The 109,408-nt window shown below is 40.2% G+C and overlaps 5 protein-coding genes and 1 long non-coding RNA gene across 7 annotated transcripts; all 6 read right to left on the bottom strand.

The window, feature by feature from the left end:
• Positions 1-1,745: 1,745 nt before the first annotated feature.
• Positions 1,746-18,755, bottom strand: LOC117412049 (telomeric repeat-binding factor 2-interacting protein 1-like). 2 transcript variants are annotated; one of them, XM_034020014.3, is made up of 4 exons: positions 18,535-18,755; positions 9,487-10,161; positions 8,363-8,598; positions 1,746-3,141 (listed from the first exon to the last, which is right to left on the bottom strand). In XM_034020014.3, the coding sequence occupies exons 2-4, from the start codon at positions 10,151-10,153 to the stop codon at positions 2,626-2,628; spliced, it is 1,419 nt and encodes a 472-aa protein (XP_033875905.1). In that variant the 5' UTR covers positions 10,154-10,161; positions 18,535-18,755; the 3' UTR covers positions 1,746-2,625. The 2 variants fall into 2 exon arrangements, with proteins under 2 accessions (XP_033875905.1, XP_033875906.1); XM_034020015.3 differs by having other exon boundaries at positions 8,492-8,598; positions 18,535-18,754.
• A 4,881-nt stretch (positions 18,756-23,636) lies between these two features.
• LOC117412517 (uncharacterized) lies at positions 23,637-30,615 on the bottom strand. The gene is made up of 22 exons (XM_034020970.3): positions 30,491-30,615; positions 30,352-30,410; positions 30,181-30,273; positions 29,840-29,967; positions 29,616-29,762; positions 29,325-29,405; positions 29,065-29,235; positions 28,887-28,983; positions 28,581-28,801; positions 28,354-28,504; positions 28,054-28,262; positions 27,854-27,971; positions 26,445-26,644; positions 26,256-26,370; positions 25,312-25,481; positions 24,977-25,041; positions 24,779-24,906; positions 24,513-24,702; positions 24,287-24,428; positions 24,040-24,133; positions 23,860-23,964; positions 23,637-23,765 (listed from the first exon to the last, which is right to left on the bottom strand). The coding sequence occupies exons 1-22, from the start codon at positions 30,511-30,513 to the stop codon at positions 23,662-23,664; spliced, it is 2,811 nt and encodes a 936-aa protein (XP_033876861.3). The 5' UTR covers positions 30,514-30,615; the 3' UTR covers positions 23,637-23,661.
• Positions 30,616-37,194: 6,579 nt separating this feature from the next.
• Positions 37,195-44,207, bottom strand: LOC117412519 (uncharacterized). Its single transcript, XM_058988894.1, has 22 exons — positions 44,051-44,207; positions 43,912-43,970; positions 43,741-43,833; positions 43,399-43,526; positions 43,175-43,321; positions 42,884-42,964; positions 42,624-42,794; positions 42,446-42,542; positions 42,140-42,360; positions 41,915-42,065; positions 41,615-41,823; positions 41,415-41,532; positions 40,016-40,215; positions 39,827-39,941; positions 38,891-39,060; positions 38,556-38,620; positions 38,358-38,485; positions 38,092-38,281; positions 37,866-38,007; positions 37,619-37,712; positions 37,439-37,543; positions 37,195-37,321 (listed from the first exon to the last, which is right to left on the bottom strand). Exons 1-22 carry the CDS (start codon positions 44,071-44,073, stop codon positions 37,218-37,220), a joined length of 2,811 nt encoding a protein of 936 aa, XP_058844877.1. The 5' UTR covers positions 44,074-44,207; the 3' UTR covers positions 37,195-37,217.
• Positions 44,208-53,549: 9,342 nt separating this feature from the next.
• Positions 53,550-58,152, bottom strand: LOC131697746 (uncharacterized). Its single transcript, XM_058988893.1, has 6 exons — positions 58,133-58,152; positions 57,640-57,753; positions 56,358-56,817; positions 55,876-56,098; positions 55,107-55,274; positions 53,550-54,654 (listed from the first exon to the last, which is right to left on the bottom strand). The coding sequence occupies exons 3-6, from the start codon at positions 56,709-56,711 to the stop codon at positions 54,425-54,427; spliced, it is 975 nt and encodes a 324-aa protein (XP_058844876.1). The 5' UTR covers positions 56,712-56,817; positions 57,640-57,753; positions 58,133-58,152; the 3' UTR covers positions 53,550-54,424.
• A 151-nt stretch (positions 58,153-58,303) lies between these two features.
• Positions 58,304-59,687, bottom strand: LOC131697659 (uncharacterized). The gene is made up of 4 exons (XR_009307426.1): positions 59,627-59,687; positions 59,127-59,447; positions 58,867-59,001; positions 58,304-58,632 (listed from the first exon to the last, which is right to left on the bottom strand). It is a non-coding gene; the product is annotated as an uncharacterized LOC131697659 (long non-coding RNA).
• Positions 59,688-65,989: 6,302 nt separating this feature from the next.
• On the bottom strand, positions 65,990-72,969 carry LOC117412518 (uncharacterized). Its single transcript, XM_034903442.2, has 22 exons — positions 72,843-72,969; positions 72,704-72,762; positions 72,533-72,625; positions 72,200-72,327; positions 71,976-72,122; positions 71,687-71,767; positions 71,427-71,597; positions 71,249-71,345; positions 70,943-71,163; positions 70,716-70,866; positions 70,416-70,624; positions 70,212-70,329; positions 68,818-69,017; positions 68,629-68,743; positions 67,684-67,853; positions 67,332-67,396; positions 67,132-67,259; positions 66,867-67,056; positions 66,641-66,782; positions 66,393-66,486; positions 66,213-66,317; positions 65,990-66,116 (listed from the first exon to the last, which is right to left on the bottom strand). Exons 1-22 carry the CDS (start codon positions 72,863-72,865, stop codon positions 66,013-66,015), a joined length of 2,811 nt encoding a protein of 936 aa, XP_034759333.2. The 5' UTR covers positions 72,866-72,969; the 3' UTR covers positions 65,990-66,012.
• Positions 72,970-109,408: the final 36,439 nt, after the last annotated feature.

The raw sequence follows: 109,408 nt of genomic DNA, 5'->3' as shown, positions 1-109,408 counted from the left end.
CCTTTAGCTAGCCGCTGGAGGAAGGGTGGTCTGTCTAGCCACGGATTCCCAGAGGTTTCATTTCCCTTACTAACCTGGTTAAGGGTTTTTGTTTCTCCTCTCCTGAGTGCTAACGGATCACACTGGCACCAAAGTGAGCGACTGGCCTTTTCTCATTCCTGCATTTCTTACCTATGACATGCAGAAAATGAAGAGCAAATATCCCACGCAGGTGTTCAGAATTGGTAGTAAATGGATAACGTTTCAGAGTTCATTCAAATGTTTTGCATGTGTTTGTTTTCTAGGGTATCAAGATATTTAGACAGCAAGGAGTCAGAGTGGTGCTCAACACGGAACACATGCTGCAAACCCCAGTGCTTCTGCATTTACAGCATTCATACGTCTGATCCACCACGAGACCACGATGCACTCTGGGATTGTTCTTATTACAGCACAATACATTCAAGATTCAGGACTTGATGGATTTTGTTTTAAAGGGAAAACAGTTGTGTAGAAATGAATGGGGAAATTGTGATGAGATTTATCATTGGTGTAGCAGGAAACATTATCTTTTTCACTGGCCAACCCCTGTAATGGAACTTGATAAAGATTTTAAAACACTTAATGGCTCTTGCTTTAAACCTTTGTATCATAAATGATGTAAAAAGTTGAGATCTCTTGGTGGTTTGTACGAGGTTTTGCCATGAGAAAAGAAATGCTGTAAGTGTATTTAAAACTTTCATCATCAAATCTTAAAATGGTTTGATGAGGAACAACCCAGGAACCTTTACCATCAGAAATACAACATAATATATAAAATAGACTTTAGAAGGTTGTCAACAATGACTGTTACATTTACTAAAAGTTGTTTTGCATCATTTTAAAATTGTTCAATTTATAAAAAAAACAAATAAATAAATAAATAAAATGGGGGGGTTTTGAAGCTTATCTAGTGTAAAATAAATAAATAAATAAATAAATAAATAAATAAATAAATAAATAAAATAAAATAAAATGACAAGCTGTATACTTGGGCCACGTTACCTAAAGAAACATTAGGCAGTCCAAGTGCTAATCGAGGTTTTTGAAACCAGATGACACACCTTACAGATGCATCTTGTACTGTGTCCTTGATTCTGCTATGGAAAGAAACAACAACGGAAAACAATACATTCAATTCTGTGCACATGGCAGTGAGGTCAATGGAACTGCAGTACTTCACAATGCATTCAATTCTGTGCACATGGCAGTGAGGTCAATGGAACTGCAGTACTGCACAATACATTCAGTTCTGTGCACATGGCAGTGAGGTCAATGGAACTGCAGTACTGCACAATACATTCAGTTCTGTGCACATGGCAGTGAGGTCAATGGAACTGCAGCACTTCACAATACATTCAGTTCTGTGCACATGGCAGTGAGGTCAATGGAACTGCAGCACTGCACAATAACTGGTGGAGTTGGATTGTGAAAATAAACCTTTACATAAATCCCATCCAACACAGCTCTCGATTAGAAAGATCTGTAGAGGAGATTTAACTGCACATATGTGTGCATTGAATTCATTCTTTTCAATGTGACGGACGACTGAACTAAAAGAGCGATGACCAGTTTTAAAAATCTGTTCTTATCATGAGTAACCTGATCACAGCTCCATCTTGTGAAGAGAGCGAGACTCCCACTCTGATTGACTTGACAAGTTTCTGTATACTAAGCGAACAATCACAGTGAAAGTACCACACCTCTATGAATGAACACTAACAATATAAAATGCTCAATTTATTTTATTGAACACAATGAACAATTAAGAAAAATGCAGAATGTCCATCTTGTCAGAGAACTATTTTATTTTATTTTTACTAAAACACTTATCTTCCCCAGTGATCCCGTTAAAGCTAGTGCACATTCGAACCAGAATTTCGGCCGACAAGCACAATCCCTTTGATATCCTGGTCCATTCATTTTTATGAATTGGAGGCAGAAATACAGCACACAGTCGCTATAACGCCTTTCATTATAACGAGCATTCGGCTATAACGAACCTGGCCCCTGGACCCCAAATAAAACATTAAAAAAAGATCATATAAACACGCACTGTCAACATCCCGGTCTGTACGCATGGCTGCAGTGAAGTCAACACTTTTGTCTTCATAAAGGCGCGCGCTGTGTAAACAAAAATCATTTCATTTTGCAACAAAGCTGGAAACTATATTGATCATTTAAAAAACAGCAGTAACGAGGCATATCTCTGTCGTGAATATAGGCTGTGGCAAAGCAAAATTGATTAAAAAGAGAGAAAAAAAAACACGAGGATCTGATGAACTTTTCATGTCAGATTGATTTTGAATAAAGTTCAGCTTCCATTCTTTTTTTTTTTTACTCCAACAGTTTAACGTTCATTTTCATTGTCCTTTCGTTGTAACAAACCCCTCGATATAACGAACAAAAGGCTTGGACCCCAACAGGTTCGTTATAGAGAGGGTGTACTGTGTGGTCATCAAAAAGAAAAACTTTGAATCTGAACCAAAACAATCCAGTTTCCAAACTGCCCTGAAAAATGTGAACCATTTCACAGTCTTTTATTTTTTATTTTTATTAACATACAAAAACAACAAGAGCAAAAACAGCCTTTAATCCCTCTGCAGGTCAGGTATTGAAAAATGCCACCCTCTTGGCCACGTTTTCCTCTCCATACTTGAGTATTAGAGCCTGTTTTGTGGTGGGGTCTCCTGACTGCAGATCCAGATCGTCGTGCCGTGTCCAGAGGGGTCTCCCGTCCGCTCTGCGGCCGGTGCGCAGGTAGTGCAGCACAGCCTGGAAATCACCGCTGTTCTTCAGCAAGCTCTGCATCACGCACGCCAGGTCCACTCCAAACTCGTCCATCAGGAACTGCACAGCAGCGATGGCATCTTCCACCTCCGCCTCAGAGGGGTCGGACGCCCCCTCCTCACCCTCCTGCGTCTGGGAATCTACAATGAATGAGTCCTTGTGCATCATAAACTTAGAAAGCAAAGACACTGGGCTTTGGGGCTGCCCTAACTCAGCTCTCCCAGCCACGGGCACGCTCTCCTGGCCAGGTACAACATTCTGGGCTCCTGCTTCCTCCTGGTCTCTTGCCTCACCAGTCACTAGATCTTCTAGATCTGGGGTCTCATCACCGGACTGAAAAAATAACAGATAAAAGTAAGTCAGACAAGTGATATAACAATAACTATGCAAGAAAGATACGTTCAAGATGTAGATTAGGCAGCTGAGGTGGATTCATTGGAACACGTAAGCTTAATGGATGTTTAACCCTTTCAGTGCCGTAACTTGACATGCACAATTTGATTTAATTACAGTACCGACAAGCACAATTTGAAATGGTTTATTTACGTGCTTTTTCATTTGAATACTTTAGTTCCTATAGGTAATGTTGTTATACAGTTAAAGATGGATTCATGTTTTGATGATACAGCTGTGACATTCCGCTACTGTTTTTAAAAGTATATTTGAATTCAAAGCTTAAGCTTTTGCAATCATATTGTTTATTATAGTGCTTACACATATTGAATGCTTGCTGTTTAATTACTGCAATAGTATTCTGCAATGCAATGTATACAACTGTTCAGTTAATTAATATATTTGTAATCTACTATTTAAAGATAATAATTTATGATGGGACAGGTACAGGTTTAGTATGTGGTATTTCCAGCAAGAAGAGAGTGTCTGTCTCAGAAGTGACCTGTAGCGATTTTCAAGCTAACAGTCAAGGGGGGACATGCTTAGAAATGAGTCCCACACGGAAACATGGTTTAGTTTTGTTTTCTTTTCTAACTCTTCAATGACCTCTTCGTGGTCACAATGAATGTACTTTTTACATGTTCCAATAGCTGCCTGTTTTTGCACTGTCTCTTGCTCCCTTATTTAATGGGCATTGCAACACAAACTTCACATGTTTGGTGAACTATCAATAAACAGTATATACTGGGCCAGTAGAATGTGTGCAGGGCCGGTGAATTTTCTGTTCAACAGTCCTGATGACTAGTGGATGGAAAAGTCAATGAAATAACTCCCTCTCTATAATGCACATATAGTGAAGCAAAAATGTAACTTTCCATGAATTAACCATGCATAAAGCACCATGTAATCAACGCTATATTAATAAAATAAAATAAAAAAGGTAACATTCCCACTAGTGGATCATTTTAATTAGCAGTTTTTAAACTATAAATAGCCTGGCTAAACGGCAGTCAGGAGTTCAGTTCGAAGCAACAGACAAGCAAACCAAGTGCGAGAAGGAGAGCGGGTCGGGCAAGGGGGGGGGGGGGGGGGGGGGGGGGGAGAGGCTCGCCCCAAGTTCGGCTGCCGGAGCGGGGCTGAAGCTTCTCATCTCCCGGAGAAAGCTGCACCTCCTCTCGCAGCAAAAAAGTAAATACATTAGGAAAGAAAACCACGTAATAGGTCTAATATTTATTTAGTTATAAAACGAATGCTGAATAAGATGTCTGTGTTATAAAGTGCCAGCGCAGCTTTTCTTCAGTTCAGATACTGTATCAAAAAAGAGAGACAGAAACAGAAGTTAGACTGAGATGTTGTTTACAGTTTGAACAACACTAGTACTGTATTTACTGCAGAAATATTGCATGAATCACTATCATAGGGAATTGGGGAAAATGCTGTAAGAGCATTATATCCGAGGCACGTTGTAATCGAGAGCCTTATAGCGAGGGGGCGCTGTCTGACTGACTGTCTGTCATTTTTATATATATATATATATATAGTGATAAAATAAAAAGAGAAAGTAATAAAGAGCATGTATGCAAGCCTGAGAACGAGCAGAGCGCTGTGTCCAGGTTTTCTGCAAATTTAAGTTAGTCAGGAAATAGCAGTATTTCTAAGAGTGTCCACTAGAGGTCGTGGGAGTACCTATGTCTGTTGATACAAATCAGGTGTAAACAATTTGGTAAAAGTGGTGAGTAATTCTCTATTCAAGAGCCCTACAAAGGAAGACCTTTTGTCTATGTCTGGTTGAAGGCAAGTAGGAGTATGAGAGCAGCAGCGTGTGTGAACCGTGGAAACCATTTGAGTGTTTGAATCTGGAGAGCTGTATCAACTGTGTGTTTAGATTAAGTAGAGGGAGAAACCATCAACAGCCCGTGCAGGGTGAGCTGGGGTTTGTTTGAGACCCAAACAGGACAACCTTTATTGTTACTGTGTGTAACCTCTCATGCAGTTTTGTTGGGAAAATGGCTTAGCCGTCCCAAACATTTAGTTAGGGAACCCAAGTGTTTAGTGAGCCCCTCCTTGAGGGAGTTAGAGCTTTTATTTTGTTTTTCCTGTTTGTTTATTTTGGTTTCTCCGTGCACTGTAAATAAAATGCACCGTTGTTTTTGGAAAAAGTCTCCAAGTACTTTATTGGGAAGAACCTGCACAACATACAGCCAACACATTTATGGTATGGGGGACTCAGATCTTCTCTCACAAATGTTGTGTGTTGGTCAGAACAATGTCTTGTGAGGGTTTGGGCAATTTATTTTGGGAAAGATTAGCCTCCCCAAGCCTCTTATATGTGCCGCCTATGGTTCAGCTCGTGTCTGGTGTGCATTGCCCCTGAAATGTTTATTACTCACAGCACTCATGCGTGACCCAATTGTTATGCATTTGAATGAATGACCAGCCAAACTCAATCAATGTGTTCCAAAAACAAAAAAAACAAGTTATTTGGTGTTGACATTCTCTTCTGCATATCAACACCAGAAGACGTGGAATTGTTTCCATCATAGTTTGAAGCTGGAATTTGACAATCTTTCTTTCTCTGGTTTTAAAGATCGTGTTTGTGAATTGCTTAGACCCTCCTGCCAATGCTTCTCCTTCAATCCACATTAACAAATAGATACATCTTCTGTATTATATTCTGATTAAGTTTGAACCACACATGGTTTGTATTGTGTTGTTTGTACTTTGCGATTGTCCTTTCATTGTTTTCCAGGACCCCCTTGTAAACAAGGCCTCGTCTCAATGGGTAAATCTCCTGGTTAAATGAATAAACTTCTAGGATTCAAGACCTGCATTGACAGTATTATCTTTTCTTTAGCAAAGCTCTGCCTTTAATTCTATCCTCAGGGGTGTGGAATTCATATCGCCTGGGTCAACAACATTTTAAGCTGTATCCACACTGGACAGAGCGACGCGAGCGAAGTCGCCGAACGTAAATCCACACCAGATGAGACTTCGAAACGATCCAAAAGACTGGAAATAAATACATGACCCCGCCCATGTATTCCTATTGGACATACTAGAGATGGGCTGTCCCATTACAAAACAGGTCTTGATAAAAGGTTACCACCCTGACCTCCGGCAACTCTGTTGTAAAATAAAGGTTGAACTTCTAGGTTGTAAAATCTATAGATCAGAGTTATTGAACATCCCTATATATACACACAAACACAACAGTTTTATTGTTATCATTATCATTAGTATTAGTAGTAATTGTACAGTTGTACAATTAGTCTGATTTGAAGCCCGGTGCATCTCCAGCGGTCAGAAAATAGCTGGACAGTAGTAGTATAGTTGATAGTATAACTGATATTTTCAACAAAATTATTTTATTGTTATACATTTATATATACACAACTTACTGCAATCTCAATTGTTTCTTTACAAATTCCTTCTTTGATCTTTTTTGTTTATTAACGAAGTATTTTTAAAAAGTGCAACTATTATTATTATTATTACTATTATTATAATCCATGTTATTATACTTTATCGTAAACGCTATTGAAGACTGTGACGTAGGAGTAGGAGTCCAGTAAAGTTTGACTGACAGCTCTAGAAAGAACATGTTATAAACTAACAGAATTATGGTACTAGTCCTCAGGACTAGAACCTTTTCAAGATCAGAATACGGTGGTGCATGCTTTGCAAGGGCGTGAGCAGTGCTAAAAAGCACTTTTAGCTTTTAAATCACAGAGGTGTCTATGGGGTGTAGTAATTGTTTTGCTTTTGATGTGCCTTGTTTGGCAGTCTTTGTCTTCATCAGTTTCACACAGTAATAGTTACTTGATTTTCCATGCTCTTTAAAAACCGACTCTCTTAAAAGGCAGGCGACCGCAAATGTGCCGCTCTGGCTTTTGTCATAATGGACACAAACCTTGCATTATATCTGATTTTCTGAAGGCGTAGACTTACTGCAGCCAGTCACATTGTGAAAGCCAGGGTACTTGAAATGTTCGCTGCCTCTTTTCTCTATCATATTCCTTGTGTTTGCAAATCATCGTCATTTTTTACTTTTGTGGTATGGGGTGGGGCTCACAACACCCCGGTATAAAACTCAGCATTTCTGTATAATTACTTCACACTTACTTCAAAGATGCAATACGCTGTTCACTGTATTCATCACCGTGGTTCAAATGTAAACTTCTGGTATTATAAACTGTATCTACTTTTTAGACATCAAAACAGTATCAAAACATCAAAACACAAAATAGCTCAAATGAATACTTACTTCCTCACATTACGTATACTGTTTTGACGGCTAAGAGTACATTTTGTTTATACTGAAAGATCAGTTAAACCACAGCGATGCATAATGCAAAAAATATAAAATATATATGTATAAAATTCTGTTTGGCATTATTGTTATTGGAGAGTTCAAACCAGTTATCCTGTAGCTCCGCCTCTCAACAGCTCCCGCTGAAATAGTGTATTTTATTCAGTCTACGGCTCGTCTAAAGGAGATGGTTAGACAGTCTTTGTACAGCGAAACAGGAAATTATTTAGGCCTCCGAGAGCAATTTTTCTCCTCCGTTTTCTGTTTAATGGGCTTCTTTTTTAAATGTATTTCCTGTAAGTTGCAGCGTTGTGAAATTCAGCACTGTTGTGTAGTAAGGGCACTGCCTGGGGAATGAATTTATTTAAACTGGCATTTGCCGGTGCCATTTCATAAGCTTTGCGCCTGTAAAACTTTTCAAATGATTGTTTGCCTTTTATTGCACAAACACGCTTGTGTTTTGTTGAAAAGCCCTGTGCAGTAACTAGTTTAAGTGCACAGAGGTTCTTTGCATTTTCATATCGAAGCCGTTTTGAAATGGAGCCGCATGTTTTGCTGGTATGGCGGTTGTATGTAGTCTGAAATCTCGGTGGTTCTAGTGCTAATGTGTATCTGTAATAAAACAAAATACATTTGTGAAAAATAAAACAAATTAAAAAAATAAATAAAAATTCACAGGGCTCTATTAATCACTAATTCATTGATTGTGTTCACCAAAGCAAAATCCTACAGTTACAGTCTACGTTTGTGTGTGCGTTTTGTGTGATGGGAAAAGCAGATTTGTCTAGCATTTTGTCCCTTGCACAAGAAGTTTTCCAAAATTCCACACCCCTGCTCCTGTGTAAGGCTTACCTCAAATTCACAGATTGCCAATTCCAGAATCCCCAATTTCCGGCGCTTTGCACTGCTGCTCTGTGCGAGCTGGGCGGACTCCACAGTTACCTCTTGCCCTTGAAGAATCTCCACTTCTGTGTCGCTCACCTCTTTCTCCAGGACTTCTTCCTCTTTCTCTGCTCTGTTTGTCAGCTCCTTCATTTCCTCTTGCTCCACAGCCTGGTTTTCAACTGAAGTACAGGTGGATCCAATCACTTGGGAAACATTGAACATATTGTAAACAACAGTTACAAAAAACAAAGTTATTTTATAGCTCAGCAAATAGTAAATGCACAATTTCAAAGAGCCTCCTCCTTCAGAATACATAAGAAGTTGCCTTTTTTTTCCTGCAATGTGCAATGGTGTTTTTGTGTTGACACTCGGTGTTTCAAATACTCAATCAGCCGTTTAGCTGTCTGAATGTACTGTTACAAATTAATTGAATACTATCTTTCAATGACAATATTAACACACAAGTTTCAGTTGCTAAATATAATGTATTTAATGCAATGATGCTTAATTTGATTGTGAACTGGAGTTCTTCTGTTATGTGGGCCAATAACCCCAATATTACCACCTTAGTGTTACAACTTTTAATCAAAATCAACATGATTGAATGCATACTACACAGGGGAAGAGCCACAGAAATGAATAGAGGTCAATATCAACATGACTGCATGCATATTACACAGGGGAAAAGACACAGAAATTAAGAGAGGTCAATATCAACATGATTGAATGCATACTACACAGGGGAAGAGACACAGAAATTGAGAGGTCAATATCAACATGATTGAATGCATACTACACAGGAGAAAAGACACAGAAATTAATAGAGGTCAATGTTTATTTTATGGGCACCACTGCCTATTGCGGTTACAACTGTCAACATTGGCTTTTAAGGTAGCGTAGCAATCTTTTAAAATATGTATATACAGCACTCCTCTGATATTTCAGAATTGGATATTTCATTCATTTGCTTAATTCACAGTCAGGCAATGCTATGTTTTACTGTTAGTCAGTTAGTAATATAAACTAACTGTATATTATTTTCTAAACAGCACGGAGCACTACAGCACTTGTGTGTTTGAGAGCTCTCTCACCTTGCTGGTCTGATGAAGTGTCCATGGCCTCGGTTTCCTCGAGTTTGCTTTTCTTCTTGGTGGAATGTGTTGCCGTGTTGCTCGGAGTGGCTGCGAGGTCCTCAATCTGGAACGCCTCCATCCGGCCGGCCAGGTGCTTCCTATAGCGGTCCTTCATAGACTGCCAGGTGTGGCAGGTCACGGCAGCGCGCTCCATCTCTTGCCAGATCTTGTTGCCCCTGACCAGGCTCTCCTTGCTGCTGTGCTCCTTGAGGTATCGCAGGATTGCATCATCCTCCTCTCTGCTGTACCCAACACGCCCCGTCCAGCACACGCCACTGCTTGTAGAATCGCCTCGCTCCTGCTGGGTTGACCCCAGCCTGTACCCCTCCAGGTCCAGCCTCTCGTTTTTCTCCACACAGTCGAGGATGTACTGCACAGAGATGTATCCCGGAGCAGCAACCCCACTCTGCTCCTTTGGGTCAGCCAGGGATATTGCACCCGGCTCCTGTATGCGGCACATCACCCCGCCCCCCAGCTTGATTACAGGTAAGAAGCGGCGCTTGGCATTGCCGGGTCTGATGAAGAAACGCATGGGGCAACCTGTATCGTCAACAAAGAGGGTCATGGTGTGAGGGGTGGGGCAGTGCTGCTTCACGCTGGACGAATCACACTCTGTGCACTGCATCCTCCTACCTGTCAGAAAGAGAGACACTGAAATCAGGCATCGTCATCAAGGTGGTTTTACTTGCAGTCTAGAAGCTTATTCATCTTTTAACCCAAACCTTTTTGGCAAAAAGAGCCATACTCGGGAGTTCTTATAGCCATACGACTAGCTCTCATGTTCTGCTCATTGAATACTGTTTGAAACAACCATTTTCAATTTTGCTGCAATTTCACTATACATGCATACATTCAAGATTACAGATTGCCACTGCAGTCTTTTAGAACTAAAAAAGTTACATGTGATCCTTCTAAACAGCCCTATTGAGGATCTCAAGGAGCCATAGAGGGCTCAAGAGCCAACTGTTGGGCAGGCCTAACCAGTTTGCCATACAGCTGCACTGGGGCTTTCTGATGATCAGAATTGTGTACTAGACTTGACTAGTCACTACAAAATCTACTGCAGCAAAAGATTATCTACAAGTGTTAATTTCAGAAACAAAAATAATAGGGACAAACTCAAATACTGCACTCTGTCACCCAAGAGGGAGCACATTAGGGGTTGTAGGGCGTTTGAAACCAATCAATGGTATAACTTGCTTGCCATTTATGTAATGAAAGGTTCACAATCAGGGTGTACAGTTACACAGACCATTAACTTAAGCCACGTTAAGCGTTTTTCACATTAAGCGTTTTAGGATGTCCCGTAACGCAGGGACGCTGCTGCACCCTCACATGCTGAGGGAGAGGTGCGGTGGAGGGATGGCCGGACCGGCACGTTTTTTCATTAACTTTAGTTTATGAATGAGCATTTGCACTGTCTGCAATGAAGTCATGAATCAACTGTTTCAATTAATTAGTACTGCCGTGTGGGTGCTGGCATTTAGTGTTTCAACCAATTAGCACTAAGCATTGCTATGCGAGCGTTCATTGTTTCAACCTATCATTGATAGTATCAGTACCAAACACTGTCATGCGAGAGACAGCGTTTACTTACAAATATATGTCCTGACCGCAGCTGGTTTCGCTGTGATAACTGTGCTTAACAATGTCCGATGGCGAAACATTAAAAATAAATCTCTAACTTCCAGAACCACATTGTGACAGGCTGGCTGCAGGGAGGAACTCAGACCAGAGAGAGAAACACACAGACAGACGGTGATGATGAGAGAAACTGAGTGCGATGGTTGCACTCAGCGTTTAATAACAAATAAATAAAAAGGTTTAACAAACAGAACACAGGACACGGCACTTCACGCCAAAATAAAGAGACAAACAAAACGGACTATACAGTAAACAAACGGTGCACGGACAGACACACAAACAAACACGGCGAGTTTTAAATAAACAAGTATCGTAATAGCAATTGATATTTAAACTAACTTTTATTTATCCTCTCTCTCTCACCCGTTCTCCACTCACGAACACCCAACCCCGAGTGACAGAAATGTGCATCTATATATACTGTTGTGCTGGGATTCAATTACTAATTAATTATTCACTTGAATCCCAGCACGTGAATTAATTCTGTGCAACCCCGTGCTCACATATTACATTTAACCAGCACGTGAAGTGATTTGTGCTCTCCTCGTGCCTAAATACAAATCTACACTTTTTAAATACACGTGAAACACAGACCCGTTTATATCCTGTGTACCAATCTATACACCAACATTAACACACGCACGCAACATACAACACATAATATGCACACAGGGGCGGGGCACATTGCCACACACATTTAAAACAGTCAAGAATAAAGGATATTTAACTGTTATTGTGTCAATATTTTTCTCAATAAACAAACCATAACCTTCCTATGTTTCTTTATACTAGAGTAAGGACCAAACCACGTTCCGTATGCCACTTATTTTAATTAACCCAAAGAACTCGTACTCTAACTGTGTATTTCTAGTGCTGCGGTCTTCTGTCATTATGGAAATCGTTAAGGAAAGCAGATTAATTAAGGAAATTGTTAAGGAAAGCAGATTAACAAGGTAAGCTTACGTCTGTTTTAATGGGTGTATAACTGGGTTTCTTGCCACAGCATGACAAACTGCTCTTTTCATTTTTAGCCTCCAGTAGCAAATCGTTTTTTCATTGACCATTGTTGACTGTTACAATTTGACTTAAAGTATTGTAATTGATCGCAAGGGAATGGGAGAAGTTTCAAAATGAGAGTTTTGCATTGTTGATTAATACTGTAACAATCAGCACACACTGAATGCGTCCTACCTGATAGCAAAGTAAAGGGGGAGTTCCAAATTGTAAAATAAAAAAAAGCAAGACATTTAAAAGGAAGGGAGTCAGGGGAGTGGGTGAAACTACTGTATATAAGATAAAACAATTCAAATAAAAACAAAATCTAAACAAATCAATTTACAACGATATTGACTTCAACCTTTCTTTCACTCTAAAGAATTGCTCACAGAAAAAGCAACACGTTGACTAACTAGCTCATCACTCTAACAGGGTTATTGCTCTGTGTCATCAGATTGCAATTTAAACAGCGCCCCTTTTAATTCAAACACATACGTTAATTAGTACTTCAAGTCGTTTCTTTGCTGATTCTACATTTTTGCTATTTGTTAAGTTTAATAAGCTGTGTGTATCCAGACGCAGGATCTGTATTTTACGAAATCAGCGGTGTGTAGTGTAGTGACTACAGTGAGAGGACAGCCACCACTTTTCGTTAAAGGCTGTACAGCTACAAAATATTTGAGCTCCATTTAATCCAGCCCATGGTTAAACGATGCTAATTACAGCTTTAAAGACAGGCAGAGAGAAACAAAATAAATGTTAGAATCTACCAACCCTATATTCATAAGTAACAGTTACTACCAAATGCCTCTAAACAGTAGTGCCTTTAAAATTGTAACTTTGTTTCCTGATGCGTCTACAGAACGAATTGAAGAGATTGTGGTATAGAAGGCAGAACCTTCGAGTAGCAGGTGTCTGTAGCATGTTTTCAAGTCTGGTCTGTGTTACAGTAGAGACCAGCACAATTTATGTTTCTGCTTGATGATTTGAATACTTCCTATAGTTAACTATTTTATGTACAGTTAAGGATGGGTTGATGTTTTATTTCCTGACATGACACAGCTGTCTTATTCCGGTGTAGTACGCTCAAAACACTCCTGTAAAAAAACACTATGGGGAGTGTTTTCAACATCCGTTCAAAACACTCTGCTAGTCACTTTCAAAACACTCGGGTCACATTCATAACACTACTTCTACGTTCAAAACACCACACTACGTACTTTCAAAACACTCGCACGCTCACAACCTTCTACAGTACATTACATTCAAAGCATTTGCGTTGCTTTTTACAGTTATGGAATTACATTTGTATTTCCCCCCCAAATGTTTTCAGCTAAAGCTAACTGAAGCAATTTACTAATAGAAACTGTACAAACGTACTGTATATCAAATACAAAGCAACAAAAAAAGAGATTACCAAAATTAACTATATACACATTAAAGAAAAAAAAAACCACACAGTACTAGATCCAGAAACGCACACACACACGAATACAGTGAATTGGAATCTATGGCTAACGAATGGCCTTCTTTCAAGCATACTGGTTTGAGTTCTTTTGCTCCAGAAACAACACTCATTCTGGAGGGATTACACGTTTTCGCTATAAAAACTTTAATGAACATGTTTAATAAATATGTTTAATTAATATTAGAACAAATGCCACTTACTAACATACTAAAGTGTAACTCCTGTACATACCGATAGAAGGTGTCTATTTTGGGGCTCATCTTTGTCGTTTTTTTGTGTGTACTTTGTGTTTGTATATTAGTTGGCCATCTGTAGTGAAAAAACGCTGGCACTGTCTCAGAAAATTAGCTTTTCCTCCACTGTTCCCTGAGTGTATCTGCATGAGATTGGATTGTGATGTTGCACATAATATCAACAATAAACCAGAGGCAGAATTGCACTCTGTTTAATTAGCTAAATAGTAAATAGCTCTAACACTTTTAGTCAAATCCAGAATAACATTCATATTTAGTCTCGTTTAGACACACATTCAGGCTACGTACACACGCTGCAGTTGGCTTGACAACCGTATTTCCAAACGGCACTCGCTGTGGTTGTGTGTTGTACACACACGCCTTTCATCACTGAAGTGAGTGCACTCCCTGTTTAAACAAACCACTGAGCTCAGGCCGAAAGTGAGGTTTTGTGTGACAACATGGAGGCTGTGTTTTTGTTTATGCTTTTAGTAGAAAGTACTGTCCGTAATCGATCGAGAGCTTGTCAAGCACAGCTCTGCTCTTTTCTGCAAAACCAGCGGAGACACCGTTTTGATTTTTCTGCACTGCTAAATACAGTGGTGACGATCTGCAGTACCATGAGGGTAGATCGAAACATTTGGCGATCTTCCAACCAGAAGGCTGGCGGGAACGACTTCAGTGGTTTCCAAATGATTCAAAATGTACGCATGTCTAAAGGAGTCGTATATGCGTCTTTGTCATTTACCGAGACATTTCCTGGAGTGCCAAAACAAAGATGAGACGTTCGGTATCGCTGGACGCACTGTGGCGTTTCGGTATACGAATTGTCTCATATTGTTTTATTTAAGTTGCAAAACCAAAAATACATTTTTTTCTTACAACAAAATATTGTACAACTGTACTTTAATTAAATATAAAAAATAACAAATTCAGTTAACGCAGGCAGGCGCATCACACAGGGCAAGGCAACCCACACACAGGCTTGAGGGCGGGCGCGAACCCGGGACCTCTCGCACTAAAGCATAGCGCCGATACCGCTGTGCAAAAGAGCCGGCTCTGCAAGGAGCGTACATTGGGCTCATGTGTGCAATTACGTCACCTACCGGCCCTACTGCTGCTGTGCCTTCCCCCGTGCACGCTGCAGTATATTATACGTATGCACTATTTACCATAGTCAATATTACAAAATCAGCTTGGCTCATCAGGCATCTATATATATAATTTTTAGCCATGTTTATCACACGGAAATGTCTGCCAAACAATGACATCATTAGTTGCACAGAAATCCACTGAACACCCAACTGCGATTGTGTTAGTGCGGTTGTAACTCACACACAGTTAGTGCGCATTAATTAACCAAACTGAATTAACAACTGCACTCGATACTTGCTCTGAAAAGGATTAACTAGTGCGGTTGTCGCTGCCCTTTGAACCGAACTGTGTGTGTACAGCGTATACATGTGTCTATTTAAGCAGTTATTGGAAAACATGGTATATAGTATTAGTATTAAACGGTTTATTGATATGATGGTGTTCGAGGGGAGTGTGTTCGGCGTACGTAGCTGCAGGGTTTTGGTCTTGAAAGGGAGTGTTTTGAATGTGAATTCAAAGCGCAGCAGAGTGTTTTGAACGAACACTCGTTGCACTCTAGAGTGTTATCAACATGCATTCAAAACACTTTTAAAAACAGTATTTGAAATCAAAATGTAAGCTTTTGGGATGTTTTTATATAGTCGTTTTTGAATAGGCTACATAATAATTGCAAATACTAGACTACAATGGTATTTATACAGCTGTTTAGTTTGGGAATAGACCTACTAAAAGTGTCAAAGAGAATGAAAGCATTTTAGTGATGAAGATTACAGTATGTGTCTTATTCCTTACAAAACGAATTTGGTCTGTGCATATTTTAATGGTGAAATGCACCAAAAATGACAGTTTTGTATATATTTAAATACTGCCCGAAGGTGCCTCCCCACTTTCACTTTCGGTACCCCCAGTTTTAAATTCGCTCCCACGTCTCTGCCCTAATATGATAAACGCTTAGGGTCGATTGCGGTATACCAGTGACTTAAGCCTAGGACACACATGAGCGGCGCGGCACCGCCAGCGGGGAGTGGCAAAATGCCACACATACTGCACACCTTTTATTTCAATTAGAGTGAACACACATTGACGAAAAAAATGACGTTGCGGAAAAGTGTTGCAGCGGCAGAATTTTAGAACGGCAACATATCGCTTGTCTAGCCAATCAGGTCCATGGTGTGGGATACGTCATGTGTTGATGAACTTGAATATCCATCAACATGGAGGAGCTACTGATAACTGAAGTTTCTCAGCATCCCGAGCTACCTGATTATAAAAATAAGAATTTCAAGGACGTTGGTTATGGGTCTGAATGATCCAAAACAAATACTAACTGCTTACATCCCACATTAATCCAGTTACTTGACATCCTGTATCAGTTGTCAGATATATATGTCAATAACCAGTTTCCAGCCGACTGATTATTGTGTATACACTTGGGAAGAATGTGATCCTTTTTTCCTTAATAATAGCAGCTCCTATACAACGTATAACTACAGCTACAGTACCACAGTCCAGTCTTGTTAAGTGTGGTGCTGAATATACAATAGCTGTTTCTTTGTAGAAAAAGGTTTTCACATTGTATCCCAAAATAAATATATTTTACATACATATCCTTAGGTGAATAAAAGGCAAATATTTCTGACTGGTGTTCTGATATGGGAATTTATAACGTTAGATCCTGATAATTTCTGGAGATGGACATGGTCGTTCACTCTGGGTTCAAACAGTATAAATTCATGAATAATATATATATTTTTTTGGTTGTTGTACAGTGCTGGGAGGTGGTGGGGTGTCTTTATTTTATTTTTTTTTAAATCGACGCTTCACAACGTTGATACGTATCCACCAAGCAAAGTGGCCCTGCTTTGCTCTCGCAAGCGGTGCCGCGCCGCTCATGTGTGTCCTAGGCTTTAATCTCCATCAAGTGGACTAAAAACACAATCCTGCAGATCTGTACTGAGTTAGTCCTGATTGCAGCGTACCAAACAGCAAGTGGTTTAGCTAGTCTGAACAAGTTAGACAGACAATGAGGACTAACTCATAATAAGTCCCTATAAGTGCAGGTGGAAATTCACAATTTAAGGTGTAAAGACAAACTCAGACATCTTGTACATCGTAATTACGAACATTTGATTTAAAATATTGAGGATATTTAAAGCACAGGCAAAAAAGTAAGAAATATGAAAAATACAGTAATACATATAGGCCTATTAATGATAAAAGCGTTGTTTATTAGGCTACATTAAATTAAGCGTGACTCGGGCAAACATTTAAAATAGTTAATAGTTAATAGTTAAAAGTAAGAAATATGAAAAATACAGTAATACATATAGGCCTATTAATGATAAAAGCGTTGTTTATTAGGCTACATGAAATTAAGCGTGACTCGGGCAAACATTTAAAATAGTTAATAGTTAATAGTTAATAGTTAAAAGTAAGAAATATGAAAAATACAGTAATACATATAGGCCTATTAATGATAAAAGCGTTGTTTATTAGGCTACATTAAATTAAGCGTGACTCGGGCAAACATTTAAAATATATCTTCCTAATCGAATCTTGTGCACATTCCACACTAGCGGATCATACTTGCATTATTGCTGCATTGACACTGAACGTTAATTCTAAATGTGTTGTTGATATAATACAAATTATACATGTTTCAGTCGGTTAAACCGAATACATCAAACGTGCACGTATTATTATTATTATTATTATTATTATTAGTATTATTATTTAAATATAGGAGTATCTTATTGTGTGGCACATTAATACACTTTTTACAACATTTTTATTAATAAAACAAAACCAGTCTTCAGAATATTTTGTTCCTCAACCATAATAAGTGAGAAAAAAAGGTGCCGCATATTTAAATTACAGGCTACATTCTCAGTCTACCTAGAAAATGTATAATTGCTTAATATTGTGTATCAACGATACGAGGTAATGATATAACGTGCATAGTGCAATTGTCAATTGTATATAATAATTTAAAATATTGTACATAGTTCTGTATTCTGTACATTTGAGCGATGCCTTTCACTTGAGACACTGGGTTATGCGGGTCTACACAGTACAGCGCACTGAGCATGACTCGCTTCATTCATGCGACTCGGCACCGGCGTGCGAACCTTACTGAACAAAATGCGTCATAACTTATAGCCTTCACTTTCCATTTTAATAATGTTCAGACGTCATTTCAGAGAATAACGGAGCTGTCTTCGTTTTAAAATGTGCTGTACAAACGTAGGACGAGCAAGCGTACTAGTTAGTCCACCTAAACAGGATAACCTCACGTCTGCTTGCAATCAGGGTCTTGTTTAGTCAGATTCAGCGGATGATCCACCTGTGGTAATTATCGTCTGGCACGCTGTAATCGGGATAAACAAGTGTACTAATTTTAGTCCAAGCAAGTGGACTAAACCTGCTTAATCCGCTAGTTAGACACACCAAGTGGACTAACTTTGGTACTCTGCAATCAAACCTTAATGTTTACATTCAAACCACTGCCCACAGAACGGATGTCCCTCCGGAGGAATGGCAGTTTACTTGATACTGCACATCAATACTCACCTTATAACTCCTATAAGGGCAGTTTTCTTGTAGTTGGTGTGTCCTGTCCTAGATAGCAATATTGTTGATTGTAAAAAAGCGAATTATCTGGAGTTTCTTTTAACTTGTTTTGTTAATTTCACAGAAGCAGCCGTACTTCAGAACTGCATCAACGCGCAGGCCAGTGCGGGAGATTTGAAGTCAACATCCGGTACAATAGGCGTGGCCGAGTGGCCCACCAGTTTGAAATATAGAGCACTTTCACATCCGGCGAAGCTGATTGACGGCAAGGGAATGTGGCGCCAAAAAAAAACAAACAAAAAAAAAAACGACAGAAACATAAGTAGAATACAGACATGTCAACCCCTAAGCGTTCATACCAGTGAGACCCTGCTGAAAAACATTGGGATTGATGACAAACCTTATTTATTTATTTATTTAAAACAAATAAATACTCTGGGTACACCACACAGTAAAAAAAAAACAAAAACAAAAAACAAAAATTACATTTAACAGACTGTTTCTATATGATCTGGTTTAACATGTAAATTATTCAGAAATACTACATCTACACATATTTCTTTGTAAATACTGAGAAAATTAGTTTAATATACTTGTTTTTCACCCCTAGTCTCTGTAAGTCGCTTGGGATAAAAACGTCTGCTAAATGACTAATTCATAACAATGTTTTGAAAAAAGAAATCAAGACTTACCAGGTAAATACCGCCGTTGACAATCTGCATTATTTAAATGATCATTACATTGTGTTTGAATAGGATTGAATAGGGAATCTTCGGTATTACTATGACAATTCAAATTGCTGGAATTATACTAATGCAATGTTTCTGAACAGATAGTTACCCTCGTCAAATCTAAAAATGTATGAAGAAAAACATAAGCAATGAAGGAGGATTGGTCATTTAATATCAGCCCTACACAGGCCTTTCCTATGTCTCGATGTCACACTTACATTTGTATTTAGAGAACTGCTTAGCCTGTAATCTACTGCAATATGTGAACTTGTATTGCACTGACTGCTAAATAGAGTCTCTAGATAGGATGTTTGTAGAAAATGGCCACTATAATTATGAAATGGATTCACACAAGGGCCAATGTCAGACTCATAATGGCTGTTTGTGTTTTCCATGGCACAGAAAATGGTGAATGTGATTTTTTTACATGATATATTTTCTTAAATGCATTGGACAGTAGCTTGCATTCCATTTAACCTATTTTTTAGAACACATTTTTCCATGGAGTTTATATAAAGCATTCTGTTGGACACTAATAGACTGATATGCACAGTAAGTGGTTTCCAAGCCCCAGATCTCACAATGGATCAAGTGCAGATGCTACTGTAGATGTACAACCTGATAGTATGGAAAAGAGGTTTGAGAACTGCTTTTGCAAATACGACTGCCAAGGTAAGATTCTAGAGGACATCACCTTAAATTTATTCCAGCCTTTAATGTGTAAAATAAATGAAGCAAACACACAAGGAATTAATGACCTATTAGGATACAAGGTTGTGTTACAAAGCATCATGTTTCAGATTTTATATGGACCATAGTCTGTCTGTAGAACCATATATCAAATAAAATATGGACAAGAAACCAAGTTTAGTACAGTATTGTTTTTATTATTTTGTTAAAAGTAACAAACCACATCATTATATTCTGTCATCACACACACAAAACATAAAGCAGCAGGGCAGCAGTGTGGAGTAGTGGTTAGGGCTCTGGACTCTTGACCGGAGGGTTGTGGGTTCAATCCCCAGTGGGGGACACTGCTGTTGTACCCTTGAGCAAGGTACTTTACCTAGATTGCTCCAGTAAAAACCCAACTGTATAAATGGGTAATTGTATGTAAAATAATGTGATATCTGTCTAATGTATAATGTGATATCTTGTAACAATTGTAAGTCGCCCTGGATAAGGGCGTCTGCTAAGAAATAAATAATAATAATAATAAATAATAAATGAAACAGAAGTATTATAAATCATAAATATTACATATGAACTACCAGTACATTTTCCAGTATAACTGATTCTACAAATAAAAAATGATTAATGTCACAAGTACAGAATATCTAACTTGTGCTTCACATGCTGCAGCACATCTGTGCCTCATACAGCGAATGCACCTTTGACAGAAATCTTCACTCCTCTTGTCATGTGGCTGCCAGTCCTGCTCGGTTTTGAGATTGCTTCATGTGACACTGAAGTCTTCTATACTCAATGGGGTTTAAAGCCATTATGTTAACATTTCTCTGCTGTAAGAAATCTTGCATTTCACTAGCAGCATGTGGTTGGTCATTATCCTGTTGCAACGTGACGTCAAGAATAGAACATATATGAGTAAATTATTATTTTAGGTACTGTGCCCCCTTGCATTTATGGATCCATAAGCAAACTGCTTAGCTGTAGTGTGGTGGTGCATTGTCACATGATCCTGGGCACTGACTCCCCATGTTTGTGCTTTACAAATGCAGAACTGTAGCCTGAAACCAAGTGTTTGAGATAAAACCCTATAATTCAAATTTAATTTGACAAAAATACTGGTTTCAGAGACCCTGATAAGATCCAACTTTAGGTAACTTAGTTGGGGATTTAGTGTGAACAAGATTGCCTACCATGCAAGTTTGTTTTTACTGATACTTTCACTCATTTAAAAAAAAATATGAAATAAGACATTATAAATTAGGCTATTTTTATGTACTTACATTTCTTTGTGTCTTATTTACTTCTTATGGTTACACATGGACACATTTGCAGTCTGTATTATTTACTTTGTTGGTCTGCAGCTGGCACTGTTTTTAACAGCAGTCTTGCTAGTCAGAATTCAATCCAGAATATCTGTACAGTTGATTTCATACATCTGTTTTTACAAGGTTCACCTGAGAAACTCATTCCAATTCTGCAGTACTGTGTCAAAGCTAGCATATTAATGGCAAACTTGGCTCTCCGCTAGGTGCACACTTTTGTGCCAGTATTCATCAGCCGCCAGATCCTATCCAAGATCCATCAAATCAGTCACTTGGTACTGTATAAATTCATTTTTAGGCTATCCAACATATTTCAAAGAACCATCTGTGGGGAAAAACATTGCAAGCTGGAAACGGTCTCCCAAGCTCACTCTGCTTTGGCTACTTAATTAAAGAACGCATACTCATTTCAGCAAAGTATAGTTACTCAGCATTCTTTTGCTACATTTCACTTTCATCATATAAAAAGGTGTAGGTATGGGTCATTTGAGCTGATTGGGAAAGCTGCAAAGAACCTCGGAGTAACCCTGGACCCCTGCCTCTCCTACTTCCAGCACATCTCCACTCTAGCACGTACCTGCCGATTCTTCCTGAGCAACATACGAAGAATCTGACCCTTCCTCACAAACTACTCCAGGCCCTGGTACTCTCCCGCCTAGACTACTGCAACTCCCTTCTGAATGGCCTCCCTGCGTCCGCCACAGTTCATCCAGAACTCTGCTGCTCACCTGGTGTTCTCTCTGCTTCGCTTCTCCAACGGTACTCCAGTGGCTCCCGATCACCGCTCACATCCAGTTCAAGACTCTTGTACTCACCTACTAATGCCTTGACCAGACTGCACCCAACTACCTCCAGACCCTCCCCTCTCCCTACATCCCCGCTCCGCCTGCACTACAAGACTGACTGTACTTACCTACTAATGCCTTGACCAGACTGCACCCAACTACCTCCAGACCCTCCCCTCTCCCTACATCCCCGCTCCGCCTGCACTACAAGACTGACTGTACTTCCTCTACTCTCCCCTGCCTCCAGAGACCTCTCCTTCTCCACCCTCAACCCGCAGTGGTGGACGACCTTCTTATGGAGATCAGGAATGCCCAGTCCCTGACCACCTTCTGGTGCCTTAAGACACCCCTTCAGGCAACACCTGTAAAACTCAACTCTTCCCTTCTGGACAATATAGCACTCTGCCTTTAATGCATGGAGTACTGGTTAGGACTTTGAACTCTTAACTGGAGGATTGTGGATTCAATCCCTGGTGGAGGACACTGCTGCTGTACCCTTGAGCAAAGTACTGTCCCTTGGTTGCCCAACTGTATAAATGGGTAATCAAATAAAAAAAAAATAATGTGTTATCTTGTAACAATTGTAAGTTGCCCTCAATAAGTGAGTCTGCCAAGAAATAAAATAATGCACTTGGCTGCTCCCTATTTTACTGTATTTAATCCTGCACTTAACTAATCTGTAGTATTTTGTATTTCACCTACACTCATATCTAACCCTGATGTACTATCAACACTGTTATCTGCTCTTGGAACTGCTCCAGTATCAAAGCGTACCGTTTTGTATCTGCTCTTGCATTGTACTGTAATTGATATATATTTTTTGTATACAACTGTATATCACCCTGGGTAAGGGCATCTAAAGAAATAAATACTATATCCGCCTTTATTTCCATCCAAATATCACGGGTTTACAGAGTCCAAAATTACTCAAATGTACAGATGGCTGGCAACCGAGTGTCAATCAAGTAATATAATTGTGTAGCAAATTCCTGTTTTACTCCGACATGTGGGATTGGAAATAAGCCCTACATAGTTACACTGAACACTGTAGATGGTATACAGGAGGTTTGATGCAATAGTCTCTGTTGTGCAGAAAGGCAAAATTGCCTTTTACACTGCCTGCATGACGAGGTTTAATTTGGAATGAAAGGGATTTTTTATTTATTTTATAGCAAATTGTAAGGAACTCCAAAATAAGACACCAATTTCAGTGAACCATAACAATTAATGGAAAGAGGGACGTTTAGATCCAGCACAATACAGTGCATAGCATCAAGTCATTAGTAAAAAGCTAGAGGAAATGCCAATTTGCATGTGCAGGGGAACCCTGGACTGGTATAGCTCAAAGCACCGCTTCCACTACATTTGAAGCATATGTCCAGCAGGATTTTTCCAGATTGTCTCCAATTATTGGCTGCGAATGCCTTGTACCCAAACATTTGACAGGTGTTTGTATAATAAGGTGGTCTGTTACGATACCAGCGGTAAAGGCACACGTTGATCAGGATATAGATAGAAAACAAAATGTGCGAATATTACACAGTGTAATCTGAGTGATGAATACAAAAACAAAATTTGCACATTACTAGGTTTTTATTTTCATACATGCTTTTGTATGTGGATAAAAGCTACAATCCCAGAGATAAATAGGACCACTGCACACACAAGGGTAGCTACCAGAGGAGACCACAGAACAGCTTGGGCTGAAAGAAAGAAATGTCAATTAGTTGCAAAGTTTAGGCAGTCATACTCCAAAACAGTCCACCCCCTGAAATCTGAAATGGTTCCTGTACTTACTCGTTTTGACTTCAGAGGGATAGGATCCATATTGCTCCAAATGGATTGGTCCTGAAGACACAAGTGCCTTTACTGCTACCTCATCCTTCCCCTCAACACTGCGTCCTAGAGTAAAAAGTAGAAGTTTAGTGACCAAGAAAAACGTATAAAAAGAAATGTGTCTCTTGAATATAACCTTACCAAGCCTCTGCTTCCCTGGAATGCACTGCCTCCTACAGAGGCTGTCTGACTGCCTGTTTGCATCACATATCACAACACCGCAGTGGAAGTAAATCTGAAACACAAAAAGGAACATTTTGGTCAAGGAAAGGAAGCCATTTAAAAAAGTTCACTGGTAGGAGTACAAAAAAGTTGTCCCATCAAGATAGCAGAGTTAGGGTCCGTGTACCGCAGCATTACAAAGGATGGTTTAGACCACCGGTCTTACCTGCCCTTTCAGTGCAGTCCTGTCTCTAGTGAAGGAGAACATTTTCACTTCAAATCTCTTCAGATGAGAGGGGAACACCACTCTTGCGTTGCTGGAGACTGGGTGAAAGACTGTCTTGTAGGTGTCAGCAGAGTTCTCACAACTTCAAAAATAAGAGTAAGTGTTTTACATTTATATGCACACACTATGCAGTTAAAAACCAATGCCACTTGAGCAAGCTGGTTACCTGTCTACAACAACATCCCACTTTGGAAGGCTGTCCCTGTCAGCAGAATAGGTTGCCCAGCAGTTCTCCAAAAACAATTCAGCTTGTGGATCCCTGCTGTACAGGAGCTCCACCTCAAAATACAAGGGTGTTCTTAAGTACTTGACAACAGGGTAGTCCTGTCTTCCATAGAAGTCCTTGTAGGTTGAATCTGCAGAGAGAAGGGGGGATAATTTGCAGACGTACACATACAAAGCATGCATATTTCAAAAAGGGATTAATCATACCTAGTGCAAGCCGCATTACGACAACAAGGTCACCCAAGCCAGGCTGCACGACAAGAGCAGGATTATTCTGGTACGAGAACTGTACTACCTTGGTGCCATTGACCACATAGTGACAGACAATGCTTAACCTAGGAGACAGAGACAATGGCATGAATAGTTTCATTTTCAGAATCATAGTCTACTTGATGCAATATCTACCGGTAAGATGGACCAAAGGTTGTAGACAGCACTTCATTCTCATAAGTCAGGAGGTTGTTGTCAAACTGGAAGAGAAAGTAAAAAACAGATTGTATATTGGCAGCATATTCCATGAAAGGGTCACAGCACCTGAAGATACCCAAACAGAACAGTTCAATACATTTCAGCCAATTTTTTTTTTTTTTTTTCTTATAAATATAAAAACAGAATGTTAATGCAAAAACAGCCCATCTGAAACATGGCAGAGATCCAGATTCTTTAGGGCAAGGTCTTGGGTAGGTAATTGAGCAGAGGGGTTCTCTGCATACCAAGGGGACTAAACTAGAACTACTAACCCTTCTGGTTGTTCCACAGGAGTTGACATTGAAGTAGAAGACTGCACTGACAGCATCAGACTGAAGGGGTCTGCAGCTAGGGTCTCTTAATGTTAGTTGATTTGGAAGCAGTCCAGGTACAGATTCCACTTTCACAGCAAGAGCTGCCATAGTTCCATTGGAGAAGCAATCTGACATAAGAATGATAATGTAGGCCAATACAAGAGTTATACCATTGTTAATTCTGCTTGCAACAGGCGTGGGGAAGAAAAGACCAATGCCTGCATGACTTGTGGGTTTAACCACTTGACTGCCTCTAAAAACATACCACACCGTTGCATTAATGCAAAAGAGGATTTTAATCATCATGCAACTACTCAAAACAGAGTTAACCTTGCTAAAAAGGTATGTTACTGTTAAATTATGCAATGGTTTCACCAGTGTACACTCAGTCCATTGGTTCAAGGCTAGCATTTTGCTAGAAGAAATTGAATCGTTCAAGAAATTAGAAATTCAATATGTATAAAAATGAAGACCCACACACCCATAGAACCTTGTTTTTCAAGAAAGTGAATTCCTATTCAACCAATTGGTTACACAGCTTGTAAACAGTTTATTGGTTGGAACTAGCTGTGGGTTCACTAAACGATTAATTTTGATTGGTAAAGTTGTTCCAGAAAACAAGTAGCAAGAGTCTAAATCAAGTTATACCAAAAAAATAAAATGGCAGCATTCTGAAGTAATTCAATTACTAACTGCCTCCATTGATCAGACCGGCTTTGTGAACAATGGAAACCCTCACCCCCCCCCAAAAAAAAGAGAGCAAGTGGCTTGAACCGACAGGAGATGGTGGTGCACTTCATGAAATGGTGTACACAGGCGAAAATCAAACAGTTAGTCTTGCAAAGACTGTGTAGAAGATAAATTCTCCAATGATGGAAGATTATACACAATTAGTTGGTTACCAATCATCTTTGTAGGGAAACTGCAGGACAGAGAGAAGCTAGTCAGCACCAACATGGTCTCAATATCCTTCAAGGTCAAGTCAAGCCTGCTTCTGATCTCCGAAGATTTGATCACCTGCAGAGACAATACATCAGGTCAGTATTGTGGTGAACCAAAACAGATATAGCCCATCACGTTAGATCACTTACTTCATATGTGGAATCAATTGCATTGTAAGGCATAGTTATCCAGAAGTTTGTTGAGTTAGCATTATACTTGTATAGGGCAAGCAAACTTCCACCAAGTTCTCTTGAGCCCACATAAGGAATCCAGTTGCGACCCATGTTGCCATATTTTACCAGGACATAGAATCCAGCAACATCACAATAGCCAGTGACTGTAGGTAGAACTGCAAGCAGAAGAGAAATCAGTTGCAGGATGGAGGAGAAAAGGACCATCATTGATAAAACAGAAAGCTGGCAGTGAACATGTTTATGGAACACCAGTAATGAAACCTTACTGAAGACATCCGTTTGATAGGGCCAAATGTTAGTGCGACAAGGATAACAAAAAAAAGTTACTGAATACTAATAAGAAACTTTACTGAAGTCTTAAAAGAAATGCAACAATGTAAAAAAAATATCAGATTTTAAAAGACAAGGGGGGGGGGGGGGGGGATGGGAGAAATGTCTGTCAGAAATGACAGAGTTCACGAAATGGCTGTCAAAGTCCAGATTATAACTACATCCAAAACACCAGCTGCCAAAATTAGGACTTCTGCACACGTGATGTTACAATGGCAGGCATTATTAAATAGGCATGGTCTACTTTGTTTTTACCTGAAATGCACATGATTAAACTAGAACTACAGCAGGACATCCTTTTTGTAATTCACAATGGTGAAGTCAGGCCTTTCAGGGATATTTTTCAACTTGTTACAGATCGTAACTTGATAAGGTTTAGCAAATTAATAAACATTGAAATACATGTGCGAATGCTGACCATGCAAATACCACGTTCATTCAGCAGCAAAATATGTTACATGGATAGAAATCAGTGTTTGATAAGGTAGAGTATCTAGTACGTCATGATATGTATTACGATACAAGTCTCATTTGATGGTCTGTATGCGTCACCCACTACATTGATACAAAATCAAAGCAATTATGTTCCCAATCTCTGCCGAGCTTATTTCATTATTCAATCCTCGCCCATGTATGTGTTGGGTTGCATTTCACTATAATCATCTTCACTCCCCGTCCTCTTGCTGCACGATTGAGGACCCTCTATACGTCTGCACTGGGTTTCAGAACAAGGGAAGGGCGGCAGATATCGAAATACATGGTTCTAGTTGATACTTTTGGACGACTCCATATACAAGCAACTGAATTTATGAATGATTTTAAAGTGTGAAAGGCAGGAAATAGTAGAGCTGCTCTGGAACCGCAACTCCAGCTCCCTGCTCTCTGGAGCGGTCAAGTGACTCCGCGTCACCAGCGCCAGCTCAAAACTGGCAAGCTCCAGAGCATGGCCAACGCTAGCTTCAAGATTAGCAGTGGACAGATTCAACAGCCTCCCCTCATGGGGGGGGGGGGGGGGAGGGGATTTGCCAACTTACTGATATCTTTCACAGAGGCTTGCACTTCAGCATGATGGGTAAAAGGCTTGTTCTCTGGCACAATATTCAGCAAGTAGGTCAGGGGTAGAATATAAGTTCTGGTGTCTGGAGGGGTTACCTGCAAGACAATAACTACGTCAAGAGGAGGCACACACACCCCCACCCGTTAACTTAAGAAATAAATAAAATAAAGGCTCTACCTCTTTCTTTACATCAGGGTCCTCAAATGGCACCTGGAGCGTGTAGGTCTTGGAGCCATTGGGAAAGACGTGCTCCTGGATATTATACCCTTTTAGATTAGCCTCTGGCACTGTCAAAGTCTCAAGACCAAACGTAACATCTACAAGATCCACATCAGGCAGGAATATCCCCAGGGTCACATTGAACACTCTGTCTTTAGGAACAGTGTCTGAAAGGCACGTTAGTATAAAGTGGAAAGATAGTAAGCCAGCCCAGTGTATTTGGTACACCAGTTCTGCAAAGACATTTTAAATACTCACTGTTTATGACAAAAGGTGGCCTCGGCATCAAAGGAGTGGTTATTGGATGAAGTATCGTGTGCTTTGTCTTCTCATCCACATCCTGCCAGGTATGCTCCAGCATTGGAGCAATAGAATAAGAAATTGCATAGGTGTTGTTCAAGACATTGCTCTGCAAAGATGAAAAAAGGTTTAGATTGAACTTGCATATTCAAATCATTCATGAAAAATCTAAAATTTGTACAGACCTTATAATATCCACCATCTGCGCCCACTGGAATTTTAATTGTGATTAGCTCAGGACCCACATCCAGGACGTATCTTCTATTATTAACTGTTGCCGGGTCAAGCTTGCGTCCATCAATTCCCATTTGAACATTGAGGCTAGTAAGTGGTGTTGTAGGAACAAGGGGAGGTATGACACGGGGAACTCTCCATACAATCATCTCATCTGTGAATGACGTACCATCTGGCAAATGCAAAAAGAAAAAAAAGTGTGACAATAACGCAATAGGATTAGAATTCCAAGAGGTCTCCCAGACAAACCTACTCACCAGTAGGGCATGCAATTGCAGTGTCCACCATCAAGACCATCCATCTTTGCTTATAGAAGGTAGTTGACCTTAGGACTGCCATTGGTACAGTTTGGATCTGTTGGAGAGAGACAAATGTTCCTGATGGGGCTACAAGTGTTTGAGAAAAGAACAAAAAGCAAGACATGGCCACACTCACCAGTTGAGGCTGAGTTTCTGTTGCATTGTAGGCAGCTCGTAGCATGATTCTGGTCGGGGTAGTGTTTATTCCATAACCACTCAACATGGCCTGAGCAACAGTCAGCTCTTTCTTTTTATTTTGTGCGAGATGAAACACTACTTGCCAGATTGCATAGTCGGCAGCAGTTGCCTAGGAGGAAGGGTAGACAATAGGAGGCAATGCAATGAGTCCGATGTCAGGAGTATTACTTGAAGGAGCAGTGTTTAAATTAGTATTACCTCAGGATATATGTTGGCCCAGTCAGGCTCATCCCGAGAAACTTTTGAATCAATAAGTGGTATGCCTCGTCTTACGGAAACCTAAACAAAAGGGTAGAGACACACACACACCAGGGCATTGCTTAGTTCACATTGTATGGGTTCAAGCCAACAACCCAAGTCAGAACTACTGTTTGTAAAACAAAGGGAAGTTTTGGCCTTCAGGAATGTAACCAACTTCATTATCAAAGGGTTCAAGGATGATATTGTAGGCCAAGAGTTATGAGCAATTCACAACTTCACAATAATTACCTCCATGTAGTTTCTTTCACATAGAATTTCCCTTGCTGCCCATTGAGAATAAACACAAGTCATAGTTTGCGTATAGGAGGAAGCCAAGGACATATCATCATTGGGAGAAACACGGATTAGTACAGCAAGCCGGTAGGTCTCATCATTCTTAAAATGAAAGACAGAGTTAGATTATATTTCAAATTACATTGTACATGTATTTAGAACAGAAATTAAAGGCTTACTGTGTTCTGAATAAAGCAGCTCAGCACAGAAGCAAGGAACCTGGCATTCCCCAAGAAGTCAATGGTTAGGCTATATCCACACTGTGTTGCTAGTCTTGGAGATATGGAAACAGGGGTCCCCTTGACATCTATAGACATAAAAGCCATGACAGTATTGTGACCAACAACTCAAAAGCAATCAAAATAAGCCCCAATTTTATTTGTGCATTCAATGGTGCCAGTAACCATGTCACCGACTAAAAAAAAAAAAATCAGAAAAAAAAGTCATGAATCACTTTGCCAGCTGATTAAATGAACACATTGCAAACAGAATAGTGATAGTGGCATGTCACCAGGCTCACCAATAATATCGATGCGGAAGTGTTTCCCCACAAGAAAAGACTTATCCAGCATAATCATCATCAAGTTTCCCAGGCATTCTGTTGTCACAAACCCTGCAAAACACATTGATCTTGAAAGCCGTCAGCAAATAGAGAACAGTAGTCTATTTACGCCATGTTAAAAAGGCCTACCTGGGGGCGGGTTTTGGGTCCAAACGTCAGTGGCTAACACCGCTAACAGCAATGTTATTCTGCGTAAAAAACAAAGAAGCGAAAGTGAGAAAGAAAATAAATCAATAAAAACACAATAAGAGAAACGAGAAACACTTACCCAAATCCAAGACGTGTCATCATTGACTCGAAGCCAGGTGCACTCTCACTAAATTAACGGTGGCAAAAACCCAACTAAAATGCCAACGCATAAGCAGTCCACCATTTAGCTTAGCGTAGTCTTTAAAGATGGGCTTATAAAGGCAGAAACGAACACGATGCAGACGAGATACTTACCACTAATGAACTAATTAGCGAGCGCACACCTGCTGCACAGAGTGAAAATAAAAATACTATTCACATTTTCATCTGTTGCAACTGCGTGAACTTGTTAGTGAAATATGGGGACAAAAATCACAGAAACTATTGCCACATTATGATCAAATAAAATAAAAAGTCACGGGTATCAATTACAACTTTCAAAACACTGTTGTTTTCCTGAGACGTAAAACCGAGGTTCCGGTTGTTGATGCATAGTTAGGGGCACCAGATGCCCCTTTTGTCAAAACAACGTAAACAACCACTTCCTATAAACTTAGTTTATGGCACCTGCAGTGAAATTATTATTATTATTATTATTATTATTATTATTATTATTAAATAACAATTTGAAAATCTGGTCACCCTACGCATAGTTCATCCCAGAGTCTCTGTAAATCGCGGAGCTACCTGGTTAAACTGGTCCATTAAAATCCTTATACACAAAGTCAACTGTTTGTTGTCAGCTCTCCCAAAATAATCCCTTGTCTCGATGTCACACTTGTATTTAGAGAACCTTTGAGCCTGTATAAGCTACTGTAATATGTGGACTTGCCTGCATCAATTTCAACAAATACTGTGAGTACATTTAAACAACAACTTTATATTTGAGTACAATTAGACACCTTTATCTGTGGTCAGTAATTAAACACATCACAGCAGATCATAGTCAGTTTGGACAGTTTTAGCAAAATACTGTAAAATCCAATGCTTACCCTGCAACATAATTAATACCCACCACAATGCCCACGTTATATGGAATACGATGCTCTCAACTTTCATCACATACTGTATTTGTAGGGATGACCTTTTTTGTACAGATATCTGTCTATGGCCAGACCTTTGTTAACCACCAGAAATATAGTGAATCAGAACATATCTTAATTAAGTTGATGCTTCAGCTAATCGTTGTTCTTTGCTGCCACCTACTGGTGTACCAATGTTATTCTTTTGTGTCTGAACTGAGACACCAAATCATGAGCAACAACATATTAGAAACAGTTCAACACTGGCTCATCAAAAGCCCTAGATGACTATTATCGTGTATATATCTATATATATCATCTTCATCATCTTCAGCCTTTTTCAGGCCTCTGCTGGATGAAGGCCTCCCCAAGATTTTTACACAAAAGCCTGTGTGCTGCGTCCCTCCTCCACGTTGCTCCGACTTGTTTCCTAATTTCATCTTGCCATCTTCCTGGAGGTCTTCTTCTTGGTCGCTTTATATCTCTTGGGATCCAGTCTAGTATCTCCTTGGTCCAGCGATGGTCTGTTCTTCTTGCTACATGTCTGGCCCACTGCCATTTTTTCATTCTCATAATAACATTGCATACTCTTGTTTGCGCTCTTATCCATTCCTATCTTTTCCTGTCTCTTCTTGTGATTCCCAGCATGCATCTTTCCATACTCCATTGAGTCGTTTGTAATTGTTGAGTCATTTTTGCATTGAGGGTGCAGGTTTCGCATTTCGCATTGAATCACCTACGATTTGCTGAAGACATCCTCATATTTACAATGTGCCCAGAAGAATTACAAACAAGAATACAAGAACTACACAAGGCTAGCATCAGAGCGGGTTTGAAAATGAACCTGAAAAAGACTCAAGTCCTGTTCAATAAATATATCATTCCACAGGCAATTGAAGTCAATGTCAATAACTATGTATACTTAGGACAGTTAGTTTCAGCAACGGAGAACCAAATGTGCGAAATCAACAGAAGAGCAAAAATGGGCTGGATTGCCTTTGGAAGATTAAGCATGGTTCTGAAAGGGAAACTCAAGAGGAAAGTCTTCGACCAATATATATATATGTGTATGTTACAGGAATATTGTGAAACCATGCATTTAGCGAAATGCCTGAAAATAGTAGTTAGGCATTACATGAAATGCCTAATCCCGGGTCATCTGGTATTATTAACTCAAACATCTTTGCTTCTTTTAGTTGTATCCAGTGTGGTGTAAAAGTTGTTCCCACAGCTTCCCAATTCCAAATTTCATGAATTCTATTTCCTAAAATGAAAAAAATGTTTAAATCACAAAAATGCTTTGTATCAAGAATAAAACCCTTTCGAGTGAGGTTGTCTCACCAGTTCAAGTGAATTTAAGTCTGAGATATAACTAGTGTTACAATAATGCATAAAATAACTTATTAAAATATTCTGTGCTAAAATCGGATTATTATGCCGTTCTTGTGTTGAAGTTTACTGCAGTGCCTCTAAGTAAGTTCCTGTGCTGTTCATTGGTTTGAAGAGCAATTAATGCTATGCATAAACTTCCATGTAAAAAAAACCAAAACATTCATTACCTTATTAATACGTATTTACTGTGAGAGATGCCCCTTATGAACCTTCTGGAATAAGAGACACATTCTGTGTAGTTTGGGGCTAAAAAGTTCTGGCTGCCCAACCATGAGAGAAGCAGCTCTCATTTTAAACATTATAATCATCTCTTATTATAAACCACAAGAAATGCAGTAAACAATGTGAAAAGTTAACATTTTAAAAATGAATGTAATCAATGCTAACACAAAAATGACAGATTCTCCTCACTCTTTTAATTAACCGTTAATCTGTGAAATAGTGTAATAGAATGCCCTTAATGCTGGTCATTTCATTATTATTTGTATTATTTGCTTTATTTAGCAGACACCTTTATCCAAGGCGACTTGCAGAGAGTAGGGTGTGTGAACTATGCATCAGCTGCAGAGTCACTTACAACGTCTCACATAAAAGACGGAGCACAAGGAGGCTAAGTGACTTGCTCAGGGTCACACAGTGAGTCAGTGAGTGAGCCGGGATTTAAACTGGGAACCTCCTTGTTATAAGCCCTTTTCTTTAACCACTGGACCACACAGCCTCCTAATGAAGCAGTCATTTCACAAAATGCCTGAAAGTTTTAGAAATTTTGCGAAATGCTTGATTTCACAATATGCCTGGACAGTAGCTTGCATTCCATTTAACCTGTTTTTTAGAACACATTTTTCCATGGAGTTTATATAAAGCATTCTGTTGGACACTAATAGACTGATATGCACAGTAAGTGGTTTCCAAGCCCCAGATCTCACAATGGATCAAGTGCAGATGCTACTGTAGATGTACAACCTGATAGTATGGAAAAGAGGTTTGATAACTGCTTTTGCAAATAAGACTGCCAAGGTAAGATTGTAAAATAAATGAAGCAAACACAGAAGGAATTAATGAACTATTAGGACACAAGGTTCTGTATATATATATACAGTGACGTGAAAAAGTATTTGCCCCCTGTCTTATTTTCTGCATTTTTGCAAATTTTTCACATTGTATTTGGTCAGATTTTTTTGTGGGTTTTAGTAGTATATAGAGGGAGTCTGAGAGAAAAAATGACACCAAAGTTTGGTGCTTCTTTCATTTGTTTGGTGTACAAGGTAATCAAACAGGCAATCTTCAGGTGTGAAAAAGTTATTGCCCCCCCCTAGTTAACTCTACCTAATTAAAGGGATAATTAGGGTCAGCTGTTTGAGTACTTTGGTCAACAACCAGGCCTGCCCTGCCCAGTATAAATCTGACTAACTTTGGCCCTTACCATCAGAGTCAAGTTGTCAGCACACATGTTCTAGAGGCACATCATGCCACGAACAAAAGAAATTCCTGAAGACCTCCGGAAAAAAGTTGTTGATGCCTATCAGTCTGGAAAGGGTTACAAAGCCATTTCTGAGGCTCTGGGGCTCCACCGAACCACAGTCAGAGCCATATTGTCCAAATGGAGAAAGTTTGGGACAGTAGTGAATCTTCCCAGGAGTGGCCGTCCTGCCAAAATCTCTCCACGAGCAATGCGTAAAATCGTCCAGGAAGTCACAAAGAACCCTAGAACAACATCCAGGGTTCTGCAGGCCTCTCTCGCCTTGGCTAAGGTCAGTGTTCATGACTCCACCATCAGAAAGACACTGGGCAAAAATGGGATTCATGGCAGAGTAGCAAGGCGGAAACCATTGCTCCCCAAACAAAAACATGAATGTTCATCTCATGTTTGCCAAAAAGCACCTGGATGAGTTCTGGAACAATGTTCTAAGGACAGATGAGTCAAAAGTGGAACTAAAACCAAACACTGCATTCCACAGTAAGAACCTCATACCAACGGTCAAGCGTGGTGGTGGTAGTGTCATGGTTTGGGGATGCTTTGCTGCATCAGGACCTGGACGGCTTGCCATCATTGAAGGAACCATGAATTCTGCTCTGTAGAGAATTCTACAGGAGAATGTCAGGCCATCCGTCCGTGAGCTGAAGCTGAAGCGCAGCTGGGTCATGCAGCAAGACCATGATCCGAAACACACAACCAAGTCTACATCAGAATAGCTGAAGAACAAGAAATTGAAAGTTTTGGAATGGCCTAGTCAAAGTCCACACCTAAACCCCATTGAGATGTTGTGGCAGGACCTGAAACGAGCAGTTCATGCTCGGAAACCCACAAATGTCACTGAGCTGAAGCAGTTCTGCATGGAGGAGTGGGCCAAAATTCCTCCACGGTGCTGTGAAAGACTAATCAATAACTACAGGAAGCGTTTGGTTGCAGTTATTGCTGCTAAAGGTGGCTTAACCAGTTATTGAGTCTAAGGGGGCGATTACTTTTTCACACGGGGGCATTGGGTGTTGCATAACTTTCTTTAATAAATACATGAAATATGTATCAACTTTTTGTGTTATTTGTTCACTTAGGGTCCCTTTTATCTAATATTAGGTTTTGGTTGAAGATCTGATAACATTGTGTCAAACATATGCAAAAATGCAGAAAATCAGACGGGGCAAATACTTTTTCACGGCACTGTATATATATATATATTTGTTCTTGTAATATATTGTTGTATCAAGTACTGAATTTAAATGGTTTACTATCGTTTAGTTCAAATTCAGTAAGCAGAAACAATACCTAAATGTGGCCAGTAGGTGGTGCTAAAACGGATACTTACCTGATCTGCAGTAAGTGAAAATGAAGCAGTTGGAAGTTTCCAGTTGAATTGTGCGAGTCTGTGTGCTGCATGGTTATTGTAAAATAATAGTAAATAAAGAATTAGAAGGGTTAAAGAAACACTTCAGTTCTCTTTATTTTTAAGTTCAAAATGCCCAATAAACAATCAACAAAATTAGCTAGGTGTTGTTCTCTTTAAATTTCCTGATTGCTATTACAGTCTAGAACGCACATGCATGATTAGCTGGGAATATATAATAATCACACCTTTAAACTAAAGCATACCAGAACCTGTCCAAGATCCAAACAGCTATTCTGTATGCTACAATGCAAAAGAAAGGGCACGCATGCAAAGTTAAATTTGACCAAAACACTGGTTTCAGAGGCCCTGATAAGATCCAACTTTAGGTAACTTAGTTGGAGATTTAGTGTGAACAGCATTGCCAACCTTACTAAAATCTGAAACAGTAAGACATTATAAAATAGACTTTTTATGTACTTACATTTAAGTCTTATTTACTTTTTAGTCACACATGTACAGACTGCATTATTTACTTTGTTGGTCTGCAGCTGGCACTGTTTTTAACAGCAGTCTTGCTAGTCAGAATTAAATTCAGAATGTCTGTATAGTTGATTTCATACATCTGTTTTTACAAAGTTACCAGTATTCAGTCGTCAGAGCCTAAGAGCTGCCAAGTCAGTCACTTTGTACGGTATAAATTTTGTTTTTAGGCTATCCAGCATATTTTGAAGAACTATCTGTGGGGACAAACATTGCAAGCTGGACGCTGTCGCCCAAGCTCGCTGTGCTTTGGCTAGTTGAAGAACACATACCAGTGTCAGTAAAGTATTGTTAATTGGCATTCTTTCGATACGCCTCATATAAAAAGGTGTAGGTAGAGGTCATTCAAGCTTTCCTAAGCAATAAACATACAATCCAAGTGTGACTTCAAGTTAGATGGTTGGTAATCTTGAGTGTGAACCAACTAGTAAAATGGTATAGCAAATTCCTGTTTTACTCCAACATGTGGAGTGGAAGCAAGCCCTACATATTTACACTGAACAAACGTAGATGGTTTACAGGAGGCTGGACGTAAGAATGGCAAAGTAGTCATTTATACTGCCTGTATTACATGACTAGTGTATTGTTCTAAAGCAAAACTTTGTAATACAGAATGAAGGGGTTTTTTAAAAACATAGCAATTGCATGGAACTCCAAAATCAATTTCAGGGAAACAATTAGTGGAAAGAGGGACGTTCAGATCCAGCACAATACAGTGCATAGCATCAGGTCATTTTAGTAAATAGCTAGAGGAAATGCCAATTTGCATGTGCAGGGGAACCCTGGACTGTCACAGCTCAAAGCACCGCTTCCACTACATTTGAAGCACCAGGAGTATTTCCACATTGTCTCCAGTTGTATTGGCTAGGAGTGCCTTGTACCCAAACATGGAAGATTTTATAATTTATATAAATATAATCACAGGTCCCATTAGAGTACAAGTTGATCAGAATAGTTAGAAAGAAACAATTTAACTATTACACTAATTAATAAAACACAAAAACTTGCAAGTTACTAGTTTTTATTTTCATACATGCTTTTGTATGTGGATAAAAGCTACAATCCCAGAGATAAATAGGACCACTGCACACACAAGGGTAGCTACCAGAGGAAACCACAGAACAGCTTGGGCTGAAAGAGAAAGAAATGGCAGTTAGTCGCAAAGTTTAGGCAGTCATACTCCAAAACATCCCCCCCACCCCCCAAAAACAAAACAAAACAAAAAACCACAGTAGTTCCTGTACTTACTCGTTTTGACTTCAGAGGGATAGGATCCATATTGCTCCAAATGGATTGGTCCTGAAGACACAAGTGCCTTTACTGCTACCTCATCCTTCCCCTCAACACTGCGTCCTAGAGGGAAAAGTAGAAGTTTAGTGACCAAGAAAAACGTATAAAAAGAAATGTGTCTCTTGAATATAACCTTACCAAGCCTCTGCTTCCCTGGAATGCACTGCCTCCTACAGAGGCTGTCTGACTGCCTGTTTGCATCACATATCACAACACCGCAGTGGAAGTAAATCTGAAACACAAAAAGGAACATTTTGGTCAAGGAAAGGAAGCCATTTAAAAAAGTTCACTGGTAGGAGTACAAAAAAGTTGTCCCATCAAGATAGCAGAGTTAGGGTCCGTGTACCGCAGCATTACAAAGGATGGTTTAGACCACCGGTCTTACCTGCCCTTTCAGTGCAGTCCTGTCTCTAGTGAAGGAGAACATTTTCACTTCAAATCTCTTCAGATGAGAGGGGAACACCACTCTTGCGTTGCTGGAGACTGGGTGAAAGACTGTCTTGTAGGTGTCAGCAGAGTTCTCACAACTTCAAAAATAAGAGTAAGTGTTTTACATTTATATGCACACACTATGCAGTTAAAAACCAATGCCACTTGAGCAAGCTGGTTACCTGTCTACAACAACATCCCACTTTGGAAGGCTGTCCCTGTCAGCAGAATAGGTTGCCCAGCAGTTCTCCAAAAACAATTCAGCTTGTGGATCCCTGCTGTACAGGAGCTCCACCTCAAAATACAAGGGTGTTCTTAAGTACTTGACAACAGGGTAGTCCTGTCTTCCATAGAAGTCCTTGTAGGTTGAATCTGTAGAGAGAAGGGGGGATAATTTGCAGACGTACACATACAAAGCATGCATATTTCAAAAAGGGATTAATCATACCTAGTGCAAGCCGCATTACGACAACAAGGTCACCCAAGCCAGGCTGCACGACAAGAGCAGGATTATTCTGGTACGAGAACTGTACTACCTTGGTGCCATTGACCACATAGTGACAGACAATGCTTAACCTAGGAGACAGAGACAATGGCATGAATAGTTTCATTTTCAGAATCATAGTCTACTTGATGCAATACCTACCGGTAAGATGGACCAAAGGTTGTAGACAGCACTTCATTCTCATAAGTCAGGAGGTTGTTGTCAAACTGGAAGAGAAAGTAAAAAACAGATTGTATATTGGCAGCATATTCCATGAAAGGGTCACAGCACCTGAAGATACCCAAACAGAACAGTTCAATACATTTCAGCCAATTTTTTTTTTTTTTTTTCTTATAAATATAAAAACAGAATGTTAATGCAAAAACAGCCCATCTGAAACATGGCAGAGATCCAGATTCTTTAGGGCAAGGTCTTGGGTAGGTAATTGAGCAGAGGGGTTCTCTGCATACCAAGGGGACTAAACTAGAACTACTAACCCTTCTGGTTGTTCCACAGGAGTTGACATTGAAGTAGAAGACTGCACTGACAGCATCAGACTGAAGGGGTCTGCAGCTAGGGTCTCTTAATGTTAGTTGATTTGGAAGCAGTCCAGATACAGATTCCACTTTCACAGCAAGAGCTGCCATAGTTCCATTGGAGAAGCAATCTGACATAAGAATGATAATGTAGGCCAATACAAGAGTTATACCATTGTTAATTCTGCTTGCAACAGGCGTGGGGAAGAAAAGACCAATGCCTGCATGACTTGTGGGTTTAACCACTTGACTGCCTCTAAAAACATACCACACCGTTGCATTAATGCAAAAGAGGATTTTAATCATCATGCAACTACTCAAAACGGAGTTAACCTTGCTAAAAAAGGTATGTTACTGTTAAATTATCACCAGTGTACACTCAGTCCATTGGTTCAAGGCTAGCATTTTGCTAGAAGAAATTGAATCGTTCAAGAAATTAGAAATTCAATATGTATAAAAATGAAGACCCACACACCCATAGAACCTTGTTTTTCAAGAAAGTGAATTCCTATTCAACCAATTGGTTACACAGCTTGTAAACAGTTTATTGGTTGGAACTAGCTGTGGGTTCACTAAACGATTAATTTTGATTGGTAAAGTTGTTCCAGAAAACAAGTAGCAAGAGTCTAAATCAAGTTATACCAAAAAAATAAAATGGCAGCATTCTGAAGTAATTCAATTACTAACTGCCTCCATTGATCAGACCGGCTTTGTGAACAATGGAAACCCTCACCCCCCCCCCCAAAAAAAGAGAGCAAGTGGCTTGAACCGACAGGAGATGGTGGTGCACTTCATGAAATGGTGTACACAGACGAAAATCAAACAGTTAGTCTTGCAAAGACTGTGTAGAAGATAAATTCTCCAATGATGGAAGATTATACACAATTAGTTGGTTACCAATCATCTTTGTAGGGAAACTGCAGGACAGAGAGAAGCTAGTCAGCACCAACATGGTCTCAATATCCTTCAAGGTCAAGTCAAGCCTGCTTCTGATCTCCGAAGATTTGATCACCTGCAGAGACAATACATCAGGTCAGTATTGTGGTGAACCAAAACAGATATAGCCCATCACGTTAGATCACTTACTTCATATGTGGAATCAATTGCATTGTAAGGCATAGTTATCCAGAAGTTTGTTGAGTTAGCATTATACTTGTATAGGGCAAGCAAACTTCCACCAAGTTCTCTTGAGCCCACATAAGGAATCCAGTTGCGACCCATGTTGCCATATTTTACCAGGACATAGAATCCAGCAACATCACAATAGCCAGTGACTGTAGGTAGAACTGCAAGCAGAAGAGAAATCAGTTGCAGGATGGAGGAGAAAAGGACCATCATTGATAAAACAGAAAGCTGGCAGTGAACATGTTTATGGAACACCAGTAATGAAACCTTACTGAAGACATCCGTTTGATAGGGCCAAATGTTAGTGCGACAAGGATAACAAAAAAAAGTTACTGAATACTAATAAGAAACTTTACTGAAGTCTTAAAAGAAATGCAACAATGTAAAAAAAATATCAGATTTTAAAAGACAAGGGGGGGGGGGGGGGGGGGGATGGGAGAAATGTCTGTCAGAAATGACAGAGTTCACGAAATGGCTGTCAAAGTCCAGATTATAACTACATCCAAAACACCAGCTGCCAAAATTAGGACTTCTGCACACGTGATGTTACAATGGCAGGCATTATTAAATAGGCATGGTCTACTTTGTTTTTACCTGAAATGCACATGATTAAACTAGAACTACAGCAGGACATCCTTTTTGTAATTCACAATGGTGAAGTCAGGCCTTTCAGGGATATTTTTCAACTTGTTACAGATCGTAACTTGATAAGGTTTAGCAAATTAATAAACATTGAAATACATGTGCGAATGCTGACCATGCAAATACCACGTTCATTCAGCAGCAAAATATGTTACATGGATAGAAATCAGTGTTTGATAAGGTAGAGTATCTAGTACGTCATGATATGTATTACGATACAAGTCTCATTTGATGGTCTGTATGCGTCACCCACTACATTGATACAAAATCAAAGCAATTATGTTCCCAATCTCTGCCGAGCTTATTTCATTATTCAATCCTCGCCCATGTATGTGTTGGGTTGCATTTCACTATAATCATCTTCACTCCCTGTCCTCTTGCTGCACGATTGAGGACCCTCTATACGTCTGCACTGGGTTTCAGAACAAGGGAAGGGCGGCAGATATCGAAATACATGGTTCTAGTTGATACTTTTGGACGACTCCATATACAAGCAACTGAATTTATGAATGATTTTAAAGTGTGAAAGGCAGGAAATAGTAGAGCTGCTCTGGAACCGCAACTCCAGCTCCCTGCTCTCTGGAGCGGTCAAGTGACTCCGCGTCACCAGCGCCAGCTCAAAACTGGCAAGCTCCAGAGCATGGCCAACGCTAGCTTCAAGATTAGCAGTGGACAGATTCAACAGCCTCCCCTCATGGGGGGGGATTTGCCAACTTACTGATATCTTTCACAGAGGCTTGCACTTCAGCATGATGGGTAAAAGGCTTGTTCTCTGGCACAATATTCAGCAAGTAGGTCAGGGGTAGAATATAAGTTCTGGTGTCTGGAGGGGTTACCTGCAAGACAATAACTACGTAAAGAGGAGGCACACACACCCCCACCTGTTAACTTAAGAAATAAATAAAATAAAGGCTCTACCTCTTTCTTTACATCAGGGTCCTCAAATGGCACCTGGAGCATGTAGGTCTTGGAGCCATTGGGAAAGACGTGCTCCTGGATATTATACCCTTTTAGATTAGCCTCTGGCACTGTCAAAGTCTCAAGACCAAACGTAACATCTACAAGATCCACATCAGGCAGGAATATCCCCAGGGTCACATTGAACACTCTGTCTTTAGGAACAGTGTCTGAAAGGCACGTTAGTATAAAGTGGAAAGATAGTAAGCCAGCCCAGTGTATTTGGTACACCAGTTCTGCAAAGACATTTTAAATACTCACTGTTTATGACAAAAGGTGGCCTCGGCATCAAAGGAGTGGTTATTGGATGAAGTATCGTGTGCTTTGTCTTCTCATCCACATCCTGCCAGGTATGCTCCAGCATTGGAGCAATAGAATAAGAAATTGCATAGGTGTTGTTCAAGACATTGCTCTGCAAAGATGAAAAAAGGTTTAGATTGAACTTGCATATTCAAATCATTCATGAAATCTAAAATTTGTACAGACCTTATAATATCCACCATCTGCGCCCACTGGAATTTTAATTGTGATTAGCTCAGGACCCACATCCAGGACGTATCTTCTATTATTAACTGTTGCCGGGTCAAGCTTGCGTCCATCAATTCCCATTTGAACATTGAGGCTAGTAAGTGGTGTTGTAGGAACAAGGGGAGGTATGACACGGGGAACTCTCCATACAATCATCTCATCTGTGAATGACGTACCATCTGGCAAATGCAAAAAGAAAAAAAAGTGTGACAATAACGCAATAGGATTAGAATTCCAAGAGGTCTCCCAGACAAACCTACTCACCAGTAGGGCATGCAATTGCAGTGTCCACCATCAAGACCATCCATCTTTGCTTATAGAAGGTAGTTGACCTTAGGACTGCCATTGGTACAGTTTGGATCTGTTGGAGAGAGACAAATGTTCCTGATGGGGCTACAAGTGTTTGAGAAAAGAACAAAAAGCAAGACATGGCCACACTCACCAGTTGAGGCTGAGTTTCTGTTGCATTGTAGGCAGCTCGTAGCATGATTCTGGTCGGGGTAGTGTTTATTCCATAACCACTCAACATGGCCTGAGCAACAGTCAGCTCTTTCTTTTTATTTTGTGCGAGATGAAACACTACTTGCCAGATTGCATAGTCGGCAGCAGTTGCCTAGGAGGAAGGGTAGACAATAGGAGGCAATGCAATGAGTCCGATGTCAGGAGTATTACTTGAAGGAGCAGTGTTTAAATTAGTATTACCTCAGGATATATGTTGGCCCAGTCAGGCTCATCCCGAGAAACTTTTGAATCAATAAGTGGTATGCCTCGTCTTACGGAAACCTAAACAAAAGGGTAGAGACACACACACACCAGGGCATTGCTTAGTTCACATTGTATGGGTTCAAGCCAACAACCCAAGTCAGAACTACTGTTTGTAAAACAAAGGGAAGTTTTGGCCTTCAGGAATGTAACCAACTTCATTATCAAAGGGTTCAAGGATGATATTGTAGGCCAAGAGTTATGAGCAATTCACAACTTCACAATAATTACCTCCATGTAGTTTCTTTCACATAGAATTTCCCTTGCTGCCCATTGAGAATAAACACAAGTCATAGTTTGCGTATAGGAGGAAGCCAAGGACATATCATCATTGGGAGAAACACGGATTAGTACAGCAAGCCGGTAGGTCTCATCATTCTTAAAATGAAAGACAGAGTTAGATTATATTTCAAATTACATTGTACATGTATTTAGAACAGAAATTAAAGGCTTACTGTGTTCTGAATAAAGCAGCTCAGCACAGAAGCAAGGAACCTGGCATTCCCCAAGAAGTCAATGGTTAGGCTATATCCACACTGTGTTGCTAGTCTTGGAGATATGGAAACAGGGGTCCCCTTGACATCTATAGACATAAAAGCCATGACAGTATTGTGACCAACAACTCAAAAGCAATCAAAATAAGCCCCAATTTTATTTGTGCATTCAATGGTGCCAGTAACCATGTCACCGACTAAAAAAAAAAAAATCAGAAAAAAAAAGTCATGAATCACTTTGCCAGCTGATTAAATGAACACATTGCAAACAGAATAGTGATAGTGGCATGTCACCAGGCTCACCAATAATATCGATGCGGAAGTGTTTCCCCACAAGAAAAGACTTATCCAGCATAATCATCATCAAGTTTCCCAGGCATTCTGTTGTCACAAACCCTGCAAAACACATTGATCTTGAAAGCCGTCAGCAAATAGAGAACAGTAGTCTATTTACGCCATGTTAAAAAGGCCTACCTGGGGGCGGGTTTTGGGTCCAAACGTCAGTGGCTAACACCGCTAACAGCAATGTTATTCTGCGTAAAAAACAAAGAAGCGAAAGTGAGAACGAAAATAAATCAATAAAAACACAATAAGAGAAACGAGAAACACTTACCCAAATCCAAGACGTGTCATCATTGACTCGAAGCCAGGTGCACTCTCACTAAATTAACGGTGGCAAAAACCCAACTAAAATGCCAACGCATAAGCAGTCCACCATTTAGCTTAGCATAGTCTTTAGAGATGGGCTTATAAAGGCAGAAACGAACACGATGCAGACGAGATACTTACCACTAATGAACTAATTAGCGAGCGCACACCTGCTGCACAGAGTGAAAATAAAAATACTATTCACATTTTCAGCTGTTGCAACTGCGTGAACTTGTTAGTGAAATATGGGGACAAAAATCACAGAAACTATTGCCACATTATGATCAAATAAAATAAAAAGTCACGGGTATCAATTACAACTTTCAAAACACTGTTGTTTTCCTGAGACGTAAAACCGAGGTTCCGGTTGTTGATGCATAGTTAGGGGCACCAGATGCCCCTTTTGTCAAAACAACGTAAACAACCACTTCCTATAAACTTAGTTTATGGCACCTGCAGTGAAATTATTATTATTATTATTATTATTATTATTATTATTATTATTATTATTATTATTATTATTATTAAATAACAATTTGAAAATCTGGTCACCCTACGCATAGTTCATCCCAGAGTCTCTGTAAGTCGCGGAGCTACCTGGTTAAACTGGTCCATTAAAATCCTTATACACAAAGTCAACTGTTTGTTGTCAGCTCTCCCAAAATAATCCCTTGTCTCGATGTCACACTTGTATTTAGAGAACCGCTGAGCCTGTATAAGCTACTGTAATATGTGGACTTGCCTGCATCAATTTCAACAAATACTGTGAGTACATTTAAACAACAACTTTATATTTGAGTACAATTAAACACCTTTATCTGTGGTCAGTAATTAAACACATCACAGCAGATCATAGTCAGTTTGGACAGTTTTAGCAAAATACTGTAAAATCCAATGCTTACCCTGCAACATAATTAATACCCACCACAATGCCCACGTTATATGGAATACGATGCTCTCAACTTTCATCACATACTGTATTTGTAGGGATGACCTTTTTTGTACAGATATCTGTCTATGGCCAGACCTTTGTTAACCACCAGAAATATAGTGAATCAGAACATATCTTAATTAAGTTGATGCTTCAGCTAATCGTTGTTCTTTGCTGCCACCTACTGGTGTACCAATGTTATTCTTTTGTGTCTGAACTGAGACACCAAATCATGAGCAACAACATATTAGAAACAGTTCAACACTGGCTCATCAAAAGCCCTAGATGACTATTATCGTGTATATATCTATATATATCATCTTCATCATCTTCAGCCTTTTTCAGGCCTCTGCTGGATGAAGGCCTCCCCAAGATTTTTACACAAAAGCCTGTGTGCTGCGTCCCTCCTCCACGTTGCTCCGACTTGTTTCCTAATTTCATCTTGCCATCTTCCTGGAGGTCTTCTTCTTGGTCGCTTTATATCTCTTGGGATCCAGTCTAGTATCTCCTTGGTCCAGCGATGGTCTGTTCTTCTTGCTACATGTCTGGCCCACTGCCATTTTTTCATTCTCATAATAACATTGCATACTCTTGTTTGCGCTCTTATCCATTCCTATCTTTTCCTGTCTCTTCTTGTGATTCCCAGCATGCATCTTTCCATACTCCATTGAGTCGTTTGTAATTGTTGAGTCATTTTTGCATTGAGGGTGCAGGTTTCGCATTTCGCATTGAATCACCTACGATTTGCTGAAGACATCCTCATATTTACAATGTGCCCAGAAGAATTACAAACAAGAATACAAGAACTACACAAGGCTAGCATCAGAGCGGGTTTGAAAATGAACCTGAAAAAGACTCAAGTCCTGTTCAATAAATATATCATTCCACAGGCAATTGAAGTCAATGTCAATAACTATGTATACTTAGGACAGTTAGTTTCAGCAACGGAGAACCAAATGTGCGAAATCAACAGAAGAGCAAAAATGGGCTGGATTGCCTTTGGAAGATTAAGCATGGTTCTGAAAGGGAAACTCAAGAGGAAAGTCTTTGACCAATATATATATATATATATGTATGTTACAGGAATATTGTGAAACCATGCATTTAGCGAAATGCCTGAAAATAGTAGTTAGGCATTAGATGAAATGCCTAATCCCCGGTCATCTGGTATTATTAACTCAAACATCTTTGCTTCTTTTAGTTGTATCCAGTGTGGTGTAAAAGTTGTTCCCACAGCTTCCCAATTCCAAATTTCATGAATTCTATTTCCTAAAATGAAAAAAATGTTTAAATCACAAAAATGCTTTGTATCAAGAATAAAACCCTTTCGAGTGAGGTTGTCTCACCAGTTCAAGTGAATTTAAGTCTGAGATATAACTAGTGTTACAATAATGCATAAAATAACTTATTAAAATATTCTGTGCTAAAATCGGATTATTATGCCGTTCTTGTGTTGAAGTTTACTGCAGTGCCTCTAAGTAAGTTCCTATGGGGCGCCGTTTGTGTCATGCACAATTTTGTCCACGAAAGGGCTTTTGTGCACAAAATACATTACAACATGTATTTCGTCCCACAAAACGAAAAACAAATGCATATAATATTGTCCACAAAAGGCAAAAGACAGTTTTCATTTTGTGGACAAAAAGGTAAAAGAGAGTTTTCATTATGTCGACAAAATGAAATTGAATGTTTTCATTTTGTGCACAAAACACACTTTTTCTTAGATCATTTTGTGGACATAATGAACAGTCAAGTATACATTCTGTCCACGAAAAGCAAAGTAAGTTTTCAGTTCCGTCCACAAAATCATTCAACATACAATTATCATTTTGTGGGACAAAATGCATATTTTGTGGGGCTAAAACTAATTTTGTGGGACGAAATACACATTATGTGGGACGAAATGCTAATTATGTGCACAAAATACACATTCTGTGGAACGAAATACACATTTTGTAGCACACAGTGCTAATTCTGTGCACAAAATACAATTTTGTGGCACAGAATACTCATTCTGTGGGACAAAATGCTCATTCTGTGCCACAAAATACAATTTTGTCGGACAAAATGATAATTATGTCCACAAAATACTCATTATGTCAGACAAAATGCTAATTATGTGCACAGAATACAATTTTGTGGCACACAATACTCATTCTGTGGGACAAAATGCACTTTTGTGGGACAAAATGTACTTTTGTGGGACAAAATGCTCATTCTGTGTCACAAAATACAATTTTGTCGGACGAAATGATAATTATGTCCACAAAATACTCATTATGTCGGACAAAATGCTAATTATGTGCACAGAATACAATTTTGTGGCACAGAATACTCATTCTGTGGGACAAAATGCACTTTTGTGGGACAAAATGTACTTTTGTGGGACAAAATGCTCATTCTGTGTCACAAAATACAATTTTGTCGGACGAAATGATAATTATGTCCACAAAATACTCATTATGTCGGACAAAATGCTAATTATGTGCACAGAATACAATTTTGTGGCACAGAATACTCATTCTGTGGGACAAAATGCACTTTTGTGGGTCACATGACTTTCTATTTGTGACGTCACCATGGCGCACTGTCACTTGATAAGTGTTGCCCAATGTGCGCACTGCTTTGTGGCGCGCATGCTTTTCTATGGAAATATGCTTAATTTTATTCCAGACAAGACAGTAACTATGGCTGACGCTGCTGGTCGTGTGTTCATCGCCGGGTCTTCAATACAGAGTCTTGTTGATGGGATCAGCAGCCTAACAAGACTCGTTCAATCGTTAGTTGAGCCTCGAACTAGCGGTGTACAACAACCTGCTGTACAGCATGCCATTGCGAGGCCACTGGTACAAGTTCAACTGTCTGATGATAGGCAGCGGCCGCGCAGTGAATCACCTCTGCCACGGGTAAGTCTGATGAACGTTAGTTTTTTTTTTTTTTTTAAAGTCCCCGTCCCCCCCGTCCCCCCTTCGTCCGACTTTTCTCCTCCTCTTACAAATTCAATTGATGATTATTGGGTCATTAGTGTCTCAACGACAATGCAGAAATGTGTTATTTCTGTGCTGTTATGTTTCGTGTTTTTTTTTTCAAAATGTAACTTTGCTGTATCTTGCATGACACAATTTTGTTGTTTATATCCCATTTAAAAAAAACCTTCTTCTGAATAGTTGAGTTATATAGTTTACATTAAATAAATACATATAAACACGACAAACTTTGATTAGCGTTCCCACAGTTCATACATCAGTCGAGAGACAAACGCATTTGAATCACGTTTAAAATGGAAATATGTAATAAGATTCCACCTAATTTAACTCCTGCCACAGTTCACACATTTCTCCATTTTAATCTAGAAACAAAAACTCATTTTTGGTGCTGTCAGGTCATTTTAAAAGACGACTAGGTAACCACGGGGAAATCATAAACTCTGGAACTTAGGGCTGCTAGTAAAACTTTGCTGTAAAGCGCGTTTGTTTCAGCATATGTGCAGATATATATATATATATCCTTTTTTTAACCGCTTAAATGATACATTTGTTGTGTTTTATTTGATTTAGATGCAGATTGGAGAACGACCTGAGCCCAATTTCTCACCTGAACCTGATGTAAGTCATTTATAAGTGTTACTTTATGTCTAAACTGGTTTCCATTGATAAGCCACTGTCAGCTTCTCTGTTGTGCAGGTCATAATATTTTGGTCCTCGATATTAAAGATGTGGAAAGCTGTATCAGTTCGTATATTTTTTACATTGACTACTGTGTATTACAACTACTGTAGTAATGTTATAGTGTATTATAAAGAATCAAATATAATTTACATAATTAATCTTTGAGGAATTATAAATCAGCTGTATTAATTTAATAGTGCACAGACAATATAAAGAAAGAACTGTCATTTGTTGGCCTGGCTTATTTATAATAGTCATTAGTTTAAGAGTTGTAAAGGTGTGTGTGTAAAGAATAGATGGATGGATAGGTACTTATGTATTATCAATTATTTTTATTTTCCCAAATTCTCCCTAGGATGCTGATGACCTGGTTTCATCTATTGAAGGCTTGCTCGCTCTTCATGTCAACATTGTTGATATAGCATGTCACCTAAACATAAACCGTAGCACAGTGTATCGAATAATTCATTATCATAATATCCCATATAAACGTTTTACAGATATCTCTGATAATGATTTAAAGAAAGCAATTCAGGACATCAAAGAAAACCATCCACATGCAGGAGAGGTATATCTTTTGGGGCATCTTAGGTCACGTGACATATATGTACCTCGGAGCAGACTCAGAGATCTTATACATGCAGTTGATCAAGCTGGCATTTCCATGAGACAGAGTTCTGTTATCAACAGACGAGTATATTGGTCCCCATGCCCAAATTTTGTTTGGCACTTAGATGGACTACACAAAATGGTGCGTTGGAAGTTTGTGGTGCATGGTGGGATAGATGGTTACAGTAGGCTTATTGTCTTTCTCTCGTGTGCAACTAATAACAGGGCACTCACGGTTCTTGAGCAGTTTAACACAGCCGTTGAGCATTATGGATGGCCGCTGCATGTCCGCACAGATCGTGGTGGTGAAAATTCACAAGTTTGGCATGCCATGACACAACATCACAATACAGAGAGGTCTGTAATCGCAGGTAGTTCTGTCCACAATGAACGAATTGAAAGAATGTGGCGTGACATAAATAGAATAGTCTCGTCACAGTTTCGTGAAATGTTTTACCACCTTGAATCAGAGGGTATCCTAGATCCACTAAATGAAGCAGACCTGTTTTGTTTACATTGGGTGTACTCTGACCTCATTAACAAAATACTCTCAGAACATACAAGAGCTCACAATAACCACGGGGTATCAACTGAGGGAAACTTCACACCTTTGCAGCTCCATCACGCTAACATACACTTGATGGAACTTCACAGACATCAGAATGGAAGTCATATATCTGACATCCAAGACCATTTAAGCCGTGGCACTACAGATATTGAACATGTTAGATTTCAGCCACCAAGCTCACTTCTGCAGCAGCTTAGACAAGAGGTGCCATGTGATGTAGTCACAATGGCAAATGCTCTTGAAATGTACAGGAAAGCAGTTCATTTTGTAGGTACATACCTCTTGGAAAATCAGGGTTAGGTATGAGTGTGAAGTGCAGTGGAGGGTTTCTGCAGCAATTCTTTGCTCTCTTCCAGGATTATTTTTAATTGCAATTTCTGGTCTAAGTGGTGGAAGCCAGGAATCTTGCTGGTGAATCTAGAGTAGGAAATGTTTCTGACTGTTGTATTTGCTGCAGTCTAGAGCAAAGTGTTTCTCTGTTTCTACCTCCCCACTATTGCACTGGCCAGATAGGTGCCTATCTCTTGATCTCCAGGTCTGCCTGTCAACCAGTTTCCTCTTCAAGATTGTAGTCGCTCATCCTGTATTTTGTCAGGGTCGGTTTCATTTTAGGGTCTTTTATTTCAGTTAGATATTCAGCAAGGGAATCATTTCTGTTTAACATTTTGTAGCATTCTAGTTTTTTTTGTATTTATTTGGTCAGTGTAATAGTTACTATAATTGTTTGTGTGTTTGTTTTGTGGTGGTAGGAATCAGGGTCACTCTGTTTTAAATTTGATTTTGAGAAAAAGTGGTCATTGTCCAAGCTCTGCTCGACAGCCACTGTTTGGGGCATTTCTGTGGAGGTTCAGGAAGTTTTTGCAAAACTAAGTTTTTTTGGGGAAAATAAAACCTTTTGTTTTTTCTAAGTTTACCTCCATAGCCCAGGTTTCTGTTGCAAGCCCTGCCCTGTGGGAGACAGTAAGAGCAGGTCCTCAGCATAGAGCAGGCACCTTACATGTCATCTAGAGCAAATCCAGGAGTGGAGGACTGTTCTAGTTCTGTAGCCAGCTGATTGATATAAATATGTGATTAACTGCTTATTCATGGCTGTGGAGGCTACAAGCCTGTTAAGGGTTAACTATTATGCGTCTCGAGACAAGCGGTTATAGGTGTCTTCCTGAGGTGTAAGCATCTATATGTTAATTGCCCACACGCAAAACCTGTTTCAAGATGTATGGGTTACTGTGGGAGTCACGAGCTGAAGAACGGCTATTAGGGACTGGAGAAGAGAAGTTATTTCTGTTTGCTTGCCTGGCTGTACGCGGCTACTTGGATCTGTACTGGTAAGCTGTGAACTATATTATTTACTCCAATAATAACTGGAATTGTCATGCCTGTGTACATTGATTTGATAACATCATACACCTTGCCCCCTATACCAGTCTGGAGGATTTTAAGATAGAGCTCTGGGTGCCAGATTGAAGTCTTTTTGAAGTCAACAAAGCAGGCAAAGATTTTTCCTTTCTTTTTGAGAGATGTGTTGATTAATCAGGGTGTGGCTGTGATCTGCAGTGCAGTGTTTAGGGTGGCTTTTACACAGGACACTGTGCTCCTCTAGGCTCCGGAAGGGCAGTATTTGGCTATTCATGATGCTACAGAACAGCTTCCCCAGGTTATTATTATTATTATTATTTATTTCTTAGCAGACACCCTTATCCAGGGCGACTTACAATTGTGTTACTGCTTACACAGATTCCTCTGTAATTATTGTGGTCAAATGTATCACCTTTTTATATATTGAGGTTATAGTCCTCTAGTCCATGTTTCTGAAAGATATTCAGTATTTAATACCAAGTTGAAGAGTTTTACAGGGTGCTCTATTGCTGGGTTACTGTGTTTTAGCATTTCAATGCTGTCTTGGCCACAGCTTTTTTAGATTCTAGGGTTTTAATTTTCTCTTTGACTTCCCTCAGTGTGATTGTGGGTCTAGGAAGGCTGGTTGTCTTTTAATGACTTTTTCTAGTGTTTTTAGTTTGTTTTTCCATTGTAGGATTACTGGGCAATACATGAGGGTGATGTGGATTAAACTGGATACGTATGGGTGTGTTAAAAGCTGCATTACGGACATGTTATCTGCTGGTCAATGTTGTTAAGCATCAACATAAAGTTGGTGAAATGCCAACATGAGTATGGAACGCAGGGTGCTACAGCAGATAGCCATTGGCTAAAGAAAGGGTTGTATACATAAGAAAATGTTCCAATACTATTAATGTCACACACCAATAGACAACTTGCCAAAAGGTGTAGGCTGATAATTGACCATTTATAGTAAAATAAAAAGGAGATATACAAGTAAAATGATTCCTGTATTCCAGCGTACCATTTGAGTCACCACTGAGACACTGAGAAAGTGCAGACTTATTTGTTTTTCTTACACCATTATGGATTCCTAATTTCGTGTCCATTTGTTTGGGGGGGGGGGGGGGGGGGTAATTTTTGCCAAATTGTCCTGTTGTGTATTTGGGTGTTACAGATTTAGTTTTAGATTAGATTTTTCAAGTGTTGAGAAAAAAAAAGTGATTAAAACTTCCAGGGCCTGGTTAACACCATTTACATTATGGCTATAATTTATTGATTAATACATTTTTTATGACTATCAAGTTTTTTCATATTGCTATGTTTTAGTCCATTTGTAGTTGGGCTACAACTTGTGCAGGTTTGATGGGGTGTACTGGCTAATGTTGTGGATATAAGAGTACTGTCTGGCAGTGATCTACAGTTTGAGGTTTTATTATAAAAACATTTCTGTTGTGTGGGTTGAAATCTGTGATGGTATGGGCAACTACACTGCACCCTAATGTGGAGCTGTATATTTACCAAGTGAGGTCTCCCAGTTAACAATATGAACAATTAAAATGCAGGATTTAAATACAGATATGATAAGAAACAATAGTAGAGAGCAGTAAGGTTGGGTATTGTCCAGAAGGGAAGAGATGGTGAGAGAGAGAGAGTGTGGTAGATTCCAGAGGAATGGAGAGGGAGATATCAGAGAAGGAGGGGAAAGGTCAGATTTTGACAGGTTGTTTGGAGATTATGCAAGTGCATCCAGGAGGAGATACAGGAGGATGGACTTGGTCCTACTTTTCAACTCAATCCTGTAAAAGTCACCTGCGAGACAGCAGTACATTAACAGCGCAATCTACAGACAATCCTGGTCAGTTACAACACAAATTAGCTTTTAAACTGGCTTATTTAAACAGCAGGCCAATACTACAATTAAGATTCAATTTAGCCACTTACTTGCTCCCAGTTGAAGTTGATCTTTCCTAGTCTAACCCAACATTAAAAATGTTTCTTGGGTGTTAGAGAAAGGGTAAATATTAAAGTTAATTGAAAATAGTTTGTTAGCCTATTGCAAAAAAAAAAAAAAGTTTTTTTTTGTGTACAGCAGAAATAGCTAATGCAGTAGAGTATATACTTTAAACACTCAGTTACAGAATAATACTAAATTAAACTAGGATATGAATCTTTGTTTTTAACTATGCACATGTAATTTTTACCCGGTAAAATATTATAGAATTTATGACTGCCAAACATTGATAATTGTAAGGAATGTGCCATGTTTATTAGTTGAATTGCATGTGTTTTGAAATTAGGTTTATTTTTATAATAAATTTCAGTACAGAAAACATGTTTGAAAGTGTTTATTTCAATTAAATGACCTTAAGCAGTCATTTGTTAAGATGAACATTTACAGCAAATGTCAGAATCTACTAACACAATTGTATATATTATATCCTGTTGATACAGGAGACAGATTGCCATTGTTGGTCTACCCTACCTACAGTAATATTACAAAACCAAGTAGTAACAGTAGTCAGCACAGGTCAAATCTTAAGTTCTTACCCAACAGCATCATTTTAGAGCAAAGGTACAATTGCCCCACCCCCATTAACACTGACAACTTTTTACATTGGTAAGGTTAACATCCACAACACTACAGTTGAACAAATGACATAACAGTTGTGAACAAGGTTAAAGAAAAAAAACCTTGTACCCATACCCGCCCTGAAAACACATGCAGCCACACTTTACACATCTTTTGATAAGAGACCTCAATTTTATTATCGCTGAAACAGCATTGGCCAATTCTGATTGTTTTAAACTTCTTCAGATGCGCCTTTCTGGATGAATTTATTATAAACTATTTTGACAAAAGAAAAAAACAGCCAGATTGGATTAATGATCTGATGTCAGGCTACTAAACATACCTTTCCAATCCACTCATTTGAAACAAACAGTACTTTAATTGTTATATTTATCCTGCTAATTATCAAATTGCCATTTATGAGCTGCCTGGTTTTCACAACATTCAGAATTGAAGTGGATTTATCCTGGATCTAAAGTATGCACATTGTTTCTTTATCAAATACATTGCTTCAATGAGTAAACTAAAAGTCATGGGGAATGACAATGTACATGGTTCTATACTTAAACATTTAAGTGTAGTCTTTTTAAAACAGATTGTGGATATGGCCCTCTCTGTCCTGGACATCAATGTCAACAGTCACACTGGTAACACTAAACAAAGGAAAAGTCATGGCAGCTTCGGACAGCAAATTCAAAATTAGTTTTGAATTGTTCTTCTGTCAAGCCGATTGGCAGCCTCAAAACAAGACCACAGGTGCTTACAGTTGGGAATTGTGAACCTCTAATGAATTCTATAGTTGGCTGAATCTCATATCCACCAATGGGAAACTGTTTTGCTCCAGTTAGGAACCTCAGTAGATCCTCCAAGGAACATGCTGCATCTACAATAAATACATATATAAAAAAGGCTATAAAACAGAATATACATCTGTATTAATTTAGATAACACGTACTACAGTATGCAATATCCAATTTTTCACAATACCTAAAAAAGGACCAATTGTGTATTTTTAAATGGGTAAAAGTCAAAGATTATGTAATTTTTTTTTTTTTACTTTAATACTCAAGAAAAGCAAAAGTAGTTACTATGGTAATGGCAATACTTTAGATTAACCAAACATAGTAAATACAAATAGCACTGATACTTAATTGAAGACAGTGTTATTCATACTGGTTTCTATGATCACTTTCAGTAATGTAACATTCACTATATGGACATTATTGTTGCTTCCCAGTAAAAACCAAGTCCTATTTAGCTTAAGGAGAGATCAATACAAATTAAAACAAGTAAATATGAAAAATGGAAATGCACTATAATAAAAATTGTGCTTACTTAGGTTTGTCAAGCTGCTTAAAAACAGCATGAAATGCATCATCGCCTCTTCCTCCAAATCCCTTTGATTTGACCCCACTTCTGACAGCTCTGCCTCAAACATGTCATATACTTCATCAGGCTGTACTGTTGCTCTTTTCTGGCCACACAAAAGCAACTTCATCACATCTGTAATAGTTAACACATTTATGGTGGAGATTTAATGTAACATTCAAGTTCTAATAATTTCTACTCTACATATTACTCAAAACTGTTGAAACTAGAGCACCTTGTCCAATAGAGGCAAATCTTTGCAGTAACTACTATGTTTGGACCCATTCAATGGAGGGGAGAAAACAAGTGTATTTGGTCACACTTTAAAATGAGAAAGTTTAAGGTTATAATTGTGACTATACCTAGAAATACCCACTATTTTATTGCACACCACAACAGGCTTTTAAGGATGATACTTCACAACTTAAATACTGTGCATATTTCCAAAATCCCAAAGATGTGATTATGTATCAAATTTTACAGCAAATATTACAACAACTAAATATGTAAAGGGAGAAACCCTGTGGTCTAGCAAATCTAGTTTGACAGGGGCAACCTTGTTTCACCAAGGCTTATGGAGAATCCTCAAGTTAGCACTATTTTTCTAAGGTTAGGGTTAGTTAGGGTGAGGCTTAGTCTGAATTGCCCAATTGGACGAGGCAAAACTAGACTCACTATACCACTGGGACTTGCCCTTAACATATACATCATATCTACACATTGTAGATAGACTGACCTGGATGTTTTCTTATCAATGTTGCAATTCCAAATGTTTCGAGCCCTTCTTTGAATTCTTCAATTTGAGCACGATTCACTACGGAAGTGTAATATCTTGCAGCCGCTTGGGTGAAGTCTTTTTTTTGGGCATCATTGACCTCCCCTAGAAAGCTGATGTTTTCTGCTATTTTCTCCACAACTGGATCGCCAGTCCAGTCCCTCCTTCCCCGATAGTCTAATATCTACAGAAAGACAAACATCAGTTTACTACACTAAACAGATCAGCGCTTGATATCAAAATGTAAAAGTCACATTATTATTATTATACCAGACACCCTTGTTAAGGGGGAGATAGATTTAGCAACACTCCACCACTTGTGTATTTGTAAATTTGTTTTAGTAGACCTTTATTTTGCATAGCATGGTATATATGTATTATATTGTCCAACATGCAAAAATATGTAATTGACAATTGTTTTATAGCATGTCTTCTACTAATACCTCTTTCAGCTTGCTTTGGACAGTTTCATCAGCAACATCCTCTACAAACCACTGGTTGATTCCTGCAATGGTGTTGATCAGAGATTCTGCAAAAATATTGAGCTGTAGAGAACTCTGAACGAGAACAGTGCCAACAATCCTCCCTGCCATACAATGGGATCTGTTCTGCAATGTTAAAAAGTCAGGAGCTGGAATGAGGTGTCCTTCTTTCCCACACCAAAGTCCTCCCCAGTTGATCAGTCCACGAACAGTCAGTTCCATTAGATTGCGCCTAGGTCCTCCAGAATCAAGCCCTTGTTCTCCAACAAAAGAAACATTAAGATGTTTGTCCCAACCATAATCAGCTCGGTTCATCCAACGTAGCAAATCTTGGAAAGCATGGTTCCGTCTGACCTTGACATTCTGAACTCCATCAGCAAGAACTGAGGAGCAAAGTTCTGCTATTACACTTTCTGGGCTCCTGTTGACAAGAGGAAGATTAACCGTAATACATGTATTTGGGAGAAAAAAAAAAGTCTAAAACTTTATATACAGTACTATGGAATGTTATTCGGCTGATTACTTTAATAGCCCTGATTTGGGAAACGATTGATCAAACTGATCATAAGGAAAAACACTGCCTCACTGTATGCCAGAACATACATTGAGGGAAGTTACTTAATATTCTACAGATCTTAACACTAACCTAAGTCTAGAAAAGCTATATAGATTAGTCATAAAATAGAAGAAAATAATTGTCGAATCATGGGATCCACCATGGTCAATCTGTCAGGCATATAGCAACTTAATCAGTAATGGTTATATTAATAAGCGTTTCAATTTGCAGTCCAACCCTATATTTGTATTACATATTTATTTAGTATCGCCATTTCTCAAAATACAAATACTAGCGGTGCTACTGAGGGTTAATATTTTAATGTTTGATCATATGTTACAAGTATATAATATTTTGTAAGCTAGATTAACTGGCTAAAATGTAAAGAACATAATGCAAGGTTAATGGCTTCATTTTCAACAAGTGAATTTAACTCAAAAACTAATCTAATATACAGTATGAGGTCCAAAGTACAAACTAAAGAGTGCTGGGACTTGCTTTTCCTGTAGACAACTAAAAAAATCTGACCATGAGTTACAAAATGCAGACGTCTAGTATATTAAGTCATTGGAGCCTAAGGGTCAAGCTAAGGACCACTGAACAATTTACCACATTTTAAACTCGTATGGCATTTTTTATTTATTTATTTATTTATTTATTTATTTATTTACAAAAATGCATACTTGCCTGTCTACACTGTGAGCTAATGTTCTAGTAGTCACCTCTGAGCCAGTTGACAGTGGGGGAACATCTTCAAAAATGTTTACATCATCATGCTCCGTGACTATGCTATTAAATAAACTGAGATAACAAGTTTAACTTTTTTCAATAGCAAATATTACACACAGAAATAAGTGTTCTTGCAATTAAAAAAAAGGGGGGGGGGGATGTATATATACATATCATATAAAAAAAATATATATATATATATATATATTTCAAAGTTTGCATTGCACTCCACAACACATTACTTACACATTCTTTACCCAACCATTCGGTGCTAATTAAAAAATAATTTAAAAAAAAAATTGCCCACTTACTGCCTTTCCCCTACATTCTTCATTGCTCAATTGCAGCTAAAATGTATGCTTGTAGTAACACTAGACATTGTCATATCATATGAGCTATACCAACTAACCTCTCCATTAGAAATAATGTACACAAACATTTTTCACATTACCTTTCAGCACTGACTACTGGAGTTCTATGTACACACATTAATACATACAACATTGTTTGTATAACCTACTGTAACTGTTAAGTCAAACTGAGAACAGCACCACAAGAAAGGTAACACTTGTAGTGTTTAAAGTGTGCAGTGTGGTTATTTTGCATGTATTGTGCCTGTTCAGTCCTACAAAGGACCTCACCTGATCAGTTTATTAAACCACTAGGAACTTAATTGCCTGGAATTAGTGATCCTGTACATATTATATTTTTAGTTTTCCATAAGCGAATAGTTTAACATTTAAGACCAGGTTACTTAACTCAATATGATGAAACAAGACTGGAGAGAGCAAGAAAAATAAATAAATACAGGGGTACTAATATATATGTGTAACATCTCCTGTCCCTTACCTGTTTTAGCTGCTGAACATCATTTTCAAGATTTATTTGATGGGTCAATGAATTGGTAGAACTGAGGAAAGACAGAGTCTCCTTACTTGGTGATTCATGTTCCTGTTCCAGAAACAAACATTTTAAGCAAGATGTCAGGTATTTGTATTAAGCAACATTTCTTTCAAATGAAGGGATTACTGAAAAGGTGTAGACAGCAAGCCTCAATATGACGTTGCCCTTCATTCACATGTACAAAAATATGAACTTGGTTTAACGTAGGTGTTGCACTTGATGAGTACTTCACTGTACATATTTGTAGGTACAGTTATTGTTCCCAAAACAAGTCAAATTTACCTCACTTTCTGGCAGGTTGTGGTGACTAAGAATGTACAGAGCTCCTTGTCCTGCAAGACTAATGACTTCGGCACCATTCCAAGAAAAACTGACAGAGGTGTTGGGTTTGATCAGTTTCCTTCCACCTGGCAAACACTAAAAACAGTTCAGAAACTTATAAAATGCATTGAGTTGAAATTAAATTGTTCTGAAGAAAATAAGAGTAGGCTTATGTCAGGAAACTACTTAAAATAGAGAAAGATGTGTAGATAAACACTTACCTGTAAAAATGAAAAAACAAACTCTTCTCCATCTGCGCAGAACGTTGTTTGGAAGAATGATCGAATTTCATGTTGCACCTCCTGAGAATTCCATGTAGAGTCCAGATTAAGTTTCCCTGTCAGCCCGACAGAAGCCTATTTCTCCTTGTCCTGACCTCTTGGTGCTTTCCAAGAATTATCCTCTTGCTGAGGTGTACTAAATGGCATACATAGGACGTCTCTAATCACCACCCGGGCCCTTCCAGCTACAGTTCTTCGCTTGGTGAAGGTATTTTGAGGCCTTGTTCTGCCACGAAACACTGAGGGTAGGGATAGAACTCTCTGCAGAGAATGAAATGGTTAAAAAAAAAAAAATTCTGACACTTAAGCAAACAACTTTCTTTATTAATATTTTTTTGGCAGACAAACACTGGTACCCAGGGCTGCACAACAGAGAAGCTGACAGTGGCTTATCAATGGAAACCAGTTTAGACATAAAGTAACACTTATAAATGACTTACATCAGGTTCAGGTGAGAAATTGGGCTCAGGTCGTTCTCCAATCTGCATCTAAATCAAATAAAACACAACAAATGTATAATTTAAGCGGTTAAAAAAAGGATATATATATATATATATATATATATATATATATATGCACAAGACCTTTTTTTTTGTAAAATTGCCATTTAAAATTCCCACTTGAAACAACGTGATAGCAGCATTTGTCAACATCTGCACATATGCTGAAACAAACGCGCTTTACAGCAAAGTTTTACTAGCAGCCCTAAGTTCCAGAGTTTATGATTTCCCCGTGGTTACCTAGTCGTCTTTTAAAATGACCTGACAGCACCAAAAATGTGTTTTTGTTTCTAGATTAAAATGGAGAAATGTGTGAACTGTGGCAGGAGTTAAATTAGGTGGAATCTTATTATATATTTCCATTTTAAACGTGATTCAAATGCGTTTGTCTCTCGACTGATGTATGAACTGTGGGAATGCTAATCAAAGTTTGTCGTGTTTATATGTATTTATTTAATGTAAACTATATAACTCAACTATTGAGAAGAAGATTTTTTTTAATGGGATATAAACAACAAAATTGTGTCATGCAAGATACAGCAAGGTTACATTTTGAAAAAAAAAACACGATGTGAAACATAACAGCACAGAAATGACACATTTCTGCATTGTCGTTGAGACACTAATGACCCAATAATCATCAATTGAATTTGTAAGAGGAGAAAAGTCGGACGAAACGGGGGGGGGGGGGGGGGGGAACTTAAAAATAAAATAAACTAACGTTCATCGTACTTATCCGTGGCAGAGGTGATTCACTGCTGGCCCGCTGCCTATCATCACAGTTGAACTTGTACCAGTGGCCTCGCAATGGCATGCTGTACAGCAGGTTGTTGTACACCGCTAGTTCGAGGCTCAACTAACGATTGAACGAGTCTTGTTAGGCTGCTGATCCCATCAACAAGACTCTGTATTGAAGACCCGGCGATGAACACACGACCAGCAGCGTCAGCCATAGTTACTGTCTTGTCTGGAATAAAATTAAGCATATTTCCATAGAAAAGCATGCGCGCCACAAAGCAGTGCGCACATTGGGCAACACTTATCAAGTGACAGTGCGCCATGGTGACGTCACAAATAGAAAGTCATGTGACCCACAAAAGTGCATTTTGTCCCACAGAATGAGTATTCTGTGCCACAAAATTGTATTCTGTGCACATAATTAGCATTTTGTCCGACATAATGAGTATTTTGTGGACATAATTATCATTTCGTCCGACAAAATTGTATTTTGTGACACAGAATGAGCATTTTGTCCCACAAAAGTACATTTTGTCCCACAAAAGTGCATTTTGTCCCACAGAATGAGTATTCTGTGCCACAAAATTGTATTCTGTGCACATAATTAGCATTTTGTCTGACATAATGAGTATTTTGTGGACATAATTATCATTTTGTCCGACAAAATTGTATTGTGGCACAGAATGAGCATTTTGTCCCACAGAATGAGTATTCTGTGCCACAAAATTGTATTTTGTGCACAGAATTAGCACTGTGTGGTACAAAATGTGTATTTCGTCCCACAAAATTAGTTTTAGCCCCACAAAATATGCATTTTGTCCCACAAAATGATAATTGTATGTTGAATGATTTTGTGGACGGAACTGAAAACTTACTTTGCTTTTCGTGGACAGAATGTATACTTGACTGTTCATTATGTCCACAAAATGATCTAAGAAAAAGTGTGTTTTGTGCACAAAATGAAAACATTCAATTTCATTTTGTCGACATAATGAAAACTCTCTTTTACCTTTTTGTCCACAAAATGAAAACTGTCTTTTGCCTTTTGTGGACAATATTATATGCATTTGTTTTTCGTTTTGTGGGACGAAATACATGTTGTAATGTATTTTGTGCACAAAAGCCCTTTCGTGGACAAAATTGTGCATGACACAAACGGCGCTCCATAAGTTCCTGTGCTGTTCATTGGTTTGAAGAGCAATTAATGCTATGCATAAACTTCCATGTAAAAAAAAACAAAACATTCATCACCTTATTAATATGTATTTACTGTGAGAGATGCCCCTTATGAACCTTCTGGAATAAGAGACACATTCTGTGTAGTTTGGGGCTAAAAAGTTCTGGCTGCCCAACCATGAGAGAAGCAGCTCTCATTTTAATCATTATAATCATCTCTTATTATAAACCACAAGAAATGCAGTAAACAATGTGAAAAGTTAACATTTTAAAAATGAATGTAATCAATGCTAACACAAAAATGACAGATTCTCCTCACTCTTTTAATTAACCGTTAATCTGTGAAATAGTGTAATAGAATGCCCTTAATGCTGGTCATTTCATTATTATTTGTATTATTTGCTTTATTTAGCAGACACCTTTATCCAAGACGACTTGCAGAGACTAGGGTGTGTGAACTATGCATCAGCTGCAGAGTCACTTACAACGTCTCACACAAAAGACGGAGCACAAGGAGGCTAAGTGACTTGCTCAGGGTCACACAGTGAGTCAGTGAGTGAGCCGGGATTTAAACTGGGAACCTCCTGGTTATAAGCCCTTTTCTTTAACCACTGGACCACGCAGCCTCCTAATGAAGCAGTCATTTCACAAAATGACTGAAAACCTTTATCAGTCAAATAGTATAATAGAATGCGTATAACTGCAGTCATTTCACAAAATGCCTGAAAGTTTTAGAAATTTTGCGAAATGCTTGATTTCACAATATGCCTGGACAGTAGCTTGCATTCCATTTAACCTGTTTTTTAGAACACATTTTTCCATGGAGTTTATATAAAGCATTCTGTTGGACACTAATAGACTGATATGCACAGTAAGTGGTTTCCAAGCCCCAGATCTCACAATGGATCAAGTGTAGATGCTACTGTAGATGTACAACCTGATAGTATGGAAAAGAGGTTTGAGAACTGCTTTTGCAAATAAGACTGCCAAGGTAAGATTGTAAAATAAATTAAGCAAACACAGAAGGAATTAATGAACTATTAGGACACAAGGTTCTGTATATATATACAGTGACGTGAAAAAGTATTTGCCCCCTGTCTTATTTTCTGCATTTTTGCAAATTCTTCACATTGTATTTGGTCAGATTTTTTTGTGGGTTGTAGTAGTATATAGAGGGAGTCTGAGAGAAAAAATGACACCAAAGTTTGGTGCTTCTTTCATTTGTTTGGTGTACAAGGTAATCAAACATGCAATCTTCAGGTGTGAAAAAGTTATTGCCCCCCCCTAGTTAACTCTACCTAATTAAAGGGATAATTAGGGTCAGCTGTTTGAGTACTTTGGTCAACAACCAGGCCTGCCCTGCCCAGTATAAATCTGACTAACTTTGGCCCTTACCATCAGAGTGAAGTTGTCAGCACACAGGTTCTAGAGGCACATCATGCCACGAACAAAAGAAATTCCTGAAGACCTCCGGAAAAAAGTTGTTGATGCCTATCAGTCTGGAAAGGGTTACAAAGCCATTTCTAAGGCTCTGGGGCTCCACCGAACCACAGTCAGAGCCATATTGTCCAAATGGAGAAAGTTTGGGACAGTAGTGAATCTTCCCAGGAGTGGCCGTCCTGCCAAAATCTCTCCACGAGCAATGCGTAAAATCGTCCAGGAAGTCACAAGGAACCCTAGAACAACATCCAGGGTTCTGCAGGCCTCTCTCGCCTTGGCTAAGGTCAGTGTTCATGACTCCACCATCAGAAAGACACTGGGCAAAAATGGGATTCATGGCAGAGTAGCAAGGCGGAAACCATTGCTCCCCAAACAAAAACATGAACGTTCATCTCAAGTTTGCCAAAAAGCACCTGGATGAGTTCTGGAACAATGTTCTAAGGACAGATGAGTCAAAAGTGGAACTAAAACCAAACACTGCATTCCACAGTAAGAACCTCATACCAACGGTCAAGCGTGGTGGTGGTAGTGTCATGGTTTGGGGATGCTTTGCTGCATCAGGACCTGGACGGCTTGCCATCATTGAAGGAACCATGAATTCTGCTCTGTAGAGAATTCTACAGGAGAATGTCAGGCCATCCGTCCGTGAGCTGAAGCTGAAGCGCAGCTGGGTCATGCAGCAAGACCATGATCCGAAACACACAACCTAGTCTACATCAGAATAGTTGAAGAACAAGAAATTAAAAGTTTTGGAATGGCCTAGTCAAAGTCCACACCTAAACCCCATTGAGATGTTGTGGCAGGACCTGAAACGAGCAGTTCATGCTCGGAAACCCACAAATGTCACTGAGCTGAAGCAGTTCTGCATGGAGGAGTGGGCCAAAATTCCTCCACGGTGCTGTGAAAGACTAATCAATAACTACAGGAAGCGTTTGGTTGCAGTTATTGCTGCTAAAGGTGGCTTAACCAGTTATTGAGTCTAAGGGGGCGATTACTTTTTCACACAGGGGCATTGGGTGTTGCATAACTTTCTTTAATAAATACATGAAATATGTATCAACTTTTTGTGTTATTTGTTCACTCAGGGTCCCTTTAATCTAATATTAGGTTTTGGTTGAAGATCTGATAACATTGTGTCAAAAATATGCAAAAATGCAGAAAATCAGACGGGGCAAATACTTTTTCACGGCACTGTATATATATATATATATATATATATATATATATATATATATATATATATATATATTTGTTCTTGTAATATATTGTTGTATCAAGTACTGAATTTAAATTGTTTACTATCGTTTAGTTCCAATTCAGTAAGCAGAAACAATACCTAAATGTGGCCAGTAGGTGGTGCTAAAACGGATACTTACCTGCTCTGCAGTAAGTGAAAATGAAGCAGTTGGAAGTTTCCAGTTGAATTGTGCGAGTCTGTGTGCTGCATGGTTATTGTAAAATAATAGTAAATAAAGAATTAGAAGGGTTAAAGAAACACTTCAGTTCTCTTTATTTTTAATTTCAAAATGCCCAATAAACAATCAACAAAATTAGCTAGGTGTTGTTCTCTTTAAATTTCCTGATTGCTATTACAGTCTAGAACGCACATGCATGATTAGCTGGGAATATATAATAATCACACATTTAAACTAAAACATACCAGAACCTGTCCAAGATCCAAACAGCTATTCTGTATGCTACAATGCAAAAGAAAGGGCATGCATGCAAAGTTAAATTTGACCAAAACACTGGTTTCAGAGGCCCTGATAAGATCCAACTTTGGGTAACTTAGTTGGAGATTTAGTGTGAACAGCATTGCCAACCTTACTAAAATCTGAAACAGTAAGACATTATAAAATAGACTTTTTATGTACTTACATTTATGTCTTATTTACTTTTTAGTCACACATGTACACAGTTGCAGACTGCATTATTTACTTTGTTGGTCTGCAGCTGGCACTGTTTTTAACAGCAGTCTTGCTAGTCAGATATTAAATTCAGAATGTCTGTATAGTTGATTTCATACATCTGTTTTTACAAAGTTACCAGTATTCAGTCGTCAGAGCCTAAGATCTGCCAAGTCAGTCACTTTGTACGGTATAAATTTTGTTTTTAGGCTATCCAGCATATTTTGAAGAACTATCTGTGGGGACAAACATTGCAAGCTGGACGCTGTCGCCCAAGCTCGCTGTGCTTTGGCTAGTTGAAGAACACATACCAGTGTCAGTAAAGTATTGTTAATTGGCATTCTTTCGATACGCCTCATATAAAAAGGTGTAGGTAGAGGTCATTCAAGCTTTCCTAAGCAATAAACATACAATCCAAGTGTGACTTCAAGTTAGATGGTTGGTAATCTTGAGTGTGAACCAACTAGTAAAATGGTATAGCAAATTCCTGTTTTACTCCAACATGTGGAGTGGAAGCAAGCCCTACATATTTACACTGAACAAACGTAGATGGTTTACAGGAGGCTGGACGTAAGAATGGCAAAGTAGTCATTTATACTGCCTGTATTACATGACTAGTGTATTGTTCTAAAGCAAACTTTGTAATACAGAATGAAGGGGTTTTTTAAAAACATAGCAATTGCATGGAACTCCAAAATCAATTTCAGGGAAACAATTAGTGGAAAGAGGGACGTTTAGATCCAGCACAATACAGTGCATAGCATCAGGTCATTTTAGTAAATAGCTAGAGGAAATGCCAATTTGCATGTGCAGGGGAACCCTGGACTGTCACAGCTCAAAGCACCGCTTCCACTACATTTGAAGCACCAGGAGTATTTCCACATTGTCTCCAGTTGTATTGGCTAGGAGTGCCTTGTACCCAAACATGGAAGATTTTATAATTTATATAAATATAATCACAGGTCCCATTAGAGTACAAGTTGATCAGAATAGTTAGAAAGAAACAATTTAACTATTACACTAATTAATAAAACACAAAAACTTGCAAGTTACTAGTTTTTATTTTCATACATGCTTTTGTATGTGGATAAAAGCTACAATCCCAGAGATAAATAGGACCACTGCACACACAAGGGTAGCTACCAGAGGAAACCACAGAACAGCTTGGGCTGAAAGAGAAAGAAATGGCAGTTAGTCGCAAAGTTTAGGCAGTCATACTCCAAAACAGTCCACCACCCGAAATCTGAAATGGTTCCTGTACTTACTCGTTTTGACTTCAGAGGGATAGGATCCATATTGCTCCAAATGGATTGGTCCTGAAGACACAAGTGCCTTTACTGCTACCTCATCCTTCCCCTCAACACTGCGTCCTAGAGGGAAAAGTAGAAGTTTAGTGACCAAGAAAAACATATAAAAAGAAATGTGTCTCCTGAATATAACCTTACCAAGCCTCTGCTTCCCTGGAATGCACTGCCTCCTACAGAGGCTGTCTGACTGCCTGTTTGCGTCACATATCACAACACCGCAGTGGAAGTAAATCTGAAACACAAAAAGGAACATTTTGGTCAAGGAAAGGAAGCCATTTAAAAAAGTTCACTGGTAGGAGTACAAAAAAAGTTGTCCCATCAAGATAGCAGAGTTAGGGTCCGTGTACCGCAGCATTACAAAGGATTGTTTAGACCACCGGTCTTACCTGCCCTTTCAGTGCAGTCCTGTCTCTAGTGAAGGAGAACATTTTCACTTCAAATCTCTTCAGATGAGAGGGGAACACCACTCTTGTGTTGCTGGAGACTGGGTGAAAGACTGTCTTGTAGGTGTCAGCAGAGTTCTCACAACTTCAAAAATAAGAGTAAGTGTTTTACATTTATATGCACACACTATGCATTTAAAAACCAATGCCACTTGAGCAAGCTGGTTACCTGTCTACAACAACATCCCACTTTGGAAGGCTGTCCCTGTCAGCAGAATAGGTTGCCCAGCAGTTCTCCAAAAACAATTCAGCTTGTGGATCCCTGCTGTACAGGAGCTCCACCTCAAAATACAAGGGTGTTCTTAAGTACTTGACAACAGGGTAGTCCTGTGTTCCATAGAAGTCCTTGTAGGTTGAATCTGTAGAGAGAAGGGGGATAATTTGCAGACGTACACATACAAAGCATGCATATTTCAAAAAGGGATTAATCATACCTAGTGCAAGCCGCATTACGACAACAAGGTCACCCAAGCCAGGCTGCACGACAAGAGCAGGATTATTCTGGTACGAGAACTGTACTACCTTGGTGTCATTGACCACATAGTGACAGACAATGCTTAACCTAGGAGACAGAGACAATGGCATGAATAGTTTCATTTTCAGAATCATAGTCTACTTCTGATGCAATACCTACCGGTAAGATGGACCAAAGGTTGTAGACAGCACTTCATTCTCATAAGTCAGGAGGTTGTTGTCAAACTGGAAGAGAAAGTAAAAAACAGATTGTATATTGGCAGCATATTCCATGAAAGGGTCACAGCACCTGAAGATACCCAAACAGAACAGTTCAATACATTTCAGCCAATTTTTTTTTTTTTTTTTTTTTTTTTTTTTTTTTAAAACGCATATAAAAAACAAAATGTTAATGCAAAAACAGCCCATCTGAAACATGGCAGAGATCCAGATTCTTTAGGGCAAGGTCTTGGGTAGGTAATTGAGCAGAGGGGTTCTCTGCATACCAAGGGGACTAAACTAGAACTACTAACCCTTCTGGTTGTTCCACAGGAGTTGACATTGAAGTAGAAGACTGCACTGACAGCATCAGACTGAAGGGGTCTGCAGCTAGGGTCTCTTAATGTTAGTTGATTTGGAAGCAGTCCAGATACAGATTCCACTTTCACAGCAAGAGCTGCCATAGTTCCATTGGAGAAGCAATCTGACATAAGAATGATAATGTAGGCCAATACAAGAGTTATACCATTGTTAATTCTGCTTGCAACAGGCGTGGGGAAGAAAAGACCAATGCCTGCATGACTTGTGGGTTTAACCACTTGACTGCCTCTAAAAACATACCACACCGTTGCATTAATGCAAAGAGGATTTTAATCATCATGCAACTACTCAAAACGGAGTTAACCTTGCTAAAAAAGGTATGTTACTGTTAAATTATGCAATGGTTTCACCAGTGTACACTCAGTCCATTGGTTCAAGGCTAGCATTTTGCTAGAAGAAATTGAATCGTTCAAGAAATTAGAAATTCAATATGTATAAAAATGAAGACCCACACACCCATAGAACCTTGTTTTTCAAGAAAGTGAATTCCTATTCAACCAATTGGTTACACAGCTTGTAAACAGTTTATTGGTTGGAACTAGCTGTGGGTTCACTAAACGATTAATTTTGATTGGTAAAGTTGTTCCAGAAAACAAGTAGCAAGAGTCTAAATCAAGTTATACCAAAAAAATAAAATGGCAGCATTCTGAAGTAACTCAATTACTAACTGCCTCCATTGATCAGACCGGCTTTGTGAACAATGGAAACCCTCACCCCCCCCCCAAAAAAAAGAGAGCAAGTGGCTTGAACCGACAGGAGATGGTGGTGCACTTCATGAAATGGTGTACACAGGCGAAAATCAAACGGTTAGTCTTGCAAAGACTGTGTAGAAGATAAATTCTCCAATGTTGGAAGATTACACACAATTAGTTGGTTACCAATCATCTTTGTAGGGAAACTGCAGGACAGAGAGAAGCTAGTCAGCACCAACATGGTCTCAATATCCTTCAAGGTCAAGTCAAGCCTGCTTCTGATCTCCGAAGATTTGATCACCTGCAGAGACAATACATCAGGTCAGTATTGTGGTGAACCAAAACAGATATAGCCCATCACGTTAGATCACTTACTTCATATGTGGCATCAATTGCATTGTAAGGCATAGTTATCCAGAAGTTTGTTGAGTTAGCATTATACTTGTATAGGGCAAGCAAACTTCCACCAAGTTCTCTTGAGCCCACATAAGGAATCCAGTTGCGACCCATGTTGCCATATTTTACCAGGACATAGAATCCAGCAACATCACAATAGCCAGTGACTGTAGGTAGAACTGCAAGCAGAAGAGAAATCAGTTGCAGGATGGAGGAGAAAGGACCATCATTGATAAAACAGAAAGCTGGCAGTGAACATGTTTACGGAACACCAGTAATGAAACCTTACTGAAGACATCCGTTTGATAGGGCCAAATGTTAGTGCGACAAGGATAACAAAAAAAGTTACTGAATACTGATAAGAAACTTTACTGAAGTCTTAAAAGAAATGCAACAATGTAAAAAAAAATATCAGATTTTAAAAGACAAGGGGGGGGGGGGGGGGGGAGAAATGTCTGTCAGAAATGACAGAGTTCACGAAATGGCTGTCAAAGTCCAGATTATAACTACATCCAAAACACCAGCTGCCAAAATTAGGACTTCTGCACACGTGATGTTACAATGGCAGACATTATTAAATAGGCATGGTCTACTTTGTTTTTACCTGAAATGCACATGATTAAACTAGAACTACAGCAGGACATCCTTTTTGTAATTCACAATGGTGAAGTCAGGCCTTTCAGGGATATTTTTCAACTTGTTACAGATCGTAACTTGATAAGGTTTAGCAAATTAATAAACATTGAAATACATGTGCAAATGCTGACCATGCAAATACCACGTTCATTCAGCAGCAAAATATGTTACATGGATAGAAATCAGTGTTTGATAAGGTAGAGTATCTAGTACGTCATGATATGTATTACGATACAAGTCTCATTTGATGGTCTGTATGCGTCACCCACTACATTGATACAAAATCAAAGCAATTATGTTCCCAATCTCTGCCGAGCTTATTTCATTATTCAATCCTCGCCCATGTATGTGTTGGGTTGCATTTCACTATAATCATCTTCACTCCCTGTCCTCTTGCTGCACGATTGAGGACCCTCTATACGTCTGCACTGGGTTTCAGAACAAGGGAAGGGCGGCAGATATCGAAATACATGATTCTAGTTGATACTTTTGGACGACTCCATATACAAGCAACTGAATTTATGAATGATTTTAAAGTGTGAAAGGCAGGAAATAGTAGAGCTGCTCTGGAACCGCAACTCCAGCTCCCTGCTCTGGAGCGGTCAAGTGACTCAGCGTCACCAACTCCAGCTCAAAACTGGCAAGCTCCAGAGCATGGCCAACGCTAGCTTCAAGATTAGCAGTGGACAGATTCAACAGCCTCCCCTCATGGGGGGGGGGGGGATTTGCCAACTTACTGATATCTTTCACAGAGGCTTGCACTTCAGCATGATGGGTAAAAGGCTTGTTCTCTGGCACAATATTCAGCAAGTAGGTCAGGGGTAGAATATAAGTTCTGGTGTCTGGAGGGGTTACCTGCAAGACAATAACTACGTAAGGAGGGGGCACACACACACACACACACACACCAGTTAACTTGAGAAATAAAATAAAGGCTCTACCTCTTTCTTTACATCAGGGTCCTCAAATGGCACCTGGAGCGTGTAGGTCTTGGAGCCATTGGGAAAGACGTGCTCCTGGATATTATACCCTTTTAGATTAGCCTCTGGCACTGTCAAAGTCTCAAGACCAAACGTAACATCTACAAGATCCACATCAGGCAGGAATATCCCCAGGGTCACATTGAACACTCTGTCTTTAGGAACAGTGTCTGAAAGGCACGTTAGTATAAAGTGGAAAGATAGTAAGCCAGCCCAGTGTATTTGGTACACCAGTTCTGCAAAGACATTTTAAATACTCACTGTTTATGACAAAAGGTGGCCTCAGCATCAAAGGAGTGGTTATTGGATGAAGTATCGTGTGCTTTGTCTTCTCATCCACATCCTGCCAGGTATGCTCCAGCATTGGAGCAATAGAATAAGAAATTGCATAGGTGTTGTTCAAGACATTGCTCTGCAAAGATGAAAAAAGGTTTAGATTGAATTTGCATATTCAAATCATTCATGAAAAATCTAAAATTTGTACAGACCTTATAATATCCACCATCTGCGCCCACTGGAATTTTAATTGTGATTAGCTCAGGACCCACATCCAGGACGTATCTTCTATTATTAACTGTTGCCGGGTCAAGCTTGCGTCCATCAATTCCCATTTGAACATTGAGGCTAGTAAGTGGTGTTGTAGGAACAAGGGGAGGTATGACACGGGGAACTCTCCATACAATCATCTCATCTGTGAATGACGTACCATCTGGCAAATGCAAAAAGAAAAAAAAGTGTGACAATAACGCAATAGGATTAGAATTCCAAGAGGTCTCCCAGACAAACCTACTCACCAGTAGGGCATGCAATTGCAGTGTCCACCATCAAGACCATCCATCTTTGCTTATAGAACGTAGTTGACCTTAGGACTGCCATTGGTACAGTTTGGATCTGTTGGAGAGAGACAAATGTTCCTGATGGGGCTACAAGTGTTTGAGAAAAGAACAAAAAGCAAGACATGGCCACACTCACCAGTTGAGGCTGAGTTTCTGTTGCATTGTAGGCAGCTCGTAGCATGATTCTGGTCGGGGTAGTGTTTATTCCATAACCACTCAACATGGCCTGAGCAACAGTCAGCTCTTTCTTTTTATTTTGTGCGAGATGAAACACTACTTGCCAGATTGCATTGTCGGCAGCAGTTGCCTAGGAGGAAGGGTAGACAATAGGAGGCAATGCAATGAGTCCGATGTCAGGAGTATTACTTGAAGGAGCAGTGTTTAAATTAGTATTACCTCAGGATATATGTTGGCCCAGTCAGGCTCATCCCGAGAAACTTTTGAATCAATAAGTGGTATGCCTCGTCTTACGGAAACCTAAACAAAAGGGTAGAGACACACACACCAGGGCATTGCTTAGTTCACATTGTATGGGTTCAAGCCAACAACCCAAGTCAGAACTACAGTTTGTAAAACAAAGGGAAGTTTTGGCCTTCAGGAATGTAACCAACTTCATTATCAAAGGGTTCAGGGATGATATTGTAGGCCAAGAGTTATGAGCAATGCACAACTTCACAATAATTACCTCCATGTAGTTTCTTTCACATAGAATTTCCCTTGCTGCCCATTGAGAATAAACACAAGTCATAGTTTGCGTATAGGAGGAAGCCAAGGACATATCATCATTGGGAGAAACACGGATTAATACAGCAAGCCGGTAGGTCTCATCATTCTTAAAATGAAAGACAGAGTTAGATTATATTTCAAATTACATTGTACATGTATTTAGAACAGAAATTAAAGGCTTACTGTGTTCTGAATAAAGCAGCTCAGCACAGAAGCAAGGAACCTGGCATTCCCCAAGAAGTCAATGGTTAGGCTATAGCCACACTGTGTTGCTAGTCTTGGAGATATGGAAACAGGGGTCCCCTTGACATCTATAGACATAAAAGCCATGACAGTATTGTGACCAACAACTCAAAAGCAATCAAAATAAGCCCCAATTTTATTTGTGCATTTAATGGTGCCAGTAACCATGTCACCGACTAAACAATTAGAAAAAAAGTCATGAATCACTTTGCCAGCTGATTAAATGAACACATTGCAAACAGAATAGTGATAGTGGCATGTCACCAGGCTCACCAATAACATCGATGCGGAAGTGTTTCCCCACAAGAAAAGACTTATCCAGCATAATCATCATCAAGTTTCCCAGGCATTCTGTTGTCACAAACCCTGCAAAACACATTGATCTTGAAAGCCGTCAGCAAATAGAGAACAGTAGTCTATTTACGCCATGTTAAAAAGGCCTACCTGGGGGCGGGTTTTGGGTCCAAACGTCAGTGGCTAACACCGCTAACAGCAATGTTATTCTGCGTAAAAAACAAAGAAGCGAAAGTGAGAAAGAAAATAAATCAATAAAAACACAATAAGAGAAACGAGAAACACTTACCCAAATCCAAGACGTGTCATCATTGACTCGAAGCCAGGTGCAGTCTCACTAAATTAACGGTGGCAAAAACCCAACTAAAATGCCAACGCATAAGCAGTCCACCATTTAGCTTAGCATAGTCTTTAGAGATGGGCTTATAAAGCCAGAAACGAACACGATGCAGACGAGATACTTACCACTAATGAACTAATTAGCGAGCGCACACCTGCTGCACAGAGTGAAAATAAAAATACTATTCACATTTTCACGCGTTTTTTTTTGTACATTTGGGCACTGTAAAACATATTTGTGTTCAAATGTGTCTTACAAAGTATAACGCTTTTTAGAGTCAAATGTATTTATTATTATTATTATTATTATTATTATTATTATTATTATTATTAATAAACTCAATTTAAAAAAATGTAAAATGTAGCAGTACGTATATAACAATATGGCAAGTTAAACTAATTAATCCCAATTTATCGCCGGGAGTGTACTGAAATTAGCAAGCTGCTTAAAAAATAAATAAATAAATAAATACTGACAGGGTGTCTATTTAAATAAGCATTAGCCAATATTTAAATGGTTTAATTAGTCTTATCGATTGTTTATAATGTGTCCCGGTTTTGAGCTTTGAAAATCTGGTCATCCTAACCTTAACAGGTGTATAGCGCGCTTACTTAGACAGGGCCTCCTCGACCACCAAGAGATAGCAAGATACAGCAATCACCTTGATTTGTCATTAAATTGTCCCGGTTTCATGTATTCATGTTTTTTTTTTGCTACAGTTAGCAGTGTGCTCAGCAAGTTAATTAACACACACACACACACACACACACACACACACACACACACACACACACACACACACACACACATACAGTATATACATAACATTTAAATCTATCTATCTATCTATACACACACACGCACACACACAGTGTTTCATTTTTAAATGATGATTGTGTTATTATATACTTATTTTCAACTGCTTCAGAGTTGCTACAGCTTCAGTGAATTAAAGGGATGGGGGTCTCGGTTTCTCACTCTGGAAATCTGGTACCCCTAATAATATTTATGTGATTGAGGCTTCTCCTAATTATACTGTACCGGCGCGTCCACCTTGGGGCGTGAGGCTCCGTGCACGGAGCACGAGACAGAGCCTGCAGGTGCTGCCACAGAAAGGTCCCATAGGCTAGCATTGGTGCGTCGCGCTGCACCAGCGGTGTTCCCTTGACATGGCATTCAGGTGACATCTTTTGTTTTTTCGTGGACCTACCGCATCTGATCTCATCATATATAAAAAAAATTGTTTTGTAATGTATATTTAAGTCCTTACTGTAAGAGCTGTTTTTTGGCGGGTTTAAAAAACGCCATTTGGCTACGTTTTGGCTGGTTACTTCCCAAATTTGGTCGTGCATTCCAAAAAAAAAAAACCCAAAAAAACAAACAGATTGTGGGGAAGCACTTCTGTGTTGTGAGCACTGTAATGTATTCATTAAAGAACTGCCGATCCGGACAGAAGCTCCAGTCTCCTGTCTGGTCTTATCGAACTCTGTTCCATTTCCTGTCTGGTCTTATCGAACTCTGTTCCTTTAAAGCTGGCACGCTACAATACCTTTTTTCAGAAAGCACACCCTGTAGAGTGGAAATGGACTTGCTACTATTTTTTTGTGCAGATTACAATTGTATACAAGAAAGAGTTGATGAGTACTCTTCATTTGAATCCTTATCTTCAATGTTTAATTGTCAACTACTTGTTCTTTTGTAATTATTTACCCCCGTCCAAACCCAACCAGTCTTTTCAGTCTATATTATCTGTTAAACACGATAAGATTCTTTTATATGCATGTTGAGAGTGAATCTGATCCAAAGACCGTGACATTTTTAAGGCTTTTAGATTCTCTTGATTCTATTTAGCATGATTGTTACAGGACGTGCTCATAATCGTGGTCACATTGTGGCCATTTCTCAGGGCTTCACTGTTCATAATTCGTCAACAGTAGATCTTACTATTTCTTTTTGAGGCTATATTGTCTTTTACCCAATAAGAGTGTGGCGTGTACTATTAAAACCTGCAAAATACAATTTTCAATCGCACATGGTTTTCCGAAATAGTTGACAGTTTTAACTGCCTTTTAACAAGTATTTTTGATATTGTGGCCTCTGTTAAAATTCGTGCGGTCTCTTCTAAGCAAACTGCACCATGGGCTAACAGCGCCTTATACCACGTGAAGAGAATGTCGTAACGTAGAATGAAGACGGAGGGCTACTAAATTCACATTCACTATGACGTTTGGAAACAACATCTATTACAGTACAATGAAGCTCTGAAGGACAGCCAGACGTTGCTATTTCTCAAAGTTAATAAAAAAAAAATAACGCTACAGTGCTTTTTTCAACTATTGATAGATTGGTAATTGCATCTTCTACTACACATCCTATACTGAAGCCTCTCCCATAAGTGTGAAGAATTTCTTACCTATACAATTATTACTGTGAGGAATCAGTTCCTGGGGATGGTTCTTATTTGAATGTGCCCACTAGACTGATTGGCTCAGTTATGGGAATGTTTTCTTTGATTACACTAACGGTTTTGAATATGTTAGTGGTGTAGATGAAATCTGCCACCGTTCCTTAGATCCAATGGCAATTAGATTCCTTAAAGATGTACATTATTTTGTTGTTTGTATAATGAGGTTCTTCCTATAATAAACAGATCTCTGTCAAATGGAATAGTTCCAGCTGCCTTCAAAACTGCTTTGGTTAAGCCTCTACTCAGATAACCTAGATCATTCTGTTTTGAGTAATTTCAGATCCATTTTCTAACTTGCCATTCTTACTGTAGCTAAGCTTCTTGAGCAGGTAGTTCATCTGCTCCTAGTACAGAGACTGCCATTGTCAGAGTGGTGAATGACTTACTGACGAGTGCAGACTCTATATCGGTTCTTTTAGACCTTAGTGCTGTATTTGATACTGTGGATCATGCCATTTTAATTGTTCATCATAAAAGCTAGTTTAAGTTGTATCTGACAAACAGACAGTACTTTGTTAAGCTGGTGACACACAACTTTATATTTCTGTGAAACCTGGTGACATATTGCTGCTATCAGACTTACTGGAATGTATTGCTAATATCAAAAGATGTCTCAAAATTTCTTGCCATGAAACCCTGATAGACAGACGTTTTGCTGTTAGGTTCTCAGCAACAACTAGAGCTTGCAGATTCCTTAAAAAAAATGGGCAACCTGACCTCTAATGTAAAATCTGAGAAATTTGGGGTTTATATTTGATTCTGTTTTGAGTTTCGAGGCTCATATTAAAAACAATTACAAAAGTGTCTCTTTATCATCTATAAATTAACATTGTTAAAAGTAGGTCTTTTTTCTTTGTCAGATGCTGAGAAGTGAATTCATGCTTTTATGCTTGTCCTGTTTGCAGCTTGTTCAGAATGCAGCTGTCAGGATTCATCTCTCTAGAACAAAGAAACTGGCTCATAACTCCTGTGCTGGCCTCACTGCACTGGCTTCCACTGCTGCTTCTGCCAATACTTACAAGTCAAGATAAAATACTTACTTTTATAGTTTAGACTTTTTAACTTGACTTACAAATATAATTCTATTTTATTTGCTTATTTTTGGTGTTTTATGTATTATTCTTTTCTTATTTTCTTCAATTATTTTACACTCAGCATTCCCATATCCAACCCTATAAAATTTTGACTTCAGTGACGGTTAAACGCGTGTGACGCGTATCTGATTATTTCATTTTGGCCTGTTCCAACCCTTGCCCGTTTTTCAGGGAACACAAAAAAGATACAATGTCAAAAATAGATAACTGAAAGGACTGTGTTTTAACATAAGTAGGCTTCCATTTAGATGTACTGTATTGGTTTTGTTGGCACAGGACTATATTTTCAAGTATTTTAATTTAGAACGATATGATTCTGAAAATATCACTTGCCAAAAGAGACGACTGGACTGTAATACAGTACAAACTTTTAAATCTGGTAGATACTGTATTGTATTGTAACAATACGTAAAATTCCCCATTAACAACCCAACAGCAAAATGAAATCAAAATGTCACCCATGCACAGAACTGCATAAAACGAAAAAGGCAATGCAATTTAGCAAAATATTTAAGTGCATTAATTTGTTACATATATATATATATATATATATATATATATATATATATATATATATATATATATATATATATATAATGGGAATTGATTTGTTTCTTAATACTGCACAAGGACAGTAAAATGTGAGTGACGTGTATCTGAGTGTCGTAATGATTTCCATTACATGAGAGTAGGTGTTAATACTTCATGCTGATATTGGACTCAACTCTCGCCAAGATAAGCACCAACTAAGACATAGCTTCTTTTACTGTAAACTAATGTGATCCATCTGTGTTTCCTTCCATCTGATGATGTAGATATCCTTCTGCCTGGTGTAATGCTACGCTGAAGTGTAATGCTAGCTCCAGGGTCTATTTTACCTCCCTGGCGCATCAGCACGTTCATCAATTTCCACAGGATTCGTAGAACTCCTGAAGCACTCTTGTACATTCTGTATGGAACTCCATTAGGCCCAGGAGATGATGAAGCCCTTGCTTTTTTCACAGTTTGCTCTGCTTCTTTCCACTTAGGTTCGCAAACCTCCATTTGGTATTCTGGTGGATTGATAGGTGGGATGTCTGAAGAAATTGACACTGGCTCCTGCCTTTTTGAATCTGTGTGCGTTTCCTTGAGATATCTCTCCAGCTCAGACTTAGCTGCTTTTAGTGTGCCATTTTTTTATAAAAGTTAGTTCTCGCACGCTCCTTCTTTTTTCAGCGTTTCCATAGCCACTCAGCTCTGTGCAATGTTGCAAGCTTATCTTTTATGACCCTTTGTAAGAGATTGAGTCCCTCCTTCTGACTTTGTTCTGCTCTCCTCCATTGCTTCCTCAGCTGTCTCCTTTCTCTAACCAAGCGCTCAATCTCCTGCTGCCGTCTAGACTTTACAGGAATAGTTTGTACTTTCCATTTTTTCAACTCCAAACCTCTCGCTTCCATATGCGTAGATGGTATCCCCAAATTTATCCAGCTTCGTTTCGACTGTTCCACCTAAACTTTCCAACACAAAAAAGAGATCTGTGTTTACTGTGTCCCACGTTGTTTCCTCAGAAGCTCTTGGCCATTTAACTCCAGGCTTGTGCCAGTTGAGGTTCTTTTCTCGCTTATGCTGGTTCATCTGACCGGGTTCACAAGGATCATTAGGTTCATCACTAGCTGTGTTTATGCAAGTCCTCCTCTCATCTATGACAGGGATGCCAATATCCTGCGAACTGTGGTTTACTTCATGGCAGAAGTGCTGACTGTATTTAGATTTTTATTGTTATTATTATTGATATTCCTATTATAACATTTATTTTTATAATTTATATTACTTCTTGATGCTGCATATGACTGTTCTGTTTTAAGCACTTTGAGATACTGTGGCATGTAAGACGCTATATAAATAAACATACTGAAATTGAAACTGAATATTGGATGATAACCCAGAACCTCTGAACAGTTACAAAAACATAATTCTAAAAAGGAAAGGGACATCTACTTAATTGTAATGTTTTCTTTTTATTTTGTGTCCTCTGTTGACAGAGCTAACACATTTAGACTGTCACGGCCTCTTCAGCCTTTTCAGGAGTTTAAATAGAAGCTGATATTCAGAGGTAAATTACATAACCAAGATAGAGACCTCTATTAGACTATTATGATGGGATTCCATATTAATAATAGCAGTGCAGCTCACGAGAATGTAGTATTGAACTTTGTCCACTAGGTGGTGCAATCTGTACATAAGGTTTTTATTGTTCAATAGGACCTGTTGTTTTGCTGGTGCTGCATGAAAGATAAGGGGCAATGGAACTGGTTCTAATCAGGAACAGTGCTGGTGATGCATAATACATTTTCTCTTTCTAATTCTTCCCCTAATGGTTTTTTTTTTTTTTTTTAAATAATCTTTTGTCCTTTTGAAATAGTTCTTCTCCCCACTGCCACAGAAATACTTCTCACCACCTCCGAAGCAGACCCTCTCCCTACCAAATGTGTATCTTTTAAAGCTGCTGAATTTGATGAGAGAGAGAGAGAGAAAGAGAGAGAGAGAGAGAGAGAGAGAGAGAGAGAGAGAGAGAGAGATGTTGTGCAAAGGTGTGTGTTGTTATTTGACTTGAGATTATATGGTTGGTAAAAAGCCAACAGCAGGGCCAACCCATTCATTAATATCAAACTATATTTTAAACATAATAAAATATATTAAATAACTCAGGAGTTAAACATTTCATATAATGAAAAGTAAATATTAGGAGCAATAACAGGGAGTCCCCATGTGTGATGGGGTGCAGCCTATTTTGTGGTGGTTCTGTGTTTTTTGTATTGTTTAGAGTGGATGTGAGTGAGTTTGGGGTGTGGTTCAGTGAATTTATGTGTGAGGAATGTGTGGAATGTGCCTGGGCTAATGAGGAGCGAATTGCCCAATTAGCCCAGGCACCTGTATATAAGGAGAGTGTTTGTTAGGAGGAGAGTGTTTGTTAGGAGGTGAGTGTTTGGAACAGTGAAAAGACATGTGTGAGAGAGTGAGTGATTCTTTCTGTATAGTTTATGTTTAAAGCCTGTTTTTGTGTTCATCTTTTTTGGTTGGCCACCGTGCCTTTTTATTTTGTGTTTTGTTAATTAAAATATTTTGGTTTCACTGCACTTTCTGTCTCTGAGTCTTCCCTCTGCTGCTATCCTGCCACAGGTTGGTGTCAGAAGTGGGATAGCGCCCCCTGGAGACTCAGAGCGGAAGTGCAGTTTTTTTTGTTTTGTTTAAAAAAAAAAAAAAAGGAAGAGAGGATGAGGTGGAGGAAAATGGAGCTGGCCCAGGAGGAGGCAGATGACAGCTGGGAGCTATTTTTAAAAGGGCTCGCGGCAGAGTTGTGCCCCGGCTGTGGGGCATATGGACACACAGTGGCCATCTGCCCCACCCAGTATGAGGAGGAGGAGCTGCCGCTGCAACAGCCCGAGTGGGAGGCGCCCGAACGTCCACAGCCCGAGTGGGAGGAGCCTGAACGTCCACAGCCCGAGTGGGAGGAGCCCGAACGTCCGCAGCCCGAGTGGGAGGAGCCCGAACGTCCGCAGCCCGAGTGGGAGGAGCCCGAACGTCCACAGCCCGAGAGGGAGGAGTCGGTGCGTCCACGGCCCGAGAGGGAGGAGTCGGTGCGTCCACGGCCCGAGAGGGAGGAGTCGGTGCGTCCACGGCCCGGAGGGGAGGAGCCAGTGCGTCCTAGGTCCGGAGGGGAGGAGCCAGTGCGTCCTAGGTCCGGAGGGGAGGAGCCAGTGCGTCCTAGGTCCGGAGGGGAGGAGCCAGTGCGTCCTGTGTCCGGAGGGGAGGAGCTGAAGGCCCAAACCCCTATTTTTTTTTGGGAGGGACGAGGGCGTGAAGCTCAGGCTCCACAGCAGCCGCTGTTTTTGCTGCTGAAGGGAGCCCAGCGGAGACGCCCGCCACCAGCCCTACCCCCGCTGTCGGAGGAGCCGGCAGCGCCACCAGCCCTACCCCCGCTGTCGGAGGAGCCGGCAGCGCCACCAGCCCTACCCCCGCTGTCGGAGGAGCCGGCAGCGCCACCAGCCCTACCCCCGCTGGCGGAGGAGCCAGCAGTGCCACCGGAGGGAGACGAGCTGCTGTTCCCGCCTCCACCACCTGAGGGAGAGGAGCAGGAGCTGCCTCTGCCTCCACCACCACCACCACCACCCGAGGGAGAGGAGCAGGAGCTGCCTCTGCCTCCACCACCACCACCCGAGGGAGAGGAGCAGGAGCTGCCTCTGCCTCCACCACCACCACCCGAGGGAGAGGAGCAGGAGCTGCCTCTGCCTCCACCACCTGAGGGAGAGGAGCAGGAGCTGCCTCTGCCTCCACCACCACCACCCGAGGGAGAGGAGCAGGAGCTGCCTCTGCCTCCACCACCTGAGGGAGAGGAGCAGGAGCTGCCTCTGCCTCAACCACCACCACCACCCGAGGGAGAGGAGCAAGAGCTGCCTCTGCCTCCACCTCCCGAGGGTCCGCTGCTGCTGCCGTTGCCTCCCGAGGGTCCGCTGCTGCTGCCGTTGCCTCCCGAGGGTCCGCTGCTGCTGCCGTCGCCTCCCGAGGGTCCGCTGCTGCTGCCGTCGCCTCCCGAGGGTCCGCTGCTGCTGCCGTCGCCTCCCGAGGGTCCGCTGCTGCTGCCGTCGCCTCCCGAGGGTCCTCTGCTGCTGCCGTCGCCTGGGGTCGCCAGGGATCCTGCTTCGCCTGGGGTCGCCAGGGATCCTGCTTCGCCTGGGGTCGCCAGGGATCCTGCTTCGCCTGGGGTCGCCAGGGATCCTGCTTCGCCTGGGGTCGTTGAGGGTCCTGCTTCGCCTGGGGTCGCTACACTGTGGCCGGAGCCCCACGGAGGGGAGCTGCCAGCCATGCAGAAAGGGGGGGAGATCAGGAGACCAGTTCCCCTCGCAGCAGTTTTGCTGCCGGAGATCGTGTGGTCGGAGCCCCACGGAGGGGAAATGCCGGCCGTGAAGAAGGGGGGGGAGGTCAGGAGACCAGCTCCCCCAGCCGCACGTTTGCGGCAGGATAGTGTGTGGCGTGAGCCCCGGAAGAGGGACCTGCCGGCCACGAAGAGTCGGGGGGGTGCCGGACCTCCCACCATGGCCACCCCCATGGACACTGTGCTTCCCCCTCTTCCGGGACTTTGAGACTGAGGGGGGAGGTGGCCATTTAGGCCATGTTGTGCTGCACACAAGGAGGGGAGGTGTGTGATGGGGTGCAGCCTATTTTGTGGTGGTTCTGTGTTTTTTGTATTGTTTAGAGTGGATGTGAGTGAGTTTGGGGTGTGGTTCAGTGAATTTATGTGTGAGGAATGTGTGGAATGTGCCTGGGCTAATGAGGTGCGAATTGCCCAATTAGCCCAGGCACCTGTATAAAAGGAGAGTGTTTGTTAGGAGGAGAGTGTTTGTTAGGAGGTGAGTGTTTGGAACAGTGAAAAGACGTGTGTGAGAGAGTGAGTGATTCTTTCTGTATAGTTTATGTTTAAAGCCTGTTTTTGTGTTCATCTTTTTGGTTGGCCACCGTGCCTTTTTATTTTGTGTTTTGTTAATTAAAATATTTTGGTTTCACTGCACTTTCTGTCTCTGAGTCTTCCCTCTGCTGCTATCCTGCCACACCATGCTTTGTTTCATTTCATTTTATTTTGTGGGTATTGTAAAAATTCACTTCATTTTCCTTCTGATCACAAACTGGTAGATATACCAGCAGTTTTGGTGAAGACAGCATACATACCGGTATCTATTCATCCAGTTCACAGTTGTGTATTACCAGTTGGATGCATAGTCAGAGCCAGTGGATATTTAGAAGGTGAAGTCACGGTGCCAAGCCTGTGACAGACTTCACTTTGATTCAAAACAGCACCTCTTTCGTTAATTCAGTTCTTGTGTTGTGCTGCGTTTGTCCAATTTTAATAAATTCACTGTCTCGGTTGGGTACAGGGCTGACTGGTTGCCATGAGAAAAAATACTAAACACCAGAAATGTATTGTGAAGTTGGATTTGAAACCAAGGCAATCCAGGCCTTCATGTTATCAAGATTTATAAGGTGAGTAAACGAGGATTGTGGAGCAGCCATGAGTTTTGAAATATTAAACAACTGTCAAAATGTGTATTTTAGATGTAATCATTCTGTGCCGTTGTCAGGATGTGAGGGTTGTGGGAAGAATACAATGTCCAAACAGTTCAACTTGACTCAAATGACGTCCGTATTTATTAAATGAAAAACAGTAACAATCCGCCCCTCTATTAGCAATGCTATGGGGGAAGTAAATACGGCGGGTTTCAGTCCTAAATTATAACAATACAGAGTCCCAGTCGTCCACCTTTGTGCACAGGAAAAGTGCTCCAGGGACGATAGTGCAGGGTGGTGCCATGCAGTGCTGTGATGTACCGTGCAGTGCTGCGATGTGCAGTGCTGTGATGTGCCGTGCAGTGCTGTGATGTGCCGTGCAGGGCTGTGATGTGCCGTGCAGGGCTGTGATGTGCCGTGCAGGGCTGTGATGTGCCGTGCAGGGCTGTGATGTGCTGTGCAGTGCTGTAATGTACCGTGCAGTGGTGGTAGTGCTACAGGGTTTGTGCTGGCTCCATGATGGGTTGTCCTGTGCAGTGCTGTAATGTACCGTGCAGTGGTGGTAGTGCTCCGGGGTTTGTGATGGCTCTGTGCTGGGTTGTGCCATGCAGTGCTGTGATGTGCCGTGCAGGGCTGTGATGTGCTGTGCAGTGGTGGTAGTGCTACGGGGTTTGTGCTGGCTCTGTGCTGGGTTGTGCCGTGCAGTGCTGTGATGTACCGTGCAGTGGTGGTAGTGCTCCGGGGTTTGTGATGGCTCTGTGCTGGGTTGTGCCATGCAGTGCTGTGATGTACCGTGCAGTGCTGTGATGTGACATTCGAAATGCGTGTAGAAAAGGAGAAGCCATATTAATGGGGGATTTCAACTTCCCCTGTATAAAATGGGAAAACCCGATGGGGGGCATGACGGACGAAATTGAAATGGTGGAAATGACAAATGACTGCTTCCTAACGCAATTTGTCAAGGCACCGACTAGAGGGGAGGCATGCCTTGATTTAGTCTTTTCAAATAATGAAGACAGAATAACTAAAACAGAGGTCAGAGAGCCATTGGCAAACTCAGACCACAACATGGTCTCATTTGAAATATTTTTTAAAACCCCAAAAATAATGACTAAAGCTAAGGTTTACAATTTTAGAAAAGCAAACTATGAAGGTATGAAACGGAGACTAACAGAAGTAGATTGGAGTAAAATAGAGAAAACATCCACAGAAAAAGGATGGCTGTTTTTTTAAAAATGTAGACTAGAGGCACAAAACAATTACATTGTCTACAAAAGTAGACAAATCTAAATCTAAAACAAAATGGCCAAAATGGTTTAATAGATCAATTAAAAAAAATATTCAGCGAAAAAAGGCACTTTACAGAGCGTTTAAAAGGGACCAAAAACAAAGTACTCAGAAAGAGTACTTGGAACTGCAAACACAAGTCAAAAAGGAAGTTAGAAAGGCCAAGAGAGAGATAGAAATCAATATTGCTAAGGGGGCTAAAACCAATTCCAAAATGTTTTTCCAATATTATAACAGCAAGAGAACATTCAAAGAGGAGATTAAATGTCTAAGAGACACAAATGGCAAAATCATAGATGAAGAAAAAAAAATTAGCAAATATATTAAATGATTACTTTTCACAGGTTTTTACAAAGGAGGACATGGACAACATGCCCGACATGTCGACCTGTTCCTATCCAATTTTAAATAACTTTAGCATAACAGAGGCAGAAGTGTTAAAGGGACTAGGAGCTCTTAAAATAAACAAATCACCTGGGCCAGATAAGATCCTCCCAATAGTACTCAAAGAAATGAAAGAAGTTATTTACAAACCGCTAACCAAGATCATGCAACAGTCTCTTGACACAGGGGTTGTACCGACAGACTGGAAAATAGCAAACGTAATACTGATCCACAGAAAGGGAGACAAAGCCGAACCAGGTAACTACAGACCAATAAGCCTGACTTCTATTATATGTAAACTTATGGAAACTATAATAAGATCCAAAATGGAAAATTACCTTTATGGTAACAATATCCTGGGAGATCGTGTCTAACTAACCTACTTGACTTTTTTGAGGATGCAACATTGAAAATGGATAACTGCAAAGCATATGACATGGTTTATTTAGATTTCCAGAAAGCTTTTGACAATGTTCCGCATAAAAGATTAATTCTCAAACTGAACACAGTAGGGATTCAAGGAAATGCATGCACATGGATTAGGGAGTGGTTAACATGTAGAAAACAGAAAGTACCTATTAGAGGAGAAACCTCAAAATGGAGTGAGGTAACCAGTGGTGTACCACAGGGACCAGTATTAGGTCCTCTGCTATTCCTAATCTACATTAATGATTTAGATTCTGGTATAGTAAGCAAACTCATTAAATTTGAAGACGACACAAAAATAGGAGGAGTGGCAAACACTGTTGAAGCAGCAATGGTCATTCAAAATGATCTAGACAGCATTCAGAATTGGGCAGACACATGGCAAATGAAATTTAATAGAGAAAAGTGTAAAGTATTGCATGCAGGCAATAAAAATGTGCATTATAAATATCATATGGGAGATAGTGAAATTGAAGAAGGGAACTATGAAAAAGACCTAGGAGTTTAAGTTGACTCAGAAATGTCTTCATCTAGACAATGTGGGGAAGCTATAAAAAAGGCCAACAAGGATATATTGTGAGAAGTGTTGAATTTAAATCAAGGGAAGTAATGTTAAAACTTTACAATGCATAAGTAAGACCTCACCTAGAATATTGTGTTCAGTTCTGGTCACCTTTTTACAAAAAGGATATTGCTGCTCTAGAAAGAGTGCAAAGAAGAGTAACCAGAATTATCCCGGGTTTAAAAGGCATGTTGTATGCAGACAGGCTAAAAGAATTGAATCTATTCAGTCTTGAACAAAGAAGACTATGCGGCGATCTGATTCAAGCATTCAAAATCCTAAAAGGTATAGACAATGTCGATCCAGGGGACTTTTTTGACCTGAAAAAAGAAACAAGGACCAGGGGTCACAAATGGAGATTAGACAAAGGGGCATTCAGAACAGAAAATAGGAGGCACTTTTTTACACAGAGAATTGTGAGGGTCTGGAACCAACTCCCCAGTAATGTTGTTGAAGCTGACACCCTGGGATCCTTCAAGAAGCTGCTTGATGAGATTCTAGGATCAATAAGCTACTAACAACCAAACGAGCAAGATGGGCTGAATGGCCTCCTCTCGTTTGTAAACTTTCTTATGTTCTTATGTTCTTATGCTGATGTACCGTGCAGTGGTGGTAGTGCTCCAGGGTTTGTGTTGGCTCCATGATGGGTTGTGCCATGCAGTGCTGTGATGTGCCATGCAGTGCTGTGATGTACCGTGCAGTGGTGGTAGTGCTACGTGGTTTGTGTTGGCTCCATGATGGGTTGTGCCATGCAGTGCTGTGATGTGCCATGCAGTGCTGTGATGTACCGTGCAGTGGTGGTAGTGCTACGTGGTTTGTGTTGGCTCCATGATGGGTTGTGCCATGCAGTGCTGTGATGTGCCATGCAGTGCTGTGATGTACCGTGCAGTGGTGGTAGTGCTACGTGGTTTGTGCTGTCTCCACGATGGGTTGTGCCATGCAGTGCTGTGTTTGTGCTGGCTCCGTGGCTGCAGCTCCCTAACCTCTTAGTTCTCTGCAACACAAAACAAAACAAAACAAACACAGTGCTCCATTGCGTTAGCACATTCAGCATAAGGGGCTGCACTCACATAGCTGTGTGGTTTGCAGTGCGCAGGTGTAGTGGTGTAGAGTTCACGGTCCAGCACATCTCCACTCTGGCACGCACTTGCCGATTCTTCCTGAGCAACATCCGAAGAATCCGACCCTTCCTCACCAACTATGCTACCCAGCTCCTGGTCCAGGCCCTGGTACTCTCCCGCCTAGACTACTGCAACTCCCTCCTGGCTGGCCTCCCTGCGTCCGCCACCCGTCCGCTCCAGCTCATCCAGAACTCTGCTGCCCGCCTGGTGTTCTCTCTGCCTCGCTTCGCCCACGCTACTCCACTACTCCGCTCGCTCCACTGGCTCCCGATCACCGCTCGCATCCAGTTCAAGACTCTTGTACTAGCCTACAGATGCCTTGACCAGACTGCACCCAGTTACCTCCAGACCTTCATCTCTCCCTACACCCCCACTCGACCTCTCCGCTCCGCCTGCACTAGAAGACTAGCTCTACCTCCGCTACGCTCCCCTGCCTCCAGAGCCCGCTCCTTCTCCACCCTTGCTCCGCAGTGGTGGAATGACCTTCCTACAGATGTCAGGACTGCCTAGTCCCTGACCACATTCCGGCGCCTCCTTAAGACTCACCTCTTCAAAGAGCACCTGTAGAACTCCTCTGTTTGTATCCTGGGACACTATCACCCTTCATGTAAATGTGCTTTATTTTGCTCTTATCTGCCCCCTATTTTACTGCATTTAATCCTGTACTTCAGAATACTGTAATCTGCCAAGTGTTTAACCTGTAGTACTTTGTATTTAATCACATCCTGATGTAACTATCACTATTTAATCATATCCTGATGTAACTATCACTATTATCTGCTGTATTATTGAATTGTGGTTTGTCACACTTGTACCTTGCTTGAACAAAAGTTATTGTATTCTTGCTCTTATTGTATTACTTGTATTGTAACACTTGAAATGTATTTGCTTACGATTGTAAGTCGCCCTGGATAAGGGCGTCTGCTAAGAAATAAATAATAATAATAATAATAACAGTTCTTTTATTTTGTTTGCACAATAATACACAAAGGCAATGCACATGCACGGCTCTGCGTTCTTTCACGGTGCTCCCGTGCTGGGGTTGAATACACAATTATCATGACTGGTGTAGTATTTGTAATCCAGGTGTGATGCTGGCTTGACAGTGACAGCTCCCAGTTTGTTAGCTGTCTAATAATTATAAATAAACAGTTAGTAACAAAAACACAAATACAAAACACTCACGGTTTATACTTTTTGTCTGTCCTTTACAGGTCTGTTTGTAACCATAACAAAGGAACAGATTGCATCGTCACATCCCCTGAAATACATTTAGTCACGCCCCCTCTGATAGCTAGTTCAATCACTTCTCCTCCAATCCATGACTGACAAATCGCTTACCGTACTAGGGCGATGACTTCTGGTATTGTGACTCCGCCCCCTTCCTGGATGGCCAGCTTCCGACTGACCCTGGAATGAACTACCGAACCATCCAGTACGAGGCACTTTGTTCCTGTTATACAGAGCCCTCACAGGTCGGGAGGGAGATTTTTGACTAGGATTCATTCGTTTTCTGTCACAGTCCCCTTTGTACCGCCTAACTCATCAACCCGGAGCTACGCTCTATGCAATCGTTGCATGCCCCACAGCTGATCACAATGGATTTGTTTAGCCGTCTTGCAACTAGGTGCTTTCTCCAAAATGGCTGACTTCTGTCGAGCCGTCTCTGGGAAAGTGTACCACCAACCTGACATAGCGCACTTTCTGGTCGGGAGGTAGACTTGCAGCTCATATTCCTTCTCTTCTTGTCACAGCCACCTATTCAGAAACCAAGTCAACTGTTATTTTTAACCGCGGCAAAATGTATGAAAGTGCCTAAAATAAATGCATTATGTTTTTGCAAATAGATCAGCTTTATGGCTGAGATCCCAACATCATTGCTTGGCCCTGATATTGTTCTGTCATTCCAGTAATTGTGACTTTGCTTACATTTTTTTCCCCAAAATGGTATGACTTCAAAATTGTTGTATTTTTCTCCCTAAAGCTGCACACATTTTAAAACCATACTAAAGTCACGGCCGTGTGGTGTGCAGGGTGAGTCGGATTTTTTCTCTTCTACGCACTACAGTGAACTGGCCAGGTGTCCAGTGAGCTCAGGCAGACACCTGCAGGGCTGGCCTTTGTCCTCCAGAGGCCAGCTGCTCATTGGCATCCGCTCTCAAGCTCCTGGATGTACAGAGACAATTGGCTTGGTCGTGGGATCGGAGGACGCCCACTGAATTGCTGCGGTGAGGGAGCGTAATTGAAGAATAGACAAATCAGGAGTAAAGTAAATGGGGGGGTCGGGGGACACACAAACATAGAGCACGATAATCACAATTCTCTTCCACTTTTTAAAATAAATCCCTGACCATGTTCTCTCCCATAATAGAGGGGGTCTCAATTGAAGTGATTCTGTGATGTCAAGTTTAATTACATAGCACCTATCACCTCCCAGCATCTCTTTATCCACGGTTGTCTACAGGAGGAGAGAGGAACCAAACACCCCAATAGCAGTGGTGCTGCTGCTTTTCAGCTTTAGATAACTGTCAAAAACACGATTAATGTGGAGAAGGCGATTATCAACAATAAATAATCAATCCAAAGCAAATTATAAATAATATGACGGTAATAATGTTACAACCCTACAGGGTTGAACATTAAATGAACCACTGTATACCTATCACATAGCTGTACCTCAATCTGTTTAAAACAGTCCAACAGACCCCTTACAAGACTTTAAAAAATAGAATAAGAATATTTACTGTAATCACACCCCACCACAGAACAGAGTCAAATGTAGTGCACATACCCCACCAGAATCGCACAAAGACTATCTAGAGCCGATTAATGCTAGAAGCATCTACGGAAGGTTCATCTTCATGATAAGCACGCACTCACACACACACACACACACACACACACACACACACACACACACACACACACACACACACACACACACACTGTGCTACAGTATGTCTGGCCAGCGTTGACATTCCTCACATTCTGATCTCCACATTGAAGACATTTTTGTGGGGGGAATGCACTCCAGTGAGGAGATCTCCTGGTAACATGTCCCTTGTCTTTATACATGTTGAAGATGGTTCTGTGTGCCACTCTATCATTTTCTGTTTCAGTTAACACATGCTGGTGACTCAGCAGTGTAAAGCACCCCTATTGCCTCAATACAGCGCTCAGACAAGCCTTCTCTCCACCTGGTACACCAGACCGCTTTGCATTTCATTATACCAGACAATGCCTCGGATCAATTCAAAGCCACTTGGAAATATTGTAAACAACGAGTTGGCACCTCAGTGAAATGTACCTCAAAGCTCCTTGTGCATCTCAGGGGAAGTGGTTGTTATGCAATTACATAAACATTCTTGAGGGCCTTTAAAACACACAGTGGAAAACAATAAGCCATACTGAGCATCGCAGATTACATTTTAATGAGCGGAGTTAAACCATGTTATGATTCAAGTTCTCGCTGTTTTGAAACTATAAATATACATGCTGCAGACTGGAAAATATTTAGTTTAAATATTAATGTGATAATACTAGATGTTCATATCAAACTTATGTTTCACGTCATTGTAAAACAAATCAAATATTTGAATGCTTGTAAATATTCACAACACACATTATTTGAAATATCTAATTATTTAGAATCATATCAAAAGAAAAATATTTGAAATACTTCAATAAAATCAATATTTATCCTAGGTCTGCAACCAACACTTAAAATTAGCCGGCGACAAAAAGCTTTATTTGAAATTTCTCTGTATCAGATAGTTTGATTATGATAGCTGGTGTCAGATAGTTTGATTAATCCAGCTTGTGTCAGATAGTTTGATTAATACAGCTTGTGTCAGATAGTTTGATTATGATAGCTTGTGTCAGATAGTTTGATTAATCCAGCTTGTGTCAGATAGTTTGATTAATACAGCTTGTGTCAGATAGTTTGATTAAGATAGCTGGTGTCAGATAGCTTGTATCAGATAGAAATGACACCACATTAGGATTAGCCTATAGCCATAGTGTTTAATGATTCTTATTTAACTAAATATTATATACAATATATTATACATTATATAAAATATTATATTGGGTACTGCAAGATCCAAACAGATTTTCACCCCACAAAAGGTGAGGAAAGCCGTGGGGTGGAGATCTGCATCCTCTACAGTATTCTCTGTATATTTACAAAGTGGCACAATCCTTATAAACGTTTACCATGGTAATTGTGGATGGTCATTTTGTAGTTTTGCCATGCTGTCCCCATGCTTATACTATGCATTTACCATAGATTTACAATGCTTTACAATGCTTACCTATACTTTAAAATGCTTTCATTGTGCTTTATTACACTGTGCCGTGCTTTTACTGTGGCCATTTAAAATGATGTTTATTGATTCTCCAGTTTTAAGAAAAAACAGAATATCACAAAATCATTAATATATCTATATATACAGTTACAAAATCATCAATGCATCTGTGATAGGGCAGAAGCCCTGCACATGTGCATGGTGTGTTTTGTCTGCATAAATAAAGTTCATACATTTTTTGCAAGGAGGGGGTTAAAATGTGCAGAATGTGGCTGGGGCTTAATTGATGAATTGAGGATCAATGAAGCCTAGCCACATGCTTTAAATGAAGAGCCAGCTCCTTTGTTCGGGAGAGATCAGTTTAGGGAGAAGACTGGGAGCATCAGGTTGTGCTCCCTGTCCATAGCACAGCTTGGGTGCTGGTTTTGATTGGTCTGGCTTTAAACCTTGCTTGTTTTGACAAGAAATAAGTGTGCAAGAAGTGCTGAACTGCAGTCTTCTGCCTCTGTGTCCACTCTTTCTGCCACTGGCAAGTCCTGACCGCACGCCACTTTATCACAGCATCAAATACAAAACAAGAAATAATAGCAGAGTCAGAGTCAGAGGCAGAGGCAGACAGAACTTTTATAATGAAACAACAATAAGAACCCTGTAGCACCACACTCCCTATATGTTCGAAATACTGTAAGAAGTTTCTTTGCATGCAGTGTTTCTTGCGAGGGTCAGCGCATACCTTTCCCTCTGCCCTCCTTTTCATCTAGACCATTAATAATTTGATTGGAGAAACATTTCCGCTGGGCTGCCGTTGTAGTCAGCTTGATCTGTCTGTGGAAGATGAAAAGATTTCACACTCCACAACGCTCACTATTTACATTATATTCAGTCAATCAAGTGTGCCGCTTTCTGCTTCATTTGCTCAGATATGTGGAGCCCTTTATTTCCATTCAGAGATGTTTGTGGTTTACTAGTTTGAAAAGGTAGACATATTTTCTGCAGGGAATTTGTAAGGTCTGTAGTTAAATGAATGCTAACCAGGGCTTTACAATCCATTTGTTACCTCTTATTAGAACTAGAAACATTAGAATTTAGAATGCCAAATTATGCCCCGGAGGACAAAAACCAGGCCTGCAGGGGTCTGCTTTGAGCTAACTGCAGCCCTGGTTTTGCCTGTCTAACCCACAGGAACACCAGAGCAACTCTCCCTGTGGAATCCCCAGCAAAGATCAGCAACCAGGAACCTGCTCTCCCCTGACTCTGACTCACCCTGCACACCACACGGCCGTGCCTTTACCAGAGGAGACCCTCAGGGACCCATGCTCTCCCCTCTGTATGACTCACCCTGCACACCATGCAATCGTGCCTTTACCAGGGGAGACCATCGGGGACCCCTGCACTCATTGGACTCTATGACTCACCCTACACACCACACAGCCGTGCCTTTACCAGAGGAGACCCTTGGGGACCCATGCTCTCCCCTTTGTATGACTCACCCTGCACACCACACGGCCGTGCCTTTACCAGGGGAGACCGTCGGGAACTCCTGCACTCCCAACAGTATAACTCACCCTGCACAACACGCTGCCGTGCCTTTACCTGCTTACGCTGCTCCTGAGAAGAATTGCTAACATCAACCCTCAAGGTCCAATCAAATCCTGGCGGCAGCTGTTAGGGTTCTCTCAAAGCATTATTTTAAACTGACCAAACATGGCCAGCAAGAAACATGAGCTCATAATTGATGTTTTTCCTGTGTTTTTTTTTGCTATTCATTATTTGCAGCATGTTTGAATCTTGCAGATGGAAACATCATCTTACTGGCGGCAGTTTACAAAAAAGCGTTTGGCAACACAGAGCCATAATGATTCAACTTGAATACTATAATGTCTGAAGCTTGAGCTAAAAAAAAGACCAAGTTAATTCAAATGAAAGTCATTGTATAAAGAAAATCTTTAGATAAATTTAAATTAGTCGTTGTCAATCAGTTTTTTTTATTATTTTCTCCCCAATTTGAAATGGCCAATTATTTTTAAGCTCAGCTCACCGCTACCACCCCTGCGCTGACTCGGGAGGGGCGAAGATGAACACACGCTGTCCTCTGAAGCGTGTGCCGTCAGCCGCCCGCTTCTTTACACACTGCAAACTCACCGTGCAGTCGCCTCAGAGCTACAGCGTCGGAGGACAACGCAGCTCTGGGCAGCTTACAGGCAAGCCCGCAGGCGCCCGGCCAGACTACAGGGGTCGCTGGTGCGCGGTGAGCCAAGGTACAGTTTCATGCAGATCTATTCATTTTTAGTAAACATGTTAAATTATAAAGGAGTCTGGAAAGAGACTTCCCAAGCGGTTTCCTTGGAATGAAGAAAGCTGTTCAGTGCCTGGCACTTAGGATTCTCCAGACAAACTCCAAGCAGCTCAAAGCAGGTAAAGGTGGATTCCGAGAACAATGATAATAACTCTGTATTGGAGAAACAGAACCCCAAGCTACCCAGGATGATGATTGCAAATACTAAACAATGGAAAGGGGAATTTAAAACAAAAGAAAGATATTAAAATGCACTTGAAGCCATTTACTCTTGTTATTTTTGTTAATTATGAGTTTTTTATTTTGTAAAGGTGCCACGGCATGAAGATCCTATGTAAATTTCAGTTTTGTTAATAAATCACTAATCTGCACAGGGTTCTATCTAGTTGTGATTTGCCAGTCTACTGTATGTATGTATAATGAATATCCTTGCTCATTACTGCTCTGCAATCACTAATCTGCATTCACTGCTTAATGTGGCCTGCCTGATTGAATAATATATATAAGACTAAAGACTTCTCGTTGAAGCGATATTTATGTATTACTGGATTTTTCTATGGATCTTATGAGTCCTTGAAGTTCTAGATGGGCTACCTATCTAGCAACACAGTATTTGTTTTAAGAAAGTTCACAAGTGGTTAATGGAGCTGAGGCAGGTAGCAAAAAAGCTACAACAGATGGTCCAGTAATGAGATTGTAGAGCGCTTTTGAAATTGTAATGAAACATTGTTTCAGCATTGCGCTAGAGTTCCTAGAATAATTCTGGAACTCTCTGCTTTGGTAATTCTGTGCGCTAATCAATTTAAAATGTAATATGTCAAATACTTTGAATACTTTTTCAGTCTATGTAAACATGTCTCTGTTATATTTAGCCCAGCGTCTTGCCTGTAATAGAAGAATAAAGCCGAGTACAAGTTTGGAGCTTGAAGAATCTTATCGCTTTCCAATGGCCCGGCTCCAGAACTCTGGAATTAGTCGAAATTCCATCACTTTATGCCTTGCTGGAAGTGTAAGTAGTAAAAATAGCAATGCAGAGCCAAGCCCTGAGCACAAAGTGAATAAAGCTGACATCAGGTTCCACCTCACTGGAGAATTATGTGCTGCTGAAATAAGCTCCATAAACTCTGAAGATGGTTTAAATGATTTACACCCTAGGGGTACCCGAGATTACAAAAAGCAATGCTATGGTGGTGCGCACTGAGTTCACAGTAGAAAATCAGTCTGGTTTGTGCAATGTTACGATTACAGTGCGTCGTTTGAATTGTACAAATACAATTAAAATGGCATTAATGATACCAGAGTACATAGGAGCCCCGCTGTGTCTAGGGTCTTTAAATGAAAATCTTTTAGATTTCATAAATGGGACATTCATCGCCATTGGACAAACATATTATGCTACCTGATTTTCCATTGGGAGCATTGTTAACTTCCATGCTTGTGTAATTGCTTGAGTACTTACTGTCAACTTTTGAATAAAGAGCAAGCCCTGGAAAGAAGCCAGGCTCTCTCAGGTATAAATCTCCAGTTTTATACCCATACTTTATGTGTGAATAAAGTCCTTGTCTGCAGTGCCATTGCACACATTCTGAATTATGTTCTTTTCATTGTTTAATTGGAATTTCTTAGCCAACAGTCTGTTTTCCAAGCTGAAACATTTAAACCTACAATACAGTATTTACATTCATGTATTGATTCCAGGAGTGCGGTGCAAGGCAGGGAGCTATGAAAGAGGAATTTTGTAGAACAGAGCTGTGTTTTGTTTGGTCTGCAAGGATTTCTTTATGTAGTCGTATGTGTTTAGGGTTCCCATGTGTGTTCAAGGCAAGATTATATGACTGGCTTCAGAACGTACCTCTGTCTTAATAATTATGGTTTTAAGATACTCTTACCAGCACTGAATCTGCCAGCCTGTTAGATTATATGAATTTGTTTCAGTACCAGACATACTTATGCCATGCTGGTTTGACGAAAAGAAAATCTTTGCACATTTTCTTAGCGTGTTCAACTATTTTACCGCCAGTTTAGAATGTCCAATAATGTGCCCTCATCGCAGCAGCTCCTCCCAACAGCTCAGGAGAATTGCAGGTCACTGGGAGTCCTCCAGTCCCACCACCAAACCAACCTCCTCTTTACACTCAGGAGTTGACAGCGGATGTCAAAGATCTTCCGACCCCTGGAGCACAAAGGCCAGCCTTGCAGGTAACCACTGGAGCCCTTGGGACAATACTAGGGGTGTGCAGAATACTTGTTACTCACACCTGTATTGTCTTTAAGAAGTATGTATCGGCAGGTATCCAATAAATCCATCCATAACGTGTTGATTTCAAAACAAGAAAAGCTGTCCCCTCTCACGTTTCCAATTGAGTACCTATCAATAGCAAGTGTTTTAAAAGCTGATTGGAAGATTATTTTCCTCTCCTCCAGGGTGCTGACATTTGTACTGTCATACTCGTGTAACGAGGCAGTAAACTGACTTTTCATTGTAGATGAGACCTGGAAGGATTTGAGTATTTTTACATATCATTTAATGTTGTTATATTGAATGTCTATGACACAAGGCAATATGTTGGTGCATAGTCATGGTAAATATGAACTCAACTTACATGACCTAAATTCCTATTATTATTATTATTATTATTATTATTATTATTATTATTATTATTATTAATTAGTCATTTAGCAGATGCTTTTATCCAAAGCAACTTACAAAGACTAGGGGGTAAAATATGCATCACAGCTGCTGCTGCAGAGTCACTTAAGGTTTTTACGTCTCATCCGAAGGACGGAGTGCAAAGATGTTAAGTGAGTCAGTGGCTGAGATTGAACCAGGAGCCTCCTGGTAACAGCCCTTTCTTTAACCACTGGATCAGCAAGCCTCCTGATAGAATAGTTCTGTCACAGTGTCAAACAGTACACCCAGACCTGGATTACACCTGGATTCAATCTACTCGGTCTTCTTTGGTAACAAATCAATCAAATGGCACCCTGAGCTTTCCCTGCCTGAGCCTGATGGAGTGACACCCTGACTCTCCTTTTAACACTACCCTATCAAAGAAACACCCTCGTGTACAAAGATACTTTAATCCAAGCTAATTGATTGATTTGCTGCAAGTGAAATTTCTACACATGTTATCAGTTTATGTAAGAAAACCACACCATTTTTCCTTTTGCACATCACAGATTTTGGCACCAAAACAGGGACAATTAGACAATGCTATTGGTGAAATTGGAGCCCAATCTCTTCCCAACGAGCGTAGTCTAATCGCGCTGAAAAGTACTTACCCCTGTGAATACTATCCCGTCTGCCACTGCCATGCAACATTATGTTCAGCCAAACACCGCAATGAACGCTCATGAACTTTTAAACAAAGTGCTTTCTGTTCAGCTCAAAGTCTGAATTTTCCATTTAACTGAAAGGGGTCAATTATATTTGTAAATGGTGCCATTCCAAAATAATATTTTATTTGAGAAATAAAATCAAACAATCATTATTACTGCATTTTATTTTGAGTACTGAATACATGTCTCTGCACAGAGGGGGCCCTACATTTTATCATCACGGCTTCTATTCTTGTACTGAAGATATCAAATGTATGATTCAAAAAGTGGTACATACTGATGTAAATTGGGTGCCATTAACTGGATCTAATTTTGCAATGTCCTTTAATTAATCTTAAATGCCACATTTGCCACAAAAGTCAAGGATGATCAGGACGTATCCCATTTTTGTGTAATTTTTATTTATAAATCTATTTACCAGCCATAATTTCCCTGACAGTAACTTCCACTGTCAGTGTGAGTTAGAGAGATTGAGTTCTGTCGGCCTGCAATCCTAACTGGGGCTGAGGGAGTCCTAATTGAACACCAAACCCTGTGGCAGATAGAAACCCAGCACTGGCTATTTGGACGCATCAGTCTAATATAAATGTAGCCGTTCCTGTGGGAGTGAGCTAAGTAGACATGTGAGAATGTGTGGAATGTGCTGGCTGATTGGCTGCTACTCAGCCCAATCAGATAACTGACCAGGTTCAGTCTAGGTGTCTCTTTAAAAGGAGGTGTTTTAAGGCAGCTGGGATAATGAAAGGGCTCCAAGCTCGCTGTGCAGTTTGTGTGTGAGTAGCAACACAAGACCATAGGAAATTAGCAACCACACCAGAACGACCATTAACACACAAGGGGGCTGTTTTAACATCTGCCAGATAACTCAAAAGTCAAATTGCAGCTGTGGTCTGTGCAGGTGTGAGTGAGCACTGCTCATTTCATCTGTTCTTTTTTTTGTTTAATGACCAGAGTGAAGGCGATTTCTGTAGTAGGTGTTTAACAGCTCGACTGTAAAGCGGACCAGGGACCCTTCCAGGATAGTGTGTGAAAGACCCCTGCAGTTACTACTGACATTTATATGCAAAAAAGTACCAGAGAAGGCTATAATTGTACTATTGTCCTTAATCACTAAAATTACTCTTATTGTAAAAAAACTATAAAAAAGAAGCTGCATGATAATCTATTATTATTGTTCCTACCTTAATAAAGTAATTAGCCTTTTCCAACATATTTTGCAAGACACGGTGCTCATCCCATGACAATGTTGTATGAGTAAAGTAATGGCTGCAGATTCAGGTATACACGATTCTAGTTCGATTGTAAAATTCTTGAACACAGATTTTGGGATCATAGTGTTCATTTACTGTGGCAGTCAACTGACTGACATTGATAGCAGAAACCTGACACACAGCTCTACAGGACAACTGAAGAAGACTGAGGGTCTGAGTAATAGGGGCAACCAGCAGTGAATCGTCAATGGATACATTTGCATGAAAAGGGCGATATCTTGGCTTCTTTGTTAGCCTAGTGTGATACTTTCACATGCTAAGGCTAACAAAAAAACCTCATTGACGTCTGGGGGTTATGGTAAAGAAATTAGAAATTGATTTTCTAAAGCCACCCGTTGGTGAACATTGTATAAAAAGTGCTTTACAACACTTCTTCTAATGGGTCAGTTGTCATGCTTTCAGGTTCAAGGACTTGAGTGTAGAGTGACTAATATCATCAAGTCTAACAGTGCCATCACTAGTACTGTTGGCTGTCTTAGTCTTTGTAGCCAGATTTTTATTACATGAGAGTAGGTCTTATTTTTTATTATTATTATTATAATTTATTAGCAGACATCCTTATCCAGGGCGACTTACAGTTGTTATAAAAATATCACATTGCAAAATACCACCATACAAAATATCACATTACAGATAAGAGCAGTTCTAAAATACAGTATAGTAAATAAGAGCAAATTCAAATAAGAGAAAATAAAAAATAAAAATACAGTAATAATTACGTTTGAGAGCGATTTCGGTTAAGAGCAGTTAAACGTAAAAATGTTTGCTTTGAATAAATTCCATTAAGAGCAAGTAGTAAGTACAATAAATGGATAAGAATGATTTCAAATAATAGCAATTACAAACAACATGAATACGGTTATCTTTAAGAGTAAAATCATGTACAAGATACATAAAATATACTTCATGCAAATATTGGACTCTGTATTCGTCAAGATAAAATGAGATAGTGTTGTTGGGAACCAACCAAGACGTAGCTTCACTGTAATATATGAGCCTTCAGCGCTTTTACTCCGTCAGGTAATGTGGATTTCCTATTGGCCCGGTGTTGATGGCTAAAGTTTAATGTTGGCTCGAGGGATCAGCCTATTTGTGGCCTCCCTAGCACCTCAGCATGGCAACCATCTGGAACGGGCTGGGTGGGGCACTTCGCAGGGGTCATCAGGTACGTCACCTCCCATCTTCAGTGTTTCATCGACTAGCCCACGACACCTCAAAGGCTGGACAGCGATGCTGGCTTCTGAGCACTACTCCCCTCCATCCCCTACCCAACCTTGCCCAGTTTACTTATTTTAGCCATCTATTCATTTTCATTGATATTAACTTCATCTGTCACCTCTCTTTTGAGGTCCCCAGTTAGCCTCTTTTCTCATCAACCAGAGCCAGTTGCTACTTCTCTCTGCCTCCTGGGACAGAGCCTTCTGTGCATGCCACAACTCCTGTCCACTGAATCCAGTATCTCTAAGAAGCTGTGTCATGGAGTGTGCAATAAATCCCCGACTTCACACCTCTACTGGATAAACCCAGACTCTCCATCCCCGCTGTTCCACTAACTCAGCATACCGGAGTTTCTACCTCTCGTATGCCTCATCCACGGAATGCTCCCATGGCACTGTTAGCTCCACCAGGAGAACAAGGTGTGCTGAGACTGACCACAAGACAATGTCAGGTTGAAGGGTTGTTCTTGGTTGGGAAAATAAGGCACTGACCAACATCTGCCTGCATTCTCCAATCTCTAGCAGCCTCCAGTTCTCCCAGGCGAATCTTAGTTCTAATAACCTTTCCTGTTGGTCGCTCTCCTGGACGAAGGAATGTTGTTCTCTATGTGAAGCTATTGCTAATACTGGTGGTGAGCTGTTGACTCACCTCTTCAGACAGCACCTATAGAACTCCTCTGTTCTTCCCCTGGGACACTTATCACCCTTCCTTAATGCGCTTTACTTGCTCTTATCTGCCCCCTATTTTACTGCATTTAATCCTGTACTTCAGAGTACTGTAATCTGCCAAGTGTTTAATCTGTAGTATTTTGTATTTAATCATATCCTGATGTAACTATCACTGACACTGTTAACTGCTGTATTATTTAATTGTATTTTGTCACACTTGTACTTGCTTGAACCAAAGTCATTGTATTGATCTTGCTCTTAATTGTATTATTACTTGTACTGTGAAATGTATTTGCTTATGATTGTAAGTTGCCCTGGATAAGGGCGCCTGCTAAGAAATAAATAATAATAATAATTATTACGCCATTCTTCCAGTGCTAATGCCAAGCATCGCACCACCTGGTCATGACGCCAAGTGAAGCAACCCTGGCTCCGAGCCACCTTACCTCCTGTAAGAATGTGCTTCAGGGTAGTCAATGAGGACATGCAGGGTTCTCTCCTACCCACAGATTCAGGTTCTATGCTGATGGAAGAACATCATATGTGGATCTGATTAGGAAGCTGATCCTCCTCTGTTCCATTGTCCACAGGTCTTTCCAGCCAATCTTACGCTGTTCCACATTCTTCCACCTTCTATTCTACCTGCCAGTCTGGGACACCACCTTGACACTCCTTAACCTCTCCTCATGCTTTTGCACTTCAGTGTGACTACCAACTTCCTCCTTCCTCCTGCTTTGTGCCTCTCGGGGGAGCCGGACTGAGACCCTCCTTTCAGCTGGAGCTGGTTTGTGCCTCTCGTGGAGCCAAGCTGAGACCCTCCTTTCAGCTGGAGCTGGTTTGTGCCTCTCGTGGAGCCAAGCTGAGACCCTCCTTTCAGATGGAGCTGCTTTGTGCATCTCGTGGAGCCAAGCTGAGACCCTCCTTTCAGCTGGAGCTGCTTTGTGCCTCTCGTGGAGCCAAGCTGAGACCCTCCTTTCAGATGGAGCTGCTTTGTGCCTCTCGTGGAGCCAAGCTGAGACCCTCCTTTCAGCTGGAGCTGCTTTGTGCCTCTCGTGGAGCCAAGCTGAGACCCTCCTTTCAGCTGGAGCTGCTTTGTGCCTCTCGTGGAGCCAAGCTGAGACCCTCCTTTCAGCTGGAGCTGCTTTGTGCCTCTCGTGGAGCCAAGCTGAGACCCTCCTTTCAGATGGAGCTGCTTTGTGCATCTCGTGGAGCCAAGCTGAGACCCTCCTTTCAGCTGGAGCTGCTTTGTGCCTCTCGTGGAGCCAAGCTGAGACCCTCCTTTCAGATGGAGCTGCTTTGTGCCTCTCGTGGAGCCAAGCTGAGACCCTCCTTTCAGCTGGAGCTGCTTTGTGCCTCTCGTGGAGCCAAGCTGAGACCCTCCTTTCAGCTGGAGCTGCTTTGTGCCTCTCGTGGAGCCAAGCTGAGACCCTCCTTTCAGCTGGAGCTGCTTTGTGCCTCTCGTGGAGCCAAGCTGAGACCCTCCTTTCAGCTGGAGCTGCTTTGTGCATCTCGTGGAGCCAAGCTGAGACCCTCCTTTCAGCTGGAGCTGCTTTGTGCCTCTCGTGGAGCCAAGCTGAGACCCTCCTTTCAGCTGGAGCTGCTTTGTGCATCTCGTGGAGCCAAGCTGAGACCCTCCTTTCAGCTGGAGCTGCTTTGTGCCTCTCGTGGAGCCAAGCTGAGACCCTCCTTTCAGCTGGAGCTGCTTTGTGCCTCTCAGAGAGCCGAGCTAAGACCAAGGCCTCTTCTCTGTTGTACTAGACCCATGATATCACTGAAATACTTCCATAAATCTTACCTGGCATGCAGTACCATTCTCCTGCACTTACAAGGTCATTTCACCTCAGCAGTGTCTTCAGGGTCAAAGCATCTTACTGGCTGCAAAGCATGTCTGTGATCAGGGGAAGCCGCTGGTTGATTACTGATGGGGAAAAAAGCCCTAATGGGATGGAGACGATTTCACTCTAGCTGAAGCAAGGCTTGCAAAGAAATAATTTTAACCTAGAGAGTACCAGATATCATGTTTTAAAATTAAAATACATGTTTGCATTAATGTGTGTTTCTTTCTAAACTCAACATTTGAAACCTTTTATTAATGATGTACATGGCTTGGAAAATGTATGGAATTATTTAATCAGCTCTAGTCCCTTGTCATTTTGAAAACCCAAACTATATATTATTTATTTATTTATTTCTTAGCAGACACCCTTCTCATCTTATTTCCGTTGGTTTAAAATCTATTGCAATCCCTTCTGTGCCTTTTAGTCAAACACATGTTGCTTCTATTTTAGTCTGCTTGGGCTTCCAAGTTGTTGTTTTTTTGTCAATCAAAGGAAATTAGCTACAGTTGTCCCCAGAGGGAGGGGAGGCTGGCAGAATATCAATAAACGCTTTTATAAAAAGGCTCTTTCTTTGCCAGGCGCGGTGTGCCTGGGTCTGGTTAGGCACACAGGGGTCTCTGTTTTCAAGAAGCCCCCTGTGTCACTGCCTCCAGGACCCCTGAAGGGATGTATTGGACCACTAAAGAGAGCAGCCCGTCCAACACTAACACTAACGTGTAGATTAGTTCCTGTTTATTTAAAGTGACAGAAGCAAATAAACTGGACAACTGGCTCGAAACGTCCTGGATAAAAGACTCTGTAGAGAAGCCTGTTTGTGGAGTGTTTGTTATTGTGCCTCAAACACTAGCAACTTTGTATAACCCCGTCGTTTATTACAGCTACTGGTGCCCCTGGGCAGTCATCCTTAAATCTGTAATTACAAAGAAAGGCTGTGAAAATATTTGTAGCTGGGCAGGTATTTAATGAAATGCGCATAAAACAGGTTTTGGAGACAGAAAAAACATTCCTCCTCTGCCATGGCTGTAAATTCAAAATTAGAGCAGAAAAAAATAAATCACCACAATCTACATCCACTGTGTGCAGATGGAAACATGTAGGACAGACAGACAGTGCAGATGGAAACATGTAGGACAGACAGACAGTGCAGATGGAAACATGTAGGATGGACAGACTGATGCCTGCCTGTACCCCCAGAGTCGGATACTCTTACCTGCGTTAATGTTCTTTATAAGTTTCATTATAAGGATAAGCAGTTTCTATTTGTAATCCATAACCATTGAATACTCAATAGGGCTGAATTTAGAAATACTAAAAGAAACTTCCTAAATTCAATGGCAAATATTTCGACGAGGAGTCTTTTTCAATGTCTTCAATGAAATACTACAAGAAACTTAATACATTCAGTGGCAAACATTTCACCATTTCAAAAAGTCTTTCTCAATGTCTTCTAATCAAAATGTTTATCATTGAATTGATTAAGCTTCTTTTAGTATTTCATTGAAGACACTGAAAAAGACTTAAAGTCTAAAAATTTGGCATTTCATTTATTACATTTCTTTTAGTAATTCTAGGATCTTTGTTAATATGCAACAATGTGACATGCAGAGAATGTCCTTAGTAACTTTTATAAAAGTTTACCACAGTAAATGTATATGGTAATGTTGCTCCCATGCTTTTCCCATGGTTATACTATATATTCACCATCATTTGCCATGTTTTAAAATGCTTTACCACACTTCTCTGGGCTTTGCTGTGCTTAGCTATGCTTTACCATGCTGTCACTATAATAAACTTTGGTGAGCAGTTGTCTTTAGAATTGTACTGTAAAGGGAGGTTAACCAGCCCTTATCCACCACCAAGTCTCCTGAACCAGTAAGACCAGTTGAAAACCAGAAAACTGCCAGATCTGACCAGCATACACCAGTGCTAGTCATGGCTACAATTACTTTATTTTGCATAATTTAACATAGCTATAGAACTAAGAAGAAACTGAAACTTAGGGAAACTGTCTGAGTAACATGCCTTTTATTCTAAATGTACATTTTCAAGTGAAGCAATGTCCTTTGTCTTAAAAAAGTAGCACATGTGTTTTATTTTTAGGCGTTTGTGTAATATATATTTTACTAAACATTTAACAAATCAAATTATAGTAGATTGGCGCTTCTAATTTTTGGTGGAGCAAATTATGCTGAACAAGAGATGCCACTATATTCTTTCTTTTTCATTTCTGGAAACAATTAAGTAGTCCTTTTCTTCATGATCACAGTTCCATATTTTTCCGAGTTAACAATGGGCTTTATGTACTGTAATCCGTGCATGTCTCAGCAACGTAAAAGCACAAGGCTCACATGATGCTTTGGCATGGTGAGTAAAGCTCCACCCTGTTACATTGGTCCTGTAACTCGGACCTCATTGATTGGCTGCAGCCCAACACTGCGTCAGCAAATTTGTATGCTTCAGTGTACTTGGATATGCAAACATGTCTGGATCCTTATATTACCCTGGAATGCAGACTAGCATCCTGTGTGTACCTCATTGTTTCTCAAATCTCAAGACAGACATTAGTCACCTAACTTGACAGAAGGATATCTACACCGTTAGATGGAAGGAAGCGCAAATGGATGGAAACACAGATGGATCACATTAGCTAACTGTAAAGCTACGTCTTAGTTGGTGCTTACCTTGGCGAGAGTTGAGTCTAAAAGATGGTAGCAGGAGATTGAATGCTTAGTTAGAGAAAGGAGGCAGCTGAGGAAGCAATGGAGAAGAGCAGAACACAGGGTCATAAAAGATAAGCTAGCAACATTGCGCAGAAGTGAGAGCCTACGGAAGAACTAATTTTTATTTACCAGTGAGAAAAATGGCACACTAAAAGCATCTAAGTTTGAGCTTGAGAGATATTTTGAGGAAACACACGCAGATTAAAAAAAGCAGGAGCCTATGTCGATTCCTTCAGACATCCCACCTATCAATCCACCAGAATACCAAATGGAGGACTGTGCACCTAAGTGGAAAGAAGTTGAGCAAACTGTAAAAAAAGCAAGGGTGTCATCATCTCCAGGGCCTAATGGAGTTCCGTACAGAGTGTACAAGAGTGCTTCAGGAGTTCTATGAATCCTGTGGAAATTGATGAAAGTAGCATGGGAAAAACATCTTGTACCAAGAGCATGGCGCCGAGCAGGTGGGGTCTTTATACCAAAAGTAAAAGATTCTACAAGCATCAGTCAGTTTCGCCCTATTTCCCTGTTAAACGTGAAAGGCAAGATTTTCTTCAGCATTATTTCTCAGAGATTGTCAACTTACCTATTAAAGAACTGCTTCATTGACACTTCATTACAAAAGGCCGGCATTCCAGGTTTCCCGGGATGCTTAGAATACATCAGTGTGATCTGGCAACAAATTCAATCAGCTAAAAAGGAGAAGGAGGAGCTCCATGTGACATTCCTGGATTTGGCTAATGCATATGGTTCAATGCCTCATGAACTTCTTTTGGCAGCATTTGATTTTTTCAGTGTACCGAGGTCAATAACAAACTTAGTGAAAGCCTACTTTGGAGATATGCAATTTTGTTTTTCAACTTCAGAATTCAGCACTACATGGCAATGCCTAGAAGTTGGAATAATGGCAGGATGCATCATTTCTCCACACAGATGGATCACATTAGTTTACTGTAAAGCTACGTCTTAGTTGGTGCTTATCTTGGCGAAAGCCGAATCTAAAATCAGCATGACATTGTAACATCTACTCTCATGTAATGGAGATCAGGACAGCACACTCCTTGCATCTCATTCTAATTGAGTATCTGAGGGATGAACTTGACTGCCCATCCCACTGCATTGGCTGCGCTCCTAGAGGAATGGGCTCCAATCTGTAGGCCACAGTGACTCCAGGCCAACCCGGCAAACGACAAGCCAAACCAACTGTTTTCAAAAACATACTAATGATTTTAATGAGCAAACCATCTCACAAGAGAAATGGTACCCCTAAAATATTATTTATTTTATAGGGATGGTAAATGGAGTGTTTATTGCCCTTTAACCTCAATCAGACCCTTCTTTACTAAGTGTACTGGTGCCCCAAATGTTACCAATTTACAACCAATGCGGAATATCTGTGTGGGTCATTTGTTCTGTATTTTACACACAAAATGTTTCTGCAATGGTGACTGTCCACAGAGGTATCAAGCTGAATGTTCCTGTAACAGAAACTCCTTTTCTGGGGTAAGCGTGGTAATATCCCACCCAGTCTTTCTGCATTAGTAGAAGGGTTGGATAAAATGGGCAACAAGCCAGCAAGGGAGTCACAATAATATACTGTTTATACACACACTCACGCACAGACACTTGGTAGGGTACTGCATGTCTTTGCTTGAATCTGTGTGAACATGGTGTTGTTTGTGTCCCATCCCAAGCTTGCCAACAAAGTTCAACATAGTAAAAGCATAGCTAAATGTAATATGGCACAGGGAAATCATGGGAAAGCAAAGGTAAGCATTCTAAAGCCCAGGGAGACAAAGCATATTAAAAACATGGCAAACCATGGTAAACTAGGATACACGCATAGTAAAACCATAGGAAAATTGCAAATATCCTGTGTACATGTACTGTAGTAAACTTTTATAAGGGCATACATGAAACCTCACAAAGCTTTACCTGCCATTAATGCCTTGCAGCATGTAGTCCAGCTAACCACAAGTGCTTGGGTTACTGCTTAAGCCTCTCATCAGTTTCAAAGCCAAGGGAGCAGGCTGCTGGAGGGCTGATATCTGAATAGAGAGAGCAAGCTGGCACAAGAAACACAAGGGCATACACTCCACACCTTTTTATCAATGTTGTTAAAAACCGTGGGATTCAGGAAATGACTCGTATGCCTTTGAAGCGTCATCTACCCTGGCTTTGACACTGAAGGATTGGTGATGTAATCAAGGAGGAGAAGCAGCTTTATAAGCCACTGATGAGCTCATGGTACAATCAGTGCTTCATAGTAACCTCTGCAGGGCTTTCAGATTGAACAATGGACCTGGGTTTTGCCTGTGGTCTCACTAAGAATGGTCTGGCAATGTTTAGACATGATAAATCACTGTTTAACTTGAGTCAGTCAATGCCAGCTAGTGGTCCTCCCCACTTGACCAACTCAGATTTACAAGAAACTTTCACAGAATGTATTCAATCCTATCCATATAATTACATTACCAGTAACTGCAACTGAATATACTTCTGGATGTTTGACTTATAACTTTTGATAGGTGCAAGGCGTGGCATGATATACTAATAAGAAATAACAAAATACATTAGACAGTTTGTCTTGTAACCTGCAGTGACTTTGGGGTCAGAAAGCATGACGAGGGGATACAGTTTGGAGAAGTGCCTGTAGAGGTCAACGTGGATAGTTACTGGGTGTCATTCACATGAGTGAAAATGTTATGCTGTGTGAGTACATACTTCAGGACAGACAGACAGGCACCCCCTCTTGCATCCCCAGATTCTGAAACTCATGGTAACAATTTCGTAATCAAGTTTGATCACAATTGGACAAGAGGTTCTCTAAACATCAGTCAAAACGTAAAGGCTAGTTAACATGGAGTAGTCCAAGATTAGTGCTAGTCTGTCCAAGCAGCTCTTTGTGTGATGTATTAAGTAACGTATGTAGTATTATTAGGTAAAAATGCAAGTGTGATATCTATGCATATTTAAAAGATAGACAGGCAGTGCTCCAGTCTAAATCACTCCTCTAAACCTGGCAAAGGCTGGCCGAGATCTGTCAAAACCCTTGGAAAATGTGCTCAATGTTTAGCACAGTGTCAAGGTTCACACAGTAGGCTTTAGTTTGCTAGACCACTGTATACCTCAGGCATTTGACATATAGCTTATAGGAATATCCAACTGGCTAATTGAAAACGCATGGTTTATAGCACATGGGCTATTTCAATCCCTGACACTGCGGCAGATACACTAGAATTCACAGTGTAGAAAAAGCTTGCAAGCCTTGAGGCACTTCTCTGTATTCTTGAATTAATAGAGCATAAACTGAAACCTGAACGCGCCATTAAGAAACACTTATAGATGCATTTAGGTAACTTAATGGCTGGTAAATCTTGAACTACCTATTGTTACCTTAGGTTAGGTAGTCCAAGATTAGTGCTAATTGGGTTCTTTGAAAACAGTTGTAAGTATATTATGCTAAATCTTTTTTCCATCATAGTTCTGTTAAATACTTCATTATATATCAATTACAGTTTCTGGAAACCATAAACCATGATACTAACCTTCAGGACTGCAAGCAAAGAAATCAATGAGGTAAATGTTTCAAATTCCTGGTGAGGGAATTACCACACTCATGAGAAATGTGTATTTGCATCTTTGGGAATTTTAACCATCAAGAGTTTCTGTGCAACTATTCAGCAATAATCAGTGGCTGCATTGATCAACATGTTCATCAAGACAGTCTCCCAGGTGTAGCAATGGAAAGAAAGCCCAACATGTGCAATGCACCTTGAATACACATTGTGGGATTCAGTTGCATGTTGCATTTGTTTTTTACAAAGTTAATGTGACCTGTTTATAGCTACAGTGCCTTGCGAAAGTATTCGGCCCCCTTGAACTTTGCGACCTTTTGCCACATTTCAGGCTTCAAACATAAAGATATGAAACTGTAATTTTTTGTGAAGAATCAACAACAAGTGGGACACAATCATGAAGTGGAACGAAATTTATTGGATATTTCAATCTTTTTTAACAAATAAAAAACTGAAAAATTGGGCGTGCAAAATTATTCAGCCCCCTTAAGTTAATACTTTGTAGCACCACCTTTTGCTGCGATTACAGCTGTAAGTCGCTTGGGGTATGTCTCTATCAGTTTTGCACATCGAGAGACTGAAATTTTTGCCCATTCCTCCTTGCAAAACAGCTCGAGCTCAGTGAGGTTGGATGGAGAGCATTTGTGAACAGCAGTTTTCAGTTCTTTCCACAGATTCTCGATTGGATTCAGGTCTGGACTTTGACTTGGCCATTCTAACACCTGGATATGTTTATTTGTGAACCATTCCATTGTAGATTTTGCTTTATGTTTTGGATCATTGTCTTGTTGGAAGACAAATCTCCGTCCCAGTCTCAGGTCTTTTGCAGACTCCATCAGGTTTTCTTCCAGAATGGTCCTGTATTTGGCTCCATCCATCTTCCCATCAATTTTAACCATCTTCCCTGTCCCTGCTGAAGAAAAGCAGGCCCAAACCATGATGCTGCCACCACCATGTTTGACAGTGGGGATGGTGTGTTCAGGGTGATGAGCTGTGTTGCTTTTACGCCAAACATAACGTTTTGCATTGTTGCCAAAAAGTTCGATTTTGGTTTCATCTGACCAGAGCACCTTCTTCCACATGTTTGGTGTGTATCCCAGGTGGCTTGTGGCAAACTGTAAACGACACTTTTTATGGATATCTTTAAGAAATGGCTTTCTTCTTGCCACTCTTCCATAAAGGCCAGATTTGTGCAGTATACGACTGATTGTTGTCCTATGGACAGAGTCTCCCACCTCAGCTGTAGATCTCTGCAGTTCATCCAGAGTGATCATGGGCCTCTTGGCTGCATCTCTGATCAGTCTTCTCCTTGTATGAGCTGAAAGTTTAGAGGGACAGCCAGGTCTTGGTAGATTTGCAGTGGTCTGATACTCCTTCCATTTCAATATTATCGCTTGCACAGTGCTCCTTGGGATGTTTAAAGCTTGGGAAATCTTTTTGTATCCAAATCCGGCTTTAAACTTCTCCACAACAGTATCTCAGACCTGCCTGGTGTGTTCCTTGTTCTTCATGATGCTCTCTGCGCTTTAAACGGACCTCTGAGACTATCACAGTGCAGGTGCATTTATACGGAGACTTGATTACACACAGGTGGATTCTATTTATCATCATTAGTCATTTAGGTCAACATTGGATCATTCAGAGATCCTCACTGAACTTCTGGAGAGAGTTTGCTGCACTGAAAGTAAAGGGGCTGAATAATTTTGCACGCCCAATTTTTCAGTTTTTTATTTGTTAAAAAAGATTGAAATATCCAATAAATTTCGTTCCACTTCATGATTGTGTCCCACTTGTTGTTGATTCTTCACAAAAAATTACAGTTTCATATCTTTATGTTTGAAGCCTGAAATGTGGCAAAAGGTCGCAAAGTTCAAGGGGGCCGAATACTTTCGCAAGGCACTGT

This window comes from Acipenser ruthenus, chromosome 16 (genome assembly GCF_902713425.1).
Source record: "Acipenser ruthenus chromosome 16, fAciRut3.2 maternal haplotype, whole genome shotgun sequence".
NCBI lineage: Eukaryota > Metazoa > Chordata > Actinopteri > Acipenseriformes > Acipenseridae > Acipenser > Acipenser ruthenus.
This window is presented reverse-complemented; position numbering and strand designations above follow the sequence as displayed.

Bases quoted from the DNA above. Each gene is read 5' to 3' on its own strand.
- LOC117412049 (XM_034020014.3), bottom strand. From the start codon at position 10,153: ATGCAGTGCACAGAGTGTGATTCGTCCAGCGTGAAGCAGCACTGCCCC. The intron at 8,599-9,486 runs GTGAGAGAGCTC...ATGTTTCCCAAG, and splicing joins CACTTCATCAGACCAGCAAG to TGATTGGATCCACCTGTACT. The intron at 3,142-8,362 runs GTAAGCCTTACA...TTATTTTTTCAG, and splicing joins TGGCAATCTGTGAATTTGAG to TCCGGTGATGAGACCCCAGA.
- LOC117412518 (XM_034903442.2), bottom strand. From the start codon at position 72,865: ATGATGACACGTCTTGGATTTGG. The intron at 71,768-71,975 runs GTAATTATTGTG...CCTTTTGTTTAG, and splicing joins GTGAAAGAAACTACATGGAG to GTTTCCGTAAGACGAGGCAT. The intron at 66,783-66,866 runs GTAACCAGCTTG...TTATTTTTGAAG, and splicing joins TGGGATGTTGTTGTAGACAG to TTGTGAGAACTCTGCTGACA.
- LOC117412519 (XM_058988894.1), bottom strand. From the start codon at position 44,073: ATGATGACACGTCTTGGATTTGG. The intron at 43,322-43,398 runs GTAAGCCTTTAA...TTTCATTTTAAG, and splicing joins GCTGCTTTATTCAGAACACA to AATGATGAGACCTACCGGCT. The intron at 40,216-41,414 runs GTAAGTTGGCAA...TTCTGCTTGCAG, and splicing joins AGCCTCTGTGAAAGATATCA to TTCTACCTACAGTCACTGGC.
- LOC131697746 (XM_058988893.1), bottom strand. From the start codon at position 56,711: ATGAACCGAGCTGATTATGGTTGGGACAAACATCTTAATGTTTCTTTT. The intron at 56,099-56,357 runs GTATTAGTAGAA...GTCTTTCTGTAG, and splicing joins TCCAAAGCAAGCTGAAAGAG to ATATTAGACTATCGGGGAAG. The intron at 55,275-55,875 runs GTCAGTCTATCT...TAACTATTACAG, and splicing joins ATTGATAAGAAAACATCCAG to ATGTGATGAAGTTGCTTTTG.
- LOC117412517 (XM_034020970.3), bottom strand. From the start codon at position 30,513: ATGATGACACGTCTTGGATTTGG. The intron at 25,482-26,255 runs GTAACCAACTAA...TTCTTATGTCAG, and splicing joins TTTCCCTACAAAGATGATTG to ATTGCTTCTCCAATGGAACT. The intron at 23,766-23,859 runs GTAAGTACAGGA...TCTTTCTTTCAG, and splicing joins TCCCTCTGAAGTCAAAACGA to CCCAAGCTGTTCTGTGGTCT.